Raw genomic sequence first — 121,896 nt, 5'->3', positions numbered from 1 at the left:
AAGCATTCCACAAGAAAAGCACTCCTCCTCCTTTCTCTGAAAGCTGTCTTACATTTCAAAAGATGACTAGGCATATTCGGAATTTCAAATAGTAGGATGTATTTTGCAGAGAGAAGAGAAAGATTTTTTCATACTACTAGGCAAATGCTTTGTGAAAGGGGTGGGGAGGGGCATGGGAAAGCAGGAGAAAGGGAGCACCAGATAGATACCATGTGGTACTAAATGCTGTGGTACTAATTGGTACTAAATGAATGTGGTACTAAATGAATCAGTTCTACACCTGTAACACAAATGAGACATGTGCCTCTGTGACCCCAGACCCAGGGTGTACAAGAGCAGCTGTAGGCAAGTGGCTGCTGTCACTGCCTAGGATTGTTGAAGGGTCTTGATTTAGCCCATGGACAAAATCGTTGAACAGCAAATATAAACCATCACCGAATGTAAGTCATGAAGAATCTTAAGGAAATTCTTGTTTTATTTATATAGATACGAACTCCTATTTAGCTAATTAGAGCAATGATTACACAATTGACATTCCTGTTCTAGGTTTGTTCACACACTAGAATGGCTTAAGAAAAGCATTATCTAATTTTGATTTTATTTTACACTCTCAAAAGAGATAGAGGGAACATGAAGAAAAAAATGTGGCTCATTCCCTAATTCTGAGGTCCAGCAGGGACAAAACCAGGCTTCTCTGACTCCAGGCCCATCCGAATTGCGGGGAGGTTTCCATGCCTAGGGAAAACCAGGGCAGACGAGGGAAGCCCACTGTGCCCCAGCCTATGTAATGCTACAGTGATTATAACCATGCTCTAGCTGAAGCATATGCTTAACACTAAAGAGGATTTCAACTTAACATCTAAATTTTAAAACTGGAGCATTTCAGCAACGAATAAGCTCAGAGAGCTCATCCCAGAAGTGAAATGAAAGAACTATTGCTCTGACATCTGAAAATCAAGCTGCAGGTCCCAGTTTCACTCCCCTCTCAGGCTCAGGCAGACACATAAGGGGGCGGTGGCTCCTTGGCAGCACCATTCACGGTGGCATCATCATATGGGGGTAATAGCACCTGAGAAGAAACGGAGAAGACCAGAGTGAGTTTTAAAAGTGCACATACATTCCCCTGAACTTTAGCTTCTGTGGAACTTTCTTTTTTTTTTTTTCCTGTGGAACTTTCATGCAGCTAAATGTTTGCCATCACCTGTACCAAATTTCAACCCACCAGCAAGTGGCTATACTTCGATGAGACTTTTTCTTTTCTTTCTTGATGAGACTTTTGTTTCTTTCTTTTTTTAATTTATTTTTTTATCCGTGTTCAATTTGCCAACATACAGAATAACACCCAGTGCTCATCCCACCAAGTGCCCCCCTCAGTGCCCGTCACCCAGTCACCCCCACCCCCCACCCTCCTCCCCTTCCACCACGCCTAGTTCGTTTCCCAGAGTTAGGAGTCTCTCATGTTCTGGATGAGACTTTTTCTTAAAGAAAAAAATGCGAAGAGACTTTTGCTCCTTTCTAGTTTTTTTTTTTTTTTTAAGATTTTATTTATTTGACAGAGAGAGAGAGAGAGCACAAGCAGGAGGAGAGTGAGAAGCAGACTCTTCAGTGAGCAGGGAGCCTGATGCAGGATCCGATCCCAGGACCCTGAGAACATGACCTGGGCTGAAGGCAGACACTTAACCAACTGAGCCACCCAGACACCCTGCCCTTTCTAGGTTTTCCAAACCCTGTTCACATGTACCTGGATGTCAAGGTGCCTGGAAGGCCCCAGGGCTATGTCTCTAGGACTAGGAAGGAGGCAACTGTGTCTCTTGACAGGAAAAAAGGCTTCTGGGTGATGTCTAGTGTGCATACAAATAGGGCAGGCATCTGTCTGACTCAGGAACCACTCATGGTGACATCAGCCACATTTTGTCAGTGTGGCCTTAAATAACTTACTTGACCTCAATTTCTACATCTATAATATGGGGATGCCAGAGAATGAGAGGTCTATAAAATATGTAACACTACTTGATGCACACCTAAGATGGTTGATATCTGTAAATGGCTGAAGAGGAACAAACAAGCACAACTGACAGCCTCCCTGTTCACATCTCAGGTACAAAAACAAGTGCTTGGAATGGTTCATGAACTGTCAACAGAAGAAAACACTGATTGATTTCAGAGTAAACAAACCAGGGAGTATGAACTCAATGTAATTAGCCTTTCTTCAGTCAACTAACACTGATCACGCATATACTAGGTGACAAGCATCATGAGTACAAGTTCATTAAGATAAAGGAGGGTCCCTGCCCTTAGAAATTCAGAGATGAGATGAACTAAAACCTTACCTACCTCAAGTGCTTTGTGGAAAGAGAAAGAACATTCACAAACAGAACAGAACAAAACAAATATATGGACATTGCTTAAATGGAAAGCGGTAGATGTTTATCAATTTCTCGCATTTTCATTTATTTATCCCTTTAGCTTCCAGAGGAACATTAACATTTTTTTTAAGTTTTCTATTTTAAGTTTTTGTCATACAGTATTCACCCAACAATATCATGCATACACACACACACATGCTCCTACCTCTCTAATTCAACACACTTGACTGTATATTCTCCTCTTCCAGTCATGGAGCTCCTGCTGGGCTGAAATCTGGTCTTATGCAACCCTGGAGTTGGGCCCAGTGCCTATTCAACAGTAGGAACTCAGATGTTTCTGGAATGAATGAGTGAGGCATCACCTGGGCTGGTCCTGAGAGGATCTGTACAGTGTATTAGGTTAGATGAGGAAGTGCAGCCTGGCATTCTAGGCAGAGGATATTGACACCGGCTAGGGTCCGATTAGGAGACAGAAACCACCCAGTCATTTGAACAGAGAAGGTTTAATAAAGAATAATTAACAGAGGACTGGTGGTGAACCAGGTAATATTGGGCATGATCAGTGGATGGGTGTGAACAAGATATCAAAGAAGAACACAAGGGGAAAAATACTTTAGGCCCTTCAGGAAGAGGGATCGGGCCCAGACAGAAGAGGAGGTGCTGCAGGTACAAGGGTAAGAGCACAGGTAAGAGGAGAGAAGCCTGAAGGTACAGCATCTTCTGGGACCTGAGGGGAAGAGAGGCAAGGGCCAGAGCATGAACACAGCCCTGTCTTCCACCCAAAGGCACTTCACCCAGGCTCTGGCAGCAGCTTCTCCACAAGGGATCCTAAAGGGTCTCAGCTTGACTGGGGAGAAAAGTGTATTTTCTACAACAAACCCAGAGCTCCTCTCTCTGCATCTGCACACTGGTGTGTGTGTGCACACAGATGTGGTAACTTATAACCAGCAGCAACAGCTGTGATCGACACTAGAAATATTAAATTTTGCATGACTGAGCTTCAGCATTATGTTCCTCAGCCTCATTAAACAATTAAATGATTCATATCTATCACTATCCTTGGAGAAATTATCCTAAAACACAGTGGAGCTACTTAAAAGGGAATGAAATCAGCCACTGCATCCAATTTTTTCTCTTTCCTGAGCAAACTACGATACTCAGATTCTCCCAAATATACACAGATCAAACACATTTTTTTAGAAAGAAAAAAACAGTACTGTAACTTTAACTTTTGTTTTTCAAAATAGACTTACTTTCATATTGTTAGGTTGTCACTGATTCTTGTGATTTATCTTCAAACTTGATTTATTTTTTTTTAATATTTTATTTATTTAGGGGTGGGGAAAGATGGCAGGAGAGTAGAGTCCTCAATTAACCTGGCCCCACCACCTTACCTAGATAACTTTCAAACCATCCTGAACACCTACAAATTTGACCTGAGATTTAAAGTGAGAATAGCCGGAATGCGACAGAGAGAAGGGTTTTCGCTTCTAGCAAGGTAGGAAGGTGGGGGAAAATATATATAATAATCAGGAGGTGGGGCAGGAGGGCAGAAGAGTAGGGTCCCCAAGTCACCCGTCCCCAACGTACCTAACTTTCAAATCATCCTGAAAACCTACGAATTTGGCCTGAGATTTAAAGAGAGAACAGCTGGAATGCTACAGAGAGAAGAGTTCGCGCTTCTATCAAGGTAGGAAGACGGGGAAAAAATAAAGAAATAAAAAAGCATCCAAGGGGGAGGAGCCCCGGGAGGAGCAGGCTACGGCCCTGCGGTGAGTGCCCCCAGGACAGGAGAGCCCCGGCGGGAGAAGCAGCTTTACCAATCTTCCTGGATGGAAAGGCGCCTGCAGGGAGCTTGGGCAGGATCCCGGCGGGGGGGCGGGGGGTGCCCTCAGGCTCCCAGGGGCACTAACAGACACCTGCGCCCGGGGAGAGCGCCACACCGCCGGCACTGGAGAGGGCTGGAGCGCGCGCAAGGCGGGCCCTGGGAGGAGCCCAAGCATTGCCTCGGGCAGCGGCTCCGGGCAGAGGGGGCTGCGCGGCCTGGGAGCGCCGATTCCAGCGATGTAGGCCCTGGAGCCCAGGGCACCAGGGGACACAGCCCAAGATCCGGCGCTTCCTGGGGACAGGCGGAGGCTGGGAGGACACAGGGCAGCAAGGACCCTCCTGCCACTGGGCCGCCTGGAGCTGTGCAGATCGGCGCCCCCTGCCCCTGAAGCATCCAGGCCCCTGCGGACTAGGAGCTGCAGTAGTTACTGCGGGAGAGCTGGCCGCCACCACTGTTGTTGTTCCTCCTGGTGTCACCTTGTGCCTGAGACTGAGCAGGGCCGCCAGGGAGCAGGGGCCTCACAGGACAAACAGCTCCCACTGAGCTGTACACCTGGCAAGGGGCTGGGCAGCTCCCCCAGGTGCACACACCTGAGTATCAGCACAGCAGGCCCCTACCCCAGAAGACCAGCTGGAAGGACAGGAGAAGAGCAAGTTCTTGACCAAGCAGCGCTAGAAAGTTCCAGGGGAAGTCGAGGAATTTACAGTACATAGAATCAGAGGATACCCCCTCTTGTTTTTTGTTTTCTGTGTGTTCCCCCCCTTTTTTCTTTTCTCTCTCTTTTTCTCCTTTTTCCAGTACAACTTGTTTTTAGCCACTCCGCACTGAGCAAAATGACTAGAAGGAAAAACTCACCACAAAAGAAAGAATCAGAAACAACACTCTCTCCCACAGAGTTACAAAATTTGGATTAAAATTCGATGTCAGAAAGCCAAATCACAAGCACAATTATAAAGCTGCTGGTGGCTCTAGAAAAAAGCATAAAGGATTCAAGAAACTTCATGACTGCAGAATTTAAATCTAATCAGGCTGAAATTAAAAATCAATTAAATGAGATGCAATCCAAACTGGAGGTCCTAATGATGAGGGTTAATGAGGTAGAAGAACGAGTGAGTGACATAGAAGACAAGTTGATGGCAAGGAAGGAAGTAGAGGAAAAAAGAGACAAACGATTAAAAAAAAAGATCATGAGGATAGGTTAAGGGAAATAAATGACAGCCTCAGAAGAAAAAAATCTACGTTTAATTGGGGTTTCCGAGGGCGTCAAAAGGGACAGAGGACCAGAAAGTGTATTTGAACAAATCATAGCTGAGAACTTCCCTAACGTGGGAAGGGAAACAGGCATTCAGATCTAGGAGATAGATCTACCCCCCCTAAAATCAATAAAAATCGTTCAACACCTCAACATTTAATAGTGAAACGTGGAAATTCCTAAGATAAAGAGAAGATCCTTAAAGCAGCAAGAAACAAGGGATCCCGAACCTTTATGGGGAGAAGTATTAGGGTAACAGCAGACCTCTTCACAAGATCTGGCAGGCCAGAAAGGGCTGGCAGGATATATTCAGGGTCCTAAATGAGAAGAACCTACAACCAAGATACTTTATCCAGCTAGGTTCTCATTCAGAATAGAAGGAGAGATAAAGAGCTTCCAAGATAGGCAGAGACTGAAAGAATATGTGACCACCAAACCAGCTCTGCGAGAAATATTAAGGGGGACTCTGTAAAAGAAAGAGGAAGTCCAAGGAAACAATCCACAAAAACAGGGACTGAACAGGTATCATGATGACACTAAATTCATATCTTTCAATAGTAACTCTGAACGTGAATGGGCTTAATGAACCCATCAAAAGGCGCAGGGTTTCAGACTGGATAAAAAAGCAAGACCCATCTATTTGCTGTCTACAAGAGACTCATTTTAGACAGAAGGACACCTACAGCCTGAAAATAAAAGGTTGGAGAACCATTTACCATTCAAATGGTCCTTAAAAGAAAGCAGGGGTAGCCATCCTTATATCAGATAAATTAAAGTTTATCCTGAAGACTGTAGTGAGAGATTAAGAGGGACGCTATATCATACTTAAAAGATCTATCCAACAAGAGGACTTAACAATCATCAATATTTATGCCCTGAATGTGGGAGCTGCCAAGTATATTAATCAATTAATAACCAAAGTTAAGACATACTTAGATAATAATACACTTATACTTGGTGACTTGAACACAGTGCTTTCTACAATCGACAGATCTCCTAAGCACAACATCTCCAAAGAAACAAGAGCTTTAAATGATACACTGGACCAGATGGATTTCACAGATATTTACAGAACTTTACATGCAAGTGCAACTGAATACACATTCTTCTCAAGTGCACATGGAACTTTCTCCAGAATAGACCACATACTGGGTCACAAATCAGGTCTTAAACAAAACCAAAAGATTGGGATCCTCTGCTGCATATTTTCAGACCATAATACTTTGAAACTAGAACTAAATCACAAGAAGTTTGGAAGGATTTCAAACACATGAGGGAAAAGACTGCTAAAAGATGAAAGGGTCAACCAGGAAATTAGGGAAGAATTAAAAAGATTCATGAAAACTAATGAGAATGAAGATACAACTGTTCAAAATCTTTGGGATACAGTAAAAGAGTTGAGGGGGAAATACATCGCAATACAAGCATCCATCCAAAAACTGGAAAGAACTGAAATACAAAAGATAACCTTGCACCTAAAGGAGCTGGAGAAAAAACAGCAAATAGATCCTACACCCAGCAAAAGAAGAGAGTTAATAAAGATTCGAGCAGAACTCAATGAAATAGAGACCAGAACTGTGGAACAGATCAACAAAACCAGGAGTTGGTTCTTTGAAAGAATTAGTAAGATAGATAAACCATTAGCCAATCTTATTAAAAAGAAGAGAGAAAGACTCAAATTAATAAAACTATGAATGAAAAAGGAGAGATCACCATCAATAACAAATGATTTTAAAAATTTATTATGAGCAGTTATATGCCAATAAGTTAGGCAATCTAGAAGAAATGGATGCATTTCTGGAAAACCACAAACTACCAAAACTGGAACAGGAAGAAATAGAAAACCTGAACAGGCCGATAACCAGGGAGGAAATTGAAGCAGTCATCAGAAACTTCCCAAGACACAAAAGTCCAGGGCCAGATGGCTTCCCAGGGGAATTCTATCAAACGTTTAAAGAAGAAACCATACTTATTCTACTAAAGCTGTTTGGAAAGATAGAAAGAGATGGAGTACTTCCTAATTCCTTCTATGAGGCAAGCATCACCTTAATTCCAAAACCAAAGACCCCACCAAAAAGGAGAATTACAGACCAATATCCCTGATGAACATGGATGCAAAAATTCTCAACAAGATACTAGCCAATAGGATCCAATAGTACATTAAGAAGATTATTCACCATGACTAAGTGGGATGTATCCCCCAGATGCAAGGCTGGTTCAACACTCGTAAAGCAATCAATGTGATTCATCATATCAGCAAGAGAAAAAACAAGAACCATATGATCCTTTCATTAGATGCAGAGAAAATATTTGACAGAATACAGCATCCATTCCTGATCAAAACTCTTCAGAGTGTAGGGATAGAGGGAACATTCCTCAGCATATTAAAAGCCATCTACGAAAAGCCCACAGCAAATATCATTCTCAGTGGGGAAACACTGGGAGCATTTCCCCCAAGATCAGGAACAAGACAGGGATGTTCACTCTCACCACTGCTATTCAACATAGTACTAGAAGTCCTAGCCTCAGCAATCAGGCAACAAAAAGAAATAAAAGGCATTCAAATTGGCAAAGAAGAAGTCAAACTCTTCCCTCTTCACAGATGACATGATACCGTACTTAGAAAACCCAAAAGACTCCACCCCAAGATTGATGGAACTCATACAGCAATTTGGCAGTGTGGCAGGATACAAAATCAATGCCCAGAAATCAGTGGCGTTTCTATTCACTAACAATGAGACTGAAGAAAGAGAACTTAAGGAGTCAATCCCATTTACATTTGCACCCAAAAACATAAGATACCTAGGAATAAACTCAACCAAAGAGGTCAAGGATCTATACCCTAAAAACTACAGAACACTTCTGAAAAAAATTAAGGAAGACACAAAGAGATGGAAAAATATTCCATGCTCATGGATTGGAAGAATCAATATTGTGAAAATGACAATGCTACCCAGGGCAATTTACAAATTTAATGCAATCCTTATCAAAATACCATGGACTTTCTTCAGAGAGTTGGAACAAGTCATCTTAAGATTTGTGTGGAATCAGAAAAGACTCCGAACAGCCAGGGGAATATTAAAAAAGAAAACCATATGTGGGGGCATCACAATGCCAGATTTCAGGTTGTACTACAAAGCTGTGGTCATCAAGACAGTGTGGTACTGGCACAAAAACAGACACATAGATCAATGGAACAGAATAGAGAACCCAGAAGTGGACCCTCAACTTTATGGTCAACTAATATTCGACAAAGCAGGAAAGACTATCCACTGGAAGAAAGACAGTCTCTTCAATAGATGGTGCTGGGAAAATTGGACATCCACATGCAGAAGAATGAAACTAGACCACTCTCTTGCACCATACACAAAGATAAACTCAAAATGGATGAAAGATCTAAATGTGAGACAAGATTCCATCAAAATCCTAGATGAGAACACAGGCAACACTCTTTTTGAACTTGGCCACAGTAACTTCTTGCAAGATACATCCACGAAGGCAAGAGAAACAAAAGCAAAAATGAATTATTGGGACTTCATCCAGATAAGAAGCTTCTGCACAGGAAAAGCAAAAGTCAACAAAACTAAAAGACAACCTACAGAATGGGAGAAGATATTTGCAAATGACGTATCAGATAAAGGGCTAGTATCCAAGATCTATCAAGAGCTTATTTAAACTCAACAGAAAAAAAAAGAGAAAAAAAAGAAAAAGAAATAAACTCAACAGAAAAGAAACAAACAATCCAATCATGAAATGGGCAAAAGGCATGAACAGAAATCCCACAGAGGAAGACATAGACATGGCCAACACGCACATGAGAAAATGCTCCGCATCACTTGCCATCAGGGAAATACAAATCAAAACCACAATGAGATACCACCTCACACCAGTGAGAATGGGGGAAATTAACAAGGCAGGAAACCACAAATGTTGGAGAGGATGCGGATAAAAGGGTACCCTCTTACACTGTTGGTGGGAATGTGAACTGGTGCAGCCACTCTGGAAAACTGTGTGGAGGTTCCTCAACGAGTTAAAAATAGACTTGCCCTACGACCCAGCAATTGCACTGCTGGGGATTTACCCCAAAGATTCAGATGCAATGAAACGCCGGGAACACCTGCACCCCGATGTTTCTAGCAGCCATGTCCACAATAGCCAAACTGTGGAAGGAGCCTGGGTGTCCATGGAAAGATGAATGGATAAAGAAGATGTGGTCTATGTATCCAATGGAATATTCCTCAGCCATTAGAAACGACAAATACCCACCATTTGCTTCAACGTGGATGGAACTGGAGGGTATTATGCTGAGTGAAGTAAGTCAATCGGAGAAGGACAGTGTATGGTCTCATTCATTAGGGGAATATAAAAAATTAGTGACAGGGAATAAAGGGAAAGGAGAGAAAATGAGGGAAACTATCAGTGAGGGTGACCAAATATGAGAGACGCCTAACTCTGGGAAATGAACTAGGGGTAGTCGAAGGGGAGGTGGGTGGGGGGTTGGGGTGACTGGGTGAGAGGCACTGAGGGAGGCACTTGGCGGGATAAGCACTGGGTGTTATGCTATATGTTGGCAAATTGAACTCCAATAAAAAAAGAAAGAAAGAAATAATCAAGTAGGGGAGGGGCACCGTGGAGAGCCGGGCTAAAGCCCAGCTGCGAGAGCCTCGGGGACGGGAAAGCCCAGCCCCGGAGAAGCAGGAAGCTTGAAAAATCCGCAGCAGATTCTCCCCGGACGGACGGAAAGGTGCTCAGCCGGGAACTCGAGCCGAGTCGCCGCAGGGGCAGTGAAGCCCCCAGTTTCCCCGGAGTCACTGACGGAGGAAGCGCAGCTTGGGGTCAGCGCGCTGCACACCGCGGGCTAATCTCCGCGAAGAGCGGGATCGCGCACCCGGCGGGGCCTGGGGAGCAGCCGGTCAGGCGGGCGGGGGCTCCGGCGGAGGGGTCGCCGCCTTGCTGCCTTGCTGCCTTGAGGAGCTGCGACCTGGGAGCGCGATTCCAGCAACACAGCCCAGGATCTTGTGCTCCCCCCGGGACAGGCGGAGGCGGGGAGGGCACAGGACAGGGAGGACGCTCCCGCCGCGGGGCCCCGGAGCTGTGCACATCAGCGCCCCCGCGCCGCCCGGGAGCGTCTAGGCCAGGGCGGACTGGGAGCTGCGGTAGTTACTGGGGGAGCTGGCTCCAGGGCTGGAGACCTGGCCGCGGACAGTGGTGGGGTTCCTCCTGGTCTCACCCCGAGCCTGGGAGGGGCGGGGCCGCCAGGGGACAGGGGCCTCACGGGGTACACAGCTCGGACTGAGCCCGGCACCTGGCGGGGGGCGGGACATCTCTGCCAGGTACGCACACCTGAGAATCAGGGCAGCAGATCCCTCCCCCAGAAGACCAGCTGGCAGGACCGGGAAGAGCAAGTTCTTGACCAAACAGCGCTGGAAAGCTCCAGGGGAAGTCGAGGGATTTATACTATGCAGAACCAAAGGGCACCCCCACTTTTTTCCTCTTTCTCCAGTACAGCTCATTTTTATATCATACTACAAGTTGCCAATATTTTTTCTCTTTTTCCACGTTAACTACAATACTTTATCACCTCTTCATCTTTAAGTTTCTTCCTTTTTGACTTTCCTATTTCTACAATTACATGTCTTAGATGTATTTTCCACTTCTAGATTCCTTTCAACATACTCAATTCAATTTTGGGAGATACACGAGATGTGTGTGTGTGTGTGTGTGTGTGTGTGTGTGTGTGTGTTGTTTTCTCTGCCTCATTTTGTACTACAACGGCGGAAGTTAATACTTTCTAGAACATGACCAGCATGCACCCAGAACCAAGTGGTATACCGTGCTGGTTCATTCTGTGAGATTATATTCTCTCTTCATTCCCATTCTGCCCCCTCTTTTATCTCGTTTATGTTTTGGTGGTCAGGGTCGGGGCTTTCTACAAGTATTGCTGGTTTATAAATGTGGGACTGAGCATCTTCTAACATACAGAACTTAATACATTCAGAACCAAGAGGATCACCCTCTAGGACCCCTCAGGTAGACTACATTCTCTTTCCACTACAACTTCTTCACCACCACCAACTCCCAGTCCCCCCTTTTTTTCTTCTCTTTTTTTCTCTTCTTTCTTTCTTCTCTGGGATTTTTGGCCTTTTATTTTTTACTACTTTGTTTTAAAAATTGTTTTCACTTTAATGACCCTTTTGTGTTGTTTTGTTCTGATCTTTGTTTTCATTTTCTAGTCCCTGACCTCATCTAAGCTGAAACTTACTTAGGTCATGGTTCATATTCTTAACTCAGCCTGCTTACACAGCCACTCTGCACTGAGCAAAATGGCTAGAAGGAAGAGTTTACCGCAAAAGAAAGAATCTCTCTGCTACAGAGCTACAGAATATGGATTACAATTCAAAGTCAGAAAGCCAATTCACAAGCACAATTATAAAGCTACTGGTGGCTCTGGAAAAAAGCATAAAGGATTCTAGAGACTTCATGACTGCACAATTTAGATTTAATCAGGCTGAAATTAAAAATCAATGAAATGAGATGCAATCCAAACTGGTTGTCCTAATGACCAGGGTTAATGAGGTGGAAGAAAGGGTGAGCGACATAGAAGACAAGTTGATGGCAAGGAAGGAAGCTAAAGAAAAAGAGAAAAACAACTAAAAGACCATGAGGAAAGGTTAAGGGAAATAAATGATAGCCTCAGAAGGAAAAAATCTGCATATAATTGGGGTTCCAGAAAACGTCAAGAGGGCCAGAGGGCCAGAAAGCATATTTGGACAAATCATAGCTGAGAACTTCCCCTAATTTGGGGAGAGAAACAGGCATTCAGATCCAGGAGATACAGAGGTTTCCCTTCCAAATGAAAACTGTTCAACATCTTGACATTTAATAGTGAAACTTATGAATTCCAAAGATAAAGAGAAAATCCTTAAAGCAGTGAGAGACAAGAGATTCTTAGCTTATATGGGGAGAAATATCAGATTAATAGCAGACCTCTTCACAGAGACCTGGCAGGGCAGAAAGGGCTGGCAGGATATATTCAGGGTCCTAAATGAGAAGAAAATGCAGCCAAGAATACTTTATCCAGCAAGGCTGTCACTCAAAATAGAAGGAGAGATAAAGAGCTTCCAAGATAGGCAGAAACTGAAACAATATGTGACCACCAAACCAGCTTTGCAAGAAATATTAAGGGGGACCCTGTAAAAGAAAGATGGAGCCCAAAGAAATAATCCACAAAAACAGGGACTGAGTACTTGGAAATCTGAGAAAACAACTGTAGAGGCAATTAAGATAGGACATGCCAATGAGGGTCCATACAACAAAACTGGTTGAAATCCAATTAGTTTGACATTTTTAGAAGTTGGCATTTAGTTAAACTCTTTCACTCTTAAAAATTTAGTCATCCATAATGAATGACTAAAAAATAATCTCTTAGGACTAAGAATATAGGTCATATTCTATTTCAAACTAAAGTCTCTACCTGGTAAATGGCAGCTACTCAATGAGTAGATAAACACAGACAGATTACAAATCTCAGCAGAGACTAATTTACTTCAAGTAATATTCAATATGCTGAAATTCCTATCTAAGTACAATCCTTTGGAGTTTGTCTTAATATGAGCTCAACCACAGTGACTGTGTGATAATGTAACTTTCTGACATGCAGGTGGAAAAACCCCTCTTGCCAGTGACCCCAGAAGGCAGCTCTTCATAAGGAAGGTTAGAATCTGTCTGTAGTGTTTCTTTAATTGGAAGTTATCTTGCTAGGTAACAGTGTGCTTGTGGGAAGTAGTTCCTCAATCATTTTAATTCAACTCAACCAATACTCAGAGTGTTACCAGAGTAGACTTCATTCTTCCTAGCTACTTCAATATATAAAACAGTTGGAGGGAGAAATAAATCTGCAAAATATAACACAGAAGTGACTCCAGCTGGCCATAAATCCACAAGTCATTAAAATTTGGGAAATAAATTCATCCCATCAAAGACTAAGAAATGATAAAATGCTCAAGAGCAAATAACTATCAGTAAAAATAGGAGATGTTTGGGTACTATGGTTAGAGTTGGACTTACACTATCATACCAGAGCTTAGGCACTAAAGGCTTATTTCGAACTCTACAGTTGCTAAGATTACATCCCCCAAAGTATTATATGTAAGTAACATAGATATCTTCAGACACACAAAACTGCATGCCAAATTTTATGTTTGTGCAATTATTTTCCTGGAAAGAGCATTCAGAGCTTCTATCAGATTCTCAAAGAACCATTCCTGGAGATTTGGAAGTCCAAATCTAGGGGTTGGTAAAAGGCCCAAGGTAAATTGCACCAGGAGTTTGCTTGCTGGACAACACCCCCCACCCGCCCGCCCATCCTAGCAAAATGAGGTATATTAAGGTGAAACCAGTGACCAGGATGACAGCTGTGTGGACCTAGTCCACCCAGTGGTAGGGAAAGGAGAAGCCCTAGGAAAAAAAGAGAACTGACTGCTGATGTCACAGAGCCAAACACTTGGAAAATACTATTACTAGGTGGCTGACAGACTTAACAGCCACGTAGGAAGGATGGGTAAAACAGGTAAAAAAAAAAGGTAAAAAATAAATAAATAAATAAAACCCCCAAATTTGGCAGATGAAAAAACAAGGCAAATGTTTGCTGGGAAAAAACACTATATGAGAGAATGTATACCACTGAGCTCTGCACCGAACAATATTCCCATATATGTATATGTCTCTTGTCAAAGGCAAACACTCACTGATGGCGGCCCCAGAAAATCTGATATGATGATGCGAGGAGGACAAGGGAAGCGGGGACACAAGTAGGAGAATGAGAACTAAATCCTAGTCAACCACAAGAAGTCAAAAGAGATCTTGGGTAGATCATCAAACAGCGATGTCAACATTACTTTTAAAATACAGAGGCAAACACTAGAAGAAATAGGAAAAGGAGTCAGCAGGGCCAACTGCAGGGGTGACAGGTAGGAGACAGGCAGGGCAATGCAGAAACCAATCTTTCACTGCCATGAGCTTTAGCTATGCACACATAATACCATGTTAACAACACAGATATTTAAAAATAAAAGAGTAATCATGGCAGTGTTGAAGGAAAGAGGAAATCCGTCATCAAGGGGCTGAGCTTCAACCTGAGGGTGGGGGCAGGCTAAGCGCCCCATCTTTCCCTTAGCTTGTTGGCTGGCAGGTGAGTTGTGCCTTTCATAGGAGCTTCTGTGGAGGCCTGGAAGGAAGCTGAGCCCACCTGCCAGGTCTGCTACTCTCAAAGTGAGAAAGAGTGGTAGGACCTGCACCGCGTGCAGTACAGATGCTGCACAAAGCAGCCAGGGACACTGTGCTGGGTAAAGCTATGAGCTCGGGTTGTCTGTTCTCATGGAGGACCGGCCCCACTTCTGCTAGAGACTCCTGCAGTCCTGTGAGTCCCAGCCACCACGTCCAAACACAACGCAGAGCACCCCCTATACCAGTGCCAACAAGCGAACGACAGTGCCCTCAGGTACCTCCAAGGAAACACACATGTGCAAAAGGAAAACAACCTATTCCCTCATTTAATACCACATTCTTCATGCTGCTCAGCCCACACCAGCAGCAGCCCAATATCTGACCCTACCTTTACATGATCTATCCAGGTAGATCATCTACACAGCATCCTTGTTACCAATCTGACTCCTCCTCGTGATTTTTCTCTCCTGGAATGCTTTTTTTTCTTATGTTGCTCCATATAAACCCAAACAACCCAAGGCTCAAGTTAAATTCACTGCTAATATGGAGATCTGAAATATTCCAGCCTCAATAACACTCTTCTCCACTTTATCATGCCCTGTTATAGTACAATAAGCTCTTGAAATAAAACACTATAATAATATATTTTCAGATTCTTTTTTTAAAAAAGATTTTATCTTTTATTTCAGAGAGAGAGAGCACACAAGCTGGGGGTGGGTAGCAAGGTAGAGGCAGAGAGAGAGAAGCAGGCTCCCCACTGAGCAGGGAGCCTGACAAGGATGTGGAGCTCAATCCCGGGATCCCGAAATCATGACCTGAGCTGAAGGTAGACACTTACCCGACTGAACCACTCAAGCGCCCCTCTGAGTCCTTATAAATATATGAAGTCATAAGAATAACAATGGAAATGGCAGCAATAATATAACCCTTTGAACTCAAGACACAAAATCATTTTCTGAAGCACTTATGCAATTTATTAATTATAGATTATCTTGTACTCTGAACTGTCTCATATACATTTACCTTTCTCCTCTCCAAAAAGTTTCTAAAAGGCAAGAGTCTCACACTTCCATATTCCTTTCTCAGAAATAGTTCTTAGACAAAGGGGTGTTCAAATGTGAGTTCTATCCCTTAGTACAATGTGTGGCCATGATCAAATTCTAGAGGCAATATGGTGGTGGACAAACACAGCATCTGAAATCAGACCAGGGTTCAAATTCTAGCCCTGTGATTGATGATCCCTGGGGTCCTCTGTTACTAAATGTACCTGATCTGTAGCTTCTATACCTATAAAATGAAGACAGGCTCCCTTGCACGCGGTGTTGTAAGGATCTAAGGGAGTTAACATACCTAACGTGGAGTACAAGCTTAGCATCTGTGTGCTCAATGAATGGCAGCAATCCCCCAGTTATAGAAAGGTAATTAAAACAGTATTATTTTAGGGGCACCAGGTGGCTCAGTCGGTTCAAGTGTCTGCTTTTGGCTCAGGGCATGGTCCCAGGGTGCTGGGATCAAGCCCCACAATGGGCTTCCTGCTCAGCAGGGGAGTCTGCTTTTCCCTCTTCTGCCCCTCCCCCTGCTCCTGCTCTCTCTCTCTCTCTCTCTCTCTCTTGCCCCCCCCAAATGAATAAAATCTTAAAAAAAAAACAGTATCATTTTATCCAACTAGTTCAGCTCCATGCTTTCCTCAAGAAAGTAACACCAGTAAGCCCTCTATTTACACATTCATTTACTTGGGTTAGAAAAGAAGTTCTCCTTTCCTTTCTCGGCTCTGGCGGTGGCAGAATGTGGTAGAGGCTAAAATTGAAGCTGCTCTGGGCCTCCTTGTTGAAGCAAACAGATGATAGGATAAAGGCCTACACGGAAAGCTCACTGAACTAACAACCTATTTGATATAGACCGTGTCTCAAGAATCCTGAAGATATTCCTGTTCTTCAATATGGAAAGAGAGCCCAAAGGTTGTGGTGAGCAAATCCTTTGGAAACAGCCAGCTCATGACTCCTTTTATTTCAAAAGCTAGGAGTAGACAGTACATTCATCTCCCCCTACAACAGGATTTGCCATCCCTACCTCATATCTCCTTTACTGGATCTAAACAAAAGTAACTGCATGAGAAAGGCCTCTCTCTATGAAAAATGGATGCCATTTTTACTGTGAGAAGTGTGGACATATGGTTCTAATCTACAACCCAAAGTAAGATTTGGTTGTAACAGCATATCTGTGCACTCACTCCCTATCCACATACATCCAGCCTCCTGTTGGAGGCCAGTTAGGCTGAGAAGCAGAGATGGAGAGAACAGGGTGAAATCTGGAGCAGGGTGCCCTATGTCGGCTTAGCAGCGCCCATGGGAGGGGCGTGGGTGGAGGGAAGCACATGCAAACTCTATGTCAGGAAAGACCAAGGCACACATGCAGCAGTGTAGGTAGTTTGCTGTCTAGCTAAGTGCATGAGGCAGGATTACAAGAGATGAGCCTGGAACAACAGGCTCAATCCCAGCTGGTCTTGTAAGCAATGACAGGAACACGGTACCTTCTTCCATAGAAACCAGTGGTCCTCACCATTTTGGGGGAGAGGGAGGGGTGCTGGGAACTTTGGTAATGTCGAAATGGAAGAGACCTCCATGGGCAGACAGATTATTTTTATGAAATCAACTGCCTTATTTCTTCCCACAAAACACGAAAAACTAAAGAAAATACCATTGTAAATGGAGACTTCTTTTCCTTGTTTTGGCTCTTTTGGGGAGGCATAGGGTGGGAAGCAAGGGGCTTGGTATTCATTAGGGCACAACAGCTCGTGAGAGCACCAACTGCTGAGAAATCAGTAACAGCCCCTCAAAGTTGCCTCACAAATAAGATAAGAGTTGGCAGGACGAGGTTATAATTCTGCTCCCTTTTCTCATTTCATGAAAATATTAGAACGCAAGTAGCTGAGACTGATGTTACTGTAGGGATAATCCTGAATCTATTCCTATTTACTGAAAGGGAAAAAAAATCAAACTGCTGGCAAACTTAGATTTTTAAATATTACCCCACAAGTTACAAATGGCTATTATAGAGCAAAGAGGAGTGACGGCACAGCTGAGAAATGCTCCGGTAATAAATGGCAGAACTCCGTGAAGACTTTTAAATAAGGGGTTGACAAATCAGTTTTTTTTTTTTGAAGTTTACTGTATTATATCTTTTATTTATTTTTTTTAATTTTATTTATTTATTTAATTTATTTATTTATTTTTAATAAATTTACTTTTTATTTGTGTTCAATTTGTCAACATACAGAATAAGTGCTCATCCCGTCAAGTGCCCTTTCAGTGCCCGCCACCCAGTCACCCCCACCCCCCGCCCACCTCCCCTAGTTTGTTTTCCAGAGTTAGGAATCTTTCATGTTCTGTCTCCCTTTCTGATATTTCCCACTTATTTTTTCTCCTTTCCCCTTTATTCCCTTTCACTATTTTTTATATTCCCCAAATGAATGAGACCATATAATGTCTGTCTTTCTCTGATGGACTTATTTCACTCAGCATAATACCCTCCAGGTCCATCCACGTTGAAGCAAATGGTGGGTATTTGTTGTTCCTAATGGCTGAGTAATATTCCATTGTATACATAGACCACATCTTCTTTATCTATTCATCTTTCGATGGGCACCGAGGCTCCTTCCACAGTTTGGCTATTGTGGACATTGCTGCTATAAACATCGGGGTGCAGGTGTCCCTGCATTTTACTGCTGACAGATCAGTTTTATGATTTAGATCAATCTGGCAGCAGCAAAGAGAAAAGAACTGAAGAGAAAGGAGAGCTGAAAAGACTTATGTAAAAGACTAATTGTAATAGGTTTAAAAATGACTTCCAGGTTCCTGGCCAAGGTGACAGGTGTACACTACTACCGTTCACTACAATCAAAGGAAAGCAGCATATATGAAAGAAATGGAGTAAGCCCTGTGGTGTGCTCTCTCAGGGGTTGGCTGAGTGGCTGGGGGTACAGGCATGGAGCTGAGCTTGTTCACACAACTTAGGCTATTTCCTCCAAATGAAAGAAAAAAAAAAAGAGAACAAGAGAGATGATATATTAGATACTGCTCATTTCATCCACGAGCATTGGTCCTGCTGTAGCAGATAAGCAGACAGCTTATCTGCTAGTGGAAAGGCCTGATAAATAGAATTTATTTTCCATTGGGAAGTGCAGAGTTTCCCAACTGGTGTCCAGTCACAAGACCCTGCCATACAAACACTGGTTTTTCCTGTTTGCTACTATTTTGAGAAGCCTGGGGCCCTTGGGGGTAGAGGCTGAAAGCAGGGGCTGCGGACAGACCATCTGGGTCCACCAATCCCAGCTTTGAGACCTCAGGCTGGCCACTTACCTTCTTATTTCGCTTTTTTTAAAAACAGATTTTATTTATTTATTCATGAGAGATACAGAGAGAGGCAGAGACACAGGCAGAGGGAGAAGCTCCTCCTTGCGGGGAGCCTGATGTGGGACTCAATCCCAGGACCCCGGGATTAAGACCTGAGCCAAAGGCAGATGCTCAACCGCTGAGCCACCCAGGCATCCCCACTCATCTTCTAAATCCTTACTTTTCTTCATCTGTAGACAGGGCCATAATCGTCTCTCTCTCACAAGGTTAGTGAAATAAGTCCAAGTAATGTGCTTCTTAGATTGTACATGGCATGTACTAAAGTTCAACAAATCACTTTATTATTATTTTAAAAGATTTAATTTATTTATTCATGAGAGACACAAGAGAGAGAGAGAGAGAAGCAGAGACACAGGCAGAGGGAGAGGCAGGCTCCATGCAGGGACCCCGATGTGGAACTCAGTCAGGGACTCCAGGATCACGCCCTGGGCCGAAGGCAGGCGTTAAACAGCTGAGCCACCCAGGCGTCACAACAAATCACTTTATCCCATGCATTTATGGAAGGATGAGAGGGCTTGTGGTATTGGACATACCGCCAAGTATTAAAATGACCCAGAAATAAGGCAAATGGAAATTGGGCTATAATGTTTTTATTTCATATATTAATGGATAGACACACAGATGGATACAGAAAGAAAGGAACAGAGTGGGAGGGAGAGAGGAAGGTGTGTATTACTTTTTTTTCTGATAGTAAACCAAAACGAGCCTTATGGAATAAATCTTTGTATAAGAGACAGTAGATAACACTGCAGATAACAGCTTCTGCTACTATTTTTCAAAGTTTTAGTGACTGTTTTGCAAGCAAATTATTCTTTTATAGATTTTCTACTACAATGTGTTAAATATAAACTTGATTTAAATGTATAAGCAAAATCACAAATATGGGAGAATTAAAACTTTCTCAGGAAAAAGATACCCTTTAAAAGAGCCAAAGGATTAGGTGATGCTCTTAGCCAACCCACTTGCAGGAGGAAAAAGCTCAATTGAAGGTCTATCAAGGCCAAAAGCTGGGATTATTAAATTCCTTGGGATGGTTCAAATAGTTGCCCTACAAATGCCTAGAAAACCTGGCTTAAATTTCGACTAAGGCAGAGACCTGTGAACTCTGTGGGCCAACTGTGGCCTTGCCATCTGTTTCTCGAATGGCCTGGGACCTAATAATGTTTCTTAACATTTTTTAATGGTTTAAAAGAAAAATGCTTTGTGGTATGTGAAAATTATATAAAATTCAAATTCCGGCATACATAAATAAGGTTTTAGGAGAACACAGCCATACTTACTCACTTATGTATTATCTATAGCTGGTTTCACACTACAGCAGCAGGACTAAATAGTTATGACAGAGACCATATGGCTCATAAAACCTAAAATACTTACTCCCTGGCTTTTTATAGAAAAAGTTCACCTTTGCCCATACTAAGGAAAAGCATTATGCTGAATTCTGCCCTTGGAAGACAGGCTAATGTCAGATGTGAAATCACACAGCCTCAGAACAATCTCAGTATTTAGAGGCACTAAAGTCACTCTTCCATTTGTCCATTTAAATTAATCACAGGAAGTCAAAATTCTCTCTTCTTCACCATTTGTTACACCTCTAACAATTTATAATGTATCTTGTTTTAAACAGGCAGAAGTTAAATTAAATGCTTGTCTTAAATTGGTCAGACCACATTTGCCTATTTAGATGAACTGCCTTTATTCTCAACAAACAGGAAAGGGGAGACTTATGAATAACCATTTCAGCATTTGGGATAGGGTCCTCACAAGCAGAAAGCCTGGGCTATATTTAAGGAAATCTAGAAGAACCATTTCCAAACTTTTTCAATAGCCTCACCTATAATATAAATAAGTAAACATACACATACACATAATCACATTTTAAAAAATTCTAAGGTATACATCTTTGTACATTTTAACATCTGAATTTAGGTTTTGTCTTGTAATCGACAGCATCTTACAATAAGGAGTACCTAAAGGACAATTCACAACTGATGGCATCTTGTATCCAATGAATCCAACATACCAGGAGATGGGGAGAACAGAAATAGATTTTGGGAGGTTCTAGTGAGAAATCCCCCCAGCCCTGTCTGCCAACAGAATCATTTCCAAAGCCAAGTAAGATAGATGATTTTATCCTCAATTCACTGCAAAACTACTATAAATTATACTTAAATATTATAAGGGGAAGTCATTAGAAGCTGCTCAAATTCTTTTATAGATTATACTCATAATATAGAACTTATACTTCAAATATTTCAAATTGGGTCAAAAGTTCTCACTAGAGAGATATTTGGTCTGGAAATATCAAAATAATACAGCAGCTCAAATTGAATGTTAACATGGTTCTGCGCACTTAATTATCTAACATTTTAAATAACTCTATGGAAATAAATGTATCTTTAAAAGCCTAGGCTTTTATCTAAAATAAAAATATCTAATATAACCACAGAGGAAATTGAAGGGATGGCTGGCATGCTATCACCACGGTAGCCCTAGGAAAGGCAGGCCAGACTGACTGTGCTATGCCATCTACCGTGCCATTTCCTTCGCGATTCTACACTATTCCTTCAGAAGCTGCCAAGGCAGCTGCAGAAACTGCTCAGTACCTCACATCTCAGCTTCCCGTTTTTCTGGTTTCCCCCTTCCCCTATACACTTTCCTCTCTCCCTCGCATCAATGGAAAGGGAGAGATAGCTCCTGCTTTGAGTCTCAGCATCCAACGAATCACCGTTTAATTTTTTATTACAATCTAAGTTGTGCCTACAAGCATCATTTCTTTCTAGCTGTAACTGAAATACAAAGTTCCATATTTGGCTTTTTAAAACATCAAAAGCCCTTCTTCTGTTGTTAAACTGATCATAATAATTTTTTAAAAGATTTTTAAAAATTTATTTATTCATGATAGACATAGAGAGAGAGGCAGAGACACAGGCAGAGAGAGAAGCAGGCTCCATGCAGGGAGCCCGACGTGGGACTTGATCCCGGGACTCCAGGATCGCTCCCTGGGCCAAAGGCAGGCGCCAAACCGCTGCGCCACCCAGGGATCCCCTGATCATAATAATTTTTATGACAATAAAGACATTTTGTCAAGTAGATATACCCTTCTTTAACCAAACCAGTCCCCAGTTGCTAGACAATGAGCTTGGACACTTTTGCTGTTAAAAATGATATTGCACAAACATCTTATACATTTTTTTATTGCTTCCTTAAGATATATACTCAGAAACTTTTAAAAATAAGATAAAAAGTAAAATCCAATGTCTCATTTGTTCCTAGAGTAAAAATCAATATGGACCTCTATTGTGGACACATATGATAAGTAAGTCAACTTCTGTGTGTGTTTTAAACTAAACCATAATGAAAATAGAGACTAATTATATATCAATTCACTGCAAAACTACTATATATTGTTCTCGCTTGCTATTATTATAGGAGGGCACAGTTACTATTTAACAATTGATCAATATCCTCTTATTCAAGGTCACAGGGAAAACTGAATTTATTTGAAATGTTCCTCCATAACTTTTAGCTTTTTCTTTCTTTCTTTCTTTCTTTCTTTCTTTCTTTCTTTCTTTTTCTTTCAGATTTTATTTATTTGAGAGAGAGAGAGAAAAAAAACACTAGCGGGGGAGGGGCAGAGGGAGAAGCAGGCTCCCAGCTGAGAAGAGATCCTGATGCAAGCTCCATCCCAGGTCCCTGGGATCATGACCTGGACCTGAAGGCAGAAGCTTAACTGACTGAGCCACCTAGGTGCCTCTGGAACTTTTAGGTTTCAAATATCTTTGTGTTGATTACATCATTCCAGATGTTCACTGAATGAAATAACTGAAAAATTATATGAGTCAGAGATAATTTCTAGCAGACTGGGATATTTTTAAAAATGCTATATTTTACTGATAGAAGGAAAGAAATATGAGTGGAGTTAACATCAGATACTGTCAGCTTGAACTGTGGAATCTATGCAAAAGCAGGTTAAAAGCTTTCAGGAGGAAATCTTGGAGACATCCAGCCCAATCTGATACATGAACCCTTTCCATTAGGACTGGTGGATGATGTATCTGCAGCCGTGTGCATGCAGGAGGAATCAGGAAGATGTGTGGGGCTGAGTTACAGGAAGTGAGACCGTTAAGCACAACTCTATAAAGAAAGCAGCTGCCTTGCTGTTACAAAGCTTCCTTTTCACTTTGCTTTTCTTCCAACTATTCTAAGTCATCTTCCCATCCCTTCCACTGTGCTAAAAAGCAAAAATAAGCAAGCAAAATAAAAAGTCCCATTGCTTCTAAAGTTTGTGACTTTCCTTGAGAAGAATCATCTAAATGAGCTGTGTCACTGCTTTACTCATCCCAGTCCCACCCAGGCATCAGTGGTGAGAACACGTGTTCCTGGCTGCAGTCTCAACAGATGACAGTCTAGGAGGAAGCTGGTATGTAAGAATAGACAGGAGCCAGGTTGCCCAGGTCACAGTGCTGCTCCCTCCGCTAGTGAGCCCTGGCATCTTGGGAAGTGACCCACAGGGTGCCTCAATTTCCTCTCCTGTACACAGGGATTAGGAGCACCGACTTCAGGGGCTCTGGTGAGATGGATTAAGCTCATCTACATGAAGCAGCCAGGACAGGGCCTGGCAGGCAGCAATTCCTACGTGTTTGGGGAAAATGTGCGCTACTAAGCTACGGAGCAGGGAGGGATAACAGATGCAAAAAGTAGAGCATCATTGAATTATTCGGCCCTCAGGTGGATGGCGTTTGTGGAAACAGGGAGATGGCTCACCAAAGCTGGACCAGATAATTTTCAAGGTCTTGTCCTACCCTCAGGTAAGTGGTTTTATGTTTTAAGTACAGTCACACACAACAGCTATCCTGGAGAATCATCTCACTCCACACCCCCTCAACGATCAACTTTCATTTCTCCCTCCCTCCAGCTCTCTCCAATCCATCCCCTCTTCCTCATTCCCTCAACCATTGTTCTGAATTAGACCATTATCATCTCCATCGTCACAGGAACCTTGGCTCTGGAGATAGTCTCCTAACCGTTCCTTCTGCTTATTTGAGATCATGTCACATCTTCATCAACCTCTCACATCTGTCTTGGCCTGTTAAAATTTAAAAAGGGGGGGAAAAAGCTTAGGGAGATCACAGAAACTATGAAGTTACAAGTCAAAAGGACAGCTAGAGTTAAGATCCTCCTTTTGTATTCTAGTCTGTGGTAAGCCAGAAGCTTCAGAGCCTAGACTACAGGCTATAGTTTCGAACTCTCTAGAGGTCCTCTTTTTAGAAAACCTTTTTCTTCCTGACCCCTCACTGCTTCTGGACCCTCTGGTGGCTACAGGCAGATGAGTAATGAAAGGTATGTGTTTATTGTGAAGTATGTTTAATGAATCCAAAATGGCCAGGACTTGAAGAGAGCTTGAGAGCCAGCCTAGTAACTAGTCTTGAGGCAAATCCTCCTCAAACTGTTTCAGGAAGTGATTATTTTTCTCAAGAATCTGCAGGATAAGGATTGTATGCTTATCTTGGCATTGGTCCAGCTTCTCAAGTATGATGGATCTTCTTCTGAAGTCTAAAAATCTCTCTTGGGGCAGTTAGTTCATTCCCTCCCCTTTATCTCTCTCTTTCTAGTGGGGGAGGGACAAGAATAAAGGGACTCATGTTACCTAGTCAGGAACTTGTTTCTAACCATACCCAACTTATACCTAGGAAGGAAAGAACAACCTGACTTTTTAAAAGCACCAGGAGGGGGGAAGGATTTTTTATGCACAAATTCTGAAAATCGTTGGGACCACTACTAGATCCCACCCCATTCCCAACACCCCTCAGACAAGCAGGAATTTGTTCTGTGGCTTTTCTGAAAGTCCAAAGTTGGCCTTTGTCAATTTAAGGTCCCTCAGAATGAAATGGCTGCCGGGGAGAGAATCTTGTTTCCATCAAGTCATGGACTTTTTTCTTAACTGTGCTCATTAAGCAGTCAGACTCAAAGCAAGGCCCCACACTGCAAAATACTTTCTGAAGTCAACACAGTAAGACTGTGTATAATGTTAACCTGGCTTAGTACCCACAATATGACAGGGCACAACAGGCTCTAGAAAGTTTAAATTTTTCCTATTTATTACTAAATAGTTAGGGAACTTCCTCCATTCTTTTATCTAGAATCAGAATTTCAGGCACCATTTTGGCTAACTACTAATTTCATTGGTTTTATTTTATTTTATTTTTTAAGATTTTATGTATTTATTCATGAGATACACACACACACACACACACAGAGAGAGAGAGAGAGAGAGAGAGAGAGAGAAAGAAAGGCAGAGACACAGGCAGAGGGAGAAGCAGGCTCCACACAGGGAGCCTGACGTGGGACTCATTCCTGGGTCTCCAGGATCAGGCCCTGGGCCAAGGCAGTGCTAAACCTGAGCCACCTGGGCTGCCCAATTTCATTACTTTTAAAGTGCTCCAATTCCAAAGGAGTCAGGTTCCCTACTCTAGGATTTAACTAAATACCGGGTATTATTATGATTCAAATCTTCACTCGTATTAGCAAGACAAGGCTGCACAGATTAAAACATTTTTAATCTCGATTTGCATAAATTTTAATGTGAAGAAATCTGTTTCTATAATCTACATGTTTAGTATTTAACACATTTTTTCCTCTTAAGGCCAAATTTTGATGAAGTAGGGGAGAGAATGTGGTATTACATAATATGTATCCAGAGTGTGATTTCTACAACATCCTAAAAGGAAGAATGCATCTCCTTAGGGTACCCTGCGGCGGGATGTGTGGACCTGAAGGGGCACTATGCAATTTTTTACAATTTCAAGGAAAACACAGCAATAATTGGCGGATATTACACTCACTTCTACTTTTAAGCTGTCTGGACCTGACTACTTCATGCAACGGACAGTTAGGCATTCCTTTGGACTTAACAGGCACCAAGGAAAAAAGTACCAAAGATCCTCGGGCATTGTGTGTTATGAACCAACAGTTTGTGAACCCTCTGTCTTAAGCATTTCTTTAAAAGTTTTGCTGTGCTTTGACAGGGAAACTGGAGGTTAGATTAACCCAGGGAATGATTTCCAATATCTGATAACTCCTCTATCCTCCGACTCAGTAGTATTTGAGAAAGTACAAAGCCGGCTAATAACAGGTGTACTATTTTAGAGAAGGAAAAAAAAAAGAACATTTATTTTTTACCAACAAGAGCCCCCAGAGGATGCTTCCACAGAGGTCACCCTGAGACTATTCAGCCTGGGAGAAAAGCCATCTGGCTTATTTATATTTGATAGGAAGTGAAAGGCAACATGTTATTATGTCAGCGTGGATTCCAATAAAGTCATGGACAAAAGAGAAGCACACATTATTACACGCTACAAGAATCTTAATATAGCGACGGAGAACAGGGAAAATGACAGAACTAGATCATTCCAACCCCCACTCAGGGTCTCCGTGTGAAGCTTTGATATATTTAGATTATTTAAAGGCTTCAAAACAGCCTTCAAACATGCGGAGCCCTGCTAAGAAGAAAGATGTTCTCCAACCCTGGAAATCCAGATTATGGTCTCCACCTAAAGAAAGCAGTGCTCCTTGAAGAAATGGCTAATTCCAGATCTGGAATTAGAAAATGGACAAGATGAGCCTGGAGCATCCTGTCAACCAGACAGCAAGGAAGCCATGGTTCTGGCAGAAGACCAGGGGGCCAACCTGAAGAGGTTCCCATTGGCCAAAGATGGCACAGCTTGGGCATCAGTAAGGATGTTAACTATAATGGGCTAGCTTTTTAGATAAAGCTTTTATTTTTTCCCTTTGAAAGTCTCAAAAGGTTATGGAATAATAGATTAAAATTTTCTTTAGGCTTACTGATAAAATTGGGGATGATCAAGATATTTTACTTTTCAATTGGTCACCGCCAGCTCTTCTTGTAATTGGCCTCTTTTCATGAGTTCATTTGTTACTTAAAAACAAACAACCAAAAACACCTTCAATGGTCACCACTAGAGAATGACAGACCAACTCATCATTTTGACAACTGATAAATAGCAAAACCAAATCTATTTATCCAGATCACAAGTACCACTGAGTAAGCAAATCACATACAAGGCTAAATTTCTCTTTATAGAAATACTGCAGCTAATAAGTGAGCAAGGCATCACAGCAGGTCATCATATTGCAACCCTGAATGAATCACTGCATCCAGGTGTTAGATATTAACTGTTGTTGATATTCCAAAAAGGCAAAATCAGCCAGACATTATCTGCCTCCTCCTGATGGAAGAACAAATGATCAATTATAAAGTAATATTGCAAAAAAAAAAGGGGGAGGGGTGGATACGAATATGGGAAATCTCTAGATCTACTGGGAATACAGAGGACTACATTACAGGCATGCAGTCAGACAGATCTACTCTGCAGGACAAAGTAGTTTCTTTAACAAAAAATTAGAATCTTAAAATACAGATTGATCCATGGTTCCTGTTTCAAATAAACCACTAGAAAAATATTTATGACAACTGGAGATCTGAGCACTTACTGGATATCTCATGATATTAAGGAATTATTATGTTAGGTATAATAAGGACTCTTTAAAAAATACACACAATAACATTATATTTTTTAAAAAAATCTTTAAAAATACTGTCAGAAAAGCTGAGACTCAGGTAATAATATTACTCTACATTTTGGAGTAAATGATCAACACAGCCCAATGCAATATGTTGGGAGAGAATAAATCTCACTTTCCCGGGAATACCCTTATTTAAAAAACAAACAAACAAACACACACACACACACACACACACATAGAAAAAGAAAGGTTCACTAGGAACTTTGAAAAAGTAGAAACATTATCAGTAACTCCGTCTCCTGTCTTAAAAATGGCAAGTTGGTATAGCACGATGGAGAAGATAATGACCAATAACCCCTACCAAACAATTTGCCAACACCTTTTTTTTTTTTTTTAAAAAAAAGATTTATTTATTTATTAGAGACACACACAGAGAGAGACAGAGACACGGGCAGAGGAAGAAGCAGGCTCCATGCAGGGAGCCTGACATGGGACTCGATCCTGGGTCCTGAGCCAAAGGCAGATGTTCAACCGCTGAGCCACCCAGGCGCCCTTTGCCAGCACCTTTGTCAACACATCAGGAAACCATCACAACTGGCACCAGTCCACAGTTCTGAATCCTAGTTACTCCAAACTACTGCCAAACTGGAAGCTTTTTTTTGAAGAAAGAGGTCTATTATTAGAAGAGCTGGGGATGTTCAGTTGAAAAGTACAACTATTCTGACTTTATGTTAATCTAAATAAAACCGACCTGCTCTCCCATGTCTAATTTTGAATCTTTCAAAGGGGGAATAAAACCTTCCTTTAAGAGGCAAGCTGGATGCACTTCAGGGACTTACCCCAATTTCTACAAATTTCAGAGTATCCTTGGATTTGAAGGTATATCTATACAAAATGTACCTTTTCTGCACTTCCACCTTGCTTCTATTAAAAATACACAGAACCTTTCATAAAGCACTGAAAAAACAACCATCGACAGTGTATTAACACAAATGCGTGCAACATGGGCATTATTTTCTCTGAGATACTTCTCAAGGTTCTGTAAGTCCTACACATCGTGATATTTAGGATGACATTCTGTGGCATCTTACTTGTTTAGCAATTTTATTAGTTCCTCAAACTCAAAAATCTCAAAATTGTTTAGATTTTTCATTAGATCAGAAGGACAATAAATGTATTCTGAGATTTCTTTTTTTTTCTTTTAATTTTTTATTTATTTATGACAGCCACAGAGAGAGAGAGAGAGGCAGAGACACAGGCAGAGGGAGAAGCAGGCTCCATGCACCGGGAGCCTGACGTGGGATTCGATCCCGGGTCTCCAGGATCGCGCCCCGGGCCAAAGACAGGCGCCAAACCACTGCACCACCCAGGGATCCATATTCTGAGATTTCTTATTTAAGAAAAGGCAGAAAGAAACTTATAGGTTACAAAATACCCAGAAACTCAAAGAGAAGGAGAAAATTCTTTAAGCCATTAATTTTATCAAAATTACGATCATTACACACAGCTATTTCTTTAAAGAGACTTACTGACCTGAGAGAAATTCGTTAAAGGGTTGAAGAGAACATGTGTTTACTGTAATCAGGGCATAGGATCCTGCAGACCACCCTCCCCCACCACCAAAGGGCCTCCTCAGCATCTGGTATGCTGGGTTTTGTGCATCTAATCATGGCAGAGCCTCTTCTTAAACCACTGCTCACACATATGTGAGTCAACTCAACAAATGTTTGGTAAGCACTAAGGAGAACTATTTGTGTACAAATGCCTTCTCTCAGAAATTCCACATAGTTCTCAGTATATCAGCTGGTACCTATATATTTAATATAAGGTATGAAATTGATTTGTTCCCATTTTATACACAGGGAAGTCAAGCCAGGAACAGATTAAATTATTTTAAATTATTTCAGTAAGGTCACAGAGTAAGTCACCACAATTTAAAAAACAAAACAAAATATAAGACTCTTATTTTAGTTTGGGTTTAACATGTCCTTTGTATTTACCATTCCGTGTGTCCTGTCTATTCTATCCCCTCCAGTCCTATCCATTATGACCCATCCCACATTATTTGTGTCATCCATCACCAACCTTTGTATTAACCACTCCTTGACCACTTACTTGTTCTGAGCATTGTGTCACACACTGTGCTGAATATAAAGACGATGGAGACATGGAGAAGTTAATGCCTAGAGGACTTACATTTTTCCTATGAGCCAGGCAGTTTGAGATAATTTACCTAAAGGACAAATGTTTTTGAGAGCTCTTCCAGTAATGACATGCTTTCCATAATCATATTAAATAGGCATAAAAATTTTAAGGATGAACAACTAGGAGCAGAACAAGACTTAAAAACAGCAATCTCTGTCATTCTTATTTCTCTAGCTATATAATATCATTTCTAGGTTTCAATTCACATATCAAGTGAGATAGTAGTTATACTAAGCAGAATTGACACCTAGAATTTTATACCATGGTTTCATAATTCGAGTTTAAGATATATGAATATGGGGAAGGTACATATATATTATCCATCTGTAATTTTTAAAAATAAATTTGTCCTTTATTTTATTTTTTTAGATTTTTATTTATTTATTCATGAGACATACAGAGAGACAGGCAGAGGGAGAAGCAGGCTCCATGCAGGGAGCCCGACGTGGGACTTGATCCCAGGTCTCCAGGATCAGGCCCTGGACTGAAGGCAGCGCTAAACCGCTGAGCCACTCGGGCTGCCCACTATCTGTAGTATTTTTAAAAACAAGCCAGAGCTTATTTAAATACATTTAAATAAATGAGTTATATAGCATTTAATATCCTATGAAGAAAATAAATTTCATCCAACTACAAATCTTTTGATGACTAAGCAGCTCATAAGGCTATTTAAACAATGGTAAAAATATAGTAAACACCAGAAACATCTAGAAGCTGTCTTACAGTAGATGTGTGGAGATCTCCACTTTAAATGACTTCACACCTACCGTAGTGTCATTGCTGGTAACATAAACCAGGACATCAGAGGAGTTCCTGCCATTGATGTATCGGTAGCAATTCCAAACACAGCTAATCAAGTAACCCTGTAAGTGAGTAGTGATTATTAGATCTTTAACTTCCAAACATCAGACAATTTTAAGTACCCCCCACCAAGAAAACCATATTACAAAACTATTATTTACTAACTTGTAAGTGCACATAGTAACCCTACTAAGTTAAAAGGTCTTTTAAATTACAAATGTTGTGTATAGTAACTTTCTGGCAAAGGGTAATGCTGTCGCTTATTCTATAACACCACCCTGGAAGGAGGTGGTAGAAGGGTCAGGGGAGAGCAGAACTTCTGAGACAAGATAGTTGGAAGGAGCAATCACACACAAACATTTATTGCTGCCAACGTCACACATCAATCAATTTATTAGCCCACTGCACATCACATTTTAACTCTGACTTTGGGAATTTTATTCTGTATGATTATATATGATTAAACAAGTCATATTATATTCAAGGTAATTTAAAAAAACGTTCACAGCAAATAAATTGGTTTCATGGTAAATAAAATTCACTAAGACATTTCTATCTTCGTTTTTTTTTTAATTTTTATTTATCTATGATAGTCACACACACAGAGAGAGAGAGGCAGAGACATAGGCAGAGGGAGAAACAGGCTCCATGCACCGGGAGCCCGACGTGGGACTCGATCCCGGGTCTCCAGGATTGCGCCCTGGGCCAAAGGCAGGCGCCAAACCGCTGCGCCACCCAGGGATCCCGACATCTCTATCTTTGTAATGAAATACCTAAATAAGATAATTAAAATTAATGTCCAGAATAAAGACATGCCAAGAATAAAGCCTGAGTTCGTGGGAGATGTGTAGCTTTTTTTTTTTAAGATTTTATTTATTTATTCATGATAGACACACACAGAGAGAGAGAGGCAGAGACATAGGCAGAGGGAGAAGCAGGCTCCATGCAGGGAGCCCGACGTGGGACTCGATCCTGGGCCCCCAGGATCATGCCCCGGGCCGAAAGCCGGTGCTTAAACGCCTGAGCCACCTGGCTGCCCTGAGATGTGTAGCTCTTGAGCCGCCTGCACTACCACTCCAGTTACCTGGGACTGAATTAGAATTAGAGGACTTCAAAATCCCTTTCCAGACAAACATTATATGGTCTCATTCATTTGGGGAATATAAAAATTAGTGAAAGGGAATAAAGGGAAAGGAGAGAAAATGAGTGAAAATATCAGTGAGAGTGACAAAACATGAGATACACCTAACTCTGGGAAATGAACAAGGGGTAGTGGAAGGGGAACTGGGTGGGGGGTTGGGGTGACTGGGTGATGGGCAATGAGGGGGGCACTTGGCGAGATGAGCACGGGGTGTTATGCTATATGTTGGCATATTGAACTCCAATAAAAAAAAAACAAAATCCCTTTCCAGCTTTACAATTTTTTTTTACATTTTTAAATGTAAATTCAATTTGCCAACATATAGTATAACACCCAGTACTCATCCCATCCCTCCTCAGTGGCGGTCACCCAGTTACTCCATCCCCCACCCACCAACCCTTCTGCAACCCTTTGCTTGTTTCCCAGAGTTAGGAGTCTCTCATGGTTTGTCACCCTCTCTAATTTTAACCACTCAGTTCCCCTCCTTTCCCTTATAATACCTTTCACTATTTCTTGTATTCCCCGTATGAGTGAAACCATATGATGGTCCTCCGAATGACTTACTTCACTCAGAGTGAAATTCCATCCACGTCGAAGCAAATGGTGGGTATTCGTCCTTTCCGATGGCTGAGTAATATTCCATTGTATATATAGACCACATTTTCTTTATCCATTCATCTGTTGATGTTCCTTCCACAGTTTGTCTGTTGTGGACATTGCTGCTATGAACACTGGGGTGCAGGTGTCTCAGTCTTTCACTACATCTGTATCTTTGGGGTAAATCCTCAGCAGTGCAATTGCTGGGTTGTAGGGTAGCTCTATTTTTAACTCTTTGAGGAATCTCCACACAGTTTTCCAGAGTGGCAGCACCAGTTTGCATTCCCACCAACAGTGCAAGACCATTCCCCTTTCTCCATATCCTCACCAGTATTTGTTGTTTCCTCTCTTGTTAATTTTCATAATTCTCACTGGTGTGAGGTGGTATCTCATTGTGGTTTTGATTTGTATTTCCCTGATGGCAAGTGATGCAGAGCATTTTCTCATGTGCATGTTGGCCATGTCTATGTCTTCTTTGGAGAAAATTCCATGCATGACTTCTGCCCATTTCATGATTAGATTGTTTCTTGGGTGTTGAGTTTAATAAGTTCTTGGATACTAGCTCTTGATCTTAAACATCATTTGCAAATATCTTCTCCCATTCTGTAAGTTTTCAGATTTGTTGACTGTTTCTTTAGATGTGCAGAAGCTTTTTAGCTTGAGTAAGTCCCAATGGTTCATTTTTGTTTTTGTTTCCCTTGCCTTCATAGATGTATCTTGCAAGAAGTTGCTGTGGCCAAGTTCAAAAAGAGTGTTGCCTGTGTTCTCCTCTAGGATTTTGATGGAATCTTGTCTCACATTTAGATCTTTCAACCATTTTGAGTTTATCTCTGTGTATGGTGAAAGAAAATGGTCCAGTTTCATTCTCCTGCATGTGGCTGTCCAATTTTCCCAGCACCATTTATTGACAAGACTGTCCTTCTGCCGAAAGTGGATAGTCTTTCCTGCTTTGTCGAGTATTAGTTGACCATAAGTTGAGGGCCCATTTCTGGGTTCTCTATTCTGTTCCATTGATCTATGTGTCTGTTCTTGTGCCAGTGCCACACTGTCTTGATGATCACAGTTTTGAAATACAGCTTGAAATCCGGCCTTGTGATGCCCCCAGCATTGGTTTTCTTTTTCAATATTCCTTTGGCTAGTCAGGCTCTTTTCTGATTCCATACAAATCTTAAGATGATTTGTTCCAACTCTGTCAAGAAAGTCTATGGTATTTTGACAGGGATTGCACTGAATGTGTAAAAATAGACATTTTCATAGTATTTATTCTTCCAATTCATGGTCATGGAATGTTTTTTCATCTCATTACATCTTCCAAAAAATTCTTTCAGAAGTGCTCTGGCGTTTTTAGGGGATAGATCCTTTATCTCTTTGGTTAGGTTTATTCCTAGGTACCTTATGCTTCTGATTGCAACTGTAAATGGGATTGACTCCTTAATTTCTATTTCTTCAGTCTCATTATTAGTGTATAGAAACGCTACTGATTTCTGGGCATTGATTTTGTATCCTGCCACACTGCCAAATTGCTGTATGAGTTCCAGCAATCGTGGGGTGGAGTCTTTTGGGTTTTCTGTATACAGCATCATGTCATCTGCAAAGAGGGAGACTTTGACTTCTTCTCTGCCAATCTGAATGCCTCTTATTTCTTTTTGTTGTCTGATTGTTGAGGCTGGGACTTCTAGTACTATGTTGAATAGCAGTGGTGAGAGTGGACATCCCTGTCTTGTTCCTGATCTTAGGGGAAAGGCTCCCAGTGTTTCCCCATTGAGAATGATATTCACTGTGGGCTTTTCATAGATGCCTTTTCATATATTGAGGAATGTTCCCTCTATCCTTACACTTTGAAAAGTTTTAATCAGTAACGGATGCTGTATTTTGTCAAATGCTTTCTCTGCATCTATTGGGAGGATCATATGGTTCTTGTTTTTTCTCTTATTGATGTGATCTATCACGTTGATTGTTTTACAAGTGTTGAACAACCCTTGTAACCCGGGGATAAATTCTGCTTGGGTCATGGTGAATAATCTTCTTAATGTACTGTTGGATCCTATTGGCTAGTATCTTGTTGAGAATTTTTAAATCTGTTCATCCGGGATATTGGTCTATAATTCTCCTTTGTGGTGAGGTCTTTTTCTGGTTTTGGAATTAATGTGATGCTGGCCTCATAAAACGAGTTTGGAAATATTCCGTCCCTTTTTATCCTTTGGAACAGCTTTAATAGAATAGGGTGGTTTTTTTTGTTGTTGTTGTTTTAATAGGTATTATTTCTTCTTTAAATGTTTGATAGAATTCCCTTGGGAAGCCACCTGGCTCTGGACTTTTGAGTGTTGGGAGGTTTTGGATGATTGCTTCAATTTCCTGGCTGGTTATTGGCCTGTTCAGGTTTTCTATTCCTTCCTGTTCCAGTTTTGGTAACCTGTGGGTTTCCAGAAATGCAGCCATTTCTTCTATATTGCCTAATTTACTGGTGTATAGCTGCTCATAAGTTTTTAAAATCATTGTATTTCCTTGGTATTGTTTGTGATCCTCTTTTGTTCATGATTGAGTCTTTTCTTCTTTCTTTTAAATAAGGCTGGTAGGGGTTTATCTATCTTATTAATTCTTTCAAAGAACTAGCTCCTGGTTTTGTTGATCTGTTCTACAGTTCTGTTGGTCTCTATTTCATTGAGTTTTGCTCTAATCTTATTAACTCTCTTCTGCTTGTTGTCGGTTTTACTTGCTGTTCTTTCTCCAAGTCCTTTAGGTGCAAGGTTATCTTGTGTATTTGAGTTTTTTTCCAATTTTTTGAGGGAGGCTTGTATCGCAATGTATTTCCCTCTTAGGACTGCTTTTGCTCTATTCCAAAGATTTTGAAACGGTTGTATCTTCATTTTCATTGATTTCCATGAATCTTTTTAATTCTTCTTTAATTTTCCAGTAGACACATTCATCTTTTAGTAGGATGCTCTTTAACCTCCATGTGTTTGAGTTTCTTTCAAATTTCTTGTGATTGAGTTCTAGTTTCAAAGCAATGTGATCCGAAAATATGCTGGGGACAATCCCAATCAGTTGAGACCTGATTTGTGACCCAGTATGTGGTCTATTCTGGAGAAGTTCCATGTGTACTTGAGAAGAATGTGTATTCAGTTGCATTTGGATGGAATGTTCTGTATATATCTGTGAAATTTATTTGGTCCAGTGTATCATTCAAGGTCTTTGTTTCTTTGGTGATGTTCTGCTTAGAATACCTGTCATTTACTAAGAGTGCCTTGTTGAAGTTTACTATTAGTGTATTATTATTATTTAAGTACCTCTTTACTTTGGTTATCAATTGATTGATATACTAGGAGGCTCCCACATTAGGGGCATAAATATTCATGATTGTTAGGTCTTCTATTAGATAGACTGTTTAAGTATGATATAGTGTCCCTCTTCCTCTCTTACTACAGTCTTTGGTATAAACTTTAATTTATGTGATATGAGGATTGCTACCCCAGCTTTCTTCTGAGGACCACTTGAATGGTAAATGGTTCTCTAAAATTTCATTTTCAGGCTGGAGATGATCTAAAATGAGTCTCTTGTTGACAGCAAATAAATGGGTCTTCCTTTTTAACCCAGGCCAATACTCTGCATCTTTTGATGGGATCAAAATGAGATATTAATGAACCCACTCACGTTCAAAGTAACTAGTGAAAGATATGAATTTAGTGTCATTGTATTACCTATACAGTCCCTGTTTTTGTAGATTGTTTCTTTGGGATCCCTGTTTCTTTTTCAGGGTCCCCCTTAATATTTCTTGGAGAGCGTGTTTAGTGGTCACATATTCTTTCAGTTTCTTTTTTTTTTAATTTTTATTTATTTTTTTTTATAAATTAATTTTTATTGGTGTTCAATTTACCAACATACAGAATAACACCCAGTGCTCATCCCGTCAAGTGTCCCCCTCAGTGCCCGTCACCCATTCACCCCCACCCCCGCCCTCCTCCCCCTCCACCACCCCTAGTTCATTTCCCAGAGTTAGAAGTCTTTATGTTCTGTCTCCCTTTCTGATATTTCTCACACATTTCTTCTCCCTTCCCTTATATTCCCTTTCACTATTATTCATATTCCCCAAATGAATGAGAACATACACTGTTTGTCCTTCTCCGGTTACTGTGGCCAAGTTCAAAAAGGGTGTTGCCTGAGTTCTCCTCTGGGATTTTGATGGAATCTTGTCTCACATTTAGATCTTTCATCTATTTTGAGTTTATCTTTGTGTATGGTGCAAGAGAGTGGTCCAGTTTCATTCTTCTGCATGTGGATGTCCAATTTTCCCAGCACCATTTATTGAAGAGACTGTCTTTCTTCCAGTGGATCGTCTTTCCTCCTTTATCGTATATTAGTTGACCATAAAGTTCAGGGCCCCTTCTGGGTTCTCTATTCTGTTCCATTGATCTATATGTCTGTTTTTGTGCCAGTACCACACTGTCTTGATGACCACAGCTTTGTAGTACAACCTGAAATCTGGCATTGTGATGCCCCCAGATATGGTTTTCTTTTTTAAAATTCCCCTGGCTGTTCGGGGTCTTTTCTGATTCCACACAAACCTTAAAATAACTTGTTCTAAGTCTCTGAAGAAAGTCCATGGTATTTTGATAGGGATTGCATTATACGTGTAAATTGCCCTGGGTAACATTGACATTTTCACAATATTAATTCTGCCAATCCATGAGCATGGAATATTTTTCCATTTCTTTGTGTCTTCCTCAATTTCTTTCAGAAGTGTTCTGTAGTTTTTAGGGTATATTTTGAGAACCATTTGAATGGTAAATGGTTCTCCAGCCTTTTATTTTCAGGTTGTAGGTGTCCTTCTGTCTAAAATGAGTCTCTTGTAGACAGCAAATAGATGGGTCCTGCTTTTTTATCCAGTCTGAAGCCCTGCACCTTTTGATGGGGTCATTAAGCCCATTCACGTTCAGAGTTACTATTGACAGATATGAGTTTAGTGTCATCATGATATCTATTTAGTCCTTGTTTTTGTGGATTGTTCCACTGAGCTTCTTCTTAAAGGGGAGTTTTAAGAGTCCCCCTTAAAATTTCTTGCAGAGCTGGTTTGGAGGTCACATATTCTTTCAGTTCCTGCCTGTCTTGGAAGCTCTTTATCTCTCCTTCCATTTTGAATGAGAGCCTTGCTGGATAAAGTATTCTTGGTTGCATGTTCTTTTCATTTAGGACCCTGAATATATCCTGCCAGCCCTTTCTGGCCTGCCACGTCTCTGTGGAGAGGTCTGTTGTTACCCTAATATTCCTCCCCATGAAAGTCAGGGACTTCTTGTCTCTTGCTGCTTTAAGGATCTTCTCTTTATCTTTGGAATTTGCAAGCTTCACTATTAAATGTCGAGGTGTTGAACGGTTTTTATTGATTTTAGGGGGGGATCTCTCTATTTCCTGGATCTGAATGCCTGTTTCCCTTCCCAGATCGGGAAAGTTTTCAGCTAGGATTTGTTCAAATACATATTCTGGCCCTCTGGCCCTTTTGGCGCCCTCGGGAACCCCAATTAAACGTAGGTTTTTCTTCCTTAGGGTGTCATTTATTTCCCTTAATCTGTCTTCATGGTTCTTTAATTGTTTATCTCTTTTTTCCTCAGTTTCCCTCTTTGCCATTAACTTGTCTTCTATGTCACTCACTCGTTCTTCCACCTCGTTAACCCTCGTCGTTAGGACTTCTAGTTTGGATTGCATCTCATTCAATTGATTTTTAATTTCTGCCTGATTGTATCTAAATTCTGCAGTCATGAAGTCTCGTGAGTTCTTAATGCTTTTTTCTAGAGCCACCAGTAGCTGTATAATGGTGCTTCTGAATTGGCTTTCTGACATTGAAGTGTAATCCAGATTTTGTAACTCTGGGAAAGAGGGCTGTTTCTGATTCTTTCTTCTGAGGTGAAGTTTTCCTTCTAGTCATTTTGGTCAGTGCAGAGTGGCCAAAAACAAGTTGTATTGGAACACGGAGGAGTATCACTGGTCCGTCTAGCTGGTCTTCTGGGGGAGGGGCCTGTTGTGCTGATTTTCAGGTGTTAGCACTTGGGGGAGCTGCTCTGCCCCTGCCTGCTGCAGGGCTCAGCGGGGGTCGTTTACCCCCTGAGGCCCCAGGAGGATCAGCCGCAGTTGCTATGGCAACTCTGGAAGCCTGGATTCAGCCTCTGCAGGAACTACGGGGCTCGGGGCTCGCTCTCCGGCGCTCCGTCTGCAGGGCCTGGAGGCTCCGGGGCGGGGCCGCTGATCTGCTCAGCTCCGGGCAGGAGCGTCCTCGCTGTCCTGGGCCCTCCCGGCCTCTGCCTGTCCCGGGGGAGGCGCCCTGTGCTCCGGGGCCTGCGCTGTGGGATTCGCGCTCCCGCCCTGCAGCTCCCTCTTTGGAGCCGCTCCGGAGCCCCTCCGAGCTGCTCCGGCCCCGCCGTGCGCGCTGCAGCCCTTAGGGAGCTCGGCGCACTCTCCCGGGGCGCAGGTGTCTGTTAGTGTCCCCGGGAGCCCGAGGGCATCCCCGCCCTCCTGGGTCCTGCTCTAACTCCCCGCGGGCCCCTTTCCGCCCGGGAAGGTTGGTGCAGCTCCTGCTTCTCCGGGACGGGGCTCTCCTGTCCTGGGGACACTCGCCCCGGCCTCAGCCGGCTCCTCGCGGGGCCCCTCCCCCTCGGAGGCCTTTTGTTTATTTCTTTTTCCCCGTCTTCCTACCTTGATAGAAGCGCGGACTCTTCTCACTGTAGCGTTCCAGCTGGTCTCTCTTTACATCTCAGGCCGAATTCGTAGATTTTCAGGATGGTTTGAAGGTTATCTAGGTAATTTGGTGGGGACAGGCGATTTGGGGACCCTGCTCTTCCGCCATCTTGCCCCTCCCCCTTCTTTCAGTTTCTGCCTATCTTGGAAGCTCTTTATCTCTCCTTCTATTCTGAATGACAGCCTTGTGGATAAAGTATTCTTGGCTGCACTTTCTTCTCATTTAGGACCCTGAATGTATCCTGCCAGCCCTTTCTGGCCTGCCAGGTCTCTGTGGAGAGGTCTGCTGTTAATCTGATATTTCTCCCCTTATAAGTTAAAAATCTGTTGTCTTGCCCTGCTTTAAGGAATTTCTTTTTATTTTTGAAATTTGCAAATTTCACTATTGAATTTTGAGGTTTTGAACAGTTTTTATTGATTTTTGTAGGCGTCCTCCCTATCTCTTGGATCTGAATGCCTGTTTCCCAGATTTGGGATGGTCTCAGCCATGATTTGTTCAAATGTACTTTGTGGACCTATCTCCCTTTCAGCCTCTTCTGGAATCCCAATTATATTCTTCCTTCTCAAGCTACCATTTATTTCCCTAAGCCTTTCCTGTGGGCTCTTGTTTTTATCTTTTTTTCTCAGCTTCTTTTCTTTCCATCAACTTGTCATCTATGTCACTCAGTGTCTCTTCCACTCATTAACCCTAGGAGTTAGAGCATCCAGTTTGGATTGTATCTCAGTTCAAGTATTTTTAATATCGGCCTGATTAGATCTCATTTTGCACTAATGAAGTCTCTAGAGTCCTTTACGCTTTTTTCCAGAACCACGAGTAACTTTATAATTGTACTTCTGAATTTCTGACATCGTATTTAAGTCCATATTCAGTAACTCTGTGGCAGAGAGTACTGCTCCCGGTTCTTTCTTCTGTGGTGAATTCTTCCTTCTAGTCATTTTGTCCAGTGCAGAGTGGCTGTACGAGCGGGCTGAGTCAAAACTATGAACCATAACCTAAGTAAAACAGCCCCTAGATTATTCCGAAGAGGGCAGAGACCAGAAAATAAAAGAAAAAGAACAACAGAACAAAATAAAACAAACGGGTCACTAAAGTGAAAAACAAAATTTAAAATAAAGTAGTAAAAAATTTTTAAAAAGTAAAAAAGAAAAAAAAAAGGGGAGATGGTGGTGGTGAGCAAGTGGTCATGGAGAGAGTATGTAATCTCCCTGAGGGGACCTAAAGGGTGATCCTCTTGGTTCTGAGTGCATTTTTTTCTGTATATTAGAAGATGTTCAATCCCAAATTTACATAAACCAGCAATACTTATACAGAGAACCAGTATCAACCACAAAAACATAAGATCAAAAAGGGGGGCACAATGGGAGGGAAGAGAGAATATAGTCTCTCAGAATGAACCCACACAGTATTCCACTTGGTTCTGGGTGTACTTTGTGTGTTAGAAGACAGTAATTTCCACCATTGTAAAACAAAACGAGACAGAAAAGAAAAAAACAAAACAAAACAAAAAAACCCATATCTCATATTTCTCCCAAAATTAAATTGAGTATGTTGAAGGGAATCCTGAAGTGAAATATATTGTAAAATATGTAATTGTAGAAATATGAAAGTCAAAAAGGAAAAAGTTTAAAAATGAAGAGTTGGAAAAAAATTGTACTTAAGGCAGGAAAGGAGAAAAAATATTGGAAATTTTTAACCTGATATAAAAACAAGTCATAGTGAAAAAAGTAGAAAAAAAAAAAACCTCTCTAGGTCTATATACTATTTTCCCTCAGTCCTGGACCTTTCCAGTGCTGCTTGTTCAGTAAACTTGCTCTTCCCTTGTTCTTCCAGCTGGTCTTCTTTGGAAGATTTGGAGGGATCTGTTGCCCTAATTCTCAGGTGCCTGTGCCTGGGCGGAGATCCCCGCACCCTGCCAGGTGCCGGGCTCAGTGTGAAATATTTATCCTGTGAGGTCTTTGTTCCCTAGAGGCCACGCCTCTCCCAGGTGCAAGGTTAAAAGAAGAGGAAAAAAAATGGTGGCAGCCAGATTTCCAGCTGGGGGAATCAAGAGCTCCTCATGAGTAACTAACTGCAGTCTCCCGGTCCACACTGGCCTAGATGCTCCCCGGGACTGGCGGGGGTGCACTGATCTACACACTTGCCTGGTGCCTAGCAGCAGGAGAGTCCTCGATTTCCTGTGCCCTCCCCGCTTCCACCTATCCCAGGGGGAACAGAGGACAGCTGGCTTTGTCTCCTTTGGCGCCCTCGGATCCAGGGCCCTGTGCCACTGGACCCAAACTCCCAGGAGCCACCTCCCCTTAAGGGAATGGAGGACAGCTGCCTCTGTCCATTGCCGGACTCTAGGGTAAAGGGAACTCTGGAGCTGGTCCTTGTAACCAGGTGGGTTTTCCCAAGTGCACTGGAGGGTTGCGGTGCTTCAGTCCTTTACCAAGATTGGACTGAGGTTTGCAGTGAGCTTTCTCCCAGGAATCCCTCCTCTTATAGTGGCTCCGGGAATCTTGTTGCTTCACTGCCCCTCCTGCAATTCTGCCCTATTTCCCTGCTAAGCACTTTTCAGGCAGGAAAAACTCATGCATGGATTTTTAAAGTTCCTGCTTGTCCAGGGCTGGGCTTTCATGACTCCACTCACCCAGCTTGTCGTGGTTCCCCTCCCCAACTTGATTTATTTTTTATTTTTTTCACCTTCCTACCTTGTTAGAAGTGAAAACTTTTCTCTCTGTACCATTCCAGCTGTTGTCTCTTTACATCTTGGGTTGAATTCGTTGGTGTTTAGGATGTTTTGAAACTTATCTAGGTAAGTTTGTGGGACCGGATGAGTTGAGGACCCCTAACTTCCACCATCTTGCCTCAACCACTTTACAATTTTTAATAAAAAAAAAAATGTAAAGATGTGGGGAAATTGAAACTCTCATACCCTGCAAGTGGGAATGTAAAATGATTCAGCTGCTTTGGAAAATAGTTTGGTGGTTCCCAAAAAGGTTAAAGAGTAGCCATATGACCCAGCAATTCCACTCCTAGGTATATGCCCAAGAGAAATGAAAACATGTCCACACAAAATCTTGTACACAAATATTCACAGCAGCATTTTTCTTAATAGCCAGAAAGTGGAAGCAACCTAAATGCTCATCAACTGATGACTAAATAGACAAAATGTGGTATATTCAGGCAATGGAATATCATTCCACCATAAAAAGGAAAGAAATCCTGATACATGCTACAACATGGATGAACCTTGAAAATATCATGCTAAGTCAAAGAAAGTCAGTCACAGAGACCACATATTGTATTTATATGAAATGTCCAGAACAGGCAAATCTATAGAGATAAAAAGTACATTAGTAGTTGCCAGAGGACAGGGATCTGAGGGTGATGAGGGTGATGGTGAATGGCAAGTGATAAAAATGTCCTAGAGTTACCCTTTTTAACCACAGAGCTATGTTCACACAACTGTGAATATACTAAAAACCACCGAATTGTACCCTTTAAACGAGTGAGTTTTATGATATGTGAATTATATCACAACAAAGTTGTTTAATAACAAAGAAATTTTAGGACAGAAGGAGTGCTTGTCAACATTTCTTGGAAGACTGAGGTAAAATACCCTGTCATATACTCAGAATGCTGTCTTTAGCTGCATTCGTACTTGATGGTGATTATTTCTTATATTATTGAAATGTTCTGTGATGATGGGAAGATGAAAGTGTATAATGCTACTTTATGAAATGTTTCTGGATGGCAATAATCTGGAACGAGGTATCAGCAATGAGAAAGACAGGAAGGATGTATTTCTTGAACAATGTACACAGTGTTCATTTTACTCAAACCTTCACTTTACTCAATATTGCCAACATTTCTTTAGTGAAAAAACAAAGCCTGAGACTTTTTGAGAATTCCAATATAAATGAAAAAGAATGTTTGGACATATTCATTATGTGTCACATAAGAAGACTGACTGCTCATATGTTACCTTAGCAGTGAACAGTAGCTACTTGTTGAGGCCAGGGGAAACTTCTGCAAGGACAAGTCTACAATGTGAAGGTCAAAGAGAAGGTAAGAACCCATGGCAAGGGGCGGTGCTTCCCAAGCCCAGGCAGTATTCTTGAGAGCCCCTGGCAGCACCACGTGCATTCACTTACTAAACACTGCAACAAGGAGAAAAAAAACTCTGCCTACTGTCTCTAAGAACCCAGAAACTTGGTTCAATGACCGTATTTCTTTCTTAACATTTCTGTAATATATATTTTTTTAGATTTTATTTATTTATTCAGAGAGACACAGAGAGAGAGGCAGAGACATAGGCAGAGGGAGAAGCAGGCTCCATGTAGGGAGCCCGATGTAGGACTCAATACTGGGTCTCCAGGATCATGCCCTGAGACAAAGGCAGATGCTCAACCACTGAGCCACTCAGGTGTCCCTAAATACAGATTCTTCAAACTTACTGAGACTTGACTGTTTAAAAATTGGTTAACTGGGCAGCCCAGATGGCTCAGCGGTTTGGTGCTGCCTTCAGTCCAGGGTGTGATCCTGGACACCTGGGATCGAGTCCCACATCAGGCTCCCTGCATGGAGCCTGCTTCTACCTCTGCCTGTGTCTCTGCCTCTCTCTCTCTCTGTGTCTCTATGAATAAATAAATAAAATCTTAAAAAAAAAGAATTGGTTAATTTTATGTCAAAGTAAGACATAATAAATATGTTAAGAATTAAGTTCAAAGTCTAGTAACGATTTAGAAATTTTCTACTTCTTAGTAGCATATAAGCACAAATTATAGTGATGTTTTTATCATGAGGTTTGCAATGATGAAAAAGAAGAGGCAGTACTCAATTGTTGAGGGAGTCTGAAACAGGGCTCACGGGGTGTAAGTCACCGAATCAGGGGAGGTCAACTTGACATCCTATCAAAAGCCCTCAAAAAAAAAAAAAAAAGCCCTCCAGATATGCATACCCTGTAATTTTAAGAAATATGTCTTGAAGAAATACATACATAAGCATATGAAAGATGCAGTAAAAATTCATGTAGCACTATTAAGTGAAAACAGGAACCATCTGGAAGTCTAACGATAAGTAATTTATTAAAAATTGATAAGTTCATAAACTAGATTGTTAGAGAACATTGTTCAGAATATATTACATTTTCAAAACAAATTACAGAAGAATGTGCACACAGACACTGTGATGCATGTTACAGTATATAAGACCTACTACCTAATGTATAAAATTAATGTATTCCCCTCCAAATGGATTTTGGGATAACCCTTGGTTGACCTGTGGAAGTGTGGTTACTGTTTCTCTCTCATATAGATAAGAGAAGAAACAGAATTGTTAGAAAATCAAAACCCAGTTCAGAAATCTAACACAAGATAAAGAACTGACAAAAGTTTGCTTACTTCCTTAGCATTATGAGTACATTTAATAATATTTAGCCATAAGTAAAATACTCATGCTTACCTTAAAAGTCAAGATAATGCTGATAAACAGAAGAATAATTAGGACCAAACAGGTAGGATTCACCGACATGATATCATCTCTGTAGGGAAAATTAGGAGGCTGCAAATAAAAAGTGCCTCATTAGCAAGGCTTATTATTCATTCCAGATTATATTCCTTAGGCATTAACCAGATGTACTTATTAAAAAACAATTAAAGCAGATAGTTCTTATTTAAGACCACTACAAACTTTCTCACCTACTACTACTAATGAAAAAGTGACAGAGTGTTCATAATTCAGGCAGTAATAACTCGTGAAAAGAAAAATCAGAGAAAGATTCAAGAGACCTGAAAATGTAACTCTACCCTCCTTACTGTACAAAAAGTTAGAAGTCAGTATTCTCTCTACACCTGTGACACTTAGATTTTCTAAAAATTGTGGACCACTCTAAAGGGCTTGCACATGGCAAGGAGGGAAAACCTATTAAAATACCATCTTATTTATACAGAGGATTTTTGCTGATGCTACTTCTCCTCAAAAAGCAGAATCTTTACACTAGTAGGCATTTATAGCATTAAAAAAAAAAAAAGAAAGATCAAGTCCTACCATCTGACCAGATTGATTAACTACTAGGTCAAAGGAAATCTTTTTAAGGAGGATCAAAGCTGACTCCCATGGTTGGGTGTGGTGGGACTTCACCGTGAAGACCATGCACAGTGCCTTGGGAGCCTTCTACTTCGCCAGCTTGGGTCAGCATGCGTGGACGGCAGCCCAGGGTGCCACGTCCCCTCTTATCTCTTCCTTAGCATCCAATACCATGTGTTTGGATTCCACATTAGCAATATTTTGAGATATAACAAAGAGGTTCCAAATATTAAAGAAGAATATGAGAAAACCCAAGACTCATGTGCCCAGTTCCTCCTCCCCATGGTGAACATCACCCAGTGGTTTTTCAGCCGCCTTTCACTTTGGGCAAAATATCCAAGAAATAAAATCTGAGTCAGTCTTTGTCATCAGCTCCTGAAACCTGTCCCTACCCTTAGAGACTGGAAAGGTGTTTGTAGTGCTAATCTTAAAGGTAAGAATAAAATAAGTTAGTGTTATTCATAAGACCAACATAAAATCATACTGTTTCTGTCTGATAAAAAAAAAAAATTAAAGTGGAAGTAGGTGACTCCTTTCACAAAGATCTTCACACTTCTTCCCCCAGAAACGTGGACATGGTTTCTATGTCCAGTCAAGACATATAAAACACACACACAACTTATTTTAACTGCATTTCACAAGACTCTGCATGAACAGAACAGGCATTAGAATGAAGTGGGTGCTCTCCTCCCACCTTCCAGATAACAGTCCCTCCAGACTGTTAAGTCAGCTCATCAGCGAGGCTTCACTGTCTGTGGAGTTTTAGGTATCCACGCCTTGGACTCAGACTGATTTTTAAGTAGAACATACTGAAGACATTCACCTGTATTACTTGGTTTGTAATTAAAAATAAAAGAAGGTGGTGATTTTTTTTACTGACATTATGCTTACTTTCAGCGTCACCAGTATTATTTTGCCACTGGTGACTCTAGAGCAAATAAGTACAAAACGCTTAAACAAAGTCAAGGTGGTATTCTGAGGATTCTAAATGTTTGCCTGCATGTTGCATGCTTTCCGCTTCTTATAAGTCTCTGCACTAAACAGGATGGAGCAAACAACACACTCTTCAAGTAGTCGCAAGGCTGCCATATGGCTTGTCTGAGCATCTCCTAACCACCCTTTCCCCACCCCTCACTTGATAGCCTATGTCGAGGTCATGTTTCCTCCACCCTTCCAAGGTTGATTTTAGAAACTTGGCACTGGGTCAACCTTACAGAATTAAAACACAAGTCCTTAAAGACAGAGGTAATTCTTTTTTTTTTTTTTAAAGATTTTATTTATTCATAGAAACACACACACACACACACAGAGAGAGAGGCAGAGGCATAGGCAGAGGGAGAAGCAGGCTCCATGCAGGGAGCCTGATGTGGGACTCGATCCAGGGTCCCCAGGATCAAACCCCAGGCTGCAGGCGGCGCTAAACCGCTGCGCCACTGGGGCTGCCCAAGACAGAGGTAATTCTATAAACTGCTCGTCACACAGAAACCCTCTCATGCAGAAACAGTCAAGCTATACAAGAAGAGAAAATATATATATAGTCAGCTCATGGGAAATACACACAGCCTTTTCTTGACACTATAGGCTACCAAAACATGGACCTGTTTTCTAAAACAAAGAAAAGCTGTTACTAACAGCTTAAGAATGACAACCATTGTATACATAAACCACATCTTCTTTATCCATTCATCTTTCCATGGACACTGAGGCTCCTTCCACAGTTTGGCTATTGTGGACATTGCTGCTAGAAACATCGGGGTGCAGGTGTCCCGGCGTTTCATTGCATCTGAATCTTTGGGGTGAATCCCCAGCAGTGCAATTGCTGGGTCGTAGGGCAGGTCTATTTTTAACTCTTTGAGGAACCTCCCGACAGTTTTCCAGAGTGGCTGCACCAGTTCACATTCCCACCAACAGTGTAAGAGGGTTCCCTTTTCTCCGCATCCTCTCCAACATTTGTGGTTTCCTGCCTTGTTAATGTTCCCCATTCTGACTGGTGTGAGGTGGTATCTCATTGTGGTTTTGATTTGTATTTCCCTGATGCCCAGTGATGCGGAGCATTTTCTCATGTGCCTGTTGCCCATGTCTATGTCTTCCTCTGTGAGATTTCTCTTCATGTCTTTTGCCCATTTCATGATTGGATTGTTTGTTTCTTTGGTGTTGAGTTTAAGAAGTTCTTTATAGATCTTGGAAACTAGCCCTTTATCTGATATGTCATTTGCAAATATCTTCTCCCATTCTGTAGGTTGTCTTTTAGTTTTGTTGACTGTATCCTTTGCTGTGCAAAAGCTTCTTATATTGATGAAGTCCCAATAGTTCATTTTTGCTTTTGTTTCTTTTGCCTTCGTGGATGTATCTTGCAAAAAGTTACTATGGCTGAGTTCAAAAAGGGTGTTGCCTGTGTTCTCCTTTAGGATTTTGATGGAATCTTGTCTCACATTTAGATCTTTCATCCGTCCACAATAGCCAAACTGTGGAAGGAGCCTCGGTATCCATCGAAAGATGAATGGATAAAGAAGATGTGGTTTATGTATACAATGGAATATTACTCAGCCATTAGAAACGACAAATACCCACCATTTGCTTCAACGTGGATGGAACTGGAGGGTATTATGCTGAGTGAAGTAAGTCAATCGGAGAAGGACAAACATTATATGTACTCATTCATTTGGGGAATATAAATAATAGTGAAAGGGAATATAAGGGAAGGGAGAAGAAATGTGTGGGAAATATCAGAAAGGGAGACAGAACATAAAGACTCCTAACTGGGAAACGAACTAGGGGTGGTGGAAGGGGAGGAGGGCGGGAGGTGGGGATGAATTGGTGACGGGCACTGAGGGGGGTACTTGACGGGATGAGCACTGGGTGTTATTCTGTATGTTGGTAAATTGAACACCAATAAAAAATAAATTTATTATTAAAAAGAAAAAAAAAAGAATGACAACCATAACAGTGACAACTGAACTTACTCTCATGCTACGTCTGCTGAGTACTAGATATATGATTTAGGCATGACTGCCATAGAATCACAAACTTCTGCTGCTATATTTCCTTTCCTCCTTCCATGCCTCCATCTCTCCCTTTTCTACTGAACTTCTTAGTCCCCATTGTCACATGGGTTTGAATCCAGAAAAACCCTGCTCCCACCCCCAAGCCCACAAACAATGCAAATCTCCAAAGAGTGAACATTCTCTCCCTTTCAAACATTCTAAGATTCTGGAGAAATTAAATTTTAAGGCACATTCACAGTTTTAAAAACAAAGGTGAAAAATGTAAAGAAACAGAAGTATTACACACTCTACAAACTTCTGAATATCCAGTTAGCCACATTTGCTCAGATGGTCACAAAGAACATTCAACAGAAAACTAGCCCCAAAAAGATCCAAGAGGAAGAAAGGGGTTCTATGGTGAAATAAGTTTGGGAACCATAGTATAGTACAGTTCCATTTTTTCCATACAAATGGCAGAGGCAAAAAACTACCCTCTGCTAATAATTGGGCAAACTATGCTTTACAAAAATACGATTAGTAACTAGCTTATAATTTATGGAGGTGTATCTAACACAGTCATCACAGCTCCTGACTTATCTACCTCAGAAGGTTATGTTGTCCCAAAGCATTCTAAGAAACCCAAAAATCTTATCTTTAAACTGGTATTCAAAAATCTCTAATCAGTAACTCAGATCCAAGTGGAAAAACCCACAAATTCATGTGTGTTTGTGTATGTTGAGTCTAGATCCCTGACTTGTAGATTATTACGCTCATGAAGGGAACAGTAATCAGAATGGCCACATACCAGCTGCCGAATATATTCCTGAATGGAGTATGGATAGACAAGCACAGTGACAGCAACCAAGGTGTTGAGGGCGAAGTCAAAGATCTGGTAACAGAAGAATGGGATGATCCACGCTGCGCGTTGCTAAAGAGGAGAAACAAGATGATGTTAATGTGTTCAATATCATAAAATATTATTTTTTTGCAATTCAGACAAATCCTTTCTTAATCTGGAGGAAATTGGAGGACAAGAAATTCAATAAGCCAGGTCATGATGACAATTGGTAAGCCACACAGAGGGTCACTAAACAAGCCTCAGTGAACATTTCTGAGACTATAGCAATGGTTTTACACATAATAAGAGATTTATTTTTTTATTATTTTATTTATTTATTTGACAGAGAGAAGGAGAAAGAACACAAGCAGGGGGAGTGGCAGGCAGAGGAAGGGGAGAAGCAGGCCACCCCTGAGCAGGGAGCCAGATGGGGGGCTCGATCATGACCTAAGCCAAAGGCAGATGCTTAACCAACTGAGCCACCCAGGCACTCCTTAATAAGAGATTTAAGCTCCCAAAGGTTCTTAGAGGAAACTGAGAATCATCACTTCTTCTTTCTTATAAAGTATAAAGGACCAAGGAAAAGGCTCAGCCTCTTCTTTCAAAGCCACTTACCTTGTATGCTCCATAAGTGGCCATGGCACATATTAGGATCATGAGAAGAGAAATTGCAATCGCAATGCACATGTCTGCCAAAAGGTTAGGAAAGAAAAAAGAAAATCAGTAATAAATCCACTGTTTTAACAATTTTCGTCTCTCTTCAAAGGCATTTTGTTTAGAAACCAATTATAAGCAAGAACTTTGGATTAAGTAAAACCGGGAGCACTTTTGGAATTTGAGAAAATGATACTTAATGGATATAAAATGTCCAAAAGAAGTTCTCCCTAAGTCATATAAATATCTATAGATAACACACTGACTCGCATATAAGTTTATTTTGAAAATGGGAAAGAGAGGGACGCCTGGGTGGCTTAGCGGTTAAGCATGCTGGAGTCCCAGGATCAACTCCCACATCGGGCTCCCTGCATGGAGCCTGCTTCTCTCTCTGCCTCTCTTTCCCTGTGTCTCTCATGAATAAATAAATAAAATATTTAAAAAAATGGGAGAGAGATATTGAGATGTTAAAAAAAGTTTGGTCTTCTGAATCCACTGAATTAGATATATAATAAATTAGATATTTTTAAAATGTGAGTGCCTAACTTGTATTTTACAAATTCATGTGTGTTTTGTTTGTGCTCCTATTAAAACCCTCCTCTGGCTTCCCATTTCACTTAAAATAAGACCTCAATTTCTTAGCCTTTACATCTGCAATTCTTCTAGAGCATGCCTACCTCCCCAATCTCATCTTGTACTTTTCCGGCTTCCTACAACCCAGTCATATCACTTGGTTTGCTAAGTACAAGGAGAATTTCCCATCATAGGGCCTTGCATTTGCAGTTCCCACTGACTGGAGACAATGTCACTCACGTTTTCACAGAAGTAAGCATTTTTATTTGTTTTTTTAAAGATTCTATTTATTTGAAGGGAAGAGAGAATGCGCATGAGCAGAAAGGTGAGGTGCATGGCTGAGCAGGGAGCTGGATGGGGGGCTTGATCCTAGGACCTTGAAATCATGACTGGAGCCAAGGCCAATGCCCAAGCTCAAAAGAGTGAGCCAGCCAGGCGCCCCTAACTCCTTTTCGATCATTCAGGCCTCAGCCCAAACATCCACATCTCCAATAGCTCTTCTCTGAGTATTCTAGGTAATGCAGCCCTTCCAATTCCTCCCATGTCAATGCCGTATTTTTCTTTATAGCACATATCACTACTATCTTACTTATATCTGTTGCACATTAGCTATCTCCTTCTGTTACAGGAAGCTTTCTGAGGAAAAGAACTCTATCGTGTTTACTACAACAACCCAACATATACAAGATGCCCACTACAGCAGCCACTAGCCACACGTGAGCACTGAGCACTTGCAATGTGCTCAATCTGAATTGAGATGTGCTGTAACATTAAAATCTACTACTCCAGAATTCAGTACCAAAAATATGTAAAACAGCTCATTAATAATTTTTATACTGATTGCATGCTAACATATATTGGATATACTAAGCTAAGTAAGATAAATTATTAAAGTTAATTTTACCCCCTGACTACCTTTTTAAATGTGGCTTCTAGGAAATTTTAGATTGCATATGTGCTTGCACTCTATTCCTATTGAACACTGCTGATCTAAAGCAATGCCTATTATCACTGTTGGGACTAAATAAACGATTATTCAAGAGGTCATGTTACTACTATATCTTTAGAGATTCAGATTAGTACATATGCTTGGGGTTCTAGTGGGAGGTTCTCACTAGCTAAGAGAGCACAAAATTCCACAGAGTTAAGTATCTCTACAGTGCTGACACCGTCTGGGGCACTTCACAGACACTTCATTTAGTGCTCCTAACTCTGAGACAGATGTTGTTCCCACTGAGCAGACTGCAAAACTAGGCTTGGAGGTTATGTAACTTGCTGAGACAGTATTTGCATCAAAAGGCTAAACCATGACTGCTCTGGAGATTTCAGATCTCTGGCTCTTTCTGCTAAGACTCTGCTGCTCCAACTTCAGCTTTGACTACTGACCAGCCTGTCACTTTCAAAGTGACAGGCTGGTTCCACTTCTAGAACCATCCTTTGTATCCTCAGCTTTAGAGAATGAGGACATTTTAAGTAGGAGGTTTACATAAAATGCAGATATATCAACAAAGACCATTTGCCATCTTAAGAAAAAAAATGAAGGTTGCTAAGATTAATTTACAGATTCAGAGCAATCAATTCATAATGATGCTATGACTTTTATTAAAGGAGTGAAAATTTGATTCTCGGGATGCACTTCCAGCAACGGTGGTTCGAGTGGCCGAAGCAAGATGGGTCAAAGTCAGAGTGGTGGTCATGGCCCTGGAGGTGGCAAGAAGGATGACAAGGACAAGAAAAAGAAATATGAAGTTCATGTACCAACTAGAGTGGGGAAAAAGAAGAAAACAAAGGTACCAGATGCTGTGAGCAAGCTCCCACTGGTGACACCTCACACTCAATGCCAGTTAAAATTATTGAAGTTAGAATTAAAGACTATCTTCTCATGGAGGAAGAATTCATTAGAAATCAGGAACAAATGAAGGCTTTAGAAGAAAAGCAAGAGGAGGAAAAATCTAAGGTATGGATGATCTGAGGGGGACCCCAATGTCAGTAGGAACCTTGGAAGAGATCATTGATGACAATCATGCCATCGTGTCTACATCTGTGGGCTCAGAACACTACGTCAGCATTCTCTCCTTTGTAGACAAAGATCTGCTGGAACCAGGCTGTGCTGTCCTGCTCAACCACAAGGTGCATGCTGTCATAGGGGTGCTCATGGATGACACGGATCCCTTGGTCACAGTAATGAAGGTAGACAAGGCCCCCCAGGAAACCTATGCTGATATTGGGGGATTGGACAACCAAATCCAGGAAATTAAGGAATCCATGGAGCTTCCTCTCACTCATCCTGAATATTATAAAGAGATGGGTATAAAGCCCCCAAAGGGGGTCATTCTCTAGGTCCACCTGACACAGGTAAAACTTTATTAGCCAAAGCAGTAGCAAACCAAACCTCAGCCACTTTCTTGAGAGTGGTTGGCTCTGAACTTATTCAGAAGTACCTAGGCAACAGGCCCAAACTTGTTCAGGAATTGTTTCGAGTTGCGAAAGAACATGTACTATCCATCGTGTTTATTGATGAAATTGATCCCATTGGAACAAAATGATACAACTCAAATTCCGGTGGGGAGAGGGAAATTCAACAAACGATGTTGGAACTGTTGAACCAGTTGGATGGATTTGATTCAAGGGGTGATGTGAAGGTCATTACGGCCACAAACCGGATAGAAACCTTGGATCCAGCACTTATCAGACCAGGCCGCATTGACAGGAAGATTGAGCTCCCCCTGCCCAACGAAAAGACTAAGAAGCGTATCTTTCAGATCCACACAAGCAGGATGACGCTGGCCGATGATGTGACCCTGGACGACTTGATCATGGCTAAGGATGACCTCTCTGGTGCCAACATCAAGGCCATCTGTACAGAGGCTGGTCTGATGGCCTTGAGAGAGTGTCGGATGAAAGTAACAAATGAAGACTTCAAGAAATCTAAAGAAAATGTTCTTTATAAAAAACAAGAGGGCACCCCCAAGGGACTGTATCTCTAGCAGACCAGAGCTACCTTCAAAGAGATGGTTGGGCATGTCCTGACCCCTCCGAGGGATGAGGTGGGGGAAGCCCCCAGAGGAAACCATGTTCCAGTTGATCTTTCTTAGTAAAACCTCCCATGTACCTTTTTGCATGTGATGTACAGGACACCCCTTGGGCTGCCTTCATCTGTGGGTCACATGCAGTGCTCTGTCCCCAATAAAGCGTGCTCCCTCTCCAAGAAAAAAAAAAAATTTCCAAAATTTTCTCAAAAAAGTAAAAAAAAATCACTTGGGGGTGATAAAAAATATCAAGATTTCTTTCAGGATAAATACATATGTTGCTATTTATAATTTTAAAAAATTTTATATTTATTCATGAGACACACAGAGAGAGGCAGAGACACAGGCAGAGGGAGAAGCAGGGAGCCTGATGTGGGACTCAATCCCAGGACCCGGGACCATGACCCGAGCCGAAGGCAGATGCTCAACCCTCAGCCATCCAGGTGTCCCTGTTGTTTATATTAATGCTAAATTAACTTACCTTTTACCTCTTGTGAGGAAAAGAGGTACCTACAAGAGAAGTTCACTTATGCCTCATAGTATTCTTGCAGGATCAGTGGGAAGAATAAACTTGAATGCATTTTCCATGCAAAACAAAGGCCAAGAGACTTAGCTCCTTAGAACAAAAGGAAAGTCTCTCTACTCAGAGGCACATATATAAGTACACATGAATGCATTCTCATGCCATAATTTGCATACGAAGCAATGAGGGTTATCAGGTTCTTTGTTCCTACAGAAAGCAATGACCACAGTGGAATGCCCATTGTCTGCTTTGATTTTCCCCATTTATATGAGTGCTTTCTTTTCTCAATTAACTGGGTACTGCGTTACTTCATTTAATCCTTATGACAACCTTAGAATGAATCCTTAACCTAAGAGTTAAGTACTATGACTAACCCCATTTTAGATAAGAAAAAGATAACTAAGATAAGGCAGGTAGCTTGTCCAAGACTGTCCACCTGGTAAATGATAGATGGGATATTCTTCCCAAGAAGTCTAACCCAGAGTCAATACTCTTAGCCAGTATGCTACCCCACTGGGAAGGAGGAAGATCACATGCAGTAATGCAGGTCAAAGTGCTGAGAAAACCACACAGCCTCCCTAAAAGGTACTGGAGATCAGTAGGTACTTGCTATGTGCAAAACCTATTAGAATTGATAGTAATCTCAGGCAAAAGTTTATTATTTTCTTGTCAACTCAGACAGTTTCCAAATTCTGTACAAGCATATTTTATAATGAGAAAAAAATTAATTTAATGGAACCAGGCCATTTATAGGATATTCTTTACTTCACAGGTCTTAAAAGAGACAGATAGGTAGACAGACAAACTCAAAGCTGTATTTTAAATTTTTAAATATTAATATAACCTATGAAAATTAATATTACCTGCATATCCTATTCTGAAGTAAAAAGAAACTCCAGGACTAAATCTCACATAATCATAAACAATGTTTAAATGTACATTTTTCTCAAAGAGAAATTTAAAAGGCACAAATAAAAGCCATGAAATATCCTATTACCATTCACAATGATATACTATTTACCATAAAAAAAGTTGATTTGAGATGAGAAAATTTTTAAAATTCTGTTTGTACAAATCTTACACCCACCATACTGACCAGACTGAGTATATGACAAGCATGTGAACTTGATTCTACTTAGGTAGAATCAAAGTGTTAATCAAATGAAAACACAGAGCAGGTAAGATAAAGCATGCTTACCTGACTTCTCTCCTAGCAAACCAGAGCACATGCTGACTCCTCTGAAATAATGTGCAGTACACCACAGTGAACATAAGCTACTCTGAGGGATTAAAATTCATTCTTTTTGTTTATTTTCTTTATTTTTTCAGTAGGTGTGTAGAGCCTAATGTGGGGCTTGAACTCAAGACCATGAGAAATCAAGACCTGAGCGGAGATCAAGAGTTGGATGCTTAACTGACTGAGTCTCCCAGGAGCCCCTAAAATTCATTCCTTTTAATTATGTCACAGGTAAATGAGGATTCTTTTTTTTTTTTTTAAGATTTTTATTTATTTATCTGACAGAGGGAGACAGCACAAGTGGGGAGGGGGGGGGGCATTGGGAGAGGGAGAAGGAGAAGCAGAATTCCTGGTGAGCAAGCAGCCAGATGCAGAGCTTGATCCCAGGACCCCAGGATCATGACCCGAGCTGAAGGCAGATGCTTAACCGACTGAGCCACATAGGCACCCCTAAAATTCAACTTCTTAAAACGAGTGGTGGGTACACAGATACTTGTACCATTATTTGGTATTCTGTAAATACTGTTTTATGCCTATTCACTATAGAGATAATCCATAAAAAATGAAAAACTCGAAATTATTATTAATGGAGAGGAGGAGAAGATGGCGGAAGAGTAGGGTCCCCAAGTCACCTGTCCCCACCAAATTACCTAGATACCCTTCAAATCATCCTGAAAATATACAAATTCGGCCTGAGATGTAAAGAGAGACCAGCTGGAACGCTACAGTGAGAAGAGTCCGCGCTTCTATCAAGGTAGGAAGACGGGGAAAAAGAAATAAAGAAACAAAAGGCCTCCGAGGGGGAGGGGCCCCGCGAGGAGCTGGGCTGAGGCCGGGGCGAGTGTCCCCAGGACAGGAGAGTCCCGTCCCGGAGGAGCAGGAGCTGCACCAACCTTCCCGGCGGAAAGGGGCCCGCAGGGAGGTGGAGCAGGACCCAGGAGGGCGGGGATGCCCTCGGGCTCCCGGGGACACTAACAGACACCTGCGCCCCGGAGAGTGCGCCGAGCTCCCTAAGGGCTGCAGCGCGCACGGCGGGACCGACCGGAGCAGCTCGGAGGGGCTCGGGCGGCGGCTCCGCGGAGGGGGCTGCGGGGCGGGAGCAGCTCGGAGGGGATCGGACGGCGGCTCCGCGGAGGGGGCTGCGCCGCCAGCAGCGCGAATCCAACAGCGCAGGCCCCGGAGCACAGGGCGCCGGACACAGCCCAGGATCCGGCCTCCCCCGGGACAGGCAGAGGCCGGGAGGGCCCAGGACAGCAAGGACGCTCCTGCCCCGAGCTGAGCAGATCAGCGGCCCCGCCCCGGAGCCTCCAGGCCCCACGGACGGAGAGCTCCGGAGTTACTGCGGACGGAGAGCTCCGGAGTAGCTGACTCCAGGGCAGCAGAGCTGGCCCCGCCACTGGGGCTGTTCCTCCTGGGGCCTCACAGGATAAACAACCCCACTGAGCCCGGCACCAGGCAGGGGGCAGAGCAGCTCCCGCAAGTGCTAACACCTGAAAATCAGCACAGCTGGCCCCTCCCCCAGAAGACCAGCTGGACGGACCAGTTCCAGGGGAAGTCAAGGGACTTAAAGTATACAGAATCAGAATATATAACCCCGTGGTTTTTTGTTTTTGTTTTTGTTTTTTTTTGATTACTGATTGCTTCCCTCACCTTTTCCCCTTTCTTTCTTTTTCTTTCTCTTTTTTCTTCTTCCTTTTTCTCTTTTCTTTCCTTCTTTCTCTCCTCTCTTTTTCCCCTTTTCCAAATACAACTTGTTTTTGGCCACTCTGCACTGAGCAAAATGACTAGAAGGAAAACCTCACCTCAAAAGAAAGAATCAGAAACAGTCCTCTATCCCACAGAGTTACAAAATCTGACTTACAATTCAATGTCAGAAAGCCAATTCAGAAGCACTGGTGCTGGTGGCTCTAGAAAAAACCATAAAGGACTCACGAGACTTCATGACTGCAGAATTTAGATCCAATCAGGCAGAAATTAAAAATCAATTGAATGAGATGCAATCTAAACTAGAAGTCCTAACGATGGGTTAATGAGGTGGAAGAACGAGTGAGTGACATAGAAGACAAGTTGATGGCAAAGAGGGAAACTGAGGAAAAAAGAGACACACAATTAAAAGACCATGAAGACAGATTAAGGGAAATAAATGACAGCCTAAGGAAGAAAAACCTACGTTTAATTGGGGTTCCCGAGGGCGCCGAAAGGGCCAGAGGGCCAGAATATGTATTTGAACAAATCCTAGCTAAAAACTTTCCCAATCTGGGAAGGGAAACAGGCATTCAGATCCAGGAAATAGAGAGATCCCCCCCTAAAATCAATAAAAACCGTTCAACACCTCGACATTTAATAGTGAAGCTTGCAAATTCCAAAGATAAAGAGAAGATCCTTAAAGCAGCAAGAGACAAGAAGTCCCTGACTTTCATGGGGAGGAATATTAGGGTAACAGCAGACCTCTCCACAGAGACCTGGCAGGCCAGAAAGGGCTGGCAGGATATATTCAGGGTCCTAAATGAAAAGAACATGCAACCAAGAATACTTTATCCAGCAAGGCTCTCATTCAAAATGGAAGGAGAGATAAAGAGCTTCCAAGACAGGCAGGAACTGAAAGAATATGTGACCTCCAAACCAGCTCTGCAAGAAATTTTAAGGGGGACTCTTAAAATTCCCCTTTAAGAAGAAGCTCAGTGGAACAATCCACAAAAACAAGGACTAAATAGATATCATGATGACACTAAACTCATATCTGTCAATAGTAACTCTGAACGTGAACAGGCTTAATGACCCCATCAAAAGGCACAGGGTTTCAGACTCGATAAAAAAGCAGGACCCATCTATTTGCTGTCTACAAGAGACTCATTTTAGACAGAAGGACACCTACAACCTGAAAATAAAAGGTTGGAGAACCATTTACCATTCAAATGGTTCTCAAAAGAAAGCAGGGGTAGCCATCCTTATATCAGATAAACTAAAATTTACCCCGAAGACTGTAGTGAGAGATGAAGAGGGACACTATATCATACTTAAAGGATCTATCCACCGAGAGGACTTAACAATCCTCAATATATATGCCCCGAATGTGGGAGCTGCCAAATATTTAAACCAATTAATAACCAAAGTGAAGAAATACTTAGATAATAATACACTTATACTTGGTGACTTCAATCTAGCTCTTTCTACCCTCGATTGGTCTCCTAAGCACAACATCTCCAAAGAAACGAGAGCTTTAAATGATACACTGGACCAGATGGATTTCACAGATATCTACAGAACTTTACATCCAAACTCAACTGAATACACATTCTTCTCAAGTGCACATGGAACTTTCTCCAGAATAGACCACATACTGGGTCACAAATCGGGTCTGAACCGATACCAAAAGATTGGGATCGTCCCCTGCATATTCTCAGACCATAATGCCTTGAAATTAGAACTCAATCACAACAAGAAGTTTGGAAGGACCTCAAATCGTGGAGGTTAAGGACCATCCTGCTAAAAGATGAAAGGGTCAACCAGGAAATTAAGGAAGAATTAATAAGATTCATGGAAACTAATGAGAATGAAGATACAACCATTCAAAATCTTTGGGATGCAGCAAAAGCAGTCCTAAGGGGGATATACATCGCAATACAAGCATCCATTCAAAAACTGGAAAGAACTCAAATACAAAAGCTAACCTTACACAGAAAGGAGCTAGGGAAAAAACAGCAGATAGATCCTACACTCAACAGAAAAAGAGAGTTAATTAAAATTCGAGCAGAACTCAACGAAATCGAGACCAGAAGAACTGTGGAACAGATCAACAGAACCAGGAGTTGGTTCTTTGAAAGAATTAATAAGATAGATAAACCATTAGCCAGCCTTATTAAAAAGAAGAGAGAGAAGACTGAAATTAATAAAATCATGAATGAGAAAGGAGAGATCACTACCAACACCAAGGAAATACAAACGATTTTAAAAACATATTATGAACAGCTCTACGCCAATAAATAGGCAATCTAGAAGAAATGGACGCATTCCTGGAAAGCCACAAACTACCAAAACTGGAACAGGAGAAAATACAAAACCTGAACAGGCCAATAACAAGGGAGGAAATTGAAGCAGTCATCAAAAACCTCCCAAGACACAAGAGTCCAGGGCCAGATGGCTTCCCAGAGGAATTCTATCAAACGATTAAAGAAGAAATCATACCTATTCTACTAAAGCTGTTTGGAAAGATAGAAAGAGATGGAGTACTCCAAATTCGTTCTATGAGGCCAGCATCACCTTAATTCCAAAACCAGACAAAGACCCCACCAAAAAGGAGAATTACAGACCAATATCCCTGATGAACATGGATGCAAAATTCTCAACAAGATACTAGCCAATAGGATCCAACAATACATTAAGAAAATTATTCACCATGACCAAGTAGGATTTATCCCTGGGACACAAGGCTGGTTCAACACTCGTAAAACAATCAATGTGATTCATCATATCAGCAAGAGAAAAACCAAGAACCATATGATCCTCTCATTAGATGCAGAGAAAGCATTTGACAAAATACAGCATCCAAACCTGATCAAAACTCTTCAGAGTGTAGGGATAGAGGGAACATTCCTCAACATCTTAAAAGCCATCTACGAAAAGCCCACAGCAAATATCATTCTCAATGGGGGAAGCACTGGGAGCCTTTCCCCTAAGATCAGGAACAAGACAGGGATGTCCACTCTCACCACTGCTATTCAACATAGTACTGGAAGTCCTAGCCTCAGCAATCAGACAACAAAAAGACATTAAAGGCATTCAAATTGGCAAAGAAGAAGTCAAACTCTCCCTCTTCGCTGATGACATGATACTGTACACAGAAAACCCAAAAGCGTCCACCCCAAGATTGCTAGAACTCATACAGCAATTTGGCAGTGTGGCAGGATACAAAATCAATGCCCAGAAGTCAGTGGCATTTCTATGCACTAACAATGAGACTGAAGAAAGAGAAATTAAGGAGTCAGTCCCATTTACAATTGCACCAAAAGCTTAAGATACCTAGGAATAAACCTAACCAAAGAGGTCAAGGATCTATATCCTAAAAAATATAGAACACTTCTTAAAGAAATTGAGGAAGACACAAAGAGATGGAAAAATATTCCATGCTCATGGATTGGCAGAATTAATATTGTAAAAATGTGAATGTTACCCAGGGCAATTTACACGTTTAATGCAATCCCGATCAAAATACCATGGACTTTCTTCAGAGACTTAGAACAAATTATTTTAAGATTTGTGTGGTATAAGAAAAGACCTCGAATAGCCAGGGTATTTTTAAAAAAGAAAACCATATGTGGGGGCATCACAATGCCAGATTTCAGGTTGTACTACAAAGCTGTGGTCATCAAGACAGTGTGGTACTGGCACAAAAACAGACACATAGATCAACGGAACAGAATAGAGAACCCAGAAGTGGACCCTCAACTTTATGGTCAACTAATATTCGATAAAGGAGGAAAGACTATCGACTGGAAGAAAGACAGTCTCTTCAATAAATGGTGCTGGGAAAATTGGACATCCACATGCAGAAGAATGAAACTAGACCACTCTCTTGCACCATACACAAAGATAAACTCAAAATGGATGAAAGATCTAAATGTGAGACAAGATTCCATCAAAATCCTAGAGGAGAACACAGGCAACACCCTTTTTGAACTCGGCCACAGTAACTTCTTGCAAGATACATCCACGAAGGCAAAAGAAACAAAAGCAAAAATGAACTATTGGGACTTCATCAAGATAAGAAGCTTTTGCACAGCAAAGGATACAGTCAACAAAACTAAAAGACAACCTACAGAATGGGAGAAGATATTTGCAAATGACGTATCAGATAAAGGGCTAGTTTTCCAGATCTGTAAAGAACTTATTAAACTCAACACCAAAGAAATAAACAATCCAATCATGAAATGGGCAAAGGACATGAAGAGAAATCTCACATAGGAAGACATAGACATGGGCAACAGGCACATGAGAAAATGCTCTGCATCACTGGGCATCAGGGAAATACAAATCAAAACCACAATGAGATACCACCTCACACCAGTCAGAATGGGGAACATTAACAAGGCAGGAAACCACAAATGTTGGAGAGGATGTGGAGAAAAGGGAACCCTCTTACACTGTTGGTGGGAATGTGAACTGGTGCAACCACTCTGGAAAACTGTCGGGAGGTTCCTCAAAGAGTTAAAAATAGACCTGCCCTACGACCCAGCAATTGCACTGCTGGGGATTTACCCCAAAGATTCAGATGCAATGAAACGCCGGGACACCTGCACCCCGATGTTTCTAGCAGCAATGTCCACAATAGGCAACCTGTGGAAGGAGCGTCGGTGTCCATGGAAAGATGAATGGATAAAGAAGATGTGGTCTATGTATACAATGGAATATTACTCAGCCTTTAGAAACGACAAATACCCACCATTTGTTTAAATGTGGATGGAACTGGAGGGTATTATGCTGAGTGAAGTAAGTCAATCGGAGAAGGACAAACATTGTATGTTCTCATTCATTTGGGGAATATAAATAATAGTGAAAGGGAATACAAGGGAAGGGAGAAGAAATGTGTGGGAAATATCAGAAAGGGACACAGAACATAAAGACTCCTAACTCTGGGAAACGAACTAGGGGTGGTGGAAGGGGAGGAGGGCCGGGGGTGGGGGTGAATGGGTGACGGGCATTGAGGGGGCACTTGACGGGATGAGCACTGGGTGTTATTCTCTATGTTGGTAAATTGAGCACCAATAAAAAATTAATTTATTTAAAAAAAGAAATTAATGAAAAAAGCAAGATGGATATTCATTGTACATGAAACTTTTCTGAAAGTTTGATTTTTTTTTCAAAATAAATATTTGGAGGAAAAACAAGATCCTCACACTACATCCACACAAAATGGTAAATCACAGCCTGATTTCAAACAGATTAAAATGCAAGCAACAGCAACAACAACAAAATTCATCATCAGAGCAGCTGTAGGTGAGAAAACAACACAAAAGGAAGAGCACTGGGTGCTTGAGCTATTTTAGTTCCCACTCAATCCCCAGCCAACTAGGAAGCTCAAACAAATCAAAGCAATCTGGGGGTTGGGGGGAAGTGGGGCACGGTGTGCCAGGGTGGCTCAGTGGGTTAGCAGTCATTCGACTCTTGGTTTTAGCTCAGGTCGTGATCCCAAGATCATCAGACCGAGCTCTGCATTGGGCTCTGTGCTCATCACAGAATTTGCTTGAGATTCTTTCCATCTCCCTCTGTCCCCTCCCCTGCTTGCTCACTCTTTCTCTAAAATAAATACATCTTTAAAAAAAAAAGTAATCTGCAGGCTTGATGTATCAAATTTTATTTTATTTTTAAAAGATTTTATTTATTTGAGAGAGAGAGAGCATGTGTGGGAGTGGGTGGGCACAGTGGGATAGAGAGAAGTAGGTTCCCCACTGAGCAGGGAGCCGGTGTGGGGCTCAATTCCAGGATCCTGAAATCATGACCTGAGCTGAAGGCAGACACTTAACCAACTGAGCCACCGAGGTGCCCTGGCTTAATGTATCTAATTTTTACAAGACATTTAGCACAGTTCTTTATTCTTGCAGACAAAGTGGGGAAACATGCAGGAGGCAAAATAGCTGGTTAGGTGGAACATCCAATTAAACAAGTGAGTAATTCTACCAGAGGTCTTCCATTTGCCTTTCACCATCCAGTTCTCTGGCCCAGGAGGCAGACCCTTATGGGCTCTAACAGCCTCTCTTACCCTCTGGCTTAAGTGGAGTCCAGCCAGTATGGAGCCCAGACATGAGATCAAAGGGAAGCTGAGGTTGCCTTTGGTTGGCTGTGGCCCTAGACCAGAAATCACTGATCCTGATGCAGAGGTTAACCCTGTATGAGTCCCTCATTCCCAGCTCCAGTAACTATGGCCTCCACCCCTCCTTCAGGTCTAGAGATAGTAATTGCTGGCCTTGATTATCCAGGTCACTTAATTATCCCTAGTGGTCGTCTTACATCTACATCTGTGTAAAAAAATATTGAGAATTTTCATTGAATTATCTTTTTTAAAAAAATAAGCGAGAGGCACCTGGGTGGTTCGGTAGTTGAACATCTGCCTTTGGCTCAGGGTGTGATCCCAGGGTCCTTGGTTCGAGTCCTGCCACCAGGGTCCCCGCAGGGAGCCTGCTTCCCCCTCTGCCTGTGTCTCTACCTCTCTGTCTCTCATGAATAAATAAAATCTTAAAAAAAATAAAAATAGAATAATAAGCAAGATGTAGTCAATGTGTAAAATATGCAACCTTTTGAGCCACACAACTTAAAGATAAATACACAGATGGGAGGACAAGAAGGTAAATGGATGAAAAGAAAGGAACCAGGATGGTTCCTATGGCTTCACTTCCTCTGCTGCTGCATATGTGTGTCTATTTCCTTAAGACTGTTGGGATTTTTTTTTTTTATGATAGGCACACAGTGAGAGACAGAGAGGCAGAGACACAGGCAGAGGAAGAAGCAGGCTCCATTCACCGGGAGCCCGACGTGGGACTCGATCCCGGGTCCCCAGGATCGCGCCCTGGGCCAAAGGCAGGCACCAAACCGCTGCACCATCCAGGGATCCCCGACTGTTGGGATTTTTATGCACAGTAGACAAACTGTGCAGACTGACTGCCTAGTGTATGTGGAGGATGTATCTGGAGCAAGTAGGTAGCTGGGGGTCCTTTCTAAATGACAGAGCAAGGAGAGCTCTACTCTGTAGTGCCAAGAGCCATATGGAAAGTCTGATCATTCTTTTTTCCTATTTCTTAGATTTTTAAAATTAATTACTTTATGTATTTAAGAGAGAGAGAGCACATGGGTGGGGGTAGGGACAGAGGGAGAGGGAGAGCCCAGTGTGAAGCCCAACTCAATCTCACGATCCTGAGATCATGGTCTGAGCTAAAACCTAGAGTCAGACACTCAACCAACTGAGCCACCCAGGCACCTCATTCTTAGATTTTTATTTTTTATCAAAACTTTCAAACATATAGAAAAGTACAGTGAATCATCATCACCCTTTTGCTTATATGGTTTCATTTTGGATCACTTCATTTCTGTCTATTCTACCACTGGTGGGAATATGGATTGTTTCCAATTTGGAGCTGTTATAAATAAAGCTACTAAGACCATTTTTACACCTGGCTCATGACGGACACAAGCACTCATTTCTCCAAGGTCTATATCTAGGAGTGGAACTGCAGAGTCACAGGGCAGATGTATATTTAGCTTTAGTTTTCCCAAAAATGGTTGTACGATTTATACTCCCAGCAGCAATCTGGGAATTCCAGCCATTCCACATCTTTATCAGCAGAGGTGGTATTATCAGTTTGGTTAGTGTTGGCCACTTTGGAAAGGGGCAGTGCTTCACTACTGCGCTTATAATCTGTATTTCCTTTACAACTAATAATGTGGAGAATATTTTCCTGTTTATTGGTTCTATGGATATCTTCTTTTGTGAAGTATGTGTTTTTCTCTCATTGATTTCACCCAGAACTATTTATTGAAAATATCATCTTTTCTCCAATAAATGTAGTGGTGTCTTTATCCTAAATCGGGGGTGGGGGGGCATATATGCTACCCATCAATTCTTGATTATTTTTATGTACATTTCCTTCCTTATGCCAAGCATGTCTACTTGGTAAATAAAACTAAGTTTGACTGAAAAGACATATCTCCTGCAAAATTAACCAGAAATTAATTTGACTGATGGGCTCTTTGGCACCACGCACAACACTGATACTACCTGCCACAATTCTTGGCGAATCCATTAAAATTTTACAAATAAAATGCCATGAAGTCTACTTCTACTCAAAGTATGTTATGAGTGTATAATACCAAATGCCACACATATATGCTTTTTAATCATTATCCTTTGGCCCTCTAAGTCAACAGATTGAACTATTTTTTTCTTTGACTTTTTATCCTGAAATCATTTTGGACATATAGGCAAGTTACAAGAACAGTAGAGAGTTCAAGTATACCTTTCATCCTGCTTCCCCTAGTAGTAACCATTTATCATCAAAACCAGGAAATTAACATTTATATCATACTATTAATTAGACTACAAAACTTAGGTAAATTTCACTTGTCTCCCCCTTAATGTCCTTTTATTATTCCAAAATCCAATCCGGGATCTCATACGACCGACATTAGTTGTGTCTCTGTAGTTTCCTTGAATTGATGACACTTCCTTATTCTTTCCTAGTATGGTCAATTTGGGAGGTGGGGAGGAGGGTGTAACATAAAAATATGTACTTCTTTATAAATTATAAATATGTATTGTCACTAATATTTTTGCATCATATAAAATATATATTAAAATATAAATGTTATGGGGATCCCTGGGTGGCGCAGCGGTTTGGTGCCTGCCTTTGGCCCAGGGCGCGATCCTGGAGACCCGGGATCGAATCCCACGTCGGGCTCCCAGTGCATGGAGCCTGCATCTCCCTCTGCCTGTGTCTCTGCCTCTCTCTCTCTCTCTCTCTCTCTGTGACTATCATAAAAAAAAAATTAAAAAAAAATTTTTTTAAAAAATAAATAAATAAAATACAAATGTTAAAGGGCTAGATTTTTTTTTTAAGAGAAATCTACATATTTTCTTTCTTTATCCCACTGGATTCTAGCATATGGCTCTTCCTGATGTAAATAACACATCTTCTTCTCCCAGATCATTTTAGTAAAATACCATATGGAAAAGTGAAACACATTCCTGCTCTGTCCTTCTGGATAAAATCTGCAGATGGCCACAACTATTCCAAAAAGATAACAACTTAAAACTGCTACTTAAAGCAATTGATTATGCCCATTTCAAGGATTATTTAATTCTATCCATATGTGAATAAAACATAGAAAAGCTTGTCAAACGCGATAAACTTTGACCTACAAATTTGTTTTAAAAAGGAGATCAGGGGCTCCTGGGTGGCTCAGTGGTTGAGCGTCTGCCTTCGGCTCAGGTCATGATCCCGGGGTCCTGGGATGGAACCCCACAGGATCCCTGCTCAGTGGGGAGCCTGCTTCCTCCTCTCCCTCTACCCCTCCGCTCTGCTCATCCTCTCTCTCTCTTTTGCTCTCTCTCAAGTAAATAAATAAAATCTTTAAAAAAAGGAGATAAAAGCATGTGAAAAGGAAATGTAAGTGGAAAGAAGTTAAAAAAAGATTTACTCAAGTGATATCTACTCTTTTGTACCTTTTTATAACATGTGATTCAAAAGACTGATAGTCCTAACCATAATTACAAACTCTTCATTCATTTCCTTCAAACATATGAGATATGAGAGAAAACTCAAATGCACTGGAATTAATATCCAGGACATTAGAGAACAATTACTATTTTAAACTCTTAAGTCCCAGCAAGTCTTCGAAGTCAGCTAAATTAAGCCTATACTGCCAGAGGCTCATTACCAGCTTAATCTCTGGGAATTAGAGCAAGGCATATAGTGTTACTGTTCGATTCAGAGAGAACCATAGCTGTATCACTTAAAACTTCTTTTTCTAACCTCAATTACCTTAGAAATGGAATCCTGCTACTGGAAACAGTGAAAGATAATTTGTTTTTAAATGTCAATCCAAAAAATAAATAAATAAATAAATAAATATCAATCAAACATTATACATATAGACTACATGGTCTTTTAGCTAAAGGGAGGGAAGGCAGAGATATTAATTTAATATTAACAGAACTCATTACCCTTTCTGGAAAATCTGTAAAAGTAACAGGGTCATTCAAAATAGACAGAAGGAGCAATGTTATAGCAGAAGCCTCATCTCAGTCTGACAAGGTCCCACACTCCAGAATATAATGTCCTGATTGCTTAGTACATATTACAAAGTTACGGTAGTGGAAGGCGACAGATAGAAAGCATCTCCTGGGGGCACTTGGATGGCTCAGTAGGTTGGGCAGCCAACTCTTGGTTTCGGTTCTAGGTCATGATCTTAAGAGCATGAGACTGAGCCCTGTGTTGAACTCCACGCTCAGCAAGGCTGTCTGCCTGTCCCTTTCACTCTGCTCTTTTTTTTCTCTCTCTGTCTCTCTCTAAAATAGATAAATAAATCTTTAATAAAAAAGAAAAGAAAGCATCTCCTGGTTTTCTGTTTACTTCAGTACCAGTTCCTCTCAGGCTCCTGTTCTGACCTCTACTGTTGGCGCTCCTACAGGGCACAATCTGGGACCCCTTTCCTTTTCCTTTCACTATGTCCTTAATATAAATACCATTTTAGGCTGCTGTGCTCAAATTTACATCAGCCCAGACATTGGGTTCTGGGTTACAGAGCCACCCCCCATTTTAATCTCTCTACTCTAAGACTCATATTCCAACTGGACCATACCTAAATAAGAATGGTTAGTAAAAGCAAAATATATTGAGCACTTACCATGGCCCAGACTGCATTCTAAGCATTTTTCATGCACTAATTGATTTAATCACCATGACTATCCCATGAGGCAGATACTATGATCAACCCTATCTTGCAGACTGGGAATAGAAGACACACTAAGTTAAGTAGCCCCATGTTAACACATTTAATACATGGCACAGGGGATCCCTGGGTGGCTCAGCGGTTTGGGGCCTGCCTTCAGCCCAGGGCATGATCCTGGAGTCCTTGGATCGAGTCCCACATCAGGCTCCCTGCATGGAGCCTGCTTCTCCCTCTGCCTGTGTCTCTCTGCCTCTCTCTCTCTCTCTCTCTCTCTCTCTCTCTGTCTCTCATGAATAAACAAATAAAAATCTTAAAAAAAATACATGGCACAGTCAGGATTCAGACTAAGGTCTTTTGCTTCAGAGCCTAGACTCCTAACAAACGCAGTGAATCACTTAAAGCAAAGTCGAGCTCCCTCCGTCAGGTGTACTCTCATCTCCTGACCCCAGACTCTCTCACCTCACTGAAGCTCAGGTCTTTTATTCAAGCTGGAAAGCAGGGATCATCTTGGATTCCTCCCTTTCCTTTCTTACCCACACTAACAAGGTCTATCAATCCTACCTCCAAAACCCACCCTCTTCCCTAACCTCAGTACAGTCTTGGATCACAGGGAAACACCTCCAAACTAGTGTCCTGGCTTCTGTGCTCACACACCAGTCTCCTAAATGCATCCTCTTCTTAGCAATGAAAGCAATCTGCAGAAGACACATCAGTGCATAACCACTGAATTCTGAAAACCACTGAATAGTGATTTTTCTCACCCTGAGAATAGAACCCACAAGCCTCATGGTCTTTCGAATGTTCCTGATCTATGCCTAACACCCATCTCGAGTCGCTCTTTCCCCACCTTACTCATTTTGCCCCAACATTTTTTTAATGCATTTATAGGTCTCCAATTAAATTTGCATGATCTTTTGTTTGGGATTATGCACAATACTCCCCCTTTAAGTGTGGACACAGCATAACTATAATTATAAAATGTTCAGGTATCCATGATCTTAAGAGCTGGGTGCCTAGCCTCCTTCTGGCCTATCCCACAACCATATCCCTGTGTATGTTTTTAGTTATTAGAAAAAAGCCCAAGTCCACCAAATAATGAGCACAGTTTCTGGAACAGAGAATGATCATCTCCTAAAAGAAAGGTGAATACAGAGACATAATAGAAGACACAATGATATAGATATGTGTGACCTTTTGACCTTGCTTCCTGCCATTTACTTCCCATCCTCTCAAAAAGGCCAAAAGGCCCAGGGTAAAAAGACTATGACAAAGCAATAATTTAAAAGATGGGAAAGTTAATGCAAGGTGCAATAAAAAAAAAGAAAGAGATCTTATTTAGACTCTTGCACTTAGAACAGGGGCAGAGCACAAGCAGCACATAAGTATTTGTTGTTCTGATTTGTAACCATGGAAAGAAAGTGATGTATCAGTTCAAATGGGCCCATGAATCAATATTTGAAATTTAGCAGGAAGAACTGACAGCAGGATTCCCTGCCCTTGAAAAATACCAGAAGATCTACAACTGCTATCTGATGTACTTACTGGCATCATCCATGAACTCAAAGTCGCCACCTAGCTCAGAACTTGAAAAGTGGTACTGGTCTGGGTCAGCCAGGGCGCTCAGCAGAATTAGCAGCACCACAGCGTTGATGATCTGCAATAAGAAGGAAAAAAATTTAAGTACCTCCAGGATATGTTCTTTATAACAGGACTTAAACTGATCATATGGAATTTAACTTCAACAGAGACTCCTCCCATTCAACACTAAGCCACTGTCCTGAGGGGCAGGAGAACATTCCCAAGGCAGAAGCACCACATGCTCATTCAGACCAAGGGCTCTTGGCTTGGTTGTGGCAGACAGCTAGATGTCACCTCCTGCTGCCTCAGGGCAGAAACTCTGAAGTAGCAAGCAGACCACTCAACATAAATAGCACCCCCGCCCAAAGCTGGAAAAACCCACAAACTCGCCAGTTAGCAGAGTGTACTCTGATAAGCAATCACAAGGCCTTCCAGGTGATCAAATATTTTCACAGATTCATACAATTTGAGCTTTGCAATCATTTAGGTAACAGAAAATGAATGCAAAACCACAGTATAGTGGCAGAGCCAGGATCATTCCTCTTGTAGCACAGGGGAGGTGAGGCCCCTATCCACCCCAGGCCCGCCTCTGCCTTCTGGAGACTGCAGAATAAACATCCCTTGGGTACTTTAAATTTAGCTCGTCTAAATGGAAATCACCTTCCTTCACCATCTCCTGTCTCTGTTCCTCTTTTTATGTTCTCTATCTTAAAAAACTAGCATCATGGTTAATCATTAAAAGTGGAGGGCATCCTGGGTGGCTCAGTGGTTTAGCGCCCCCTTCATTCAGCCCAAGGCGTGATCCTGGGGACCCAGGATTGAGTCTCACGTCAGGCTCCCTGCATGGAGCCTGTTTCTCCCTCTGCCTGTGTCTCTGCCCCTCTCTCTCTCTCTCATGAATAAATAAATAAAATCTTTTTTAAAAAAAAGTGGAAAACACTCAAGCGCTACACTAAGTGCTTTATATGGACCCATGCTCTTAAGCCATCCAATAAACTAGTGAAATTGGCACTAAATTATCCCCATGTTATAGACGAAGAAACTGAGGCTTGGGAGTTAAGAACATTACAGAAGATAGGGCAGCTAACAATCTGCAGAAATGGAGTTTTAGGAATCTTGATTCCTAAAACCTAATCTTTTAGCTTGCTGTTTATACTTAAAACCTGATTATCTTTGGGCTATCTTCCTTAACTCTACATCCAACTAATTGGGAAATTCTGGCCATTCTACAATTTCTACTTCCTTTATTCTTCCTAACTGCCCTTGCTACATGCTATATATCCATGTACCAACTGCGGTGGGGCTGGAGGGGCAGGTGTGGTAAAAGCTTAGGTGAGGCTCAGGATGAGACTGGGTTATTTCTCCTTTTTGCATGTGTTTTTTTATTCTTGTCAGAATGGGGTAGAGAAATGAATGACCATGAAGATTATGTAGAGGAAATTCTTTTACTTACAAGAGTAACTAAAGGCCTAAACTATAAAATTCCATAAAAACTATATAAATTTCTATAAAAACTACTATAAAATTCATATTTGGTATACCTACTTACAGAACAGGTTCAAAGGGAATGTCAGGTTGTTTGTTCTACAAAACATCTACTCCAGAATTCATTTTTCTTTTTTTAAGTATTTTATTTATTTACTTATTCATTTATTTGAGAGAGCAAGCATGGGGGGAGGACAGGGGAAAGGAATAAGCAGATTCTGTGCTGAGGGTGGAGCCAATGTGGGGCTCAATCCTAGGACCCTGAGATCATGACCTGAGCCAAAATCAAGAGTCGGAGGCTCAACCGACTGGGCCACCCCAGGCACCCCAGAATTCATTTTTCAATGGCAATCCCAAGTGGTCGTTTAAGGATTATTGTAAGATTCAGAATAATTATTTTTCTTCCTCTTTTTTTCCAAATTGTCTCATATGATCTGATTGCTTTTTGAAATAAAATGACAATAATGAGAATGAATAGCAATTTCAGAGTATACATATGTATCCTGTGCATGTAAAATACACGTACATACATGTATGTATACAAATGTATGTACATATATATAAAGTTAACATAAATAACCATTACAAATATGTGGTTAAAAAATTTCTTGGGATCCCTGGGTGGCGCAGCGGTTTGGCGCCTGCCTTTGGCCCAGGGCACGATCCTGGAGACCCGGGATCGAATCCCACATCGGGCTCCCAGTGCATGGAGCCTGCTTCTCCCTCTGCCTGTGTCTCTGCCTCTCTCTCTCTCTGTGACTATCATAAATAAAAAAATAAAAAAAAATTTCTTAAGGTACAAAAGAGTATATAGTGAAAAGTCAGTTTCCTTCCTATTGCTATCCACCAATTACCCTCCCCACAGTGGTTATTAGAACTACTGGTTGCTTGTTTCTCTTCAAAGATCCTAGAAACTTCATAGCACGTTTTAAAGACAGTGTGGTTAGCCAAACTCTATTTGAAGAAAGCTTATCTGAACATATCTAAAGCTTAAAGAAAGGTATGAGTTAGTCCTACAGCTGGCTTGTGATGTTTAGCAAAGATGTGCTTTGATACACTGTCCAGTTTTCTTGGCACTTCATTCCCTCTATACTCCTGTCTTTGCAAAAGGCAGTCCTAAGATTACCAACTGAAATAAGATCAGAGACGAAATCACCTAAGATTGTATTTTTGAAAAAGTAAGCCACCATACAAAGACAGCATATTCACTATTACCATAATGGGTCACAGTTTTGAGGCTGAAAAGGGAAAACATACACCTAGGATTTACAGGCAAAGCTTTAAGGAGCAGTGGAGGTTGGGTGGAGTGAGGAGGCAGGGCAGTGTATCCGGTTAAGGACATGAAGGACACATTTAGGGATTCTGTAGGGCTAGTGTTACAGAGTTTGGGTTTTATTTTAAGGGTACAAGAGGGGATCCCTGGGTGGTTCAGCGGTTTGGTGCCTGCCTTCGGCCTGGAGTGTGATCCTGGGGCCCTGGGATCGAGCCCCATGTCGAGCTCCCTGCATGGAGCCTGCTTCTCCCTCTGCCTGTGTCTCTGCCCCTCTCTCTGTGTGTGTCTCTCATGAATAAATAAATAAAAGCTTTTTTAAAAAAAAAAAAGAAAGAAAGAAAGGGAAGAACGTGATCTGATTGGGGTTCAAAGGAGTAAATCAAGTAAAACATCTAGCAGAGTGACTGGCATATAATGGCCACTCCAATGAGTTCACTTACCTCTTTACACCTCAAGAAGAACCACATAACAGCTCTTGGCTGGCATGGAACATGACCTGGCTGCCACTCAGCTAGCAATAGACCGCTGTTGTCCTGTCTTTTTAGTTTCAACACATCTGTCAACTCATTTTATTTTCTGATTTCAGATTTTATTAAATTTATAGTATTAGGGGCACCTGGGTGGCTCAGTCAGTTAAGCGTCTGCCTTCAGCTCAGATCATAATCTCAGGAGTCCTAGGGTGGAGCCCCAAGTCGGGCTCTGTGCTCAGCAGGGAGCCTGCTTCTCCCTCTCCCTCTGCTCCTCCCCCTGCTGGTGCTCTCTCTCAAATAAATAAATAAAATCTTAAAAAAACAAAAACAAATTTATGGTAATTAAAAGTGTAGTACTGGCATAAACACATGGGCCAATGGAACAGAACTGAAAGCCCAGAAAAGCCCATGCATATATGGTCAACTTATGTTTGCCAAGGGAGCTAAGAATACTCAGTGGAGAAAGCATCTGTCAGCTCTTAATCAGCTTATTATTATCCCCACGCCTGGTTTACTTATCACAATACATTTGCTAACTGCAACAACAGATAGGAACTGCACTAAGTGCTTAGGAAGAATGCTCCTGGACTCAGAATATGAAGTTAAATAAGTCATGTGCCCAAATAACACAAAGCATACAGCAGTAAGCATGCCAAGAGTTCAGAGAAAGACTAATGGAAGTTCAGAGAAAGGGATTAGAAGCCTGAGCCTGAGACTGAGGGCACAGGGAGGCATTGTAGAGATGGGAGCACTTGGGACAGGGGACAGAGAGATAGGAAGGTTTTGGAAGCTTAGCAGTGTGGAAAAGAACACATTCAGTCTGAGTAGGGCCACTGGGATGGGGGCCTGTACTGAATAGAGAGTAAGCAGCTCAATGCGGCTGAACACAGCAGGCAAGGTTAAGTGTAGGAGAATTAGAACAGAAATGCAGGCTGGGGTGGGGGCCTGGGAGGCTTAGCGGTTGAGTACGGGAGTCTTGATTTCGGCTCAAGCCATGAGCTTGGGGTTCTGGGATCCAGGCCCTTGTCAGGCTCCATGCTCAGTATGGGGAGACTGTTTGTCTCTTTCTCCCTTTATCCCTCCCCCACTCATGCTAACTCTCTCTCTCTGAAAGAAATCAATAATTCTTTAGAGAAAAAAAGAAAAGGAAAGAAATGCAGATTAAGACTGGATAGTGGATGGTCCTTAGGAGCAGGACAGGAGCCTGGGGCTTCAAGCTTATAGTTAATGAAGATGCCATAAAGGTTTCTGAGCTGGGGTGAGACACGATCAGAGTCCTGTCACTAGGAAGACCAAACCAGAAGAGATGGGGGGCTCAGCAGGAGAGAGGCCCCTTGAGCTGGAGAGCACTGCACCGCTCTCCTGAGGAGTAACAAGAGGTTCCTTCCACTTTCCTGTATTCTCAAGACAGCATGGTGGGACCGTGGTCTCACAGGTTACTTTCAGAGGTGAAGGGACCTCACCTCAGGTCCTAGTGTTAGAAGGGCCACAGTTGGAACTCCAAGGCCTTTCCATGTGGTGAGGCAGCATCATCAGAGCCATATTCACTGACGAGAGGCAAAGATAACGGGACACAAACAAGCCTCGGTGTTTCAAGGCTGGGTAATAGGATCCCACCTTGTTACTACCAGAAATATGGGACATGACAGAGGCTAGATGAGGCTGATTTTAGACATGTTGTGCTGGAAAGTACTTCGCGGAGGCCCAAAGAATCATGTTTTCCGCCTGTTTTTAGTCGACCTTTGGTGTTCGGGCCAGCCCTGGTTTTGCTCTGGCCGCCTGTACCCGTCACATCACTCCCGGCAGCAGAGTTCTGGTCACTGGTTCAGTGTGCTTCTCGCTCCACCATGGGCCCTGGTTCCTGCACCTGGCTGTGCCCTAGCTGCTCTGCTCACTGTCATCTTCTCCTCCATGGCACCAGCCCTGTGGCTCTTCTCTCCAGACTCACAAGCCACAGACCACAGTCTTGGAGCCAACTGCCCTTCCAGCTGCCCTAGTTCTTTACAAGATAGTCGAGAAAGTTGGGGACAAAGATAAAACAAAGATGTGATGGTAAGGTCGTTACATATCACAGAGGACTAGTCACCACTGTGTTCTTTTCATCAGAGTGAAATGGGCATAAGAAAACTGTGTGTTGACACGTATGCACTGTGTCATAAAACCTCTACTGCTGGATGGGGATTTGGCACGCCATGGGTGATATATATAGTGACTACAGTAGGTTGACAGAGGATCCATGAGGGCTGCGGTCTATGCAAAGGAGCCAGGAGAGGACTATCCAAGGTGGCTACTACACACTCAGGTGGAAAAGGTCAAATTAAGTCAAAGCCCAAAGAACACTGGGTAGGAAGGACTTCCTGAAAGAGAGAGGATCACCCAATCATCATCAAAAATCACCCAATCATCAGCTCTGATTAAGAACGAAATGTCACTGCAAATGAGAATGAAGAAGACACAAAGACTTGCCAGGAGCAGATTATGTAATGACCACAGCTGATCTAAATGTAAAAGAAAGAGTGGGCATATTTGTGATCTTGTTCAGCTAATGCTCATTTAGGCTTGGACTTCCTTTGTCTCTCTGGATAGGTCGTGTACAAACTGTTCCTGTTCTATTTACAAAGTGTTCCCGTGGTGTCACATATTTTTTTCCTTGGTCTTGACAATGATTACTTCCGTATGTAAATAAATTCAACTTCTGTCCAATTACTTTAGTGATGAGACCATTGTATGTTCTCCAGGGATCCAGAATGCTCTTTATTATTTTTTTCAAAGGTTTTATTTATTTATTCATGAGAGACACACAGAGAGAGGCAGAGATGTAGGCAGAGGGAGAAGCAGGCTCCATGCAGGGAACCCAACGTGGGACTCGATCCCAGGACTCGAGGATCACGCCCTGGGCCAAAGGCAGACGCTAAACCGCTGAGCCACCCGGGGGTCCCAGCCAAAATGCTCTTAACCTTAAAACATATATCACGTCCTAAGTGAACAGTGATACCTACAGCTTCAGTCTAAACAACTGAAAATGTTAAATGTAATTATCAGCTCATTTTTTAAAAGCTTCAACATGAGAACCTTAATAATATTCAAATTCACTGAGATAATCGTTACACAACAGTCAGAAATTTGTACTGAAAATGCTGTTCAAAAATGACTGCAGACTTATCTATAATGAAAACTTGAAACAGGGATCCCTGGGTGGCGCAGCGGTTTGGCGCCTGCCTTTGGCCCACGGCGCGATCCTGGAGACCCAGGATCGAATCCCACGTCGGGCTCCCGGTGCATGGAGCCTGTTTCTCCCTCTGCCTGTGTCTCTGCCTCTCTCTCTCTCTGTGTGTGACTATCATAAATAAATAAAAATTTAAAAAAAAAAAGAAAACTTGAAACAAAAGTAGAATGGCTTAATAATATTACTACCAAATAATAGAATCTTAAGCATTAAAAATCATATTTCAAAGTGTTAACAATAAAAAATGTTCAGTGTGGGGATCCCTGGGTGGCGCAGCGGTTTGGCACCTGCCTTTGGCCCAGGGCGCGATCCTGGAGACCCGGGATCGAATCCCACGTCGGGCTCCCGGTGCATGGAGCCTGCTTCTCCCTCTGCCTGTGTCTCTGCCTCTCTCTCTCTCTCTGTGACTATCATAAATAAATAAAAATTTTAAAAAATGTTCAGTGTGTTAAATGAAAACTACAGTATAAAAATGTTACTCCAGTTCTATGTATATGTGTGATATGTTCATATGTATAATTCACAGACTAAAAACACTAAAACATACAATTTTATATATAAACCAGGTAGTAGGTTTGCAGATGTACCTTTTTTTTAAAAGAAAGGTTTCATTTACTTGAGAGTGAATGAGAGTGAGAGAGAGAGCAGGAGCGAGGGGAGGGGCAGAGGAAGAGAGAGAAGCAGATTCCCCACAGAGCACAGAGCCTAATTGGGGGGGCTCTATCTCAGGGCCCAGGGATCATGACCTGAGCCAAAGGCAGACTACCACTAAGCCACCCAGGCACTCCAAAGGACTTATACCTTTCATTATCATTGTCTCTCTTTTTTGTATTCTCCAGAGTGCTAACATGAGCATAAACTGCTTTTAGAGTTAGGAACAAATATTTAAAACTTCAAAAATATTTTTAATATAAAAAGTTATAAAATATTTTTATGAAACTTGATTCTCTAAAAACAATCAATAGAAAGAAAATGATCAATAACAAGTAAATCTGGCCAGGCGTTCAAGAGAAATCTTGGAAATAGATATTTCAGAGGAGAAATGTCAGAGTAAAATAAAATAATAATAATTAAGAGATTTGCCACTTCCAATAATGGTGAAATAAGCAATACAAATCAATTTCTCTCTGAGGACAATTAGGAATCTGGACAAAGAACCCATGTCTGTGAGAAAGCATGAGAGCTAATGAAGCAGTGAAGAATTACTGGTCCAAGATGCAGAAGGCAGAAATACCCCAGGGTATCTGTTGATTCTGTTAGAGATGGATGAGAGCTAAGAGCCTGAGCAGTACCCGTGACAGCCTCACTGGGCCAGGCAGTCAAGGGCCTCCTGGGTGGAAATAGAGGGTAGATTTCCCAGGGCTTTGCCCTAAGGACCCACAGGGGCCTGACCACTGAAGGAAGGTGAACCAGAAGTAGACAAGCCTTCAAAGGGGCACAGCCCAGCTTTGCATCATCTGAGTATTGAAACTGGATTTAGCCACTCTCCAGGTGCCAGACCCCTATAAAAGCTACTAAAATCCCGGTGGAGAAAGATTATATCATCCAATGCCTTGAATTTTTTTTTTAATTTTTCAAGTGCAATGTCCAGAATACAAGAAACAGGAAAAGACAAGTCTCTTAGAACAAGAATCAGGAGAAAGGACAGACAAGAAAAACATAGGTACTCTCGATATTGAAGTAAGTGAGCATGCCCTCTAAAGTGGCTATGTTTATGAAAAGCAAGGAGACAGATAAAAAGCACAAGGAGAATTTTGGTAGGGAACTAGCATCAAAAAAAAAAAAAAGGACAGATTTGAAAAGAATAAAGAGGTTTTAGAATGAAAAACTGCAGTAGCCAAATCATGAATACAGTGGATGAGTTTAACCCATTAGACAACTCTCAGGAAAATTAATAAATTATACTTTTGGACAAAACTGAGGGAATCTGTCACCAGCAGCTCAGCAGTGAAAGTATTCTTTGGGCAAAAGAAAAATGATGCCAGATAAAAGGCTGAAGATGTACAAAGAAGAATAACAGAAATGATAATTATGTTGGCAATTTGTGAATATTGGTAACGCAGTAACAGTCATAATGACTTGTGAGTGCAAATAGAAATAGATTCAAAGTATACAACAGCCTATAAACCAAGAGCAGATAACTGGAATTGAACTGATCTTAAATCCTTGCATTGCCCAGGAAGAGGATTAAAGTACCAGTAAATATGAGATTTTTAAAAGTCAAGGATGTATATTGTCATCTTTAGGGTAACCTTTCAGAGAAAAGTCAGACTTGAGTGGTAGATATATTAACTATTTGGTTGTATTTTGTGCATTTTCTGTATGTGTAGAATACTCACAGTAAAAAGGTTAAAAATAAATAAATATATATATATATATATATATATATATATGGCTTATAATCAGATATGCTGATTTCAGATAATTGGTTATTTTTTTTAACTTTTTAAAAAAGTTTGGGGCTCAAACTCATGACTCCAAGATCAAGAGTCTTATGTTCCACCAACTGAGCCAGCCAGGTTACCCTAGTTGGCTAATTTTGATACTCAAATATTTGAAAATAAATAAATAAATAAAGCTAATAATGGCAGGGGCACCTGAGTAGCTTACTTGGTTAAACTGAGGTGGGTCAGTCAGACTTGATTTTGGCTCAGGTCATGATTTCAGGGTTGTGAGACTGAGCCCCACATGAGGCTCCACTCTGGTGTGCAGTCTGCTTAAGATTCTCCCTATGCCCCTTCTCCACTTTAAAAAAATAATAATAATTTTTAAAAGCTAATAATGGCAGATGTGCCTTTCACTTGGGTCCAACTTCAACAGGCAAATCAAAATGAAATGAAAGTATGAACTTTTTACTTGAAATACCTTTAAATCTGAGGCACCTGGGCAGCTTAGTTCATTAAATGTTGCGTTTGGTTTCAGGTCATGATCCCGCGGTCCTGGGATTGAGCCCTGCATCAGGCCACCTGCTCAGTGGGGAGCCTGCTTCTCCCTCTCTTTCTGCCCCTTTCCCCCCCATTTGTGCTCTCTGACTCTATCTCTCTGCCAAATAAATAAAATCTTAAAAAAATTTTGAATCTAATTTTAGAACTCTGATCCAAATGCACTTTCTTATTCAAATAAGCTCATCTATATGGTCCTGTTCTGATATTAAAATAAGTTTCTGGGCAGCCCAGGTGGCTCAGCGATTTGGCGCTGCCTTCAGCCCAGGGTGTGATCCTGGAGACCTGGGATCGAGTCCCACATCAGGCTTCCTGCATGGAGCCTGTTTCTCCCTCTGCCTGTGTCTCTGCCTCTCAGTGTCTCTCATGAATAAATAAATAAAATCTTTAAAAATAAATAAATAAAATAAATAAAGTAAGTAAGTAAGTAAGTTTCTGACACTTGCTCTGACACTTTGTTACTGTGGTAAATATATTCTGGGGTGAAAATTGGATTTATTGTAAAATCCTATTTGTCTAAGAAATTGAGTAAATCCGTTCATGTACTATGTTACCAATATTCTGCTCGAAACTGGGCTACACAAGGAGTAACACATGGCTGTTGCCCCCAAAGATCAGTAGTTCCATGGGGTAAATACATCAACAACCAGAAATACAGAATGCTCGAACATTCATTAAGTAATTCATTCAACTGTTCAGAAATTATCTCTTAGGCAACAAATATAGGCCATATACTGTGGTAGACATCACATACATATTATGGCCAACACCGCAAGGTAGCTTATCGTCTAGTGGAGAAGACAGCCAAATCCACTGGATGTTTCATTCAGAGTGAAAAGGAATTCTGCTATACTAATGTGGCTCAGGGAGAAGCTGAAAGACTTCACAAGGAGATGACATTATTAACACCAGAAAGTAACAGGCTTCTGGAAATCTCGAGAAACAAAAGATTACAGCACAAATAATTTTAGGGTATCAGAGTAAATGACTGAGAATTAAGAGACAGTTCCAAGAAACAAAAACATAAAAATGAGCCACTCTTGTCAGTCCTTCGAACTGAATTATAATTATAGCTAATGTTTTAAGTTGCTGAAGGTATAAACCAAAGGACTGTGTTCAGGTCATACACAGTAAGGGGGAAAAAAGTTAAGCAGTAAAATGGAAGTTGTACCTTTTATTAGAGCTACGTTTCAATAGGCAATTTTTTTAATGTAATAATATTTTCCCCCAAATTCAATGAAATCCTCTTGCTTCGCCTTGTAGCCCATGGGGCCATCATTTTCACATGGCTTCCTCAAGATACCACTACCACCACCCATACTATTTTATATCACTGACACAGTCCTGCCTTCCCTAGGAAGCGTGACCATTATCACTCCATTCTACAAATGAGCCACTCAGACTGCGAGGAAACCCCGCACAAGGTCATAGTTCTCAGCTGAGACTCAATCACTGTTACAGATGCCATGCATGCCTTTGCTAGTAGTCCAGTTCCCTCTCAAGAAGCCACCACATCCAGTTCACAGATCCAGGCAGCGGAATCTGCCAATCAATCCCCTGGTGCATGCTCAGAATTCTTTCCAAGGGAGTGTCTCAGATATCCACTCAGTATGCTACAAGAGCAAGCAAAATGAGGCTTATCTGCCATCCCAACAGAAGCATGCCCATTTCTCCGAATGGACTTGGCTGGGTTCTAATCTTCACTCTCAGGCTGAGGCACCATTATATGCTCTCAAAATACAGAGCCCATGTGAACAATGAGAAAGCTGTCTGGGCGGTAGACAGAAGGCAAAGGATGGTCCCCCTGAGGAGGCCAGATCGAGGAATGCTGTCCAAAGAGCCTCTGGGAGACTTGGGTGCAGATTGTATGGGTGGGAAGAACAAGCATGCTCCCTTCTATGTCTTAAAGAACATTCTGGATCTCTCTGCTTATGAAGAGATGGGTCTAGACTGGAGCCTAGTTTAGAATAGGCTATGGAGACCTAAACACACATAAAAAAAAAGTATCACAGGGGTGCCTGACTGGCTCAGTCAGTGGAGCATGTGACTCTTGATCTCGGGGTTGAGTTCAAGCTCCACACTGGGTGTAGAGATTACTTAAAAAATAAAAAAATCTTTAAAAAAAGAAAAAAGGAAAAGTATCACATACTAAAGGGTCAGAAGACTAGCATTTGGAAAAGACAAGAGCAAATATAAAGTGCAAAATGGCTAAATTAATTTTTTATACAGCAAACATGGTTTCTTTATGTTCTGATATGCTTTATTAATGAGATCTATTAGTCCTTATCTGTAACCATCCTAGTCCAACAACCTGGATTACCATAAAATATGCTTTGAAAGACTGTTTGAGGGCAGGCCTCGTGGCGCAGCGGTTTAGCGCTGCCTGCAGCCCAGGGCGTGATCCTGGAGGCTCTGGATCAAGTCCCACGTCAGGCTCTCTGCATGATGCCTGCTTCTCCCTCTGCCTCTCTCTCGCTGTCTCTATGAATAAATAAATAAAATCTTAAAAAAAAAAAGAAAGACTGATTATATTATTTACTACACTTAGTTTTAATATATACAAGAATACTTTATTCCTGTAGCTATTCATCAGATAGAAATGAAACTCATAAAACAGAATGTGTCTATAATGAAAGTGAAGAGTCTGTTACAGACTTAACCACCAGAATATAAATTTTGTATCCCATTCAAGAACAGTGTTGTTATACTATACTTTAGAGTTAACATCTTCTAACAAAATAATAATATATTCAAAACATTCCCAAACAAAAACAAATATCAGAAATGAAAGACAAGGGCACATGGGTGGCACAGCTGGTTGAGCATCACACTCTTGGTTTCAGCTCAGGTCATGATTTCAGCTTGTGAGATACAGCCCTGTGTCAGGCTCTGGGCTCAGTGAGGAATCTCCTTAGGACTTTCTCTCTTCCTCTGTCCCCCTTACTCCTGAAATAAATAAATAAATCTTCTTAAAAAAGAAATTAAAAACAAAAAACATATACTCCTACAGTTGAAACACAGCTTGGAATTCTAGAACAACCAGCTGCTAAAGTATACTCTGATAGCTAATTTCTTAAACAGTCTTAATTGTCAAATTAAAATCAAATGTAGGATGCCTGGGTAGCTCAGTTGAGCGTCTGCCTTCAGTTCAGGTCATGATCCCAGGGTCCTGGGATCGAGTACTGCACTGGGCTCCCTGTGAGGCACCTGCTTCTCCCTCTGCCTACGTCTCTGCCTCTCTCTGTGTGTCTCTCATTAATAAATAAATAAAATATCAAAAAAAAGATTATCTGAGAAACTCCCATTTAATTTCTAAACTGCTGGCAAGAGAAAAAAACAGGCAAAGAAAAATGCTCAAGTAAAAATAAAAGAATCAAAGAAAGCTCTACTGTGATTTACTAAATTAATTTTAAAAATATTTTCAGAAAAGCCCCATGGTATTTCTTTATTATTAAGTTTGTTCCTTATAGCCATACTCTGTTACCCGTTCTGTTCAATATCTTTTGAAAGAATAAAAACTAATAGTCAAAGTTTTAACTACATAGTCAAGAATATAAGAAAATGAATTTAATACCACAAGCGTAGGAGTTCACCAAACCACTGGTACCAAAAGTGTGGTCTGCAGATGAGAGTTTCAGCATCGTCCAAAGATTACTACTAATGTAGAACCACAAGACCCATTCCAGACCCAACAAATCGAAAATAAAGGTCAATACAACTGACAACTGGCCAGTCTGCAGCAACACAGAAGCCAAAGAGAGCTTCAACATGTTAAGAGGCAAGGACTGTCAATCTAGGATTGACAATCTTTTAAGGATGAGAGCCAAATAAAGACATTTTCAAATAAAAGCTGTCAGCATTTGCCACCAACAGAGCCTCCCTAAAGGACATTTCACAACATATATTTAAGAAGAGTGAATCTAGACAATAGGTCTGAGGTGTGAAAGAAAAATGACGGGTCATATACTTTTCACAGTTTGGGTACCAAATATCCATTTTTATTTTTATTTATTTTATTATTTTTCTAAGATTTTATTTATTTATTCATGAGAAACACACACACACACACAGAGAAGCAGAGACACAGCAGACAGAGAAGCAGGCTCCATGCAGGGAGCCTGATGCAGGACTCGATCCCAGGACCCTGGGATCAGGCCCTGAGCCAAAGGCAGACGATCAACCGCTGAGCCACCCAGGCGTCCCCCAAATATTTTATTTTAAAATGAAAACTACAATAATGATCGCAGAAAAAAAAAGGATAATGGACAAAGACATAAATATAATGGGTAATCCTAAACAAACAGTGTTATAGGTCATTGTCTCGGGAGCTTTTAAAAAAGACACTGGCTGGCTCAGAGAAGCGTGTGACTCTTGATCTCAGGGTTGTGAGTTTGAGGCCCATGATGGGCATAGAGATTACTTAAAAATAAAATCTTTATGGGTGCCCTGGGGGGCTCAGTAAGTTAAGCCTCTGCCTTCAGCTCAGGTCACGATCCCGGGATCCTGGGATTCAGTCCTCTGTGGGGCTTCCTGCTCAGCAGGAGCCTGCTTCTCCCTCTCTGCCCACTGGTCTCTCTGCTTGTGCTTTCTCTCTTTCTCTGTCAAATAAATAAATAAAATCTTAAAAAAAAAAAAGACCCTAAAACACACACACACATACACACACAGGAGTTAAAGGACTTACTTAAAAAAAAAAGAAAAAAAAAGCCACAATATTATTAACTCCAGACTTTGATGAGTATACCTGTTAAGACTTCCTGAGATAACAACTAAAATCAGGGCAGCTCCGGCGGCTCAGCGGTTTAGCACCACCTTCAACCCAGGGCATGATCCTGGAGACCTGGGATCGATTCCTGCATCAGGCTCTCTTCATGGAGCCTGCTTCTCCCTCTGCCTGTGTCTCTGCCTCTCTCTCTGTGTGTGTCTCTCATGAATAAATAAATAAAATCTTAAAAAAAAAACCAACTAGAATCATAGAAACACAGTACAACTTCCAAAACAGCAGATAGGGAGAACAGGTAAGCAATACCACAGTCCACATGAAAGATGGCAGCAAAGGAGAGGGAAACAGAAACCATGACCAGAATAAGTCCGGGTATGTTAACACTGTTCATGGAAGTGGACTACTTTCTCCAGTTGAAGACAAAGAGAATCAGGCTCTCCAAAGCAGAATAGGTCTCTGAGTGTGACCTTATGGAACAAAGTCTACGGACCCACCCTGGGCTGTTACACAAGGAGAAATAAACTTTTACCTTGTGTGAGTACTGCATTTTACATCTTTCTGTTACAAGACTTTATCTACACCATAACAAATACGGAGGTTAATATTAATATACAGAAGAGAATAGATACCAGAGAACCCAATGCTACCTTAAAAAGGAAGAAGGGACGCCTGGGTGGCTCAGCGGTTTGGCGCATGCCTTCGGCCCAGGCTGTGATTCTGGGGTCCTAGGATCGAGCCCTACATCGGGCTCCCTGCATGGAGCCTGCTTCTCCCTCTGCCTATGTCTCGGCCTCACTCTCTCTCTCTCTCTCTCTCTCTCTCTCTCTCTGTGTGTGTCCTTCATGAATAAATAAATAAAATCTTAAAAAAAAAAAAGGAAGAAGAAAAAAGACTCCGGGACCTGCAGCAGTAGGGTCAAGGCTGGGGTAATCAAAACTGAGACCTCAACAGAGGACTATCAAGAAGCAAACCCTTCTCTTTAAGCGTAGTTGAAAGACATGCTGACCCAACCTGGAGACTTGATATTTTAGCCCTGAATGTTATCTCTTCTGTGAAATTGACTTACCAGGTTGTCTTCATAAAAAGTTACTAAATACTCAAATCATTCAATAGTCATAATTTAGTGCCATATAATTTTAGCAGCTTGAGGCTAATAAAAGAAAGAAATAGCTCAACCTTATTTTTACTCACAATTTGAAATTATATTAAGCCTCTTCTGGTGCTCACATTTTTCTCTGAGAAATAATTTTCCCTTGGAAGCCTCAACTGCAAAGAAGCAACTCTAAATCTTTAAAAGTTTGTTAACAGCAACTGAAGAAGTGTGATCTTTGCTTAATTTTTACTTTTCTTCAAGTAAAATGGGTTAACCAGTTTATAGCTCTTCAAGAACTCTTCATAAGGCTTCAAAAGCTCTACTAAGAGCCAAGGGAGCTGGCAGAGAAGTAGAAAGTAGTAAATTATGCTGTTAGGGCTCACATATTTCTATCAGCATCCTTTTATGAACAATAATGTATCTGCCCTAAAGGGTTGGGGTGGGAAGGGAAAAATGTGGCCTCTTCTTTTATGGCAAAGACTCAAAGTAAGTTAACAAAATAAGTTTTTTTTTTTAATTTTTAAAAGGTTTTATTTATTTATTCATGAGAGACACACACAGAGAGAGAGGCAGAGACAGAGGCAGAGGGGGAAGTAGGCTGCATGCAGGGAGCCAGATGTGGGACTCGATCCCAGGACCCTCGGATCATGACCTGAGCCAAAGGCAGACGTTCAGCTGCTGAGCCACCCAGGCATCCCTGTACATATTCCATTGTATGTCTTTTTCAGTTTATCTTGCTTGGAGTTCATTGAACTTCTTGGATGTGTAGATTCATGTCTTTCATCACATTTGGGAAGTTTTGGGCTATTATTTCTTCAAATATTTTCTACTTCCTTTCTCTCTCTGTTCTTTGGGATGCTCATAATGTGTATATTAGTACACTTGATAATGTCTTGTAAGTTCCTTAGACTCTGTTTATTTATCTTCATCCTTTACTCTTTTTTTTTCTTTTTTACTTACAAATTTATTTTTTTTTATTGGTGTTCAATTTGCCAACATACAGAATAACACCCAGTGTTCTCCCATCAAGTGCCCACCTCAGTGCCCATCACCCAGTCACCCCCACCCCCCGCCCACCTCCCCTTCCACCACCCCTAGTTCGTTTCCCAGAGTTAGGAGTCTTTCATGTTCTGTCTCCCTTTCTGATATTTCCCACTCATTTTTTCTCCTTTCCCCTTTATTGCTCATATTCCTCAAATAAATGAGACCATATGTTTGTCCTTCTCTGATTGACTTCTTTCGCTCAGCATAATACCCTCCAGTTCCATCCACGTCAAAGCAAATGGTGGGTATTTGTCGTTTCTAATGGCTGAGTAATATTCCATTGTATACACATACCACATCTTCTTTATCCATTCATCTTTCGATGGACACCGAGGCTCCTTCCACAGTTTGGCTATTGTGGACATTGCTGGTAGAAACATCGGGGTGCAGGTGTCCTGGCATTTCATTGCATTTATATCTTTGGGGTAAATCCCCAGCAGTGCAATTGCTGGGTCATAGGGCAGATCTATTTTTAACTCTTTGAGGAATCTCCCCACAGTTTTCCAGAGTGGCTGCGCCAGTTCACATTCCCACCAACAGTGCAGGAGGGTTCTCCTTTCTCCACATCCTCCCCAACAAAATAAGTATATTACACCTTTAGTTAAACCTAATACACATCATAGTGCAAAACTCGTGTTAACCATTTTAATACTGGATACTTTGTTAGTTAAGTTCGATATATTTAAAGTGGGCCCCAGAGAAGTTGGTATTAATAACAGGTTTGATGGCAATCTTTATTTCATGGCCAGCCTATCTTTAAAACATCCTGATGAACATCTATCATAACATTCAACAAAAGCTGAAAAACATATTAAATATCACTGGTTACAGAGAACAAACTGATGGCTACCATAGGGGAGGTGGGTGGGAGGGTGGGGAAAATAAATAAAGGGAATTATCTTGATAAGTACTGAGAAATGTATAGAATTTTTGAATCATATTGCACACCTGAAACTAATATAACACTGTATATTAATTATATTTCAATTAAAAATAAATAAATACATATCACTGAAATTATATCTGTCAATATCTGACAGAGCTACACTTGATCCTTTATATTAGATGGTGGCACAGGGTATCTGTGCTTTATAAAAGGGGTTCACTGGAGATCCCTCAAAAATTCAGTATCCCTCACTACCTAAATGTATTAGATTCCTGAATTCAGATGAAGAAAGCCTAGATGTTATGAGAGACTTGTATCATTCACTACCAATAAAAATTCCCATCCATATTTTCCACAGCCTTAGCCAATGAGAAATTGTTGCTGGAAAGAACCGGTATCTACTATATCTCATATCTAGAAAACTGTACCACATCCTTTTTAGTTTTTTGGCCATCTAAAACAACCTGCAATTTTAATATTCCTTAAAAACTGAATATTAAAGGCATCAAGAGAAAAACAACATGTTACATTCAAGTAAACTCCCACAAGACTATAAGCAGATTTTTCAGCAGAAACTTTGCAGGCTAAAAGACAGTGGCACAATATATTCAAAGTGCTGAAAAGAAAAACCTCCCACTAAGAATACCCTATCCAGCAAAGTTATCATTCAGAAGTGAAAGAGAGATAAAAGGGTTTTCCAGATGAGTGAAAACTAAAGGAGTTCATCACCACTACACCAGCCTAAAGGGAAAGGGAAAGGTATACTTAGTAACAAGAAAAAATGAAATAATAAATCTCACTGGGAAGGTAAATAAATAGTAAAGACAGTGGATTAATCATTTATAAAGTTAGTATGAAGGTTAAAAGACAAAAGTAGGGGCCTCTATGTGGCTCAGTTGGTTAAGCGGCCAACTTTTGGTTTTGGTTCAGGTCATGATCTCATGGTTTGTCAGATAAAGCCCCTCATCAGGCTCCAAACAAAGTGGGTATCTGCTTGAAGTTTCTCTCCCTCTGCCCTTTCCCCAACTCACATGTGTACTCGTGCTCTCTCTCTCATAACTAAATAAATCTTTAAAAAATAAAAGACAAGAGTACTAAAAATACCTTTGATTACAAAAATTAATTGAGGAATACATGTGGAAAATGTGACATCAAAAAAAAGCATGGCAGGGATGCCTGGGTGGCTCAGAGGTTGAGCGTCTGCCTTTGGCCCAAGGTGTGATCCTGGAGTCCTGAGATCAAGTCCCACATCGGGCTCCGTGCATGGAGCCTGCTTCTCCCTCTGCCTATATCTCTGCCTCTATGTCTGTGTCTCTCATAAATAAATAAATAAATAAATAAATAAATAAATAAATAAATAAATAAATAAAATCTTAAAAAAAAAAAGCATGGCAAAGATAGTAAAAACATTGAGCTTTACAATGGTATCAAACAAGTTGTTATCAACCTAAAATCAACTGTTATATACAAGCTGTTATATATATGCCTCCTGGAAACCACAAAACAAAAACCTATAATGAATACACAAAAGACAGAAGTATATCACTAAAGAAATTAAGAGAAGAAAAAAAGAGAAACTACAAAAACAGTGAACAATTAAGAAAATGGCAATAGATACATACCTATCAATTATTTTAAGTGCAAGTGGACTAAATTCTCCAATCAAAAGACAGAGTGGCTGAATAAATTAAAAAATGAGCCCCATCTATATGCTGCCTCCAAGAAATTCACCTTAAACAGATACACAAAGACTGAAAGTGAAAGGACTGAAAGATTTTTCTTTTTTTTTTTTTTGAAAGATTTTTCCATACCAATGAAAACCAAAAGAAAGCTGGAGCAGCTATACCTACATCAGATAAAATAGACTTTAAAAGAAAGATTGTAATAAGAGACAAAGAAGGTCAATACATAATGATAAAGGGGTAAATCCAACAATATTTATAAATATTTATGCACATAACACAGGAGTACCTAATATATAAAGCAAATATTAGTAGAGTTGAAGAGAAAAATAGACACCAGTATAATAAGAGTAGGGGTTTTTAAATATTCCACTTACATCAATGGATAGAGCATTCAGACAGAAAATCAACAGGAAACATTAGCCCTAAATAACATGTTAGACAGAGGGACTAACAGATATACACAGAATATTCCTCTCAAATACACATAGAATATTTTTCCAGGATAGATGATATGTTAGGCCACAAAGTCTTAAAAAAGATGGAAAATTTACAAATATGTGGAAATTAAACAACACACTACTGACCAACCAATGAGTCAAAGGAGAAATTTTAAAAAGTTTTAATCTTCAAATGAATAAAAATGGAACTACAACATACCAAAATTTGTGAAATGCAGCAAAGCACTTCTAAGAGGAAAGTTCAGTGATAAATGCCTACAAACAAGAAAAAAGAAAAGCCTCAAATAAACAATCTAACTTTATGCCTCAAGGAACTAGAAAAAGAATGAAGCCCAAAGTTAGTAAGGCTTTTCTTGAAGCAGAAATAAATGCAATAGAGAATAAAAAGACAATAAAAAGGACCAATGAAACTAAGGGCTGGTTCCTTGAAAAGATCAACAAAATTGATAAAACTTTAGCTAGACTCACTAGGGGATAAAGAAGACTCAGATAAATTAAATCAGAAATGAAAGAGGAGGGGATCCCTGGGTGGCTCAGCGGTTTGGTGCCTTGGCCCAGGGCGCGATCCTGGAGTCCTGGGATCGAGTCCCGCGTTGGGCTCCCGGCATGGCATGGAGCCTGCTTCTCCCCCCTCCTCCTGTGTCTCTGCGTTTCTCCCTCTCCCTCTCCCTCTCCCTCTCCCTCTCCCTCTCCCTCTCCCTCTCCCTCTCCCTCTCCCTCTCCCTCTCCCTCTCTCCCCCTCCCCCTCTCCCTCTCTCTCTCTCTCTCTATATATATATATATACACATATATGTGTGTGTGTGTATAATAAATAAATAAATCTTAAAAAAAAAAAAAAAGAAATGAAAGAGGATAGCAACCCCGGTGGCGATGACGCAGCGGTTTTGCGCCGCCTGCAGCCCAAGGTGTGATCCTGGAGACCTGGGATCAAGTCCCACGTCGGGCTCCCTGCATGGAGCCTGCTTCTCCCTCTGCCTGTGTCTCTGCCTTTCTCTCTCTGTGTGTGTCTCAATAAATAAAATCTTCAAAAAAAAAAAAAAAAAAAGAGAAAAGAAATGAAAGAGGAAATGTTACAACTAATGCCACAGAAATACAAAGGACCATAAAAGACTGCTCTGAACGATTATATGCCAACAAAATGGACAACCTACAAAAGTGGATAAATTTCTAGAAGCTAGGGCACCTGGGTAGCTCAGTGGTTGAATGTCTGCCTTTGGCTCAGGTCGTGATCCTGAAGTCCTGGGATCGAGTCCTGCATCAGGTTCCCTGCAGGAAGGAGCTTCTCCCTCTACCTATGTCTCTGCCTCTCTCTGTGTGTCTCTAATGAATAAATAAAATTAAAAAAGAATTTCTAGAAACCTACAAACTATTATGACTAAATCATGATGAAACAAAATCAGAACAGGCAGATTAGTAGTAAGGAGATTGAATCCATAATCAAAACCCCAACAAAGGAAAAGGCCAAGACCATATGGTTTCACTTATAAATTCTACCCAACATTCAAAGAATTAATACCTATCTTTCTTAAACTCTTCCAAAAAATAGAAGATGCAAGAAATCCTCCAAACTCCTTTTATGAGACTAGCACTTCCCTGATACCGAACTAGACAAGGATGCTACAAGAAAAGCAAATTACAGACCACTATTCCTGATGAACATAGATGCAAAAATCCTCAAGAAAATATTAGCAAACCAAATTCAACAATACATTAAAAGAATCATATACCATAATTAAGTGGGATTTTTTTCCCAGGGATGCAAGGATAGTTCAACATCCACAAATCAATGTACTATATCATATTAACAAAATGAAAGCTAAAAGTTACATGATTTCAATATATGCAGAGAAAGTAACTGACAAAATTCAACAGCAATTATTATAAAAACTCTCAACAGAGTAGTTACAGAGGGAACATACCTCAACATAAAAAGGGCCACATGTGACAAGCCCACAGCTAACATACTCAACAATGAAAAGCTAAGAGCATTTCCTCTAAGATTAGGAACAAAACAAGGATATCCCACTCTTACCACTTTTATTTAACATAGTATTGGAAGTCCTAGACAAGAAGAAGAAATAAAAGGCATCCAACTTGGAAAGAAAAAAGTAAAACTGTCACTAACTGCAGATGATACATTATATATAGAAAACCCTAATATAAAAAAGACCCATTAGAATAGATGAATTCATTGAAGTTGGAGGATATAAAATCAATATTCAAAAATATGTTGCATTTTTATTTGCTGATAATGAACTACCAGAAATAGAAATAAAAAATAATCCCATTTACAATTGCATCAAAAAGAATGAAATACCTAGGGATAAATTTAACCTAGGAGGTGTACTGAAAACTACTAAGACATTAATGAAAGAAATTAAGACATAAATAAATGGAAAGATACTCTGTGCTCATAGATTAGAAGAATCAATATTGCTAAGATGTCCATACTACCCAAAGCAAGCTAGATTCAGTGTAATCCCTATCAAAACTCCAATGGGGTTTTTCAAAGAAATAGAACAAATAATCCTAAAATTTGTATGGAATCACAAAAAAACTTGAATAATCAAAGGAAACTTGACAAAGACCAAAGCTGAAAGCATCACACTCCCTGATTTCAAACTGTATGATAAAGCTCAGTAATCAAAGCAGTATGGTACTGCCATAAAAACAGACACACAGATCATGCAGCATAAGAGAAACCCATGTATATATAGTTGATTAACTTGCAACAAAGTAGCCAAGGATATACAGTAAGAAAAGAACAGCTTCTTCAATGAATGGTGTTCAGAAAACTGAAGAACCAAATGTGAAAGAATGAAACTCGACCACTATCTTATATCACACACAAAAATTAACTCAAAATGGGGACTTCTGGGTGGCTCACTTGGTTCAGCGTCCAATATTTGATTTCAGCACAGGTCATGATCTCGGCATCAGGTCCAGCAGGAAGCCTGCCTGGGATTCTTTCTCTGCTTCTCCATTTGTCCCTGCCCATCTCTTTTCAAGTATTTGCATGCATATTCTCTCTCTCAAATAAATAAACCTTTTTAAAAAATCAATTCAAAATGGATAAAATACTTGAATGTAAAACTTGAAATCATAGAACTCCTAGAAGAAAATACAGGTGGTTAACTCCTTGACATAGGCCTTAGTGATGATTTTTTAATCTGACACCAAAAGCAAAAACAAAAATAAGTGGGCTACATCATACTAAAATGCTTTTGCACAGCAAAGAAAACCATCAACAAAATGAAAAGACAACCTATTAACTGGGAGAAAATATTTGTAAATCATGTATCTATCTGATAAGCGACTACTTTCCAGCATATATAAAGAACCCTTACAAGCCAATAGCAAAAAACAATCTAATTTAAAAATGAGCAGAGGATCTGAATGGACATTTTTCCAGAGGACATACAGATGGCCAGCCAACAGGTACATGAAAAGATGGTTCAACATCACTTATCATCAGGGAAATACAAATCAAAACTACAGTGAGATATCACATCACACCTGGGAAAATGGCTAAAATAAAAAAGAAGAGAAATAACAAGTATTGATGAGCATGTGGGGAAAACGGAACCCTTGTACACTGGTGGTAGGAATGTAAATTGGTGCAGCACTATGGAAAACTGTATGGAATTTCCTCAAAAATTTAAAAATAGAACTACCATGTGATCCAGCAATTCCACTTCTAGGTATTTATCTTAAGAAAACAAAAACACTAACTTGAAAAGATAACTTGCACCCCCATTATTTACAATAGCCAAGATATGGAATCATTCTAAGTGTCCATCAGCAGATAAATGGATAAAGAAATTGTGACATATATATATATTTTTAAGATTTTATTTATTTATTCATAGACACAGAGAGAGGCAGAGACACAGGCAGAGGGAGAGGGAGAAGCAGGCTCCATGCAGGGAGCCCGATGTGGGACTCAATCCCAGGTCTCCAGGATCACACCCCAGACTGCAGGTGTCACCAAACCACTGCACCACCAGGGCTGCCCTGTGACATATATTTACATGATGGAATATTACTTAACCATAAGAAAAGAATGAAATATTGACGTATTCGACAACATGAATGGACTTTAAGGACACCATCCTAAGTGAAGTAAGTCAGATCAAGAAAGACAATACCATACGATCTCTCCTATACATAGAATCTAAAAAACAAACAAAAACAAGCTCAGAGAACAAATGGTGGTTGCCAGAGGCAGGTGGTGGGAGGTTAGAGAAATGGGTAAAGGAGACAAAATGTTAAAAGGAAAAAAAATATGTATAGTGCATTACTGACCAGCAAAAAAACAAAACAAAGAGTCTACACTGGGGGGGAGAACTGCATTCATCCTATCACCCTTGCTCATAATTTTTCGATGCCTCCCCACTGCCTACAGGAGAAAATCTAAAGTCTATAACCTAGTACTTCAGTCTTTTACAATTTAATATAGTAGGAAAAACACTAGGCAATAAAGATTATATAAGTACTATGTATTAGCTCATATTTTGCCCTGGACTTACAAATAAGTAACTGAATCTGACAGCTAAAAAGAATCAATCTTAAATGAGCATATCACCATCTACATACAGTACCTGACCTCAGGGTTCCTTTATGGTCTTGGTCTAAATAAGAATAAATGTGAAAGCCCACTAAAAATTATCAATCATTCTACAAATACAAACTGTTGGTTTTAGTATCCAGTATTACCACCGAGACAAAAAACAAAACAAGACAAAACAACAACAAAAAAAACTATTTATCGCACCAGAATTTCTCAGGATACAAAGAGAACCCATCAGGCTTGGGTACACAACCAAACTGGAACTTTCAAAGTGAACCAGTTGGTTATTTAAAAGATCAGGTTGTAAAAAAAAATAAATAAATAAAAAATAAAATAAAAGATCAGGTCGTAAAGCTAAGAAACCAGCTATTCTCACCTCTTTTATCCTTTATAATCTGATACATGGCCCACTACCTTATGAATAGGGTACAAATACAAAGAGGCGTTCCGTATGTATTTGCTCAATGACTAAGTCCCTAAAATACACTTGGGTGATGATGAAAAGGATGACATACATAAAAAGGTGTACTCCTCCCAGGTGTCAAGGTCAGATGCTTCCAACTATCAGTACCACCTTTTAAAACATTCTAAGAAAATTACGTGGTAAAACAATGAAAGAAGTTACAAAGGAAAAAATTTTCCTTGAGTATGTCCAGAGAAATTCAGGTCCTGATGGTAACACATATTCCCTAAGAAATAGGGGCTTTAGGGATGCCTGGATGGCTCAGTGGTTGAGCGTCTGTCTTCGGCTCAGGGCATAATCCTGTGGTCCTGGGATCAAGTCCCGCATCCGGCTCCCTAAGAGGAGCCTGCTTCTCTCTCTGCCTGTGTCTTTGCCTCCCTCTTTGGGTCCCTCATGAACCAATAAATAAAATCTTAAAAAAAAAAAAAAGAAAGAAAGAAAGAAAGAACAGAAAAAGAAACAGGGGCTTTAGCCTAAGGATTAGCAAGCATTGTCACTGTCTTCTTTCTCCCAGAAAGAGCCTCAGATTCTCAGGGAAATTACTCATCCCTGTGCTCTCAAACTGGTGTTTTGAGCAAACCCCCAGCTTACATTCCTTTTTAATCAATAGGTCAAGGTCAGGACAATATCCCAGACCCAAATTTATCTGAATATTTTAGTCACATATTCCTGGTCTGTTTGGTTCAGCGGTGGACAGATAGCTTAAATTTATCAAATCAGAATGAATTTTGGGATTTAGAGCTTAAGCAATGGCTTGCAAAAGAGGGTAAACAGAGAAGGAAGGGGTGGGAGGGGGAAAGATGTGGCAGAAACTATGGTGCTGCTGAAGCCAACTGAAGTTGGCCTGAAACACGCAGGACTTGAAATATACAGCTTCCCTAGGCTAGAGCCAAAGTCTTTAGAAGCAGGCTAACAAGTTCATATTTGTGTCTGAGAAAAAAACTTCCAGGAGTTGCATCTGTAAGAGACTTAAAAAAAAAGGGGAATTGTTAATGGCAAGGCTAGCTAGAAGCAAAAAGACTACTATAATAGCCAAGAAAGTGCTAACGGGAGCCTATTAAGGAAAATGATAGCAAGAAGAAAGGACAGAATAAGGAGGTAACCAGGAGGCAGAACAAAAATCAGTAAGACATGGACATGGGATTAAGGAAGAGAAACAGGTACATGGCGAGGAGTCTAGATAGATGGGGAGAGAGAGACTAGACTACAGGTGAACTTGGGAAGGAAGTTAATGGATTCAGGTTTAGAACAGGAAGTTTTAATGAAGAAAGAGTAAAACCCCAGAAGACTCCATAGCAATCAGCCTGCTTCAAGTACTTCTTTTTTATTATGATCCCTCTGGAAACCAGGCCAAGTCAGTGTTCATTCTCTGTGAAGATGGATAATTACCTTGTCTCTCTGAAAACATTTATAGTTATTAAAGGTTATGTAATAATTTGACTTCTTTTTAGGGTAAGCGATGAAGCTGATTTTTAAAATAAAAGCAAACCTCTACCTCACACTATAACACAGAAATTAATTACAGGTGGATCACAAATGTAAATATAAAAACTAAAGCCACAAAGCTTTGGAAGAAAATATAAGAGACTATCTTCACAATCTGGGGGTAGGCAAAGGTTTCTTAGATTATGCAAAGTACTAAACATAAAAGATAACATTGACAAATTGAACTTAATATTAAAAATTTCTGTTCATCGGGGAGCCTGGGTAGCTCAGTCAGTTAAGCATCTGCCTTTGGCTCAGGTGGTGATCCTAGGGTCCACCCTGGGATTGAGCCCCACGCTTCTCCCTCTCCCTCTGCTTACCCCATACTCTCTCTCACTCTGTCTCAAAACAACAAAAAACTTCTGTTCATCAAAATATGCCATAAGAAAGTGGGTAGATGGCCATACGCTGGGAAAAAACATTCACAAAATGGATCTTTAACAAAAGGCCAGAATCCAAAATATATAAACAGATCTTATAAATCATTAAGAAAAAAAAGATAGGGGATCCCTGGGTGGCGCAGCGATTTAGCGCCTGCCTTTGGCCCAGGGCACGATCCTGGAGACCCGGGATCGAATCCCACGTCGGGCTCCTGGTGCATGGAGCCTGCTTCTCCCTCCCTCTGCCTATGTCTCTGCCTCTCTCTCTCTCTCTCTCTCTCTCTCTCTGTCTATCATAAATAAATAAAAATTAAAAAAAAAAGATAAAACCCAATTTTAAAATGGGCAATGATGGGATCCCTGGGTGGCGCAGCGGTTTGGCGCCTGCCTTTGGCCCAGGGCGCGATCCTGGAGACCCGGGATCGAATCCCACATCGGGCTCCCGGTGCATGGAGCCTGCTTCTCCCTCCGCCTGTGTCTCTGCCTCTCTCTCTCTGTGACTATCATAAGTAAATAAAAAATTTTTAAAAAAATGGGCAATGACTAGCACATCACAAAGGAAGACAGAGCCATGAGCAAGATAAACTTCCACGTCATTAGTTATTTGGGAAATTTAAAGCTACCACAAGCTATATATAATACATACCACCAAAATTGCTAAAATTAAAATGACTGACCATACCAAATGTTGACAAGGATGTGGCACAACTGGAACCTCGTATATCACTGGTTGGAGTATAAAATGGCAGAACCACTTTGGAAAATTGTTTCTTATAAAGTTAAATGGACTTTTAACCAATAACCAACAATTCCACTGCCAGGTATTTACTCTAGAGAAATAAAAACATATATCCACAAAAAGTCTTGTGCAAGAATGTTCAGAGCAGCTTTATCCATAATAGCCCCAAACTGGAAACAACCAAATATCCATCATCTGGTGAAAGATTAATAAATTGTGATTTTTTCATACAATAAAATAATACTCAGCAATATAAAGCATCAAGCTTTTGATATACCCCAATTAACATGAATGAATTTAAAGGACGTTAATGCTAAGTGAAAGAAATCAGATACAAAAGAATACGTACAGTACAATTCCATTTATAAGAATAGGTAAAACTCTCCTTTAGGGGGGCAGTGAAGGGGCGGCAGGAATAAACTGGGAAGAGGCACAAGGGAACTTTCTGGGGTTTTGGAAACGTTTTCTAGGCACATGGGTTACATACGGTGTATGCATTTGTCAACTCAATGAACTGTACACTTCTGTGGATTTCCCCATATATAAATTATGCCTCATTAAAAGGAAAAAATAAACAACAAATGATCTCTAATATAAATACCTGAAATCAATATGCTTTATTACTGGACCATAGGAAACCTCTGTTATTCTAAGGCAAAAACAAAACATATCCACAACTTTTAAAAGATAAAAATAAATGGAAATGGGGCCGAGTAAAACATCACCCTGACCACAAACCAACCATAGGACTGTATGTAAATCATCTACGCTCTCTTGGCCTCTATTTTCTCAACTCTAAAACAGGAGTAAGAAAATCTACCTTACCAGGAATGTGTAAAAATTTAGTATAAGCAAAGCATCTAGTTTAATACCTGGCATACAGGGCCTTAGTAAATGGTAGTGGTAGGAAACAGCAATCAGAAAATGCATCAAAGGGGATCCCTGGGTGGCTCAGGGGTTCAGCGCCTGCCTTCCGCCCAGGGCATGATCCTGGAGTCCCAGGATCAAGTCCCGCGTTGGGCTCCCTGCGTGGAGCCTGCTTCTCCCTCTGCCTTTGCCCCATCTTTCTCTCTCTCGGTGTTTTTATGAATAAATAAATAAAATCTTTTAAAAAATTAATAAATAATTGCCTATTATACCAAATAGGTAAAGTGGATCTTTTTTATGCATTTTTAAAAAGATTTTATTTATTTATTCATGAGAGACACAGAGAAAGAGAGAGAGGCAGAGACACAGGCAGAGGGAGAAGCAGGCGCCACGCAGGGAGCCCGATGCGGGACTCGATCCCAGAACCCTGGGATCGCACTCTGAGCTGAAGGCAGATGCTTAACTGCTGAGCCACTTAGGCATCCCCAATTATTTATTAATTTAAGGAAGATAGTTTCCAGTGAACTTTTGTTTGAATACCTACCCACAGTTGTATCCTTTTTTTCATGCAAACTCTCCCCCTGATAACTGACCCTACTCCATCCAGATGGCTAGTGGAGTGAGATGGAGAGGTGCCTTGCTCTTCAGCCACCCTGCTCCCTCATCTTAAAAAATGTTCATATAAAATTAAACATGTTCATTAAAATGAACATTTAAAATGTTCATATAAAAGTTTTGGATAGCCAAATTGTATTTAATGGTATGAGGTAAACTCACAAGTCTAAATTGTTTTATGAAATGCAAAAGACTTCCTATGAAGGTATCAGTACTAAAGCCAGATTTCCCATTTATTAGGCTTACCTAACATAGCATTCTTACATCTCTAGAAAGCTTTCTAATCATCTTTCAAAAGGCCATGTTGTTTCCAACGTTAAAACATGCACAGCAATAACTACTTTCCACAAAGAGCATGTTCAAGCAGTAGACAAAGCATGCAGAATACTCTCCTTTTATCACACCAATACTGTCTGATGGGATTACAGCCAACTACAGGGCTCAAGTAGATTTAGATTTATCTGTAGATGGTGTAGTACATTTGCCTAATGCAGCGCCCTAGATTTTACAAATTACATTTACTGGTGTACTTGCAAGTCTGCAGATTTAAACATTTCCAAGGAGGACACAAGACATTTAGATAAAATAGTCTGTCTTGACCATCAATAAAAGCCCTATTTTGAGGCCACCTACTATCCTTTTGCTGTAATTTAGAATTTCTGTAAAGCATTTCTTGGCTTATAGCAGTAAGTGTTGAGCCAAGATGCTGATGTTCTATCTGCATTCAGACTGCACAAAAAGAATCCCACAAACCAAAGATCTGTTTGAAAGCTTTTAAGCCAAAAATGTCTATTGTGTGGCCTGTGATAGGCAGTGACTAAAGGAAACTTGAAACTATAAATAGCGCAGAGAACACCATATGCTTTGGGGGAAAATGTCTTGCTTAAAATGGCACAATGACACAAATCGACAATGTCCACATAATATCGAAAAGGTGAATATGAACCAACAAAAAAATTCTGATAGCTAAGATGAATTTATTCTCACTAAAAAGTTCAATATACCACCTTGATGCAGCGGTATGCACCGCACAGTGGCTCGGGTCTAACTCTCCATCATGATGGCACAAAACCCAAATGCAGAGGAATCTGATCCTGCTGGTGTGGTCCAGGGGCGCCAACAATCAACCTGGGGCACGCACAGGGCCAGAAAGGCCAGAAAGACTCCCATCGGGTTTCCTCACTGCCCCTAACAATCACTGCTCCCCCAAACAAACAAGTTCTTAAAAAGCTCCAACCTAAAAAAAGGAGAAAAGATCAGATTTGCTGGCGGTGTCCGCTAAGAAAGGTACAGGGATCACCTGTCAATGGGCAGGGAAAGTAAGGAGGTGTAAATGGCTTCCCGGGCCGACCCACACGCAGGCCACCGCACGCCAATCCCTTTCTGGAGTCAGGGCTTTCCGCCCGAGGAGCGGAGGGGCTCCTTCACCGCGCGCCAGGAACCCTCCAACCACTTCCCGGGGTGCGGGAGTGCGCAGCGGGCTGTACCGCAAACCTGAGACCAGACGCGGGCAGGGGGAAGGGGCTGCGAGCTGTCACCCCACGACCCTGCCGAGGCCCGTCCAGACACAAAGCCCGACGGGCGGGGAGAAGAAGAAAAGGACTGGAAAACACGTGGTGCGCAGCTCCGAGCGCTGCTCTCCCGCCACCAGGTGCGCTTGTACCGGAAAGCGGCGGACTCGTGCGCGGCCCCAGCCCCCACCGCCGCCCCGACTCCGGGCCCGAAAGGACCCCGACACAGGTTGGCCGAGCCGGGGCTGGCGACCAGGCTCGCGCAGAAATTAAGTTTCCAATAATACAACTTTAGACGGATCAGCACCGGCGTCGCCCTGTATCCGGGCCGCACTTGGGAGAGCGGCGCAGGGGGCGCGCAACGGGCGCGCGGCCCGGGGGGCCGGGGTCCCGGGCTGGGAGGCTCGCGGCGCCGTGGCCTCCTCCCCCGCAGGGGCGCCCCCCGCGCGTCGCCGCGCTCACCAGGTACCAGACGCCCAACAGGATGGTGCCGGTGCGGACATGGCAGCACAGGCAGCAGCTGTTGGAGTAGAACCGCGTCCAGGGCGCGACCATCTTCATCGCTCCCGCGGCGAGCGCTCCGTGGCGCGAGCGCGCGCCCAAGTTTGCAGGAGCGTCAGGCGCGTCGCTCCGGGCTGGTCGCGCGGCTGTTGCCGGCTCCCCCGCCGCTCCCCGCCGCCGCCGGGCCCGCTCGCCCGCTCGCCGGTGGCCTGTGCTCCGCGCCTCAGCCCAGACCTCCGAGCGGCTGCTGCGGCCGGACCCCGCGCTCCGAAGGCGGCGGGAGGAGGAGCGGGAGCGGGGAGAAGGGGGAGGGGCAGGCCACGTGACCCGCGCCGGGGCCGGTGATGTCACCGCGGGTTCCAGCCGGCTGCGGGGCGCCGCCGGCCGGGATAGAGAAGTCAATCATCCTGCGTCCCCGCGGCGGGTCCGGGAGCAGAGCCACGGTGGGGTTCCGGGCCTCCTGTCTTTCATGTGGTCATTTGTGTTACTCTGTCACTTTTATAGTCTGCTTGGTTGTGGTTTCTCCCCTTGCACTTCTGGGTTGCAGATAATCTGCAGATGCAAATGTTATCTTGCAAACTGGAAGGGGGAAAACTGCAGGGTGTGATTCCGGTCAACTGCGGTACTTTGAACCGCTGCTGGAGCCCAGAGCAATTTGTCTCCACTTCCCGGCTCAATTACTGTGGTAACAACCTTTTTCCCAGAAAATAGGATATGTGTCAAGGACATCCTCACTGTGCTTCGGTAGCATTTTTAATCATGGCTGCAGCTTGAAAGAAACAATCATCAAGCCAATTACTGCCACAAGGTCTCCGAAGGACACATCCTAGAGCTTTAAGAGGTACTGAAAGATAAGACTCCAGTTTGGGCTTATTTCCTCCCATTTGTTGTTTTGTCTCAAAGCACCCTTGTCCTGGGTTAGCCTGTAAGAGCCGTTTAAGCCAAGCATCTCATATGAGTGAGATTATTAGTGCTGGCAAAGTTTCATTTCAGACTTGGAGCAAGAGAAAATTTGATGGAGTTTAAGTTTCTTTAAAAAAATTTTTTTTAATTTGTTTATTTGAGAGAGAGAGGCAGAGGCACAGCCACAGGGAGAAGCAGGCTCCCTGAGGGGATCCTGATGCAGAACTTCATCCCAGGACCCTGGGATCATGACCTGAGCCAAAGGCAGATGCTCAATCACTGAGCCACCCAGGTGCCCCAGAGTTTAAATTTCTTAAATTCAGGTTATATAGAAGGGAAGGAAAATGTTAGATGAGGTTGTTTAAGTGCAGGACTAGTTACTTTTACAAGGCTGTAAAGTTGTCACATTCTTAGCATGTAGCTTAAACCTGGATCCAAAGGGACTGTAGAGTCATCCCCAGAGATGTCAGATGTCTTTAATTGGAAATAATAACACCATTGTAGGAGATAATCAGAAAGAAGGAAGAGATCAGTTTTTGTTTTGTTTTCTTACTACAAATTTCTGTTTCCTCTCACATATGAGATAACTTTCGCTCTGGGGTCTTCCATTTAATGTTTAGTTATACCCATAGTTACTTTTAAACTGCTATGGGACAAGCTGGAGTGCTCTGAGCGGGAATGGAAATAGAGAATCAGGATGGGGAATGCTACTTTCCAAATTCAAACTGCCAACATGTTCCTCTAGTCACCTCCAGCTTTGCTCTTCCCACTAGGATTTCAAATTCATTAGGCAAATGATTCATTGATTAAAGGAAACTTTATATTTCATAAAGTTGTTCAAGATCTGAATTTACAGACCCTTGCCAAATTGTTCTAGATAGGAAGAGAGATGGAGAGGAGAGAAAACCTGCTTGGAGAAAGGAGATAAGGAGAGAAACAACATATCTGCGAGCAAAGGTATGAAATAAAAGTTAATGTCACTGTCTCTGAAGTTGTATTTATTCAGATGTGAGAAGACCTGGAGGGATTGGCAAAAACAAATAAAATCCAAAAAAAACAAAAACCCCAGAAGCTTCCCAAGGAAATAGGTCACGGCTGGGTTGTTCATTCTCCAACAGTGGCATATTTACCTGGAATACTGACTGCAGTGGTAGTTCTTTAGACAGATCACCTTGTTCTTATCCCTAGGCACCTCAGCTTCTGAGGCCACATATGCTCTTTCTCTGCTTGAGCAAAGAAATGGCCTCTACCCTGGTCAGGTTGCCCTGCATGTCACCCACCTCTCCTCTCCCATTTATCTCTGTCTCCATGGTGCCTTTGTTACTGAGATGGGGAAACTGTAGGGACTCCCATTTACTCATGCTCCACATTTCACCTTGCATCTGAGTAAACCAAAGAAGCTATGTTCCCACCGCTAGGGGGAAGCAAGAAAAGTTCATCATTCTCTGCCTTTCATCCTAGGCCCCCAAATACCTGATAACATCTAAAAAGAACCAGATCCCAAACAAGTTGCAGGACATTTACTTCATTTTTTTTTAATTTTTTATTTATTTATGATAGTCACACACAGAGAGAGAGAGAGAGGCAGAGACATAGGCAGAGGGAGAAGCAGGCTCCATGCACCGGGAGCCTGACTTGGGATTCGATCCCGGGTCTCCAGGATCGCACCCTGGGCCAAAGGCAGGCGCCAAACCGCTGCGCCACCCAGGGATCCCCAGGACATTTACTTCAAACAAACCTCCTCTAACACTGGCATCCATACCATCCTCCTTCAGCGATTTATGAACTAATATCTATGGTTTACTTGACACACCTTTGATCCAACCCAACCCTGGATTCCTAAAGGAACACATACCCTGGACCCCTTTCCAATATAAACTCCTAACCCCAAGTGACAGGGAGGCTCACCTCTCCTTTTCCGAGTCCTCCAGACACTGCCATACTTTAGCACCTACGCTATCCAGTAAACTCTGCTCTCACTCCCTTCTGGCTCACAGTTGATTTCCATCCTTGGCAAAGCCAAGGACCATCTTAGCTGGTTGTGCCATTAACATTACCAAATGTTGAAGCCTTCTTACGTTTAGGACTTCAGGCCTTGCAACCTCTTCATCAGCCAGGTCCCTTCCCTTGCCTTGTTGTACTTCCCATTTTTCTCTCCCTAAATCTTCCCCTGGCCCCTTATTCCAAGGGCAGGTATTTTCCAGTGAATTGAAGGTAATTTTTCTTCCCATTAGATAAAGCCACTCTCCTTCTTTTTTCAAATATACGAATTATATTGCAAATCTATCTGTTAGTGATCCAAGATAACCAAGGTCAGTTTGAGTGGCGACTTTGTGTAGAAAATAACATAAAGGCTGCAAAGATGAGAACATTCTGCTCCTGCTCCCAAAGTTGACCATGTCATCCAGTAGGCAAGTCACCATGACACTAGTCGGAATGTGTGCTGAATATCCCTACAGGTAAAAACAAAATGAAATGGGAAAGCAGAGAGGGATCAATTACATAACAACTGTGGGGAGGTTAGCATTTCAGTTGGGCCTTGAAAGGGTGAGTGGAACATAGGCCAGGAAGATAGACATAGGGGAAGGAAGAAATATTTGATGCAGGACTTGCATAGGGCCAGACATTCTTTGGAGGTAGGGAAGGTCTCACCAGAGCTACCTCTATGACCTGGGTAAGGGTCTGTCCCATGAGAAACCTCAGGACCCCACTCAAAGACTGAGAAATTCAAAGAGCTACTACCGTCTACTATCCTGGAAAGGAAAAAGGGAAACAATGGCTGCCCTGGATGCATGGGAAAATGATTCCACATGCCTATGGCAGAGGGTGCTGTTGAATGTCTTCTTCAATGATTTAAGAACATCTCAGTCCCTGGTGGTACAAAAGAAAAGCTATAGGTCTCTCATGCACTCTCCAAATAAACCGGGGATCTGTTCATTCATGCAGTCATGAATCTGGTGAATGAAAACTTTCCTGGTATCTCCTTGGAGCTGAGTATGGTTGTCAGTTCAGAGAACATGAGATAGTTTCTATCTACAGGGATCTCACAACTTAAAGGGGGAAACAGAAAGATAAACAGAAAGTAACAATAGCAAGATAAATGCTACCGTATGTTTAGCCCCACATCTTGGTTCAGGGAAGATCAGGGAAGTGACATCTAGACTCATACCTGTGGGGTAAGTTGGAGTTGGCTAGGGAGAGAATCAGAGGACCACCTCAGACAGGATGGGAGCAGGACATGCATGGGCCTAGCATCTGGCAAGCTCACAAGTTTAGGAACAGCAAGTAGTATGATAGCTGAGAGGTAACATTTGAAGGGAAGGGGAGCAGAGTAGAGAAGATGGACTAAAGAAGTTTTAGGGGCATCTGTATAGGTGAGGGAGGTAACAGAAGATGAAAGCCTTAAAGCCTTTCATGCCGTGTTGCACTGAGAGGTTTGGAGCAAATTTCCTAAGGAAAATGCGGGGTTTCTGAACAAAACATTAAACCCATATGCATCAATGATCAATTAATGTCACAAGCTTCAGCACATAAAATGAGTCAGGACTGGCTATATTATTCGTGGGGTCCAGTGCAACGATGAGAATAGGGGTTGCTCTCGTTTAAAAGTATTAAGCAGGGGATCCCTGGGTGGCTCAGCGGTTTGGCGCCTGCCTTTGGCCCAGGGCGCAATCCTGGAGTCCCGATATCGAGTTCCGTGTCGGGCTCCCGGCATGGAGCCTGCTTCTCCCTCCTCCTGTGTCTCTGCCTCTCTCTCTCTCTCTCTCTCTCTCTCTCTCTCTCTCTCTGTGTGTGTGTGTGTGTGTGTCTATCATGAATAAATAAATCTTTAAAAAATAAAAATAAAAGTATTAAGCATTCCAAGATGGCAACATTAAACCATGTGTGGGCTGTTCCTAGCAGGAGACCCTGTGCTAGTACCCGAGTCACATACCTGTGAAGCTGGCCCTAGAGATAGGTCCCATGTCTGTCTTCAAATTAAAAACAAAACCAACAAAAGGGAAAGCCGTCAGATAACAACTGTTTCATGGAAGCTGTGGTCAATGCCAATTTTATAGGGATGTGTGGAAGAAAATTAGTATGTCAGGTGATTTATCGAAGAATCTGGATCTTGTCCCAGTGGAGGATCAGGTTTATGAAGGTCAGAACATGGAGCTGGCTCCAGGCAGGAATTGCAGCCAATGTGGAAGTCAAAAATTACGATTGATGCGCTCTCAGAGAGGCATGTAATTAATCATATATTTATTAAAGCACACATTTGGGGTTTGGTCACATTCTGGATGGGGGTTGTGAGAAGGAATGTATAAGACACAATCCCTGCCTTCTTGGGTAAGAAACCCAAAGTAGCAAGAAAGACAAAGATGGGCAGAGGGATTCATTGGTGGGAGATAGTGTGGCTAACAATAAAGCACAAGTAGTGTGATCCATGTGATATGAATATGATAGGTAGCTGTTTATCAATGTGCAAAGGTCTGGAATGAATCAAATGCATGTCAGAGTCCAGGCAGGAAAATGGAACACTCTACATATTCCACACATAAGGAAGGTAACACAGGGAACTGGTTGCTGCAATAAAATAGTTTCCAAGCGCCATCTCCTTCCAGTTTTGTAGTCATAGCTCAAAGCTCTCAAATCCCCCTTGCAGGCAATCTGCTAAGCCCCCACTCCAACTACTTCCCTTATCAGGCCATAACATACCTAGGTTACAATACACACATACGCAAGGTGAGAGGCCTCAGATCCCTAACACCCAGGGGTGGCCCTTTCTTCCTTGGGTCTACAATTTTTCAGAATACCCACTCCCAAGGGAGGCCTCACAGCCTAGGTAACCTCAGCCTGCTTGCCATCCATCCATAAGCCATCTCTTCTAGTTCCAACCTGCTGGCCCCCTGCCCCCAGGTGCAAAGCCCTGTGAGGCCCTGCCTGGTTGTCCTCTTTCATTTGGAGCTGTAAGTAAGTATTCTGCCTTCATCTCTCCTTAAGTGTCATTGTATTGTGTCCCACCATCAAAAGAAAACTTCAAATTTACAGACAAAGTGTCAGCCCAGGTATTGGCAAAAGAAGGAAGCTGCCACCTCCTGCCTGGTTAGAGCTGAGACCAGAGAAAGATGACCAAAATAAGTGGTCTCACCGCTGTCAGACATGTGGCCATTGTTGGGAATATCTCCCAAAGCAGAGAGAAAGTAGAATGCCTTGGCCTCTCCCCCATATTCAACCTCCAGTCTTTTACCAGCATTTCCTATTGGCTGAACTCCCAGAAACCAGTTGACAAGGGGCCTAGGAGATGTACTTTCCTGTCATACAAAACAAGTAGGGGTTACACCCATGTTCATAGCAGCATTATTCACAACAGCCAAGAGGTGGGATCAAACCAGGTGTCCACCATGGAATGAATAAACACAATGTGATGTACACACACAATGGAATATTATCCAGCATTACAAAGGCAGGAAATCCTGTCACATGCTACAACATGGGTGAGCCTTAAAGACATTGTGCTATGTGAAATAAGCTAGTCACAGAAAGACAAACACTGTCTGATTCCATTTATATAAGGAATACATAACATAGAATCTAACATAGATTCACAGAAAGTGGAATGGTGTTGGCCAGGGGTGGGGAAGCAAAGGAGGAAATGGGAAGTCACTGTTTAATGAGTATAGAGTTTCAGATTTGCAAGATGAAAAAGTTCTTGGAGATCTGTTTCACAGCAATGTGAGTATATTTTGTGCTATTGAACAGTACACTTAAAAGTGTTTAAGATGGTAGGTCTCATGTTATGTGTTTTCTTTTTTTACCAGAAATTAAATTCTCATACATGCTGTAATGTGGATGAACCTGGAAAACATGCTGTGCGAAATAAACCAGTCACAAAAGACAAATACTATAGCATTCCATTTATATGAGGTACCTAAAGTAGACCCATTCATAAGGACAAAGAGTAGCGTGGAAGTTACCAGTAGCTGGAGGATGTGAAGATGGAGAGTTAGTTTAATGCACACAGTATTCCTGTGTGGGATGATAAAAATATTCTGTAAACAAGCAGTGAAGATGGTCACACAACAGAGTAAATGTACATAATGCCACTGAATTGTAAAACTCAAAAATAATTAAAAGGCTAATTTTCATGTTTTGTGTATTTTACAACACACACAAAAAAAAGCAAGGGAAGGGAGGGAAATGGATTCAGAACAAGCAGGCAAGTTATCTGGCAATGCGACATCTAACCCTGAAATGTTATCAAGTACAATTTATTTTCTTTGATGATCTAGAAAGGCAGAATCTTGCAGTAACTTAGGTCCTGAAGCAGGAAGACCAATTAATATCCCATTTCTCAGTTCGTAGAATTTCATAATAAATGGGCATGAGTTCAAGACATAATTTGCCAGTGATAGTGTCTTTGGGAGAATATTTAATCTTTCTGAATTTTATAAAACAGGACTGCTGGTCCTACTTTTATGATTGTCAGGAGGTTATAACAGAGCAAAGCATGTTAGATGCTTTGTGCATACAAAGTGTAGTAAGTAAATGGTAGATTGAGACAAAATTAACATTATGTAGCACCTGTTAGTGTTTTAAATTTATTAGGTAAGGCTCACAACAAACCTGGGAGCTAGGGATTAAGCTGCCCATTTTGCGGATGATAAACTGAGGCTCAAAGACTTTAAGTGTCTTGCTGTGAGGCAGTGTCAGAGCTAGGGTTTGGATCCAGGATGGTCTTATAGAGCTTGAGTGCATTCTGTTCTCCACGCTGCCACTTAGATCCTATCCTCAGGGATTTTGAACCTGAGATAACAAAGCACATGTATAAAGCCCTAAATAAAATTGTCAGTCAGTACAGATAGCTCCTATATAATATGTTCCTGAAAAATATATATGAAACAAGAGGCTCCCAAATTTGATCCAATAGTTTCTGTTCCTAGAGAGTTAAAAACTTTCCATTTATACCCCAACTTTTAAACACAAGCTTTGAAGATATTGCTCTGTTTACAAGCTTCTTAATTTGTTTCCTTCACAAATGAGGAGTCAATTAGCTTAGATTGTGCAGGAGACCTCTGATTGAGGTATTCACAGCTTCTGGAACACCCAAGGAGTCCTCTCAAGTGTTCTCTGTTCCTGAGACCTATGTTTCTTATGACTCATATCAGCACTTTAATTTTCCATCTTTCATCTATGGTTATAAATTAATAAGAGTTAAAATGCAATAAAATATTTAATGCCTGTACGAATAGTTCCTTAAGAGTGAAGCACTGCTGAAATTGGCAGCATCAGCAGGTGAGATCACAGGATGGCTATTTTTCAGCCCAGAGATGAAAGTCCAAATCCAGCAGAAGAAACATTCCCTAAGAGAGTGTGGTAGACTGTGTTACTAGCTATTTACCAAATATTCAGATTCTCTCTTCTTGGTGCTCTGGCCACCAGGAATATTACACGTCCCTGCCCAACTGAACTTGAGTCTCCATTTAGCTCGATTTGTCCAATAATATGATTAGAAGCCATGTGAATGGAAGTTTTAAGACTCAGATGTGGGTTACTAGGCTTTTTCCTCCTCTACCTGGAAATAGGCAGGTAAGGTAAGGTGACAGGTAGGACTAGGACTGTGTCATCCGCAGAGTGAAGACAACATGGGTCAGAGCCACAGCCAACCCATTTTACAGGGACTGTAGACAAGAAATGATTTGTGGTGTTGTTTGTTAGCACGGGGTGACCTCACCTCTCCTATTGATATAGGAGATCAGTGTGCTATGCTGGAAATTGTGGGTTGTCGTACATGCCAAGAGTTAGTAGGGAGGGGATTAAGTGCCCCCAAAGTGGCACCTACAGCAGAGGAACCAGAGAATTTGGCTGAAAAAATTTTGTAGGAGATTGAGGCAAACAGAAAAGCTTCATAGAGGAGTTGGAACCTAATGTGAGCTATGAAGAAAAAGGCCTAGATAAGGTGCTACTTCTTGACCCTGTCCTATTTTAATGTCTGGCTGTGTGTTTTCAAATATCAGAATAATTAAATGGTCAAGAAAAGGAAAAAAAAGGATATGAGATGTCAAGTTTTTATTCTTAAGAAAATGATACAAAGAGTTGGTCACCCTGAGCAGCCTCTTATCTGGTGTCCTTGCAGTTCCTATAGTTTCTTTCTCTAATCAATTGTCCACAAAACAGCCAGAAATTCTGACAAATCTAGCCATGTTATTCCCATGCTGGAAACCCTTTGATTGCTTCCTAGTGTCAGTGAAGCTAAGCCACCTCACAGGGCTATGAGATCTTTATGCTTTAGCTCCCTGGCTCCGCCGCTCATGGACACTCTTCTTCTTCCCACCTCCCCCCCCCAACCCCCACCAAGAAGCTACACTGTGGGTTCCAGCCACACATGCTTTCTTGGGCCCATGCCTGAGGCGCCCTTCCTGTTCCTGGGCCTTCTGCACTCACGCAGCTCCCTCTAAGCAAATGCTCTTCTTCCCTTCTGTGGTTTGTCTGCCCGGGGCTCACCTTGCTCTCACGTCTCCAGGCCAATCTTCTCTGACTTACTCTATTTGACTGAAGTGCCTGCATTCACAGGCATGATTTTGGATCCCCACAACCAAAACACGATTACCATGGCTTAACCGGGTAGAAATTCAATTTCTCTTTTATGTGAAATGAATGTAAAGATGAATGGCCTGGGTGGTTTGAAAGCTGTACAGAGGCCCCAGACTCCTTTGTTTCTGCACCTCCATCCTGGCTTGGATCACCTTGTGGTCCAGGTCATTTCAGCCATGGTGTCCACCATGTGGGCAAAACATTTTAGATTCTGTATTTGTCTAACTGGTCGCTATTAATCATAAGACCAAATTAATGGCCAAGGTTGTTTGCATCTCCCAGTTCTCCAGGTCCATTCTCTGAACTGCCTCTTTTTTTGCCTGACTGTCACACAACCAGGCTGGCCTTTCCCCTGCCCCAGATCGCTCCAGGACCGAGGACCAGACAACCAGGGACAGCTCCTCTGCCCCAAAGCCTGCCGGAATTATTCAAACTAGCCAATTCCAAAGCTTGCCTTTCCCTCAGAAAACACAGTCAAGGCTGTGGCTGATGCTTCCCCTGGCACCTGCTTCAGCATCCTGAACAAACCAGATATCTCCCAGCGTGGCCCTATGTGGTGTGGAGTGCCCCTTCTCCTATCATTGCAAGTCATAGATTCTTCTTCCCACTGCATTAGCAACTGCATACCTTCACTCAGTCCTCTTTATAAATGAAGACCCAGGCAAAGATCACAAAGTGACTCCCATCCTTTAAGTCAGCCTTCTCTGACCCATGGCACACAGAGTATCCACAACTGGTCTCCTCCTGCGACTAGTCCCATAGCAGAGGAAGAAGCAGGCTCCCTGCAGGGAGCCCAATGTAGGACTCGATCCCAGGACGCCAGGATCATGATCTGAGTCAAAGACAGATGCGCAACCACTGAGCCACCCAGGTGCCCCAGATCCATTAATTTATGTGGTCATTGAACAAATAATTTTTTGGGCAGCTAACTCAGGCTTGTTGTAGTTCTAGGTGCCAAAGTGAGCTAAACAGACATAGTATTTTATTCAGGACTGTGTTTAGAACAAATTCCTGCCGGCAGATCTAAGCCTTTGCCAGGCTCACCTTCCTTTTTCCTTCAGACACGTTTAATTTTATGCTATTCACAGTAAGTATTCAATAAATCTCAATGGAGCTACCAGTTGAAAAAAGGACAGAGCACTCTAGTTGAGGAGGTTCCAGGAATCGCGCTGTACTGTACTCAGGGACACAAGCCTTCAAGGCTACACCTTACCACGTGCCTCGCGCGAGCTTCTGACAAACATCTAATGTGAGGATGTTAGAAACAAAATCTGAAACACTGTGGAACTGCAAGGGAGAGCAGGTGTACTCAACTCTGAGATAAAAGTTCCCTGTGAAGACAGCTTTCAACTAGCCACTCTTTTATGGGAGTTAGAATCTAGCTCCATTCTACAAGTGTATGTGCCTCGGAAATCGCTGTGTTGAGCTTTGAGACATGCATCTCCTAGGCCTGAAACTTCCACTTGTTTCTCACAGATGATCTGTCTTGCATTGAAGATAAGCTTGTCTGAAGCTAAGTGTAGAGGCAATCAGGATGTGGGAGGTACAGGCCATAAGCTCAATATTCTGAAGTATGCAGGCCTCGGAAGCAGGTTTTTTCTTTTATGATAGTCACAGAGAGAGAGAGAGGCAGAGACACAGGCAGAGGGAGAAGCAGGCTCCATGCACCGGGAGCCCGACGTGGGACTCGATCCCGGGTCTCCAGGACCTCGCCCTGGGCCAAAGGCCGGCGCCAAACCGCTGCGCCACCCAGGGATCCCGGAAGCAGGTTTTTAGCTAGCCTTCCATTTATGGGAGTTAGACCCTAGTTCCATTCTAATTGTAGATATGACTAGGAAAACGCTATATTGATCTCAGATACACTTGACTACTTGGCCTGCACTTCCACAAGATTTTCAAACGTCCTCTGCCTGAAACTCATATAAGATTCTCAGAAGCTAGGTCTATAGGCATTCAGATTGTGTGAGGGTCCTACCATAGGCTCAGCTCTCACAAGAAAATGCCTTGATGCCAGCTCTCAATCAGCTTCGTTCCTTTCGGAGTTAGAACGTAGCAGCAGCACTCTAGCTGAGGAGGTTCCAGGAATAGTGCTGTACTGTATTCAGGGACACAGGCCTTCAGGCCTGCCGCTTGGCACTTGCCTCGCACGAGCTTATGACGAACATCAAAAATGAAGATGTTTGAAAAGAAATCCGCAGCACTGTGAAAATGCGAGGGCGAGCACCTGTACTGAACTCTCAGGAGTAAGTTGACTGTGAAGGCAGCTTTCAACTAGCCACTCTTTTATGGGAGTTCGAATCTAGATCCATTCTACAGGAGGATGTTTCTTGGAAATCCCTCTGTTGAACTTGGAGACGCACATCTTATGGGCCTGCACCTGCCACCTGCTCCTGACACCAATTCTGTCTTTCATGAGTTTTAGGCTGTTAGAAGCAAAGTGTACAGGAAAGCAAAATGTGCGAGGTACTGGTCCTAAGCTGAAGTCTCACAAGTGTAGAAGTCTTCAAGCCACATATCAGCTAGTCTCTCATTGAGTGGAGTTAGACCCTAACTCCATTCTAACTGAAGAGATTAGTAGGAATTCGCTGTATTAAACTCGGTAGCACATGACTACTTGGCTTGCCATGTCCACATGGTTTTCACACAACCTCTGCCAGGGTATAACATATGGATGCTAGAAGTTATGTCTACAGGCATTCTGGATGCGGGAGGGTCCATCCATTCTGGATGCGCCAGGCCATCTTCCTTGTGAGAGCTGAGCTTACAGCAGGACCCTCCCGCAGAGCAGGAACAAGCCAAGGAAGTCCCCTCTCAGCACTGGAAGTCCTACCATAGTCAACAGACAGGAAACAGAAAAGGTTCCACACCTGTAAGGGGGACGACAAACTGTCCCTATTTGCAGAAGATGTGGCATTAGAAACCGGAAACCCGAGAGACTCCACCAAAAACTGTTAGAACTAATGAGTGAATTCAGTAAAGTTGTGGGACACAAAATGAACAGAGATCAGTAGCCTTGCTGTGTCCCGACAATGAGCACTCAGAAAGGAAATTCAGGACATGACTCCCTTATCAGGAGCATCCAAAAGAACAAAATAATTAGACTGAACCAAGGGAGTGCAAGACTTGTACACTGAAAATTACAAGACTTTGGGAGAACATCCTGGGCTCGTGAGGTCGAAGCCTTCATTTGTTAAAATGTCCACAGTTCCAGAAGCCACCCGCAGTTCCAATGTCATTCCTATCAAAATCATGGTGGCCGATTTTAGAAACAGAAAAAGCACTTGTAACATTCGTTGGCCCCCACAAATGACCCTGGACAGCAAATCAGTATAGGAGAAGCAGGACAGAGATGGATGCAGCACTTTCCTATTTCATTTTTTAACCCTTTATTTTTTTATTATTTTTTAAATAATAAATTTATTGTTATTGGTGTTCAATTTACCAACATAGAGAATAACACCCAGTGCTCATCCCATCAAGTGCCCCCTCAGTGCCCGTCACCCATTCACCCCCACCCCCCGCCCTCCTCCCCTTCCATCACCCCTAGTTCGTTTCCCAGAGTTAGGAGTCTTTATGTTCTGTGTCCCTTTCTGATATTTCCCACACATTTCTTCTCCCTTCCCTTATATTACCTTTCACTATTATTCATATTCCCCAAATGAATGAGAACATACACTGTTTGTCCTTCTCCGATTGACTTACTTCACTCAGCATAATACCCTCCAGTTCCATCCACGTTGAAGCAAATGGTGGGTATTTGTCGTTTCTAATGGCTGAGTAATATTCCATTGTATACATAAACCACATCTTCTTTATCCATTCATCTTTCAATGGACACCGAGGCTCCTTCCACAGTTTGGCTATTGTGGATATTGCTGCTAGAAACTTCGGGGTGCAGGTGTCCCGGCGTTTCATTGCATCTGAATCTTTGGGGTAAATCCCAACAGTGCAATTGCTGGGTCGTAGGGCAGGTCTATTTTTAACTCTTTGAGGAACCTCCACACAGTTTTCCAGAGTGGCTGCACCAGTTCACATTCCCACCAACTATATAACAGGCTTCCCTTTTCTCCGCATCCTCTCCAACATTTGTGGTTTCCTGCCTTGTTAATTTTCCCCATTCTGACTGGTGTGAGGTGGTATCTCATTGTGGTTTTGATTTGTATTTCCCTGATGGCAAGTGATGCAGAGCATTTTCTCATGTGCATGTTGGCCATGTCAATGTCTTCCTCTGTGAGATTTCTCTTCATGTCTTTTTGCCCATTTCATGATTGGATTGTTTGTTTCTTTGGTGTTGAGTTTAATAAGTTCTTTATAGATCTTGGAAACTAGCCCTTTATCTGATATGTTATTTGCAAATATCTTCTCCCATTCTGTAGGTTGTCTTTTAGTTTTGTTGACTGTATCCTTTGCTGTGCAAAGGTTCTTATCTTGATGAAGTCCCAATAGTTCATTTTTGCTTTTGTTTCTTTTGCCTTCGTGGATGTATCTTGCAAGAAGTTACTGTGGCCGAGTTCAAAAAGGGTGTTGCCTGTGTTCTCCTCTAGGATTTTGACGGAATCTTGTCTCACATTTAGATCTTTCATCCATTTTGAGTTTATCTTTGTGTATGGTGCAAGAGAGTGGTCTAGTTTCATTCTTCTGCATGTGGATGTCCAATTATCCCAGCACCATTTATTGAAGAGACTGTCTTTCTTCCATTCTCAGTCGATAGTCTTTCCTCCTTTATTGAATATTAGTTGACCATAAAGTTCAGGGTCCACTTCTGGGTTCTCTATTCTGTTCCATTGATCTATGTGTCTGTTTTTGTGCCAGTACCACACTGTCTTGATGACCACAGCTTTGTAGTACAACCTGAAATCTGGCATTGTGATGCCCCCAGATATGGTTTTCTTTTTTAAAATTCCCCTGGCTATTCGGGGTCTTTTCTGATTCCACACAAATCTTAAAATAATTTGTTCTCACTCTCTGAAGAAAGTCCATGGTATTTTGATAGGGATTGCATTAAACGTGTAAATTGCCCTGGGTAACATTGACATTTTCACAATATTAATTCTGCCAATCCATGAGCATGGAATATTTTTCCATCTCTTTGTGTCTTCCTCAATTTCTTTCAGAAGTGTTCTATAGTTTTTAGGGTATAGATCCTTTACCTCTTTGGTTAGGTTTATTCCTAGGTATCTTATGCTTTTGGGTGCAATTGTAAATGGGATTGACTCCTTAATTTCTCTTTCTTCAGTCTCATTGTTAGTGTATAGAAATGCCATTGATTTCTGGGCATTGATTTTGTATCCTGCCATGCTACCAAATTGCTGTATGAGTTCTAGCAATCTTGAGGTGGAGGCTTTTGGGTTTTCTATGTAGAGTATCATGTCATCGGCGAAGAGGGAGAGTTTGACTTCTTCTTTGCCAATTTGAATGCCTTTAATGTCTTTTTGTTGTCTGATTGCTGAGGCTAGGACTTCCAGTACTATGTTGAATAGCAGTGGTGAGAGTGGACATCCCTGTCTTGTTCCTGATCTTAGGGGAAAGGCTCCCAGTGCTTCCCCATTGAGAATGATATTGGCTGTGGGCTTTTTGTAGATGGCTTTTAAGATGTAAAGGAATGTTCCCTCTATCCCTACACTCTGAAGAGTTTTGATCAGGAATGGATGCTGTATTTTGTCAAATGCTTTCTCTGCATCTAATGAGAGGATCATATGGTTCTTGGTTTTTCTCTTGCTGATATGATGAATCACATTGATTGTTTTACGAGTGTTGAACCAGCCTTGTGTCCCGGGGATAAATCCTACGTGGTCATGGTGAATAATTTTCTTAATGTATTGTTGGATCCTATTGGCTAGTATCTTGTTGAGAATTTTGCATCCATGTTCATCAGGGATATTGGTCTGTAATTCTCCTTTTTGGTGGGGTCTTTGTCTGGTTTTGGAATTAACGTGATGCTGGCCTCATAGAATGAATTTGGAAGTACTCCATCTCTTTCTATCTTTCCAAACAGCTTTAGTAGAATAGGTATGGTTTCTTCTTTAAACGTTTGATAGAACTCCCCTGGGAAGCCATTTGGCCCTGGACTTTTGTGTCTTGGGAGGTTTTTGATGACTGCTTCAATTTCCTCCCTGGTTATTGGCCTGTTCAGGTTTTCTATTTCTTCCTGTTCCAGTTTTGGTAGTTTGTGGCTTTCCAGGAATGCGTCCATTTCTTCGAGATTGCCTATTTTTTTTAATTTTTATTTATTTATGATAGTCACAGAGAGAGAGAGAGAGAGAGGCAGAGACACAGGCAGAGGGAGAAGCAGGCTCCATGCACCGGGAGCCCGATGTGGGATTCGATCCCGGGTCTCCAGGATCGCGCCCTGGGCCAAAGGCAGGCGCCAAACCGCTGTGCCACCCAGGGATCCCGAGATTGCGTATTTATTGATGTAGAGCTGTTCATAATATGTTTTTAAAATCGTTTGTATTTCCTTGGTGTTGGTAGTGATCTCTCCTTTCTCATTCATGATTTTATTAATTTGAGTCTTCTCTCTCTTCTTTTTAATAAGGCTGGCTAATGGTTTATCTATCTTATTAATTCTTTCAAAGAACCAACTCCTGGTTTTGTTGATCTGTTCCACAGTTCTTCTGGTCTCGATTTCATTGAGTTCTGCTCGAATCTTAATTAACTCTCTTCTTCTGCTGGGTGTAGGATCTATCTGCTGTTTTTTCTCTAGCTCCTTTCTGTGTAAGGTTAGCTTTTGTATTTGAGTTCTTTCCAGTTTTTGAATGGATGCTTGTTTGCGATGTATTTCTCCCTTAGGACTGCTTTTGCTGCATCCCAAAGATTTTGAACGGTTGTGTCTTCATTCTCATTAGTCTCCATGAATCTTTTTAATTCTTCCTTAATTTCCTGGTTGACCTTTCATCTTTTAGCAGGATGGTCCTTAACCTCCATGATTTGAGGTCCTTCCAAACTTCTTGTTGTGATTTAGTTTTAATTTCAAGGCATTATGGTCTGAGAAAATGCAGGGGACGATCCCAATCTTTTGGTATCGGTTCAGACCCGATTTGTGACCCAGTATGTGGTCTATTCTGGAGAAAGTTCCATGTGCACTTGAGAAGAATGTGTATTCAGTTGAGTTTGGATGTAAAGTTCTGTAGATATCTGTGAAATCCATCTGGTCCAGTGTATCATTTAAAGCTCTTGTTTCTTTGGAGATCTTGTGCTTAGAAGACCTATCTTGTATCGAAAGAGCTAGATTGAAATCACCAAGTAGAAGTGTATTATTATCTAAGTATTTCTTCACTTTGGTTATTAATTGATTTAAATATTTGGCAGCTCCCACATTCGGGGCATATATATTGAGGTTTGTTGAGTACTCTTGTTGGATAGATCCTTTAAGTATGATATAGTGTCCCTCTTCATCTCTCACTACAGTCTTCGGGGTAAATTTTAGTTTATCTGATATAAGGATGACTACCCCTGCTCTCTTTTGAGGACCAATTGAATGGTAAATGGTTCTCCAACCTTTTATTTTCAGGCTATAGGTGTCCTTCTGTCTAAAATGAGTCTCTTGTAGACAGCAAATAGATGGGTCCTGCTTTTTTATCCAGTCTGAAACCCTGTGCCTTTTGATGGGATCATTAAGACCGTTCACGTTCAGAGTTACTATCGAAAGATATGAGTTTAGGGTCATCATGATATCTATTTAGTCCTTGTTTTTGTGGATTGTTCCACTGAACTTCTTCTAAAGAGGAATTTTAAGAGTCCCCCTTAAAATTTCCTGCAGAGCTGGTTTGGAGGTCACATATTCTTTCAGTTCCTGCCTGTCTTGGAAGCTCTTATCTCTCCTTCCATTTTGAATGAGAGCCTTGCTGGATAAAGTATTCTTGGTTGCATGTTCTTCTCATTTAGGACCCTGAATATATCCTGCCAGCCCTTTCTGGCCTGCCACGTCTCTGTGGAGAGGTCTGCTGTTACCCTGATACTCCTCCCCATACAGGTCAGGGACTTCTTGTCTCTTGCTGCTTTAAGGATCTTCTCTTTATCTTTGGAATTTGCAAGCTTCACTATTAGATGTCGAGGTGTTGAACGGTTTTTATTGATTTTAGGTGGGGGATCTCTCTATTTCCTGGATCTGAATGCCTGTTTCCCTTCCCAGATTAGGAAAGTTTTCAGCTAGGATTTGTTCAAATACATATTCTGGCCCTCTGGCCCTTTCGGCGCCCTCGGGAACCCCAATTAAACGTAGGTTTTTCTTCCTCAGGCTGTCGTTTATTTCCCTTAATCTGTCTTCATGGTCTTTTAATTGTTTGTCTCTTTTTTCCTCAGTTTCCCTCTTTGCCATCAACTTGTCTTCTATGTCAGTCACTCGTTTTTCCACCTCATTAACCCTCGTCGTTAGGACTTCTAGTTTGGATTGCATCTCATTCAATTGATTTTTAATTTCTGCCTGATTGGATCTAAATTCTGCAGTCATGAAGTCTCGTGAGTCCTTTATGCTTTTTTCTAGAGCCACAGTAGCTGTATAATAGTGCTTCTGAATTGGCTTTCTGACATTGAATTGTAATCCAGATTTTGTAACTTTGTGGGAGAGAGGACTGTTTCTTTCTTTTGAGGTGAGGTTTTCCTTCTAGTCATTTTGCTCAGTGCAGAGTGGCCAAAAACAAGTTGTATTGGGAAAAGGAGAAAAAGAGAGAGAAAGAAAGAAAGAAAAGAGAAAAAGAAAAAAGGAAGAAAAAAAGAAAAAAGAAGAAAAAGAGAAAGAAAAAGAAAGGAAAAAAAGAGTGGGGGAAGCAAACAGAAATCAAAAAGAAGGAAAAGAAATGAAAAGAAAAGAAAGGAAAAGAGAAGAAAGAAAAGAAAAAAAGAAAAGAAAAGAAAAGAAAAGAAAAGAAATAACCATGGGGTAGTATCTTCTGTTTCTGTATACTTTTAAGTCCCTTGACTTCCCCTGGAACTGGTCCGTCTAGCTGGTCTTCTGGGGAGGGGCCTGTTGTGCTGATTTTCAGGTATTAGCACTTGGGGGAACTGCTCTGCCCCTGCCGGGTGCAGGGCTCAGTGGGGTTGTTTAACCCGTGAGGCCCCAGGAGGAACAACCCCAGTGGTGGCGGAAGGTCTGGAGCCCTGGATTCAGCTCCCACAGTAACTACTGAGCTCTCCGTCTGCAGGGCCTGGAGGCTCCGGGGCTGGGCCTCTGATCTGCTCAGCTCGGGGCAGGAGCGTTTGGTGTCCAGGGCCCTCCCGGCTCCTGCCTGTCCCGGAGGGAGGCCGGATCCTGGGCTGTGTCTGGCGCCCTGTGCTCCGGGGCCTGCGCTGTTGGATTCGCGCTCCCGGCCGCGCAGCCACCCGAGCCCCTCCCAGCTGCTCCCGGAGCCGCGCAGCCCCCTCAGCGCAGAGCCGCCACCTGAACCCCTCTGAGCTGCTCCGGGTTCAGCCGTGGGCGCTGCAGTCTTTTAGGGAGCTCGGCCGCGGGGTGTGGCGCACTCTCCCGGGGCGCAGGTGTCTTTTAGTGTCCCAGGGAGCCCGAGGGCATCCCCTCCCTCCTGGGGTCCTGCTCTAACTCCCTGCGGGCGCCTTTCCACCCCGGAAGGTTGGTGCAGCTCCTGCTCCTCCGGGACCCAGCTTTCCCGTCCTGGGGGCTCTCGCCCCGGCCTCAGCCCGGCTCCTCATGGGGCCCTCACCCTTGGATGCCTTTTGTTTCTTAATTTCTTTTTCCCCGTCTTCCTACCTTGATAGAAGCGCGAACTCTTCTCACTGTAGCATTCCAGCTGGTCTCTCTTTAAATCTCAGCCCGAACTCGTAGATTTTCAGGATGATTTGAAAGTTATCTACGTAATTTGGTGGGGACAGGTGATTTGGGGACCCTACTCTTCCGCCATCTTGCCCCTCCCTCCACTTTCCTATTTCAAACGATGTCACAGAGACACAGGATAAAGCAGTGTGGTTCTCGGCCCCGGGCTGGCTCTATTGGTTAAGCATCCGACTCTTGACCTCACCCCTGGTCTTGATCTCGGGGTCATGAGTTCTAGCCCTGTGCTGGGCTGTGGACGAGGCATGGAGCCTACTTAAACAAACCAAACCCACAGGGGTGTGGTTCTGGCATAAGCTGAAGGAGCAGAATAGAGAGCCTGAAAGAAAATGCACTCCGATACAGTCAACTGATTTTTAAAACTTAATTTAATTTAAACCCAATTAATTAACAGTATAGTGTGTTATACTTTCAGAGGTAGAATTCAGGGATTCACCAGTTGGAGATAACACCAGGGCTCATGACTTCACGTGCCCTCCTTCATGCCCGTCTACCAGTTACCCTGTCCCTCCACTCCCCTCCCCTCCAGCGACCCTCAGTTTGTTTCCTGTGATTGAGTCTCTTTTTCCTCCATCTCTGTTTTCATCTTATTTGTTTTTCCTTCCCTTCACAAATGCCCATCTGCTTTGCATCTTTAATTTCACCTGTGAATGAAATCATACGGTAATTTTCTTTCCTGACTGACATATTTCACTTAACACGATCCCTCTAGTTCTATCCACGTCATTGCAAATGGCAAGATTTCCTTCTCCTTGATAGCTGAGTACTTTCCTCTCTCTATGACCATCATCTATCTCCCATCTTCTTTATCCATCATCTGACTGAGGGCACCTCCCACAGTGGCTCCTCCCACAGTGTGGCTACTGTGGACCTGGCTGCTGTGGACATTGGGGTGCAGGTGTCCCCGAGTCTACTTCATCTGTATCTTCGGAGTGTGCTCCAGGCCGTGCACCTGCAGGTCGCGGGCGGCTCTATTTGTAACTTCCTGAGGAGCCTCCACACTGTTTCCAGGGCGGCTGCACCAGCCCGCGGTCCTGCCCACAGTGGAAGAGGGTTGAGTGAGTTTTGCAGGATGTGGTGAAAGTCTGGTCCACATTTCATTTTGCGTCCTGTGGGCTCCATTCATTGTCCTTAAGTATTTCTGGGGAAGCCGGGTGTTGGGCTCCATTTCAGTGAGACGTTTCCGAAGCTCACAGGCCTCAGCTGGAGCCTGGAAGGAGGCAGGTGCGGCCCCGGGGCGGGCACGCCGCCTCCTGCACGGTCTCCTGTAGTGCCTGAGCGTCCCGCAGGGGGCGCCCGACCCCAGGCCCCGCCCAAGGAGCGCGCATGCTCAGTAGGCCTCTTCCCCCTGCACTAACAATAGCCCGCCTGTGCTGGGGAGGCCTGGGGAGGCCTGAGGAGGACTTGGGGCCGCATCCACGCTGATGAGCCCCAGCCTCCTCAGGACCCGCGGTGAGGCTTCAGGGGGACATTGGGCCAGGTTCACGCTGACAGGAGCCCCGGTCTCCTCAGGACCCGCGGTGAGGCTTCTGGAAGATGTGGGCCCGCATCCACGCTGACAGGAGCCCCTGGGCCGCTTCAGGACCCGCGGGGAGGCTTCAGGAAGTTTTGGCACCGCGTCCACTCTGGCAGGAGCTCCGGGGTCCCTCAGGACCCAAGTTGAGGCTTCTGGAAGATGGGGGCCAAATCCACGGTGACAGGAGCCCTGGCCTGCTCAGAACCCGCGGTTTCCCTTCTGGAGGACGTGGGGCCACGTCCACACAACAGGACGCTGACCTCCTCAGGACCCCGGTGTAGACTTTTGGAAATATGGGGATGCGTCCATGCGGACAGAAGACCCCAGCCTTGTCTGGGCCTGTGGTGAGGCCTAAGAAAGATGTGGGTGCTGCATCCACACTGACAGGAGTCTCCGGCCTCCTCAGGACCCACTGTGAAGGTTTGGGAAGATTTGGGGCCGCATCCATGCTGACAGAAGCCCCCAGGCTCCTCAGGTCTTATGGTGAGGCTTGAGGAAAATGTGGGGCCACGTCAACACTGACAGGACCCCGTCCTCCTCAGGACCTGCACTTTGGCTTTGGGACATTTGGGGCTGCGTCTGTGTCTCCACATCTGGAGAGATGTGGCTCTGAGAAAAGGTGCACTAAGAAACATTGTCACAGCTTCAGTATTCCCTCCCCACGATTTGTGAGACCCTATTACTTCCAAACTCCTTTTTCCTCCTTTTTGTTTTGGATGGCAATGCTGCTCTCTGACTGACCTACACAATCAATGACTCAGTAAGTATCACAACAGTTCAACTCTGTGGAGAGAACCCAAGGGTCTGCTGGGGAAGTATGAAGGAGAACTGTGGACTTGCTTGTTTTGCCCTCAGAAATCAGCATTAAGGCTCCTGATAGGAAGTTCAAAAGACTGCAGGTAGTACTCTGGGGACATAGATCGAAACCCGGTGGGGACGGAGCCTTCTCTGTGCCTGCCATATAGAAGGCCGAATAGACGTCTTTTTGCAGTGAATGGGTGTTGAATAAATAGGAGAATCTGTGTATGCTGGGTCTGTTTCAGGTCACTGATTCATACTTAGGGAGAGACATTAATCCAGGGAATGGTTCTCTGAACAAGTCCTGGGAAAATGTATCCTAAGTTATTTTTTTTAAGATTTATTTATTTATTCATTCAGAGAGAGCAAGAGAGAGGCAGAGACACAGGCAGAGGGAGAAGCAGGCTCCATGCAGGAAGCCCGATGTGGGACTTGATCCCGGTCTCCAGGATCACACCCCGGCTACAGGCGGTGCTAAACCGCTGTGCCACCAGGGTTACCCTCTTTTTTTTTTTTTTTAAGATTTATTTAGTATCCTAAGTTATTTGAAAAGGAGTAATAAGATAGATAAGGAGTTCAGAATTGAGAAAAATATTAAAGTCGTTTGAGGAAAGTAAAGGTGTTGATCACAGAAGTGGGTTTCTTGCAATTTACTCACTTATAGCTTGTATATTCTGAACAGAAAAAAAGAAAGAGAGGAACCCCATGTGCTTGAGGTCATCAATTTCATCTGTAAAAAGGAAATAATACCGCCTGTCCCGCAACACTGTTGTGAGGACTAGAAGTGATGGCTGTGGATGTAAAGAGTTGCTAGGTCCAATCACCATAAAATGCAAAAACAACACATTTATTAATATAGCTACCAATATAGCTGCAATATACTTTT

At 42.0% G+C, this 121,896-nt stretch overlaps 1 protein-coding gene and 1 pseudogene across 1 annotated transcript; one reads left to right on the top strand and one right to left on the bottom strand.

Moving 5' to 3' along the window:
• Window positions 1–457: 457 nt before the first annotated feature.
• LAPTM4B (lysosomal protein transmembrane 4 beta) lies at window positions 458–99,660 on the bottom strand. The gene is made up of 7 exons (XM_055303398.1): window positions 99,400–99,660; window positions 68,986–69,097; window positions 49,605–49,678; window positions 48,957–49,079; window positions 44,544–44,642; window positions 30,603–30,698; window positions 458–1,069 (listed from the first exon to the last, which is right to left on the bottom strand). The coding sequence occupies exons 1-7, from the start codon at window positions 99,496–99,498 to the stop codon at window positions 992–994; spliced, it is 681 nt and encodes a 226-aa protein (XP_055159373.1). The 5' UTR covers window positions 99,499–99,660; the 3' UTR covers window positions 458–991.
• Window positions 51,887–53,203, top strand: LOC129495709 (26S proteasome regulatory subunit 4-like; annotated as a pseudogene).
• Window positions 99,661–121,896: the final 22,236 nt, after the last annotated feature.

Source organism: Nyctereutes procyonoides, unplaced genomic scaffold (assembly GCF_905146905.1).
Source record: "Nyctereutes procyonoides isolate TBG_1078 unplaced genomic scaffold, NYPRO_anot_genome, whole genome shotgun sequence".
Classification (NCBI taxonomy): Eukaryota; Metazoa; Chordata; class Mammalia; order Carnivora; family Canidae; genus Nyctereutes; species Nyctereutes procyonoides.
Note: the sequence above shows the minus strand (reverse complement) of the source record. Positions and strands in the feature narration are given on the sequence as shown.

Excerpts from the sequence above, each read along its gene's own strand:
- LAPTM4B (XM_055303398.1), bottom strand. The coding sequence starts at position 99,498 with ATGAAGATGGTCGCGCCCTGGACGCGGTTCTACTCCAACAGCTGCTGC. Across the intron at positions 49,679-68,985 it reads TGAGTTCATGGATGATGCCA|ACATGTGCATTGCGATTGCA; the intron begins GTAAGTACATCA and ends ACCTTTTGGCAG. Across the intron at positions 44,643-48,956 it reads AGGAATATATTCGGCAGCTG|CCTCCTAATTTTCCCTACAG; the intron begins GTATGTGGCCAT and ends TTTTATTTGCAG.